General features: G+C 40.1%; 8 protein-coding genes across 31 annotated transcripts; 4 read left to right on the top strand and 4 right to left on the bottom strand.

Moving 5' to 3' along the window:
- Positions 1-3,685: 3,685 nt before the first annotated feature.
- Positions 3,686-14,810, bottom strand: LOC113022604 (phosphatidylinositol 5-phosphate 4-kinase type-2 gamma-like). Its single transcript, XM_026168181.1, has 10 exons — positions 14,465-14,810; positions 14,279-14,376; positions 13,456-13,552; positions 12,781-12,930; positions 7,425-7,571; positions 7,080-7,118; positions 4,501-4,614; positions 4,169-4,424; positions 3,928-4,031; positions 3,686-3,849 (listed from the first exon to the last, which is right to left on the bottom strand). Exons 1-10 carry the CDS (start codon positions 14,612-14,614, stop codon positions 3,769-3,771), a joined length of 1,236 nt encoding a protein of 411 aa, XP_026023966.1. The 5' UTR covers positions 14,615-14,810; the 3' UTR covers positions 3,686-3,768.
- Positions 14,811-17,217: 2,407 nt separating this feature from the next.
- Positions 17,218-19,235, bottom strand: LOC113021715 (insulin-like growth factor-binding protein 3). Its single transcript, XM_026166427.1, has 4 exons — positions 18,920-19,235; positions 18,546-18,574; positions 18,299-18,418; positions 17,218-18,184 (listed from the first exon to the last, which is right to left on the bottom strand). Exons 1-4 carry the CDS (start codon positions 19,227-19,229, stop codon positions 18,077-18,079), a joined length of 567 nt encoding a protein of 188 aa, XP_026022212.1. The 5' UTR covers positions 19,230-19,235; the 3' UTR covers positions 17,218-18,076.
- A 5,176-nt stretch (positions 19,236-24,411) lies between these two features.
- Positions 24,412-44,024, top strand: LOC113022602 (SPRY domain-containing protein 3-like). Of its 2 annotated transcripts, none has more exons than XM_026168176.1 (11): positions 24,412-24,540; positions 25,963-26,109; positions 26,207-26,282; positions 31,249-31,373; positions 32,307-32,439; positions 32,538-32,726; positions 37,727-37,876; positions 39,636-39,693; positions 40,318-40,437; positions 40,524-40,648; positions 41,748-44,024. In XM_026168176.1, exons 2-11 carry the CDS (start codon positions 25,982-25,984, stop codon positions 41,880-41,882), a joined length of 1,239 nt encoding a protein of 412 aa, XP_026023961.1. In that variant the 5' UTR covers positions 24,412-24,540; positions 25,963-25,981; the 3' UTR covers positions 41,883-44,024. The 2 variants fall into 2 exon arrangements, with proteins under 2 accessions (XP_026023961.1, XP_026023962.1); XM_026168177.1 differs by having other exon boundaries at positions 24,412-24,578.
- Positions 44,025-45,123: 1,099 nt separating this feature from the next.
- On the bottom strand, positions 45,124-60,639 carry LOC113022598 (LIM domain and actin-binding protein 1-like). 4 transcript variants are annotated; one of them, XM_026168153.1, is made up of 10 exons: positions 60,550-60,639; positions 56,070-56,212; positions 54,897-54,942; positions 50,894-51,310; positions 49,234-49,288; positions 49,043-49,131; positions 48,065-48,140; positions 47,896-47,927; positions 47,655-47,785; positions 45,124-47,578 (listed from the first exon to the last, which is right to left on the bottom strand). In XM_026168153.1, exons 2-10 carry the CDS (start codon positions 56,189-56,191, stop codon positions 46,510-46,512), a joined length of 2,037 nt encoding a protein of 678 aa, XP_026023938.1. In that variant the 5' UTR covers positions 56,192-56,212; positions 60,550-60,639; the 3' UTR covers positions 45,124-46,509. The 4 variants fall into 4 exon arrangements, with proteins under 4 accessions (XP_026023938.1, XP_026023937.1, XP_026023939.1 ...); XM_026168152.1 differs by having other exon boundaries at positions 47,655-47,788; positions 60,550-60,638; XM_026168154.1 differs by lacking the exons at positions 54,897-54,942; positions 56,070-56,212; positions 60,550-60,639 and adding an exon at positions 54,356-54,803 and having other exon boundaries at positions 47,655-47,788.
- Positions 60,640-64,445: 3,806 nt separating this feature from the next.
- znf740a (zinc finger protein 740a) lies at positions 64,446-88,635 on the top strand. Of its 18 annotated transcripts, none has more exons than XM_026168157.1 (21): positions 64,446-64,849; positions 67,251-67,413; positions 67,624-67,806; positions 68,419-68,565; positions 69,197-69,317; positions 69,559-69,642; positions 71,733-71,816; positions 73,627-73,710; positions 74,196-74,279; positions 74,759-74,842; positions 75,275-75,358; positions 76,013-76,096; positions 78,567-78,650; positions 79,024-79,107; positions 79,502-79,585; positions 79,992-80,075; positions 81,251-81,334; positions 81,736-81,819; positions 84,032-84,115; positions 84,592-84,710; positions 85,455-88,635. In XM_026168157.1, exons 2-21 carry the CDS (start codon positions 67,369-67,371, stop codon positions 85,626-85,628), a joined length of 1,965 nt encoding a protein of 654 aa, XP_026023942.1. In that variant the 5' UTR covers positions 64,446-64,849; positions 67,251-67,368; the 3' UTR covers positions 85,629-88,635. The 18 variants fall into 18 exon arrangements, with proteins under 18 accessions (XP_026023942.1, XP_026023943.1, XP_026023952.1 ...); XM_026168158.1 differs by having other exon boundaries at positions 64,446-64,853; XM_026168159.1 differs by lacking the exon at positions 64,446-64,849 and adding an exon at positions 64,878-65,214.
- Positions 88,636-89,494: 859 nt separating this feature from the next.
- On the top strand, positions 89,495-92,378 carry LOC113022597 (single-strand selective monofunctional uracil DNA glycosylase). The gene is made up of 2 exons (XM_026168151.1): positions 89,495-90,174; positions 91,384-92,378. Exons 1-2 carry the CDS (start codon positions 89,851-89,853, stop codon positions 91,927-91,929), a joined length of 870 nt encoding a protein of 289 aa, XP_026023936.1. The 5' UTR covers positions 89,495-89,850; the 3' UTR covers positions 91,930-92,378.
- Positions 92,379-92,732: 354 nt separating this feature from the next.
- LOC113022595 (calcium-binding and coiled-coil domain-containing protein 1-like) lies at positions 92,733-100,214 on the top strand. 2 transcript variants are annotated; one of them, XM_026168146.1, is made up of 14 exons: positions 92,733-94,047; positions 94,572-94,720; positions 94,814-94,916; positions 96,188-96,390; positions 96,490-96,690; positions 96,792-96,940; positions 97,024-97,093; positions 97,237-97,491; positions 97,588-97,713; positions 97,972-98,067; positions 98,334-98,421; positions 98,497-98,681; positions 99,390-99,472; positions 99,641-100,214. In XM_026168146.1, exons 2-14 carry the CDS (start codon positions 94,589-94,591, stop codon positions 99,666-99,668), a joined length of 1,719 nt encoding a protein of 572 aa, XP_026023931.1. In that variant the 5' UTR covers positions 92,733-94,047; positions 94,572-94,588; the 3' UTR covers positions 99,669-100,214. The 2 variants fall into 2 exon arrangements, with proteins under 2 accessions (XP_026023931.1, XP_026023933.1); XM_026168148.1 differs by having other exon boundaries at positions 92,735-94,047; positions 98,512-98,681.
- Positions 100,215-102,883: 2,669 nt separating this feature from the next.
- Positions 102,884-139,818, bottom strand: LOC113022596 (retinoic acid receptor gamma-A-like). Of its 2 annotated transcripts, XM_026168149.1 has the most exons (9): positions 139,599-139,818; positions 127,396-127,757; positions 106,541-106,689; positions 105,207-105,348; positions 104,942-105,105; positions 104,614-104,790; positions 104,228-104,432; positions 103,880-104,038; positions 102,884-103,496 (listed from the first exon to the last, which is right to left on the bottom strand). In XM_026168149.1, the coding sequence occupies exons 2-9, from the start codon at positions 127,562-127,564 to the stop codon at positions 103,177-103,179; spliced, it is 1,485 nt and encodes a 494-aa protein (XP_026023934.1). In that variant the 5' UTR covers positions 127,565-127,757; positions 139,599-139,818; the 3' UTR covers positions 102,884-103,176. The 2 variants fall into 2 exon arrangements, with proteins under 2 accessions (XP_026023934.1, XP_026023935.1); XM_026168150.1 differs by lacking the exons at positions 127,396-127,757; positions 139,599-139,818 and adding an exon at positions 119,271-119,869.
- Positions 139,819-142,051: the final 2,233 nt, after the last annotated feature.

The following is a 142,051-nucleotide window of genomic DNA, read 5'->3' as shown; positions in this document are numbered from 1 at the left end:
AGTGTTTTAGTTTTTCGAAAAAAAAGACTTGTTTTTATCGAACAAAAACGTTAAACATATTAGAATTACACTGTAAATGAAAGTAAATAATCATATAAGCCCGAAAACACTTCTACATAGAGTCAGTGTCACTGTGGCCCTAATGCAGGTTTAGAAGATATAAATTTGGCTAGTCAAAAATCTGAGAATGGCCAAGGAAACGATAAAGATGGATAAGGAAAAGACACTGAGTAAAGGAATCTATGGCTTTTTCTTGTCAACTCTGCCCAGAAGGACAGCATTCTGGAGTCCCCCGCTATACTGCCGACACTGAGACTGATGCATGTAGGTACCATATAATGAAGCTGCCGGTTGAGGACCTTTGAGGCATCTGTTTTTCAGACTAGACTCTGATGTACTTCTCCTCTTGCTCAGCTGTGCTCCGGGACCTCCCACTTCTCTTTCTGTTCTTTGTTAGAGCCAGTTTTGCTGCTCTGTGAGGGGAGACGTGCATGCTGTTGAAGTCTTTAAGTTTTCCTTGGCAGTTTCCCACATGGAATAGCCTTCACTTCTTAGAACAAGAACACTCTAACGAGCTTCAGAGGAAAGTTTTTTATTTTTAAATGGGGCAATTTGAAACTATCATTGAACCCACAAGGCTGATGCTCCAGACACAGAACTAACCAATTCTCTACTAATCAGAAGAGTGCCAACCTAACTGTAAAAAGGTCTTGGTAATGATCAGTCAGCTTTACAATAAGTGACACAGCGTATCAACGGAGGACTAAAAGTAGCTGAAAATTAACCTCTGGAGCTATTCTAGTAAATATAATTAGTGATTGCGATGATTAATGATACTACATGCCATTATCTAAAATTTCGAAACAATTAAAAAGTTATTTTATGAGAATACAACGGTACACTACAGGGCCTCCTACACATTACACCTACAGGACCTGCTCAGCCATGGAAAACCATGCTATGAAGCTCCCAGTGCACAGTTTTTGTGCTGATGTTAATACCAGAGGAGGTTTGGAGCTCTGCAGTAACTGAGTTAACAGAGCTTTGATAGCACTGTGTGCCTCAGCACTCAGCAACCCAGATGTGGAACTTTATGTGATCCGGCATTTTGCTGTACCAAACATCCACTTTGCATTAATATCATTTACATTTGATGGTGGAATTTCACAACTCATCGTTGCAACGGCGGAAACCTATTACAGTACCACTCTCTTCAGAGCAACCCACTGTTTCAAAAATATTTGTAAAGGCAGGCTGCATGGCTACACCAATTTGCATTTAATCACTAATTATTATGAAGTTATTATTAAGCTCTCACAGAGTGTCTTTTGTCCTGTCTCCCTCCCCGGCCCCTCTGAGCATGGCTCTGCCAGAGGTTTCTTCCTGTTAAAAGGGAGTTTTTCATGTGATTTTTAGGGTTTTCTCTCTATTATTATATTAACTTTCAATATAAAGCACCTTGAGGACACTGTTATTGTGATTTGGTGCCATATAAATAAAACTGAATTGAACTGGATCCTCTGTGTTTCTGTTTATACACCTGTGACGAGGAGACCGAAATCACATGAATTCAAAGATTAAGAAATGTGGCCCAACACTTTTGTCCATATCGTGTATCATCGTTAAAAACAGGGACATTTGTCAGCGACTACAAACTTTTGTAGTACATGGTCAGACACAAGGTTCCTGTTTTCAAACAAGCTGAGAGCCTTTTTTTTCCTGACAGCCGGAGTCTTTTGGCATTCAGCAGAATCATTCAACACGCAACTACCATAAGATCTTATGGCGCAACAAAGTCCTCGTTAAAGGCCTCTACTGAGTCTGCCCTACTTCTTTGTAGGTCATGGGCTTATTTATATATCCATCTCTGATTCAGTTTCTTGGATGCATGATATACCAAATCCCATTTTTTTCCCAGAAAACATATGGAGACAAAAATAAAAATGACCACTATGAGACTTCTCTATAAGTTAGGGTCTCTCTAAAAAAGATAAGAGAGATCTGTGTAGCACGCTATCAAGATCTCCTGGTTTATAGATTCAAGAGTAGATATGCACAGTCTTTAGCACAGGTATAATTAATATATGTTCACATGACAATGAAATCATAACAGATGGACCCAGACTTAAGCTCTGGAACATAGTACATGTAAACAAACCTATAGTGTGTTTTGCAAATGCTGAAAGAAAAATATCCAAAAAGTAAGTAGCATAAAATAATTAATATACTTCTTTTTGTTTTAGGTTAAAAGACAAAAATAAAAAAATAAATTTAAAAAAACATTTAATGTCTTTTCCTCTTATTTCTCATCTTTCTGTCCCTCCTGTTTGTCCACACAGCTGCTATTCCAAAGTGAAACCCTGCTGAAGGATTTTCAGGAATGTGTGCCAGGAGGACTGGGACAACTAAATAAAGACAAAAATTAATGCTGTACCACTGAGAATACAATTTAAAGGAACACATGTACAGCTAGGATCACATCAGTTTGCTTCAGCTTGCAGTAACTAATGACACTTAGATCCATCCTAAGTGGTTCCTACTTTACTCAACAGGATGTTGGCAAAGAAAAATGTAACAATATAAGAAGCAGTTAGGCCATTAAAGAACTTTGGTACAGTTGGTACATATGGCACACCTTGAACTTACCATGGTTACTATAGCCCAGACGTTAAACTAAGGTGACTGTTGGTTGTTGGTGCCAGTGGGCTGGACTCAATATTATTACACAACCTCTAAGCTATGCAGACGAGCATCTCCAACAACACTTCAAACCTTGACGCAGATGGGCTTCAGCAGCAGAAAACTCCACCCGGTGCCACTCCTGTCAGCTAAGAATGGGAAACTGAGATTACAAAAAGCAAAATCACCAAAATTAGACAATAGCAGATTGGAAAAAGTGTTGCCTGGTCCGATGGGATGGTAGGATCAAAATGTTGCGTAAACAGCATGAAAGCATGGATCCATCCTCCCTTGTGTTAACAGTTCAGCCTGATGATGGTGGTGTAATGGTTGGAGATCTTTTCTTGGCGCACTTTGGTTCCCTTAGCCCCAACTGAGCATCATTTTAATGCCACAGTCTGAGTCCTGTTACTATGTCCATCCCTTTATGACCACAGTGTACCCACCTTGCTTCAGCAGGATAACGCACCATGTCACAAAGTTCAAATCATCTCAGGCTGTTTTTTTTTAACATGACTGCATTCAAATGCCCTCCACACTCACCAGATTGGGTATGGTAGAACAGAAGATTCAAATCATGGATGTTCTGAGTGATGCTATCACGTCAACATTGACCAAAATCTTTGTTTTCTTTGTTGAATCTACACCATGAAGAGTTAAGGCAGTCCAAGCGAATACAAGCAAGATGTACCTAATAATGTGGCTGGTGTAAAGCTTATTTTATCATCTTTGGCCAGTAAAACAAATACCTTCATATTAGTGATGTTTACAGGTGTAAACTTGAAAGATGTCTTTCAGGAATCTTTTATTTCTTGCTGTCACTTAGACTCAACAGTAGTGTTGCCAAACCTTTACGTCAAAAGAAAAGAAACCCATTAACAACATTGAGCTGCCAAGAAGTCCTTTTCGCAAATTCTTCACTTGGAATAAATGCACAGCTTGTCTCGAAGTGTAGAATCCCATGAATAGTAAAGATGTTTTTTAAAAAGGAAGGGAAACAAAAGGATGCTATTAAATTATTAGTGCTTTATTGGTGATGCTTTGATGACTGCAAAGCTGAATTCTTCATGTATTAAATGAATCCCTGAACTAGGCAAAGATTTTGGCGATGAACTCTTTGAAGCGTTTAGCGTACTGCTCTGGATGAACAGTTGAGATCTCAGCTCCTGCCTACAAAACACAGACACACAGTCGATCAGAAATAAGTAGAAGCAGCCCTTTACACTTTGCAGAGCACTGATCTCTCACCCCGTGTTTGACAGCCTTGGCAGCGTGAGCGGCTTTCTTCTTGGTGTCGTACTGCGTCAGCACGTCAATCAGACCCATAAAATACACCTCCCTACGGGGCGCACCTACAAGGGAGCGATTCACAGTGTTTGGCGAGCGATATTGATCTGCGCATATGATCTTATCTTGTGCAGCACAGTGTGAGAGGAAGTTTCGGTGGGTGAAAAAGCGCAGGGCTCCTATCTCGGCTGTCGGGACTCACCCACAGCGCTCTGAATAGCGTACACATCCACATAAGGGTCGAAATCCCCGGGACCCATGGGTTTGAAGGAGTTCATGTAGCCGGTAATGCCTTCAGGGGAGGTGGAGTGGGGAGCAGGAGCAAGGCCATTTTCATCATCCTCTTCCTCCTCATCGGACAGCTCCATCTCCTCCTCCTCCTCCTCCATCTCGGCTCTTTCGACATCGTGGATACCGAGCAGCAGGCTGTAGTCCATGATCCTCATACGTACAAGAAACTGCAGTGAGAGAAATAATTACACACCAGAGACAAGAAACACAAAAATCCCCCACAAAAAGCAACGCCTCTCTTACCTCAGTGTCTCTGTTGAGCTTGTCCATTATTTTCTCCTTCTCTTCATCACTCACATAAACTTTCTGCATGTTATTCATAAAGTCCACATCCTTATAAGTGGGCAATTCCTTGACCTGAAAATATAGAAAGAATTACAACATTCATTCAACAGCATTTTTCTTTTCATCAAAACATTTATAGCTTCTCCATTTTCATATGATTAAAGCCAAATAACATTTTCATAATTTTGTTTTCTGAATCAGTACAGATGGAAATATCAAAGGTTCCCGCAGCTCTGCAGCTAGTCAAACTTCCTCTATTAAACCAGATATTTCTTCATCTTTTTCTTTTTTATCTAGGTCAGCGTCGCTGGAGGCCAAACAGAGGGCTTCTGATGTTTAAAACAGCCTGTTGCTAAGTGATTTTTCTGTGGGAAGATTCAAGAAAGTCTAATCTTAAAATCACATTTGTCACAATGCGCAAACAATAACAGTTACACATAGGAAAATAATTCCACACTCTGCCCTCAGGCGCACATTTCAAAGAGAAAAAAAATACATTTTTGGTTTGCAGTCTTAGATGTAGCCTGTCAAACCGGGGAGAGCAGCCAGAATACTAAACACGTCCACATCTTCAGACAGACTGTGGGGGCAGTAGCACACGTGCAGCCACTTCAGGTATGCTAAGTTTTTCTTTCTCACTTCAGCTTTTATCATTTTACTTGCAGTCGGTGATTGATGTAGCTATCAGTCCAAACGTCAGACAATGTTAGGCAATAATCAGATGGGTTTTTTTCACAGAAATGTTGCCTTTTAGTGGCGTATCATTATCATTATCATTATCATTATCATTATCATTACGCCAAGTACTGAACAATTGTTTGTTAATTTCAGGTTACACAAGTCTCAGTGAGCTAAAATCAAAGTTTAGGCTGAAAGACTCACAGTTTTTCAGGTAAAAGCTTTTTTGGAATCACCTTGTTGGTGCAGAAATGCTATGTTATGCCTGTCTCTGTTATTGTTTTCATAGATTCAACTAAAGAAATGGGAAGAAATTATATGTTTTTGTGACAGACTGCTATTAACAAAGATGTGTATTATGTGTAGACACAACACTGGATCATCCCTTGGGTTAGGTGCATTTTTATGCTTGAATGATTCACAGGTCAATGTTAAGTAGCTTAACAAACAACAACAATATTCCTTTGAAAATGGGCAGGTACAAGGATTGGACTGAAAATGAATGAAAAAGCAGCCAATGTTCATAGAAAAATTTAAAAAGACCTTCAGAAAGCCTGGGCTGCTCAAGACTATTTCAAAGATCACAACAAAATCTGGTCCAGGAAACAAAACGTGACAAAATCGAGGGCTTGAAACTTTTGCACAGTACCATATAAATAGGTTGTTGTATCCTGCTCATTATGGCAGATAATCATGTGAGCTGACTACAAGATAAATAAATAAATGAACCATATCAAAGATGCATACCTAAATAAACCGATGATACATTGTAATCTGCACACCAGCTATGAATTCAATCGCTGTGCAACAGGCAAAGCGCTTATTTTAATGGCTTACAAAGTCAGCCTGGCACTATTAATTAATGGACTTGATGAACCCTAAAACTTTACTGTGTTTGGTCTTCAGGCAGTTTGAGCTATTTACTGAACCTCTTTTCTGGACCCCAACAGTTTTTCTTTTTGCCTCACTGAGATATTTCTACCATTTTTATTGGAGTGTCTCTTTTCTGAAAAAGAAAAGAGCAAAATATTGTAGAAAAATATTGTAGAAAATGTTAATGATTAAAAAAAAGCATTTTCAAAAGTTTCTGTGACTCAATATATGTCTTTCATTTAAACATATTAAAAAAGGACACCTGCAGTTTTACAAGGGAAGCACTGGTAAGGAGAAATTAGAAAGAAATTCTGAAAATGAATCCTATGGAAATATAGCTGCGTGTAATGGCTTCGACTGCTGTGGAGATGCTTTTTTTAAACGCAAAGGCCTCTCCAAGCTTGACGCGTGGAGTTGAAAGACGAGTGTTTATCAGTCAGGGTCAGCTGCTGTTTTTGACGTTTCGTGTTTATCTCTCTCTCTCTCACGAGTCTCCCAGCTTGATGTGAGCACAGAACTAAATCACTTCAAAAACTAAAGACCAGAAAGGCACTTGACTGGTTTTGGAAATAACCACCTCATAGATTATATATTTTTCCTTTTAGTGCAACACGCTGTGTTGCACTAAAACAAAACACTTTGGTCCTTCATTTGAACAGGTACAAAAAAGAAACCAAACACATCAGACATCGCAATAAAGCTATTGCCAAATAAAGGTATAATAATCGAGTGGAGCCGAGCTTTTTTTGACCATTTTCTTACTGGAGATGTTAGTGCAAGGTTATCATAATTAAAATTAACAAGCTCAAATGTATTCAGCCACTCTTTCATTGAGCCTGAGTCAGAAGACGTAAAAATAACCATCTGTAATAGATCACTGCCTCTTAAACACTCCACGGCCACACGTGTGCTTTATTTCCAGTAAAGACAAACGTCACTGGAACTCTTGTGGACAACAGACTGACTTTACCTGAATCTGATCTCACCTTTTCTTTAAAACTGGCTTCACGAGACACCAGCGAGCCCTGATGAAAGAGAAGAAAGCGACCGGTGTTACTGTTGAGCCAAAGATCCATATTTGCTCATTACTTTCAAAGCTAGAATAGTCATTATCACTCATGTGTTCTCAGAGATGATACACGTGTGGCCATAAATCCAACAGTCTACTATTAATAAATGGTTTGGGGTGAAGCATAACTTTAATTCACAAGCATTTAACACTCTGTTTTTTAAACTATTGTCTTTAAATGTTTTGGTAAGTTAAGCATTTCAATAGCTGATAAAAGTAATAAGACACTATCATATGAGATACACTGCCTCTGGAGGATTACCTTGAGGTCATACTTCCTGTGTACGTGAAGTCGGTGGCTGAACATGTTCCTCATTACTAACAGGTAGGTGTCCTCACTCTCCACAGTGACTCTGTACATGGCCAGGAACTGAGGGAGGAGCGTACTGCCGTGGCAGGTGACAATATGCTGGAAGAGACCATCAGTACATGGATTTTCAGTCATGAAGAATAAACATCTGCACGTGAATATAATAAGTTGTGGTTAATGCTCTTCCTGAAGATCCTCCTGTGGCATCTGATCAGCACCGCAGATGTAATTTAGACTTGGAATAATTTACAGGACGAACTCCATTTGAAAACACTGCCTGCATTTCAAACAGATGGCTTCATTGTTATATGACTCTACAGCGTCGTTAAGACATTGCATAAGAGGTAAAGTATGATAACATAAAAGAGTTCCTAGTAAGATAAGGTTTTTCCTTGTAACAGATATGATTCAACGCACAGGTAATATAAAGTCATTTCATAGCATCATAGCAAGAAATGTCAAGAAAGGCAGGGAGGATGTACAGTCCCAGCAAGTAAACGTGGATTTACACAATGCTCGACTTCATTTTTTAATCAGCTTTGTATTTTGAGACGTCTGTTATACCTCAAGTATGAAAACAGTTCATTGTGATGAGCAACAATAAGTGTCAAAGCCACTGAGCACAGCGTTGTCTGCATTGCATTTGTGCACTGGAGCGTCTACAAGTGAAACTGAGCTAATTCTGATGGACTTGGAGTTGGTAATATACTGAATGACATTTGTGTCAAACCTTTAATTAGGATGAAACAAATGGAGAATTAAAACTAAATTCATTTAATAAAATACTCTGTTAAAATCCATCCGATTCTCCTGTGTCCTATTGTTAGAGTTGTCATATTGGTAAATCTATCACCTTACAAAGCTAGTTAACTGCTGTGAGATTTTCAGTCTGTATTGCGTGTTTAACCTCTTTGTATGAACAGTCTGATGTCATTAACTTATTAATAAATGTGGCTGATTCTGCCAACAACACCCCTTTCACGTGAACATGGAATGAAAGCCCTGGAGGAAACCGGCTTATCTTGAGTGCCAGTGTTACAGTAAGTGAATCGACCCCCGGGTACGCTGAGGGAGCAAGGCATACCTGAATGCACTTAACATATGTCAGAACAATCAGACATCAAGTAAAAATGAAAGAAAACGAAAGTTAGGAAGATATGCTAAATATGGAGGCAAGAAGACTCAAATTAAATATGAAAACAGACTCATGGGGACAATGGAGGACAAAAACACAAGCACAGAAACTGAGGGAGGAAAAGATAAGGAGACAGCGAGGGAACAAAACACACAAGAAATATCAAACTCAAAATAAGTTGGGGTTCTAAGCAAGAGCCCCAAACTCCAAAGAAACTGAACTGGGAACCAGAAGAAAGTTCAAGCTCTCATAAAAAGGCGTGTTTCACATGTCAAGTGATTCTTCTCACACAAATGATCCCTGTGACTGTTGCCTGCTCCAGTTAGAGCCATTATCAGATGATCATGATGTAAAGTGGTCATAAAACCTATAAAGAAATGAAAAAATATAACAGCGAAATGCAAAGTCATTTATCTTGGGATTTGGCAGAGTGGTGAAGTAAACGTTTTAATTTGAGTTAATATATTTATGTTACCACTAAGTGTGCGCTCAGCGCTGCTGTTGATGTCTAATATGGTGGCTGCACATTAGACCTCTGAAACTTTAAACTGGCAAGTGCAAATCACTTTAGTTTGTCAGCAGACCAACGTGAATCTGATTTAACTGATTGATAGGTGTTCATGGTGTGTGTTCAGTCTTCCTGCAGCTGCGGTTCAAACAGTGTAAAAGAGGCAGCAGATTAGAATCGGGCATAACAACATTTAAACATTTTCTGCATCACCAGAATAATATATACACACTCTAGTGGCACCGTTTTCACAGCTGTACATTTATAGACCCCATTATTAAGAGGTTTTAGTAAAGTAATAGTAGTAGGCTTAACAAGCTGCATATGAAACATATAGCTCCGGCAGAAAATCTATATCACACCTTAAAATGTTGTAAATTAAGCAATCATTAAAAAACATGCTGTTTTCAAACAGTGACCTGTTATCATGATGACTTATCCTGGTAAAAAGAGAGCCGCTTTCATGACACTGAAAACTCTGACTTTAAGGTCAAGACAGCTCACTAATTCTATAATCTTGCTTCACAGAACACCTCTATGAGCTCATATAGCACAACAAAAACAAACCCCTCCAAATTACTAGAATGATAAGAATGACCGGCTGAGTTTATGCACAGCGTGTCTGAGCTGTCGATTATATACCTACACTGGCAGAGTACTGGCTCACATTAGCGTTGTGAACAAGCTAGAAACAATTCTAGTTTGTTTAACAGTAGCACTACACCTGTCCTAATCTACTGTGCTCACACAGCATACACAACTCTTGTGGTCAGCATCACTACAACATTTAGATTTTAAATAGCATCTAAAATTTTCATCTTTCCCTGATGACTATCAGTAACAATCTTATTGCTCTATAAGCATTTATATATGATCTTAAACAGAGCCCCGCACTGTACCTGCTGACCTTATTCTAAGGTCTGTTGGACATAGACTAAGCCTCCGTTTGAATTGAGTTTTTATATGAATTATTTATTCTCAGATCATGAAACATCACAGGGACTGCAGATGAGAGAATAAGAATGAAAAATGCCCTTTAAACATTAATTTAATGAAATACTCAATTAATATCAATATCTTCTTGCATTTTGATATGATAAATCTGTTAACCTACACAGTCAGTATGTTGCTGGCTTTCTTTTCAGGCTTCAGAAAGGCTAAGCGTTATTATTAACCAAAGTCCTTAACACATACAATTTTAATACGATATTACTCTTAAGCGCTTTTTCTCTTACATACCCTCATACTGCTTTGTCTGCAGCAGCTATGTTGCTTTCAGGCATATTACCTGTTTAACTTCTTCATATTTTTCCCATAGTATTCTCTCACCTTCCTGTGTAACATCAGCTGCTCTACTGCTCTAGTGCTAATGCCACCACTTTCATGTGACCACAAAGGGGAAATCCTGGGTTAACTTAGCAAGATGATTACCAGCTACACGTGACCGCTTATCCTGATTGCCAGTGTTAGGGTAAGTGAATCCAGATAGCGCAAAGATATCCTGGGTCTGTGCAACTGGGTCTGTAGTATAAATCTCTGATGGTGGTGCGTATTTGATTCTCTCTTGGTGATTTATGAGAAGGAAACATTTTGACAGGTCTGCGAAAAATCGTTATGCCTCAGAAGTAATATCTGTAGGAAGGAAATCATGTTGCACAGAATCTGTGGTCTACATCTGTGAGTCATCAGTGAATTTTTTTTTTTTTGGTAACCCCTCCTATATCAATTGATACCAGTGGTGCCAACTTCGGGCATTTTTATTGATTTTTTGGCACCAGGGCCAGTGTCTTTTCAGTGGAAATGCATTAAAGTGATCTGAGATTAGGGAGTGATGTTCACTGACTGTCACGGCGAGTGAGAGGAGCCGTGTGGAGGAGGAAAAGGAGGATCCACACGCAGGCAGTCGTGAAGGTGTAAAAGGTGATTTATTGAACACAAAAGGAGAGGCAAACGGCAACACGGAGAACTAAACTATACTGGGAAACAACTAAAACTACAAAGCACAAACCTGAATGAGCAGAGGAGACTGATGATGGACAGCAGGGAGAACACACAGGTGAGACATGGTAGAAACACAGATGAGGCAGGGTGGAATACACAGACGGACCAGCAACTACAACAACAGAGGACATGACTTAAATACACCCAGAGAAACACAGGGGAATTACACACAGGTGGTGGACACAGCTGGGAATGATCAACAAGACGAGACAGAGGTAAAACTGAACACACTCACATGAGACCCAGACCTTCACAATAAAACAGGAAATGAGAACACCACACCAAGACGCAGACCTGACACTGAGAGACAGACAGAATGACACATGGAACCTGAACTAAACTAAACGTGAGATACAACCGAGAACAAATCCTTAAACATGAAACTCAAATAATAAACATCATAATCATCATCATAAACACAACAAGAGAACAAGAAAACAATCCCTGATGCAAACTAAAACCAAAACATAATAACCTCAAACATGGAATAACAAAAACATGAAACTCCACATACTGGGTCCAACGGACCCAGACCCGTGACACTGACAGGCTCATGCAACAGTATCATGGCTTACTGCAAGCCCTTTTAAATGTCATTGGTAACATCAGTGCTCTTTCAACAACAACAACAACAACAACAAAAAGCTGTGTGAAGGCCTTTTGTGGCACTACAGAAAAGAAATACAGTACAAGCAAACAAACATCATGCTACTTGTTAATATGTCATGTGACTTAGCTTTCTCTGTTTGGTGTGTTATTTTTTTTTGTATCTGTATAACCAGAAAAAGCTCTGACAGAATCATTCTTCAATGTGAATTATTTAATATGCTTCAATTTAAATGTAAAACTGGAGCCATGAAATTCTAACACTCGTGTCTCAGCTTTGATGCTGTAAAACCTTTACCATGGCAACCATGGTTAATGTAAAAAGGGCACATTTTTTTCTTGTATAAAAACGACACAAGGAAAGAGAAAAGACTGGTAGATGTGTGCATGTACAAAAGGATTGCAACCATGCACACACTAGAAATACTATGTTCTTAGTTCAGTTCAATTCAATTCATTTTATTTAGCTCCAAATCGCAGCAACAGTCACATCAAGGCACTTCATACTAAAAGGTAAAAGAGTAAAAGAGAGAAAACCGCAACAATCAGATGACCCCACGTGAGCAAGCATATGGTGACAGTGGGAAGGAAAAACTCCCTTTTAACAGGAAAAAACTTGCAGCAGAACCAGGAGAGGCAGCCATCAGCTGCAACCGGTTAGAGGTGAGGAGAGGGAGACACAACAAAAGACACACTGTGTAAGAGAGCCAGGGATTAATAATAACTAATGATTAAATGCAAAGTGGTGAACAACCACAGACAGTGAAAAGAGGTGAAGAAGAAACACTCAGTGCACTATGGGAAGAGCCCAGCAGCTTAGCCCTAAATGCAGGGTAACTAAGGGAGGATTCTGGGTCACCTGATCCAGCCCTAACTATAACCTTTATCAGAAAGTATAGTTTTGAGCCTTATTGTAAAAGCAGAGAGAGTGCCTCTCTCCAGTATCCAAACTGGGAGCTGGTTCCACAGAAAAGGGGCCTGAAAGCTGGAGTCTCCAATTTTAAAATTGAACCTACTCTCTGACCTTTAAAGGACATATAAACTTGTGTCAGTCCTACCTGGTGATATGCAGAGAGCGCATTATGCATTTCTGCAACCTCCTCACTGGAAATTTCTTTTATAACCAAAGTGCGGTCGTACGACGTCAGCAGCAGGCCCGCATATTTCCCTTCGTCGTGTCTGAGAGGAGGACTCCGAGCCAGAGAAACCTGCCGGTGAGTGAGAGAACAGCATCATGAGATCAGAAGGAGAAGCCTCCTGCCCTGGGAAACCTTTCACATTTTAAAGTGTTGAAACAAATGCAAATATCTTACATATACCAGAAATGTAATGCTGCGCAGCATCGGACCATAAAAAGCTTTGTTTTAACATGCTTCTTACATTGATCTGAATGCAGGTCTGCAGTAAGCTAATGTGACTTTTATCAGCAACAATATGTTTCCCGTAATTGCGTGCTAAGCAAATGTGCACTTCCCAGACTGGAGGATGGCTGTGTGCCACCTGGCGCATGCAAAATACGACACAAAGAAATGCAAATGTAGAAGCGAGCAGATCAATATGCACATAAAAGTTCATGGTTTCGATCAAAGGAAAACACACAGAGCCTTGGATGTTCTCTGCTTGTGCAAGTCTATGTTTTTTTCTAATGGCCTCTACATTTTTGTGAAACGATAGATTTTATCCATATTTATATTTTAGTGCACAATGAAACACAGACTTGCTGTGAATCATACCTGGAAATCTTGATCCTCAATGCCAAAGCGCTCTCGCAGGTTTCTGAACACTTGAGGACAGTACTCTTTGAATTTAAACTGTCCTGGAAGAGTCTCCCTGAGGAATAATGACAATAACGCATAGATTTAGTGTGCAGCAACATTATACAAAAGATCTATGCTCGTGACTATTAGCTGACTGAATTATATTAGGGATCCTGCTGCTTAACAGCTTCCAGATCAAAACAAGTTCAGAGAAATCTCACTACAGTAACGGCACTTTAACCTTGGGAAAATATTTTATTGGTCCTCAAACCTCTGTTCATAAGTCTTTACTGAACCCGGATTCCTGAACGGATTAAAGGATTATTGAAAGCCTTTCACTTTTCTAGACTCAGTGCTTATAGAAACCGAACCTAACAACAGACACTGTATAGGACAGCTTTTATAAATGATTATTATACTGTAGCACACTCTGACTGACACTCTTCCACCACTATTTCAGATAAATCCATCAAGCTAACCTTTTTTTGCCTTTTAAATTATGTTGCACAGCAAGTAAAAAAAACACAAGTTAATGCTGCACTTCTAACTTTAGCCCATAACATCATTCTTTCTCTTTCGAGACAATATTGCACTGCGCTCATTACTGTAGCTATAGTGTTGGTGAAGAAAAACACCGTTGCTCTCTAAAGGGGTCTGGATATTCTGATAAGCAGAGACAATAACACCGAGAAATAAATCCTGAGAGGAACAAAAATCTGTGCAGTTTACAGGAAGCAAAACGAGGCTCCTGCAATCATGCAGACAGAGCTGAGTAGAGCCTATGAGCAGAGCACAGTACTTATTGAAGAGGTGGTTGTTGACTTTGATCTTGGTGCTGGCTTTGAAGTCGTCTGGGAGCAGCATGACAGGTACGGGCACCTGGCTCAGGTCATTAATCTGCGCATGATCAGTGGATAAATAGTTAATAATGAACATTTTCATACCCAGGCAGACAGAAGTGCACATTAAACGGCCTTATAGCTACCGAATGATTGACTCCCCACATCAGCACGCTCAACACGGGGTCACTCGCTCGGAAAACCTTCACTTTCTGTTGAACAAAGTGTTTCTTCTTCGTCTTCCTTTTTGGCGCCAGAGTGTTCAGAGAGTTGGAGGTAGCACTGGGAGAAGACATTTTCAGGCAGGTATCCGCGTCTCCGTCTGTGGACAGGCGTTTTGTTGTCTCTGTATGTAAAGTAGGCTAAAGTCCGCCCTGCAGCAGCCTATTAGCGCTTTGATCCAACACCCTGCGAGCCCAGCGCCTTTTGGTCCTTCAGTCCAGCAACGAACAGGTGCAGAGCCTCCCCCAACACGGGCTGAGCCTTCATCATCTTATTTTGTGGCTCATTTTTAAGCTTTGTTAATTTGACATGCTGTCACATTAATGATCATTTTCGTGCAGGCCTGCTTACAGGCAGAACTGCAGTAATTACATCTAAATTACCAGTGCTGTACGATTCTGCAAAGTTTGGTATCCATCCGATACCAAGTAAATAAAGGGCTAGTATTGCCGATACCAATGTCGATACTGAAACTTTTAACTTGTATGTAGGGGAGAGAAGTGTATTTTTTAATGTGGTTTCTTCTGGAGACCTGGAATCTATAGAAACAAAGTATCCATCATATTCTGCTGGCCCACCTCTATTATTACAGCTCTTAGTGGTGATTTGTTAATTATAGTTAATTTTATAATTATATATATATATATATATTTGTTTGTTTGTGACCTTTAAAATGTAGCAATTTATGTTTATAATAGCACATGCTGTGAGGGAAATGTGTTTTGTTTCCGTTTACTTAAATAATTTTAAATTGCATCAGTTTTTTGTTTGTTTGTTTTTTTTATTCAAAAATACTCTAAAGAAGAATATATGCATTTTGTATTCACGTGTTGATGTCATTCATCTATCTTACTCAGTGCGGTGTGGTCAGGCTCATCAGAATATTTTATCATAAATAAATACAATAGTGAGAAACTGATGTAGAATTCAGTGGGTCATGCTGAGCCTGTGCCACTTTGTTAGGTACACCTGTACGTGCAAATATGTCATGGCATTACCATGGCATTTGAGCGTGTAGACATGGCCTGTATGACCTGCAGAAGTTCAAACTGAGCAGAATGGGGAAGAAAGATGATTTAAGGGACTTGAACATTTGCATGGTTGCTGGTGCCGGACAGGCTAGTCTGGTTATTTCAGAACCTGCTGATCTACTGATATTTTCCCAAACAAGGTTTACAGAGAATAGTTTTGAATGGCTGTTATCTGGGTGAAAATGCTTTATCTACTTCAGAGGTCAGAGGAGAATGGCCATACTCCCTTTAGGACGTCAGGGCAGATGGCATGGATACCCAACTTTGTGAACACGATAACTCGAGAACGAAGTGATGGTACTTTCAGATTGGTACAATATGTGGGTCTACTAAAAATCTTGGACAAGTTTGAATATTAGTGACCTCAGCTTCAGTGATCTCTGCTGTGACATTCAGGTGATAGTGTCAGAATAAACAACATGAAAGCACGTATCCACGATGCCGTGGATCAGCACTTCAGGCTGCTGGTGGTGTAATAGTGTAAGGGATATTTTCTTGGCACACTTTAGGCCCATTAGGCCCAATGGAGCATTGTTTAAATGCCACAGTCTGATTATTGTCGCTGACCATGCCCATCCATTTATGACCACAAAGCCATCTTCTGATTCCTGCTTACAGCAGCATAGTGCATCATGTCATTGAACATGACAATGAGTTCACAGTTGCTCAAATGGCCTCCTCCACATTCACCAGATTTGAAGCCAATAGAGCACCTTTGGGATGTTGTGGACCAGGAGAGTTTCATCATGTGCAGCTGACAATTCTGCAAAAACTGTGTGATGCTGTCACATCAATATAGACCAAAATATCTGAGAAATGTTCAACATAGAAATTACAGAATTAAGGCAGTCCTGAACTCAAAAGGGGACCCAACCCAGTACCAAAGAAGTGTACCTAATAAAGTGGCCAGTTTGTGTGGATGATATTATTTGAACTGCATAAGAGGTTAAATGTTGGTTTGTGATGAACAATTTTTAAGTAAATTAATTATCCTGATAGTAGTTATACTCATGATGCACATGCAGAAGTGCCCTGTTCACAGTCATATACACTGTCTCATTCATGCATAAGCATTGTGGGGCCAGTGCAACCCTATGCTTCCTGCTTGGTTGTTAACCACTAAGACTTGTAACACAGTACTTTCTGGTGCAAATTACAGTGGGAGCTGTAATTTTTACACTTCACAAAACCACCAGGTGGACCGTATTGGACCATTCCACGGGCCAGTTCGGGCCTCCAGACCACATGTTTGACACCCTTGTTGCAGCAAATCATAATATTCTTTCTATTGTGGTTGCAGGAACCACTAGACTAAAGAGCTGAGACTTCCTGTTTAAAGGGCCAGATAAATTAAAAAACTAAAACATGTTTTATTTTAAAAAATCTTTAATATAATAACCAATAAAAATCTTACATTTATTTTTGTAATACTGTGTTTCGCCGTATATCAGTCTTGAAAATTAAAAATGCCCCCAAGTCCTTAATCACTAATGGCGCTATCAGTGTTAACATAAATAGAATATCATATCCGAAGTAACATAAATAGGATTACATGTTGAGATATTTTACAGCATTGATAGTTGTACAATTACAGTGGTTTCAAAGTTTAAAAAAAATATGGAAAATATATATAAATACACTGAAAAGATACAAAAACAAATTTAAAAAAAAAGACAGACCATATTTTCTAAACTTATTGTTTGGATTGAGAAATTTATGAAGTTAAATGACCTTAAATAACTGCTTTTGTGGGTTCGACTGGGTGTCAAAATGGGGGGGAAAAGACTTTCTCCTGAGCTGATTAGAGAGGAAGAGGAGAAAAAGGGACTAAAAGCTGGCATACACCAGTGTGCAGGACTCATTCCTAATAACAAAGTGTTTCGGGATAAAATTATTTTGTTTTTCTCCACTTTGAGAATATAATTGAACCCACTGAGGCTGATTCCTCAGACACTCACCTAACCAAATTTATTGCTTCTTTAATCAGCCCTGGAGGTTTTAGCTATAATTGGAAAAGAGTTTTTTTCTAGTGATCAGTCAGTCTATAAAATTCTAAACTTGCATTAATAACACGATGTGCCACTGGTGGATGCCGAAAATGTGCCTCTCTATGCTTACATAGATATTCTTTTCAAGAAAAAAATCATAACTGATTTATGGTTAATCAATCCAATAATCAATAGCTGTCATTTACAATACTTAGAATCAGTTTCATGTTAGAACAAAGGGGGTTTCCCTTCAAAAGCAAACAGCATTTTTAAATGGCCGCGTGTTATGAGGGTTAACATGAAAGGACATCAAACCAATAAAGTTTTAATGTGTTCAGCAGAGGGCGCATGGACACTAAAGTTTCACCTGATTGTTAAACAGCCTTGTAATAGCGATGTCCTTCTCTCTGCTGGCGCACAGTCACATAAGAGGCACTGTGTTCGGTCCCTTTACTGGTCTGGTGTGCCTTCATCGTAATCTCACACAGGGACTGAAGCTTCAGCCTCCTCGTTGCATTTAACAGCTCAGACCACCCTTCTGTTTAGTGTTTGTAGACAGGGGCATGCCGTTCTTGTCAACGCACCAACACTTTCCTCGCCGCCGCCCACCTCGAGATGACCAACACTGCCGAAAACACAACAGACATAGTAAAGAGTTAAATGCAAAGATGTCTGGTCTCTATAGAATCAATGTGAGATCAGCCCTTTTTCCTATAAATCATCTAATTTGGAGACTCACCTGCTTCTTTCTGAAGAAACCACGCTTGTCACAGTTGGGCATGTAGATATCATGGTTTGACGTAAATAAATGGGCATTAAGACCTTCGATGATTGTCGTTAGCAGCTGACGGCATGGAGCCTGAGAGAAGGAACAGAGTTAACCAGATATATGTAATGCCTACTTTAATTCACTGTCAGGAATGTGCTCTTTTTGTTTTGTTTTGTTTTTTAAACATAGATATACAGTACAGGATGAGCGTTTTTACCTCATCTGGATTCTCAGTAGGTGTACTTTCTAGTGTATGAAAGCAAATAAAAACAAACAAGAACATCAGTTTTTAAAATTTTAGCGTTTATGCCATTAAATTGAGGAAGATTTCACACATTTTGAGATCTTTTGCTTGGTAACACATGTTGATTTCTCTAGTCATACTCCAATTTCCATTATAACATGATAATAACCTGAAAAGCAGTGAGTTAAAAGCATTTAACTTTCGAGATAAATGTGATATTTAAGATTGTATCTCAGCCAACAACAGCAAAATAATAATAATAAGTATTCAATTACTCCTAAATCCATAATGTTTCTCTCTCACTGATTAAATCATAGCTTCTCCCAAAAAAGTAAGCTGAAACTTACCAGCAACATGGACCGGTTTAGTCGGGCTGGTGCTACTGGCATTACTGCAGACTCCTCTGCCTTCCAGCAGGGCACGCAGGGGCTTTGGCTCATCGTCTGGAGGTGCACAACGCAGACCGTGGGCGCAGCTCAGAGTGTAGACGCCACACGGCTCTCCAAGAGCCAAAGTTGTGGCATTTACCTCTACAGACGGCTGCCTCTGTGAGTGCTTTCCTCTGCAGGTAGGACATCCTCTGGACGGTGTGGTCAGTGGGTTTGAACAAGCCAGCTGCAGGAGGACCAGCACCAGGATGTTTAAACACAGCAACATCTTACACTAAAAGTTGTCTGCTAATAAATGGTTCCAGTGCAGCCTCGTAGCAGTAATAAACGGTTCCAAGATTCCCTTTTCTAACTCTGTTCCCAGTTTTGGATAATTTGCTCCAGCTGAGAGCAGCAAGTGATAATGCAGCTGACAGACGCCACTGACAGCAGCTTTTAAAGAGGAAAGGTATGGGAGGGATACGTGATGGAGAATGTTAGCTTTCCTCTCATTTCCACACAGCTGAGCACACCCCATTTGACTTGTCTCTGACACATACACGTGCTCACGCACGCTCATGCCATTTGTTGCCTGTCATGCCACTGGATAGCTATGTTTCCTACATTGACATAAATCACAAGTGATGCTGCGTTTGCTACACCATTGCTCTGCCTTTTCCCCACTTAGAGGATCATTTATCATCGTCATATTTTTACGGAGGTGCTGCGTTATTATGGCCAGTCAATCATGGTAGGGCTAAAAGATGAAAAAGACACTTTATTTTCTGCAGCATAAATTTAGTTTCATTACACCACGGTTTTCAATGGCATTCAAATCTCTAGCAGAATTTAATATTAAAATGATTTGAATATAAAAAAATAATAAAAAATAAGTAAAAATAGTTAAAACAAGGAATAAATCTGGCTTTATAGCCTCAAAAAACACTCCAAATAATAGAAGTTTTTCTCTGTTAACAACAGTAAAAGCATTTTGGCACTCCAACACCTCCAACCTTTTTATTGATATTGTCACTACTTTTTTTTTTAAACGCTATCTGCTAAATCGACAGTGTGTTCTCAGAGTGTGTTTACAGATTCTCAGGGCTGAAGCTGACACTGATTGACACCGGAAGGTTGAAGGAGTGCCGCTGAAGGCAAGATGACTAAGACATCAATAGCCACAAGCTAAAAGTCCCGCCCTGTAAATTCCGCATTTGTGAATCACAAACACATGAAATTAAAGGACAGGATCAAAGTATTTTGCCATAAAATTGATACGTTTAATATCTCATGGTTGCTAGGACTTGTAGGTTTCTGCTTTCATTTTCCCCACCAGAAGCAAACTTACTCTTAAGTTCAGTGTTTATGTCAATTTTTTTCCATGCCGGTTTATACAATTGTAAACCAGCTCACAAACTGACGTTCAACTTCATAAGAAGCTGTGAGGGGGATGCAGTGTTTTGCTTGAAATTTCAAAATCAAGAAAATAATCCAAAAAAGAGATAAATAAGGTACTTTCAGCTGCTCCCTTATTTCCCAAAGGGTTGCCAAAGCGGATGGATCCACATGTTTGATTTGGCACGGATTTTATGCCAGAGGAACTTCCTAATACAACCCTCCTATTTATCCAGCCTTGGGACTACTAGGAGCTTTTGAACCCCTGAGGTTCGAATGGATTGGGAATCTTGGTGAATGTGTTGACTATTACACCACAGAGCCACTAATCCACTAGATTAAAATATTAAAATATCTGTTACAAAGTGAAAATGAAATATGTATAACTAAATTCATAAACACGTGGAATAAAAATAAATTCAATTTAAAACTAAGAATTACCAGGGTCCCGGACCCTCTTAGGTACACTCCCAATAGGGCTTAAAAAGCTGGGATTCTCCACCAATTGCTCTTAGATCTGAATAAGCTTCTCAGATGAGAAGTTTCAAGAAACTAAAAGAGGTCCAGATGCTTTTCTTTCCAAGCTCCTTAGACAATAATATATATGGTATTTTGATTTATATATATATATATATATATATATATATATATATATATATATATATATATATATATATATATATATATATATATATATATATATATATATAACACCCAGCACGCCCCTGCGGGCGGTTTATCCTTCAAGCTCGGGTCCTCTACCAGAGGCCTGGGAGCTTGAGGGTCCTGCGCAGTATCTTAGCTGTTCCCAGGACTGCGCTCTTCTGGACAGAGATCTCCGATGTTGTTCCCGGGATCTGCTGGAGCCACTCGCCTAGCTTGGGAGTCACCGCACCTAGTGCTCCGATTACCACGGGGACCACCGTTACCTTCACCCTCCACATCCTCTCGAGCTCTTCTCTGAGCCCTTGGTATTTCTCCAGCTTCTCGTGTTCCTTCTTCCTGATATTGCTGTCATTCGGAACCGCTACATCGATCACTACGGCCGTCTTCTTCTGTTTGTCTACCACCACTATGTCCGGTTGGTTAGCCACCACCATTTTGTCCGTCTGTATCTGGAAGTCCCACAGGATCTTAGCTCGGTCATTCTTCACCACCCTTGGGGGCATCTCCCATTTTGACCTCGGGACTTCCAGGTTATACTCGGCACAGATGTTCCTGTACACTATGCCGGCCACTTGGTTATGGCGTTCCATGTATGCCTTGCCTGCTAGCATCTTGCACCCTGCTGTTATGTGCTGGATTGTCTCTGGGGCATCTTTACACAGCCTGCACCTGGGGTCTTGCCTGGTGTGGTAGACCCCAGCCTCTATGGATCTTGTGCTCAGAGCTTGTTCTTGTGCTGCCATGATTAGTGCCTCTGTGCTGTCTTTCAGTCCAGCTTTGTCCAGCCACTGGTAGGATTTCTGGATATCAGCCACCTCCTCTATCTGCCGGTGGTACATACCGTGCAGGGGCCTGTCCTTCCATGCTGGTTCCTCGTCTCCCTCCTCTTTCTTGGGTTTCTGCTGCCTGAGGTATTCACTGAGCACTCGGTCAGTTGGGGCCATCTTCCCAATGTATTCTTGGATGTTCGTTGTCTCATCCTGGACTGTGGTGCTGACACTCACCAGTCCCCGGCCCCCTTCCTTCCGCTTAGCGTACAGCCTCAGGGTGCTGGACTTGGGGTGAAACCCTCCATGCATGGTAAGGAGCTTTCTTGTCTTTATGTCAGTGGCTTCTAGCTCCTCCTTTGGCCAGCCTATTACCCCAGCAGGGTACCTGATCACGGGCAGGGCGTACGTGTTGATGGCCCGGATCTTGTTCTTACCATTCAGCTGACTCCTCAGGACTTGCCTGACCCTCTGCAGGTACTTGGTGGTTGCAGCTTTTCTAGCGGCCTCTTCATGGTTCCCATTCGCCTGCGGGATCCCCAAGTACTTGTAACTGTCCTCTATGTCTGCAATGTTGCCTTCTGGTAGTTCAATCCCCTCAGTTCTGACTATTTTGATTTATATGTATATTTATATATATATATATATATATATATATATATATATATATATATATATATATATATATATATATATATATATATATATATATATATATATATTGTTACGTTTCGGTGTTGTCAGTGTTTTGTTTTTGCGTGATTGTCATGTGTTTCCTGTTTTACTTTGAAGGTCTGTTGTTATCTTAGTGTGTTTAGTTTACATTTTCCCTGTCTCGTCAGTTCTAATTTGCCCCAGCTGTGTTTCCCTCTTGTTGTCCATTTTCCTGATTGCCCCTTCTATGTATTTAAGCCTTGTGTTTCAGTGTGTCATGGGCGCGAGCTTCCCCCCGTTGTAAATAGTTTGGTGTTTTGTTGTAAATAAATAGTTTGTTGTAAATACTTTCGTTTCGGGATTTTGGTGGTGAGCTTTAGTGGGGTTTTTGTGTGTGTTTTTTTTCTTTATTTTTACTTTTTTTCGTGTTGCACTCCGGTTGCCTAGGCCGGGGTGTAACATATGGGGGCTCGTCCGGGATTGCCTTCGCTGGGGGGTCCGGGGACCGCCCTAGCCTTTGTCGTCTGCTGGAGGGTCCGAGGGACCGCTCCATCCTTCATCCGCCTTCGCTGGAGGGTCTGTGGGACCGCTCCAGCCTTCGTCGTCTGCTGGAGGGTCGGTGGGGCCGCTCCAGCCTTCATCAGCTTCGTCTGCCTTCGCTTCAGCCATCCGCCTTCGCTGGAGGGTCCGAGGGACCGCTCCAGCCTTCATCTGCCTTTGCTGGAGGGTCCGGGGGACCGCACCAGTCTTCGTCGTCTGCTGGAGGGTCCGTGGGACCGCTCCAGCCTCCATCAGCTTTGTCTGTTTTCATCCGCCGTCGCTGGAGGGTCAGTGGGACCGCTCCAGCCTTCGTCAGCCTTCGTTTGTCTTCGCTGGAGGGTCCGAGGGACCGCTCCAGCCTTCGTCGTCTGCTGGAGGGTCAGTGGGACCGCTCCAGCCTTCATCAGCTTCGTCCGTCTTCGCTGGAGGGTCCGAGGCACCGCTCCAGCCTTCGTCTGCCTTCGCTGGAGGGTCCGTGGGACCGCTCCAGACTTCATCCGTCTTCGCTGGAGGGTCCGTGGGACCGCTCCAGCCTCCACCAGCCTTCATCCGGTTTTGATCAAACATTTCACTTGGGGTTACATGTTTGATTTTTGGGTGGGGGGAAATGTTACGTTTCGGTGTTGTCAGTGTTTTGTTTTTGCGTGATTGTCATGTGTTTCCTGTTTTACTTTGAAGGTCTGTTGTTATCTTAGTGTGTTTAGTTTACATTTTCCCTGTCTCGTCAGTTCTAATTTGCCCCAGCTGTGTTTCCCTCTTGTTGTCCATTTTCCTGATTGCCCCTTCTATGTATTTAAGCCTTGTGTTTCAGTGTGTCATGGGCGCGATCTTCCCCCCGTTGTAAATAGTTTGGTGTTTTGTTGTAAATAAATAGTTTGTTGTAAATACTTTCGTTTCGGGATTTTGGTGGTGAGCTTTAGTGGGGTTTTTGTGTGTGTTTTTTTTCTTTATTTTTACTTTTTTTCGTGTTGCACTCCGGTTGCAGATATAGATATATATCTATATATATAGATATATATCTATATATATAGATATATATATATATATATATAGATATATAGATATATATCTATATATATAGATATATATATATATCAAGGACCACTTGTATCTGCAGGGGAATGTTCAGCAGGGTACCCAGCCTACATCCCAACATCGTTTTGTATGCTCTAAAACCAATACTTCAGAGTCCGTTCCTAGGAGCAAAATAATTACCTACCTGGTCAAATAAAGTAAAACCAACCATTTATAAAGTAAAACATATATTTTATTTTATTTTTAAAGTATTGTTGAGTCGGTCACGCTACTTCTTTTCTTATCATATGCAAAGAGAGTTGGATGTAGACGTAAAAAACGCAAACTGTAAAATCAAAAGGGGGAAAATAAAAAAAACTACAAACGGCATCGCTGTCTCACGGCACTGCGCAGGTTAAATATTTCTCTCCGTATTCATCCTCACGTTTGATTGGTCGAGGAGGCGGAACTTCCGACAGCGCTGGCTTTGCATAAAGTGGCATAGTTCACCTCCTTAAAATTGGAAGAAAAGCCGAAGAACGACGCGTTACAAGTTATAAAACAGTAAGGAATCATTATAAGACAGGAGGACTTTGAATAGTGTGGGTATAAACTCTATTGTATCCATGTTTACGTCATATAATCAGCCACAAAGCGACATAATGTTGTGGCGCTGAAGCAGCTAGCCGGCCAACAGAGTCCTGTCTGTAGTTTGGGAAATGCAGTGTCGTGTTTGGGGAAGGCTCGTAAATTAGTAAATCGTAGTGGTTAAAAGGCAGGAAACAAAGTGATAGTACGACCTTACGGCTTTCATATTTATTTTCTTTGGCAAAACAAAAAAACGCACGCATATATATTATATGCATGATAGTGACTCGTATTTTACAAAGGTTTCAGTAGTGTATGGCAGCATTTTTAGACTTTTTCAACTCTGCGCATGTCTGTATAATGACCCACCTCTGACTCAGTGAAAAGAAAATATCCACATCACCGTTCACGACAAATATACCTCTATAGTAAAGGGTGAATTTGAATTTCAAAAAAGAAAAATATAACTTTGTGTGTAATGTCACGTGAGTCGGCACGGCTTTGATTATAGACTTGATATTATTACTTTCTTATAATATTCTTATAATATTAGAAAGTAGTATCACCGAGGTAGACCTGAGACATCAGCCGATTGGGTAACTAACAGGTGAAGTGCAAATCTATTTGTCATTTATAATACAAAACTTTCTGTTTCAACTCCTGCTTTTTAAGCTTTTCAGTTTCAGTTTTTTGTCTTGTTTGATAGTAATCTGAATATTATAAGAATAAAGTATAGTTTAGGAAAAAATATGTGTACTCGCATCCTTTTACTAGTAAGTGATTTGCCTTTATATTATCAGCACGTAATAAAGAAAAGTGAGCAAGAGACAAAGTGAATCTGGGAGTCATGTATTCATGGGAATCTTGAGATGAGACAGTCTATTCTTGAGTCAGCCCCAGTTCGGTTAGCGTGTAGGTCGCCCACGGGAAAAACCTGTCCGTCACGGGCCAACACAATGGGGGGGCTCACGTTCGTGCCTGTTGGCAGGGTGAAGTCCCTGTCCAGGCCTTTGCCTGTCTTTGGAAAGTAGGATTAAATGTGAACGGAAAAACAGAGTCTCCTCACAGGAAGGGTTTGGCCTGAGGATCAAACCCAAGTCCTTCGTATTGTTTGATTGCACAATATTGTGGTCAGAAATCATTACTGTTTTATTAAGGAGGTCCTGTGCTGCCCCTGAATTTCCCAAACTTATACTTTTGGTGACTGCATTTATATTTATTTTTTTCCTCATAAACTCATGTTAGTTATATAGTAACTAAACCTCTGTGCCTTGTAAACGATAGAGTCAGCATAACAACACTTCTTGTTCATAATTTGGTGGAGTGGTCCACTTTTACAGTAACTTTTGGTGTTTTAAAACCAAGTATTTTATCTCAGATGTGCTCTTTGTGTTCTAGATTGTGATGGTTTTCAGACATGGACGACATAAACCTTCATTATCGCTTTCTAAACTGGAGGAGGCGAATACGAGAAATTCGTGAGGTGCGAGCTGTGCGTTACCGGGAGAGACTCAAAAGGATGTTGAGAGATGGTGACGTACTCAGGTAAAAGCAATGCCACTTTGGGAGATGGAAGAGAACCTTCCTACTGATTTGGCATCCGATTTCACTTAAGTGCTGATTATTACGGATCTCTTTGTAGGTATCATGGGAATTCAGATGAAGTTGGCTGCTTTGTGGCGGCCAGGCCACTGTCGAAAAGAAACCGCTATTTTGAAGTAAGTGCACCAACTTATGCGTTTACTTAAAACACCATTGTGATCATTTTTGTAACCTCGCTGATGTTTGTGTTTTCACTTGTCTTGCCTATTCTGCAACACAATGTACGTGTCCATAACCATGATATCTTGGATTGATTGCCACATTAAAGAACTGAAATTGGGACCAGCTATATGGTTTTAATGGCCACAGTTGGGAACCATTCTTGGGTGTATTCACATCAGGCATCATTTCATGGATTTCCCCTCTCGTCTGCTGTCATACACTCACACTACACCTAAAGAAACGGGTGTGTGTACGCTTCAATTTGTCTCAGAAACTTGCTCTCTCTCTCTCTAATTGACTTTTGAAAGTGGTCACACACTGTCCTCTCACCTTACCTGTACATCTGTTAATTAGAAATTAACAAGCTCTTTGTAATAAAACTATTATTCCCATGCTCATACACTAATTCCCTGCCAACTGAACTGTACCTGTGCCCAGTTTTTCTCACACTCACACTGGCCAAACACACTGATCTTAGGGGGGTTAAACATGCTCAGGCACAGTGTGGATTGCCTGCTGTGAGTTCACTCTTACTGCTGTGAGTTCACTCTTACTGTTGATTAGTTGATGATGTAATGTTGGAAAGTCCAACAAGTTTTCTGCCACCCTCTTCATTTCTGAGCTGGACTGTTTTCACTGTTTGTTTTTTTCAAATCGAAGACTTCTGTAGACTTTCTCTAGTGTAGGCTTCTCTCAGTTATGACCTCTGTGAATGGAGGTTTTCACATTTCACAAAACCCAATTGGGTATTGAACAAAAAATGTTTTAAATGTATTTTTACTGCGCTGTCATTGTAGTTCAGCGTTAATAAAAAAGCCGTGGGCCTGTTTCCACATGACAGTGCAATTTTAGAAGACTTGAATATATTATGTGTTCATTCCGCAGTATGCAGTTTAATTGATGTGGAAGTTACGTTCAAGTAATGAAAGTGATTGTGCACAGAAGAACTTCTTTTGTGTGGTGTTAAGGAACAGAAATGGTGGTCCCGTCTGAGCCTGAAAGTAACTGAATCTAATCATCAGGCACTTGTAAAATATTCAGCAGTATATTTAAAACTCTCAGTATTCATACAGAGTCTGTCTGTGTTCAGGCCACTCAATCAATATGAATGCACAAAAATACATTGACAACAGTACAAATTAATAATAATTTCTGTTTAATTTTTAATTGTTTCGATTTGGTTGTTGCTACAGTAATTTATTCTTATTTTTTCAAATATGTAAAAAAAAAAAGTAAAAAATATTCTCCTCTCCTCTTCCATGCTTTGCACCTGTTGTTGGACTGTTAGCGCCAGAGGGAGTTTACAGCCAGCAAGGCTTTCTCTCACTCACTATATAGTAACATGCAGTGTTTCTGGGAATGCAAGAAGTTATCAGCACATTTTATAAACTGCTCATTTATACACTGAGCCTACAACTGCACAATTGTGTAATTGTACACATTAAACAAAGAGTAGCTAGAAGAAATAAAACCTTGTAATTGTCATAGGATTTTATTAAGTATTACTTACATACAGTATGAGGTTGCCTGTGATTGTAATCTGATAGCTTTATTGTAAATAGTGTAGTCATGTGGCTAGGTGCTTTACCAGGTATCGACTCTCTCAAGTGTTAATGCTACAAGATGACACTAAAAGCTCAAAGCACAATGATGCAGAGTTTCAACAATGAGTCGTTTTTTAATATATATATATATGAAAAGATTATGAGTTCACGAGTGACGCATGAACTGTTAAACAGAATAGACAGACTCCTAAAGGTGAGAAAAAATTGATTATCAATTGTGTGTTATTATGAGTGTAAAGGTGAGGCTGTGTTTTACCCATCGGTTAGCGTTAGATTCCTACCATCACCTATTGTCTGGGTAGTGACTGAAAGAATGAGGTTATGGATATTAGCAGCGGGAATGAGTTCCCTTTAAGGGTGGCTGGACTGTATAGAGTTTCTATAGCTTCTATGAGGAGCTTGGTCGTTGGTCACCATGAGTGGCTTGGAGTAGGATGTCTCTTAGGTGAGGTGTTTCGAGCACAACCTACTGGAAGGAGCCCACAGTGCAGTCTGAGGACTCGCTGACGAGATTATATCTCTTTGCCTGCTTGGGAACACCTATGGGTGTCCCCACCCGGATGAGCTGGAAGACATGGCTGGGGAAAGGGAAATCTGGGCTTCTCTGTTTATAATGCTGTCCCCACAACCCGAACCCAGAAAATCAGCAGAAGATAGATAGACGATTGGATGGATGATTCATTTTGGTGGTTGTCAAAGGATCAAACATCCACAGTCACTGTGTGGCTGAAAAATACAAACATTAATTTCTTGTACATTTAATTTTGAAACTGTGTAATAGGAAGTTCAGTCTTGGCACTCCCTCTTTATTTTGTGTGACACAAGAAGACTTGGCAGGTCCCTTTCGTTTTTGGAGTCATGATGAGAGATGAATCATGAAACTTCATGGAAAAATGATGCCTTTGAGAAACGAAGATGTTTCAGCTTGCAGTGGTGATTTGTGGAATCACTTGGCAGGTTTTTCCTTTGTTTTGTTTTTTTTACATTCTGTGCTGTTGAAGCCAAATTCTCAAAGTCATACCTGCATGTTTTTGAAACAACACTGTACATATTTCCAGTAGCTGTAATTTTCAGCCACAGCTCATTCAGTTTACCAGGTTTCACTTGAGGGTTCATTTTTTCTTTTGAACCTATGTTTTTGAATCAAGGGAGGACCTTGAAAGATCCCATGGTTCAAAATATTTGTTCTTGAAGCTTCAGTACATGATAGCAATCACATTTAATCATAATTCATGCTACAAAGAAGAAAACGCACTTTATCTAAAGGTAGCTAGTGTCATTTCATTTAATTAAAAAACTGATTTTTTAAATTATTGTGAGTATTCTAGAAAAATATTTGCAAAATCAAACTTCACATTTCTAGCAAATGATTGTCAATTTTGCCAGCTAACTACGTAGGCTAGTATTTGCCATCTTCAGCATGCAGTTTTTTAAGGATATGTTTGTTTACTCGAAGGCTACAAAATGCCTCTTTCTTCGTAGGGCTGCCAGATTTTACTGTCAGCATCAATAGATTCTGATTCTGATCGTTTACTTGAAAACTTCTTTAATCAGCACCAGCAAAAGTACCCAGTTGGGTCTCCATTATACTTGTTTTGTAATTTAAAAAAAGAAAAACAGATACTCAGTGTTTAAGTTTCGGTGGTAACTTTTGAGCTGTTGAGTCTGATGATTCAGTCACTTAATCCCTGACAAATCAGTTCATAGTTCAAATAGTCACAGCTCATTTCAAGTCATGCACCCTGTATTTATTTTACATTTTCTGGTAATCTACATACTGTACAACATAAAAATCCCAGGACAGTGAATGTATCAGAATCTGCCATGTTCAAACTTGCCAACACACACACATCCTGCTTGCTCTGACGTAGAGTGAAAAAGTAACCAGCCCTCAAGACTGATACTTTCATGTGCTTCACCCTAGTGACTCACTCCCATACAGGGAGTTACCTTGGAGGAGGAAGAAGAATACAATTTGCACAAATGGGCTTTTCAACTAATTAATGATTAAGTGGATGCTAATTGTTGGCCTGATTGCAGATTTTAGGGTTCACCCACATGTTTTCCAGTAGAACAAAAAAAGAAATAAATATTGCTTCTTACTCTCAGGAGATGAGTGCTGAGGTCATGGGAAAAACTTAAAAAGTTTCCTTTTCTCTTTGCCCTGGATTTGCCAGCAGTGCTTCAGTTGCATTGTGTCCTTTAAGAGTTCCCCGGGGATGATGACATATGGTCACCATTTAGTTATCATAACAGTGGTGCAGCCCAGCTCGTTACTTAAGAGTATTCACTTTGAACCATCGTGTGGGGTTGTACAAAGATCTGGGATCAAGTTGGTTTGGAAACGTTATGAAGTGAAAAGACGAAGAGTGCAAGTCCAAAATAAAACATGTAACAGCATGTAAAAGATCTGCAGTAGAGGCAAACAAACCTGCAGGACCCTAGCAGTTGGTTTTTCAGATCAGTTTCTGTGCTGTGATAAAATACTTAAAAACTCTTAACTAGTAGGTAAAACCACGTTGAATAAAATGTATTAATAACAACAGGATATACATGATCAGATATCCATCAGCATTTGTTTTAGTGCTGTTCTTTACTTTATGACTCAATAAGGACTCATAAACAAAAGATGTTTATGTTGGCGCAAAAGTACTAACGTTCCATTAGAACCAGGTTCATATTGGTTCTAAATACAATATTTTACATGTATTATATTATACAAATATTAACATGCTAAACATGCTAGTCATTAACATCTCTTTTAGTCATCAGCATTATAATACATTATGCAAGAATTAGCTTAAATCCTGGTTATTTCTGAACATGTGTCTTTTTCTTAGTGATTAAATTGGCCTTGTCCTCCAACTGCCACCATAAGACAAGATATGCATATGCATCCTTTAACCTCCCTGCTTGGTCTCATACTGCAGCTCTTCTAAACACTGTCTCACTTTTTTTTTATAAAAGCATCTTTACATTTCAAAGTATAATAACTTTGTTTCTATATCACATTTGAAAATGGAATTGAAAATTCAAAAGGCAAAAAAAGACAAAACTAAAAAATATAAGTCACATTTAAGATAAAGTTTAAAGATAAGAACATAGGACACAAAAATGCAAAGCTCAACAAGTTAATATGAAATATAGTACAAGATGAGTAATGATAATAATTCTCAGTTAAAAAAAGACAAGATCATTGTGTTGCAGGAAGCAGTTTAACAAAAGTCACTGATTCTGTTGCAGGTTGTTTCAAAGCTTTTGGATTTAGGAGCAGCTAGAAGGACCACACACTTTCTTCTTATTGCCATTAAAAAGTGATTTTAATAGATGGTAAAAGTGCTTTTGGTCTTTTCAGGTGACTATAATCGAAACAGGAGTGAGGGGAATGATTGCTGTCGGTTTGGTGCCTCAGTTTTACAAACTGGATCATCAACCAGGCTGGCTACCAAATTCTGTGGCTTTCCATGCTGATGATGGCAAGTATGTGACAATTATTTTCTTTACAGTTACATTCATGATATGGATATGCTCCACATTAAAGCACTTTTAGCAGTGTGTGCTCATGTGTCAGTCATGATTGAGGAACCAGAAACATAGCACTTTCGTTTGAATACTTTTGGGAACAGCCTGAAGGAGCAGAATAAAATGCTTTCAGCAACTGGACGAAGAATAGTCGATCTGTACATCAGGATTTATTGAGCAGGTGTGGTTATGTACTTTGTGAAGGTTTCCTGTATGTTCCCTTCAAAAGAATGAAGTGCAAAGTGATGAAAACTTACCAAGGGCACACTGACCTGGAACTGAAAGCCATCAGCTGTACACAAGCATGTTTTAGTTTTTTTGGATCATTAGTTTTCAGTTTTATATCGTGTGTTTTTGTTTGAGCTTTGACAGTAAATGATTGGAAAGAGAAAGAGAGCGAGACATAGATTATGACAGCGGTCCCCAACCTTTTTTGTGCCACGGACCGGTTTATGCTCGACAATATTTTCACGGACCGGCCTTTAAGGTGTCGCGGATAAATACAACAAAATAAAACTATTACCGGTACCGAAAAAAATAAAATTTATTCATAACACACGTGAAAAGACCCAGGAAAACAGAGTAAACGATAAAAACGATAACAAAATAATGCTGAAAACCGATAAAAACCCTGAAAACTATACATTTCACACCTGAGCCTCAACGCTCACGGCCTGGTACCAAACGACTCACGGACCGGTACCGGTCCGAGGCTGGGGACCGCTGGATTATGACACAACTTCTTACTTTTACAGTTGCACATAATGCAGTACCTTAGATCCTTAGATCAATGACTTAAGGCGTTTTCATCTGATTTTTTTTATTTTTTTGTAAAGATAGAAACAGTGACTGTAGCGAGGTAAATGGCCTCTCCTTTTTGTCTCTCTGCAGGCTGTATAATGGCAACACTGTAGGACAGCAGTTTGGTCCAAAATGCTGCAGAGGTGACAGAATCGGTTGTGGAATATCACTAGATGGTGAAGATGGACAGTTAACAGTGTTTTTCACCAAGAATGGTCACGAAGTAAGTAGTGCACCCCATAAGTGCCTTTGTATCACTTTACACAGATTTCATATATTCTCGCTGCTAATCTCTTAAAAACTGTCTGATTGTGTGCTCAGGTTGGCAATGTGGAGATCCCAGCATCTCCCGATGGTCTCTACCCTGCAGTGGGGATGCACTCCTTAGGTGAAGAAGTGCTTCTGGACCTGAATGCTGAATGGGGAATGGAGGAGGATGATGGACAGATGATAGTTGACAGTCACGAAGAGGACTGGGCTCGTCTCCATGATGTCAAGGTCACTGGCACGGTAAGTCCTTTGGAACAGGTTGGCCTTGAGGATGTGATGCTAAATTGCCTAACATGAGCCACTTCACTGAGCAACAAAGCAGCGTAGATAATGAAAAATATCAGGTGGTGTGGAATAGAAAATGAACGGAGCTTCATATGTCTCTTGAGGATAGCAGCTTGGAGCTATATTGGCAGCTAATGGCATAATACACTAAAATAGTGTATAATAGACTGTCAGAGCTGTATTGTAAGTAATGTAGGAAAAAGAAAATGTAGATCAAACATACAGTGTTGTCTGGTTCTGCTGAACTGGATGTGGTAATCTTTTCAAACTGTCCATCATGTTATTGCTAAATCAGGAAGAATCATGACTCTAACCCTAACTAACCCTTGCGAGATCCAGCATGTTCAGACACCATCTGAGTCTTCTTAAAGTGATTTAAAGTAAGAGAATCAATTAAAAAATATAACATAATGTTATGTGGTGTAAGCCTTTATCTAAGTATTAATTAATTATCATGAATAGAGGCAAACAGGATAATATATAATTTTATAGCAGTACAGTAACTGTTTGTAACTATTATGATGGCTCAGTGGTTACCAAATAGTCACCTGGGCTTGTGCTGGTTTTCTCTAGGATCTCTGGTTTCTTCTGTCATCATAAAACAAGTTAATGCTCTTAACCCAGGACACTTTCACAAAACAGATTCTAAATCAAAAGACTTTCACTTTGTGGTTAAATACTGGCTCTAAACCTTTAAGAAGCTGTAGCAACTGGTGACAAATACTATACGTTTATGCCCATGTGGCTGGGTACAGCTAAACTATACTGTGCTATAAACCATTTATTCAGTGCATGTATATTCCTTTAAAAGAGGGCTTTGAATTAAAGAGTTAACATAAGAAATGTGCTCACATGTATAATATCATTGATGGAATTAGTGCATCATCACCCACATTACAACCAAAACGCTGATGTTGTGACAGAAATTGTGACTGCAATACTCAAGATTGTAAAGACAAGAAGTACTAAAGTGAAACAAAGCAATAGAAAAATAAGCAACATTTTCTCCAAGCTGTTCAATGACAACTCTGGCTTTCTACATTTGCCCCCCCCCCCCCCCCCCCTTGACTGCTTGGCTGCAATGTTTTTGTTTGACTCAGCAGTTGATACACACAAAAACTGCACTCTTAGAGTAACCTCCATGCCACCCGCACATTTGTTTATCCATTATTTCTAAAAACATGGCCCTCTCCTGTGTAAGTGCAGGGCCTGCAAGCTGCAGCATGAACAGCCAGCCTGACCTTCAGGAACACAAGTTAAGGATAGCACTAGGATGCCAAAAGCACAACGAGTTTTAAAGTTCTTTTTTAATTTATTTAACCAGACAGGTCTTTAAGAAAAAAAATGTTATGGTCCTTTGGCAAAAGGCTAAGCCTCTTGAGGATTTCACACACAGCATTGCAAGGATTCATCGTTTTGATTATGCATCCTAGCTCTATAGCAATACTTTTTAGCTTTATAGAGTCTGACTATAATATATGTTTGTGAACTTCTCTTACACAATCAATAGTTGAGCAATCAGAATCAGCACACAGGCACAGCTTAGGTCCCTAAATATTCTTATCTATATCAGATGTTATCAAAGAGCCTAGCAACCATCTGTCAGTGTGATAAAGTGACCCATTTGTAGCATTTATGTACTTACAACACCTTCTAAAAGCATCATATCATTTTTATTTAGTGACAGTAATTTCTCATTTTAGCCACAAAAATCAAAATATGAACAATATCTTGCGATGTCTTCATGTTGCTTAGCAAATACCTAAATGGGTTAACATGCGCATGCATTAGTCAGACTAACTATAAAAGACTGAGATGATCAACCTTTATCTTAAATTAAAGCCATTCTATGTGAATCTCCATATACAGATGGGCAGTTATCAAGCTTCCCTAGTGCTGCAGTTACATTATGTTTAAGCACACGGCATTATCTCAGAATCGAGTAACTAAAGTCCTGCCAGATTTCCAACGTAACTTCTGTTCTGCTAATCTCAAAAACACAGTGAGGTCCATATGTTTTTTAAACAAAGGCACAATGTTGGTGCAGACATTTAGATTTGATTCAACAAAAGTTGAATGGCTGTGTGTGGGCACGCAGACAGACATCCGCTGTGGCACATGTCTGTCTGCTGCTGGGTCTTGCTTTTGCTTTACTGCAGTAGGTATGGAGTTGTTGGTATTATGTGTCACGTTAGTATCATTCTGTTACTCACTTTATTTTGTTGCTACTGACAACAGCAACAGTGGATCATTGCCAGTGGTATCAGTAAGAACGCCGCAGGACTTTTAAGATTGTATTCAATCAGAACTAATTCCTCAGATGTTTGGGTTTCTTTATCTACTTGAATCTCATTTTCGTTTTTCACAACAATATTATATCATCAAGTTCAATATTGTCATGAGCTGAAATCGGCACAGGTATTTATAGGTTACTGAATGATTAACTAGCAGCTGTAATCCAGATGATAGCTGTGAGGGAAAAAAAGAAGAACAAAAAAAATTCAACTTCTCCAGAACTTAATCAGGGGTAAATACTGATTTAACAAATAATAAATTAGATAAGATTTAAGAATGCAAAATGGCATCATAATAAAAATTTAATCCCACTTGTTCGTTGTGACAAAAAAAAAAAGGAGTTCACTGGGTAACTGTTTTATTTTTAATGAGATTTTAGGCAGAGCACTTCTGGCTTTTTTAACTAATGAAGGTATCTTCAGATGGTCATATTATGTGCACATGTCCTCATCTGCTCCGATGACATTTTAATGGGTCCTGTGGAGAGAGAATGAAATTAGTAGGGCTGAGTTTCTTGGCTGCATGTACGAAACAGGGCAGCCCCTGTTTCGTACCCAGACAGTTAAATGCAGAGATGACAAATTAATTTCTGTCATAGAAAGAAAGATACGCACAGCGTTGCAGCCTGGGTTTTACCAGCGACAACCGAAGCGTTAAGTTTTCAGCTCGTCCATCAGCCAGCTCTGAATACCCTTTGGGAATTTCATGAAGTTTGGTATAGATGTTCACTTGGCCTCAGTAATTCTAACAAAATTTCCAAGATAAAATAAGTGGTAGTGTTTCATATCCAAAAGGTCAAAGGTCTTAGATATGGATATGAACTTTAGCTTGACTGGTTCGTGTAACACTGGTTTCTTCTTGCATTAATGTTAGATGGAAACATGCTCTCTCTTTAGCGAATGTTTATAGCAACCTGAAACAGAAGCTGTAATCAAGCTGGTGCAGAATCAGACATGCTTGCACTAGCAGTCAAATATAATGTAGTGGTTATAATCATTCGGATAAACTTTCTTTCTCCAGTTTTGTCTTTTAAGCTGTCAGAGTTACACATGCAATTTGACTGACCACCCACTTGACTAAAGCAACGCTGTTTAAATTCAACTATTGGAGAAATTATTTTGGAACGTCTCAGTAATCTCTGTAGGCTTCCAAAGCTTTTGCAATAAATTCTGAAAGTAGTGATTCATGTAAAGGTAGGTCCATGTTTTTGGACAGTAACACGTTTTTGTTATGTAATTTTGGTCTTTGTAACAAACAACTGTTATAAACAAAACAACCAAGATGTTGTGAAGTGCAGATTTTCAGATTTAATTCAAGGGGTTTAGCAAAAATGTGGCATTAACCATACCATTTTCTACATGGTCCCTCATTTACAGAGGCACAAAAGTAATTGGACTGATAAACCGTTTTATGGCCGGGTGAAGTCTGTTCACTCAATATTCAAAATATATAACGCAGATGAATTTGCATTTTGTATCTGTTCTCTGAAATTCTCAATACAAGGTCCAGGGACATGGCAGCACAAGTGAGGGAGACCATTGTTGGGTTGAAAATCCAAAATAGATGGCAGAGAAATGGGAAAAAAAACTTCAGGAGAGGCCAAAATCAACAGTACATTCTTAAAAAGAAGGAATGACCAGCTCAGCAACACCAGAAAGCCTGAAAGGCCACCAAAGATAACTAAAGTACATGATGACAGAATTATATCCATGTTTAAGAAAAACAACAACAACATCTAGCCAAGTGAAGAACACTTTCGAGGACGTAAGTCTACAGTCAGGAGACACTTGAATGTAAATAGAGAGGGTTTATTGATGATCTGACTGCTGATAGAAGTAAAAGGATCAATTCTGAAGGATACGGATAATGACCATACTGCAGAAGTAACCCAAAAGTTTCATAAGGCAAAGAAATGTATTAACTTAATGCAGAGACAACAAGCAGCAACTGGAGGCGGCTGCAGTTCAGGCCTGGCAGAGCATTTCAAGAAAGGAAACGGCATTTGGTCCATGGCTTCTAGACTTCTGGCAGTCCAAGACTGCAAAGAGGTTTCATCCTCGAAAAAAAAAACCTTGTATTCATAATTGTGTTGCTTTGATATGCTAAATTAATATTTATCATCTTAAAGTGAGGGACTGTGTATTAAAATGGCTGTTTCCCAAACAGCCATTCAACTTTTGTTGAATCAAATCTAAATGTCTGCACCAACATTGTGCCTTTGTTTAAAAAACATATGGACCTCACTGTGTTTTTGAGATTAGCAGAACAGAAGTTACGTTGGAAATCTGGCAGGACTTTAGTTACTCGATTCTGAGATAATGCCATGTGCTTAAACATAATGTAACTGCAGCACTAGGGAAGCTTGATAATGTAACTCGCCTCTAGTCAGCTGTAGCACCAAATCCTGAATGTGGTGAATTGACAGAAATTGTGTTTAGGTGCTTGGGGATTTATGTATAAGAGTGAAATACAACTTCATGTTTATTTTATCCTTTAAAATTACCTATAGACACATTTTTCATATTTAAAGGTATAAAGTACCTTGCTACCTAATCAGATTCATCTTGATACTGTTTTCAAAGTAATGTCTGCATGTAATATTAAATGACTTCTCCTACTAGCTGTGCATGTTTAACATGTCTGATGGGTCATGTCTGCAGCTGCTGGAGTACGTAGGGAAAGGGAAGAGCATCGTGGATGTGGGCTTGGCTCAAGCCCGTCGGCCTCTGAACACACGCTTCCACTACTATGAGCTGGAGATCACAGATGCTGGAGAGAAGTGTTATATTGCACTGGGGCTGGCACGCAGGGTAAGAGGCTCCTCGTTACAGTCATCACGATAATGATCACATGTCACTGACATTGATACAAGGGTTAATTTACTATACACACACCGTGGTTATCTGTCAGTAAAGAAAACTTCTCTTTGCCCCTCTAACACCTCGTCATCGCTCTCCCTCATTTGCCCCACTGCTCTCACTGTTTCCAGTCTTAAGTGATGGATGACCGAAAGAGGAAAAGCTAACAACAGAATAAATATTGTCTCATTTTACCGCTACATCTGGTTTTCCATAGAAGGTTGTTCCATATGCATGCTAACATGTTTACTGACTGCCCTCCTGAATAGGAAAGTTAGTCCTACTTCTTCTATATTTCCAAATAGTCAATCATTGTAGATTAGCAAAAAATGATTGCATAAGTTCCTCTGGCTTATCTATCTATCTATCTATCTATCTATCTATCTATCTATCTATCTATCTATCTATCTATCTATCCATCCATCCATCCATCCATCCATCCATCCATCCATCCATCCATCCATCCATCCATCCATCCATCCATCCATCCATCCATCCATCCATCCATCCATCCATCCAGGATCATTTATGTGGAGTAAATCCTACATAAGTGGAAAATGATGTCCTGTGTTTTGAAACTAAATTAGATCTGTTAAATATTTACACATCAGAGATAAAACAAACTGCCTCTGGCCTCATGTGAACTCTGTGCACATCCTGTTTAATACAAATAAAACACTGTAATAATTGCTCAGGCTGCAGCGATTGCATCATTTGAATGAGCGATATGAAATGAAGTTTGGCTCAGATGTCGTTGTTCTCCGCCAGCTCGCTCGTGCTCGCTGTTCTTAGTTATTGGACGCTAATTGATTGAGCGTCACTCTTCATAATCGCACCACTGCTTTGCCAGCTGGGATAGTGCTCTCAGCTTGGGAGGTAATGGATTGCTGTTGCAGACACCCTTGACATTAAGCTCCCCCTCACTCCTCTGCTGTTAGTTACTGTGTGTGGGCACGCCGTGCCCTCGGGTCAGACGTCGTGGAGAATAGAGCTCTGTCATTGTGCTGATTGTTTTCCAGGAATTGTTTTTCTCAGTGTGTCTGCGGTTTTAGTGGAGCATTATAAATCCATCAAACGGTCATTCCTGAGGTTAAGTTCCATCCCCCGTCATCTCCTGCGAGATGCATCAGTCTGCTGATGGGAAGTATTACCTCTTGCTGCAAAAATCTAAACAAGGGTCTCTCTTTCTCTCTCTCTCTCTCTCTCTCTATCTCAAGGTAACAAATGCTTAAGTTACTAGTTGCTCAATCATTGCTTATGTTGGATAAAGGAACACTTGTTTATAGTGCATTCCTTTTGGTGTCACTGTCTGCTATTTACTTGCCTGTGGTATTGTTCCAGTCTTATCTTCTTCACTGCAACGTGCGATTTCTCTACCTGTGACTGTGCACACAATCACTCCAGTGCTCTGTGTACGTGGCTTTGTGCGGATACTTTAACCACCTAAATTTAGGCTAAACATAGACCTATAAAATCAGCGTCAGGCAGGTTTTATTTCAGGTAAAAGAATCCCTCGCAGCTTTGAATAATTGTAAACAGTACAAGAGTTCTGCTGGGCATCTCTGAACAGCACCTTTAGGACGTCTATTATGTCTAAAAAAGTCATGATAAGCATCCCATCTTAGAGAAATAAATGTATATAATAAAACAATCAGCCTAGCAGTAATTTATTCCATCATCAGCCACAGCTAATTTCTTTTTTGATTTTCAGGACTATCCAAAAAACAGACATCCGGGTTGGAGCAGAGGGTCCATAGCTTATCATGCAGGTGAGAGTGCTCAGTCTGATCCTGATGGTGGATGATTAGGTGTCACTGTCTGAACTCCAATCAAGCCCATGTTTGAGTCCCATTGTCACAATGTTTTTTGTAGTGGACACAATCATTGTGTTGCCATCAGTGACACAGAAAATGGCACCAAACAAATGTTTCCAGCGATCTTAAAAAGGGCTGAATGGTTATTATTCCTGATCATTGCTTTAAGTTGTATTAACGTAATGTTTCTGATTGATTCCTGAGTAGCTCTATTTTACTCCCAGCACTTGGAAAAAGATGTAAACTTCAGAGTGATATTGTTTCAGTGTAATTGGTGCATGGTCTCCCTTATGTCTATGTCTGTTTCCTCTGGTTGCTCTGATTTCCTCCCACAGTCTAAATCATGCAGATCAGGTCAAATGGAAACTCTAAATTGCTTGCTGGAGTGGCCGTGTGTTTGTCCAGAATCACTTCTTTGGAAAATGAACGATGGATATTTCTTTACACTGTTCACTGTTACATGTTGGCAGATGAGAGATGTTGTTTTATATCTTGATATCGGCATTTGTTTCTTTATTATGTAATACTCCTGTTAATGTGGAATAAAGTTGTAATCAGATCCCTTGTTGTTCTTCATAGATGATGGGAAGTTGTTCCACGGCAGTGGGGTCGGGGACCCGTTTGGGCCGCGTTGCCTTGAAGGGGACATCATGGGCTGCGGCATCATGTTTCCGCGTGACTTCAGCATTGATGGCGGAGGTGAACGTGTTTATATTGTTCGCACGTTTTTCAAAGTGCCTTCACACGTTCAGCCTCTGACTTGCTTTCTTACTGGGTACTTTCAGATGAGATCGACGACTGGGACTTCGATGGGGTTGCTAAGCCCTTTGAGGTTCACAATGATTTGTATGCAAACAATGAAGATGAGGATGAGGATGAGGGAGAAGATTTAGAGGGGAGGAAGGTCATGGTGAGATCCTTTCACAGTGTGAAAATTCGAATCATTTCTTTACGTTTTGATAGGAAAATGGGAAACAGGTGCAGCAGTTTATTAAAACAATAAAGCCATAAATGAATTTACAGTATATAAGGAAAAAACAGAATTTATACAGTTTTGATGAGTTTGAAAGTCAGTATTTGGTATGATCCCCTTTTACTGCACTCTTTCTTATCACAGTGTGATAAGATGGCAGTGTGTTTGGGATCATTATCATGCTGAAAAATGATCTGGATTCATCACTCCTTCAGACCTGTTGCCACCGATTTTCAGTCCAGTTCTTGTGTAATTTGGCATACCCCAGCCTTTTCCCTTCCTTAAGAATGGCTTCTTGACAGCGACCCTTCCACTGAGACTGTTTCTGTTGAGGTTTCAGTGAACAGTAGATGGATCAGTTGAAGGGTCAGATGCATCTCTCAGGTCCTGTGTCAGGTCTTTACTGGATTTTTTCCTCCTATTTCTTAAGGATTTGACTTTCATACACTGGTCATCTGCTGTAGATATTTTTTAGACCTGCTATTTCCTTTTTAATCCTCTACAATCTGCTCATTTTTTTAAGTAAACACTACACACAGTGCATATGCCACGTTTTCAGCTAATGGCACTTTGGGAACACCACTGTAGGTACAAAAATGCAAATATACAATTTTATGTCTGTTAGACTGTGTTATCTTTGGCATTTTTATGTAGATTCAACTAAAATGGGAGCAAAAGTTGTGTTTTTGTGAGAGTTTTCTTGTGCAAAAGGATACCATTTGAAACTATTTATTTTCTAAGCTATCTGTTATGTGTAGGCACAACCCTGGTTCATCCCTTGAGTTAGGGTCACTTTTTTATTGCTTGAACTTGTCTGAAAATGGTGAGGTGCGAGGACTAGAGTGAATAAGAGTAGAAAAAGAAAAACTTTGAAAGACTCTGGAAAGCCTGGAGAGCACTTTAAGAAACTGCAGTAAAGTCTGGCTCATATGGAAGCAAAATATAAAAAAATAAGGGGTGGCTCAAAACTTTTGCACAGTACTGTATATGCCATCTTCCCAGCAGATAGTCTTAATATATTTTCTTTGTTGTTCAGGTGTTCTTCACCCGGAATGGAAAAGTGGTGGGCCGGAGGGAAGTGGCCTTACCTGTAGGAGGCTTCTATCCTACCATTGGCATGATGAGCACTGGGGAGAAGGTCAGAGTGGACCTGCACCCCCTCAGTGGATGAGCAGGGTGGAGGAAATGAGAGCTGAATGGTGAGATTAGAGCAAGGACAAGGGAATGAGCTTGTGTGCATTTTGGAGATCCGATGGTAAAAATCAACAAATTCCAGAATGTTCCCGGAAAAGTCATTCCAGTGTAGAAGCTGAGTGTGGCTCCCTCGTGCTGGAAGAATAAGTTAATATGCTGGCAAAAACTTTTATAAGAATTATGAGTTAATATTAAATATGTGCCTAAAAAATAGCTTTTTTAAAAATTGTATATCTTAAAAAATTGTTAAAATAATCTGAGATTTTTTAAGAATATGGAGTAATGCTGTAGCAATAATACATAAACATCTTAAAGTTAAAAAAGGGCATAAAATGTCAAAAAGAGGCTCAACAGAATAATGAATGTGAAAGTCCAGAAAGAGCATGAGCTAACAAATGAACCCTATTACTTATCAGCAATAATGCATGTCAGCAAATGGCACTCTCACAGCCTGCAGCCATCCTGAGTTTATCCTCACAGCTCTGCTGCTTCTTCCTACTTACAGTGAATTACTGACACTCAGTGGTGAGAGTCGTAGTTTAGAAAGAAAATCCTCAGAAAGTCTTCCAAAGAAACAGCTGTGCACTAAATGAACAGTGAGTTTACAGGAAAAACTAGCTGCTCCATTCCTTGTAGGTATGTGTGCTTGTTCTGACATGGAGACATTACAGCCTATTTTGTGGAAACGGTTCAAGCCACATGCTTTGACAATTATGAGATAATTAAATTTAATAGCAATTTGTTGAAATTACATCAAAACTGTTTAATGGCCTTTAATTGCTGTGTTTTTGAAAGCTGTTTAAATAAGCAGAAATTTTCTGTAACTCTCTGTGCTGTTTACCTTTTTTGAAAATCTGCTATGATTAAAATCAAAACCATGTGAGAGGAAGAAGCTCAAATAGATTTGGGTGACAGTATGAGGTTCATAGTCCTGTTTATTCACTTCCCTTGAATGCTTGAGTGCTTGGTGTCAAAGTGTAACTACATACATGTTCTTTACTTTTTTCCATCAATCAACCAAGAAAATCACAGATGTTTATATCAATGAAAAGAAATGCCAAACTCATTGGAGACTTCTGATGTTTTCAGGGGGGAAAAAAATTATGTAATCCTCATATTGAGTGTGTTTTCTATGGATCATCATTAAGTGTTTTAGAAATGCATATCAAATGTCTCCAAAGGAAAACTCTGAAGAGCAATTCTCAGTTATCAAACTCTGTCAGGGCAAGAATTAAGGCCTTATATTTGCATAAAGTGAATTTCTCACTAGTTGGACTGTTGGCCTATAGATCTGAATGTGTAAAAAGAAGCCATACTGTAATACTACTTGCTGCTCTCAGGTATATTTGAAAATCAAATTTGAAAATGATATGTTGTCTTTTTTTTCTGCAGTGATGTTATCTTGGGCTGTACTTTGAATTCAGCCAAACGTTTTCATGTTCACCCTTTTTTTTCTTGCGTCACATTATTTTCCACTATAATCTATTACAAAAGTCTTTTGTTACGAAATCTCTACATTTCCTCTGCCGATAGTTAAGTTGTAGCAGAAGATGGTGCATTTGTGTTACAGGTTGTGAGATGTTCATAAAAATATGGCAGTGGGTCTTCATTTGCTGATAACGCCACCATTTAAAGTTTTTAATTTTATGTCCAGTTCTGTAAATTAGGTCTTTTTATCAGCTGCAGTTGCACCGTCAATCAGTGAAGTCAAAACACCTTACAGTAGAATATTGATCACATTTAGATATCAAACAAGTGCCTCCATGCGGGTGTTGGAATTGATTCATGTAGATGTTTTTAGGCAGAAACTTCTTATGGATCTTGTGCATCCCAGATGTTTTTGTTTCTTTTTGGTCAGCAAATATTTAATTATGCTCCATTGCTGCTACTTGTGTGCTGACATAACGTTTAGCATACTGTCACATCAGCCTGTACTGTAAACCATTTTGGTGACCATGTCTAGCAGGAGCTGTTGCAACAGACCTATCCTGCCCTCACATCCCTTCTTATATATGTTCTTCTTTCATATCAAATTCACTTTTTTGTATTTTCTTGTCGTCTCTTAAAGCAATCAGATAAATATGCCAAAAATGTTAATAAAATATTTAAAGTCATCACACTACTGACTACATTCTTCTCTTTCCTCTTCCCTTCAGGTTTAATTTTAATGAGCATTCTGGCTGCTAACTTTAAATCTTAAGACTAACTTCACTTTTTTAATGCCAGCAAAAAAAAGTTGTTTCTTCATGTAGATGAAATGTTTGTCTGGTTTAAAAAAATTTTTATTCAGCATTTTTTTTTTTTTTTTTTTTTTTTAAATGGAGATCATATTAATAGGTTTTTCAGATAAGCACAACATTTACGGGATGATTAAGGTAAATATCTTTCTAAGCACACTGGTTAGATAACAGCAAAGCTGTAAGATGACAGTAAACATTGGATGTTATTCATTCAGTATAAAGGGATAAAGTTCATATTTATCACAAATTAGAGCTTTCTTTGCCTCACTGTGAATCACAGATTGTCAGTTCTCAAATGGAAATCAATGACCTTGCCAGCATCAATAGCACTCATTTCGAGATAAATTAAGAACGATGATGTATTCTGACTGGTCTGCAACAGAATAAAATTAAAGAGCATGACACAACGGTCAGGTCGGCAACCTGCGGCTCCGGAGCGCATGCCGCTCTTTAATCCTTTTAGTGCGGCTCCGCGTGGTTTGGGAAAATAAATTATTTTTTTAATTAGCTGAAGTGTATTTTATTTATGTTAGTTCTTTTTAAACTTGTAGTTCTAAATTGGAAGATTACTGTGATATTGAAATATAAATATAAAATTATATTCTATTAGTTTTTGATCGCTCAAAATAAGCGTCACACTTGCGGAAGCCGATATACCCGCCGAAACGCCGTGCATTTATCGAGACTTTCAACCCCAGGTAGGCTAATTATCGATCTTCGGATCCACATTATGTCAGCAGCTGTTCTCCACCGTGAACTATGTTCAAAACAAACGCCGCTCACGCCTCACAGATGACAGCTTACAGTCCTGTGTAAAGATGAAAGTGACTTCGTACAACTCCGATTTGCAGACGCTGTGCGCAGAGGTTCAGGAGCAGAAGTCCCATTGTAAACATATCACGGCAGACCCGACGACGTTTTAGTTTATACATTAAAAGAGTCCATTTTGCTCAAATCGTCCATTGAACGGACAGCTTAGACTGTGGTACCCAAGGTTTATTGTTCAATTTATTAAAAACATACATCCCACCAATATAAAATACAAAGAGTGAACATACAGTATAAACCGGATTACATTTGAGAAGAATGAAACAAAACAAAAAAAAAATCTGAAGGCCCCAAGGGTATGCAACTGAAAAGTTTCCTACCAGAAAAAGTTCTGTACTGTGACAATGGTGATTAATAATAAAAAATATTCTAACATGTAACATCACAATCAAAAAGCTCTAAATAAATAACATATCAAAGCTTTTTCAGCTATGATTGAGACTAAGGGAAGCCTTTTCTGATGTATCACTGTATCGCTAATTGTACTTCTATCAAAGCAAAAATCCCCCAGCAGCATGGTGTTGGACTTCACTCGCTTGTTTGTCTGTATACCTAAATATCTAGTTACTTTAACCAAGTAAAAGCAGCTGGCCTTGTGATAGTTGAATGTTCAGATGCACGCTAATCATAGTGAGATGTGGAGCCCTGCGTCAGGCTGGCAACCTGTCCAGGTGTACCCTGCCTCTCGCCCTATGGTAGCTGAGATAGGCTACAGCTAGCATAGTACGATTGATTGATTGATTGATTGATTGATTGATTGATTGATTGATTGAGAAAATTAAGTGATTTCAATATGCCTGACGCTTGCAGAGAGGGGAAAAAAAAAAAAAAAATCAGAGTAATTACATAACAAAGGGACGGCTATTAGGGAGTACTGACACTAATGGACAGTATTTTCATCCTTGAGAGAAGACAAGGCTTTTGTTGTTGTATGGAGATAAGGTAAATTCTTAGCAAGCACATAATTGTTCAACTTCTGTTTAATTTTTTCTCTTTAATTTACTATTGAAATTAAATCAAAGTGTAAAACCTAAACTGTAATATCTGTGCTTTCTGACATCTTAGCAGTGCAGATATTTAGACTGTTTCTTGCACGTTGTGACTGTTTGGCTGCATGCAGTCTGGTACTCCCCGTAGTTAAAGAGTACTATTAAGTGCCACATAAATTATAATAGATTGTGGATACACCTCCTGCACATAATATGCTGCTCACGCTGCACATAATGACCACAGTCAATGATTCAATTTAACAGAGGCCAGCCTTCCAGTAATATCATCAGTCATAAACAAGATACATCAGATATGTTTAAACTATATAATGAAAATAAGTATGCGAAAATTTTGCATTTTTAAGTTATTAACTGTTAACATAAGGCAGTATTCAATATATAAATATGCATGAATGCGCATACTCTATTACACACTTTTGCATCACTATAAAATCTGGCAAAGCTAAAATTATAATCTACGTAGAAGCTGAGAATATGAAAAGGGGTTTTAAGGTGTAAGGAAGTGACAGTAAAATTGTAAGGTACTCTATGACTCAGTGTCCTCCTCCTCTTCATAACAGCGGTTCTTCTTGATTATATCCTCTGCACTCAGATCCTCTGCATCACTTCCTTCTTTGTCCTCTTCCCAGAAGCCCACATCCTGGGAGGTGCGGTTCTGGTTTGGCTTTGATGGTGGAGAAAAGTTGATTGGCATCTCAGGAGATAAGCTTCTCAAAGAGCCCTCATCCCCAGCCGCCTTGTCTCCTTTTGTATTTCTTTTTACTCCCTCATCTCTTTCTTTCTTTTTCTCAACCTGACTCGCCACGTCCCCCTCAGAGATGGTCTCTTTATCTTCACTTTGCATCTGAGACATCTTCTCTTTCTGCTTTTTCTCCTGCTGGACTTCTGGCTTATTTTCCTTGGTTGATTCTTCAGAAGATGTTTTTTCCTCAAAAGATGCTCTCCAATCCTGCAGAGATTTGAGATTACGACGAGGCTCGCGAGGACCTGTGGGGTTTGTGGACTTGGGTTTGGCTGCTATTGTAAAAGGCCGAATCCGCTCCTTAAGAGAAGTGCTCCTCCTCAGGCTCTTCAATTCAGCACGCTCTGAGCTCTGGAAAGTTGAAGGCGCTTCATCATCTGGAGGCCACTTGGCTCTCCAGGGTCGGCTTGAACCAATGTCCTCTGTGACTGGACTAAGGGATTCTGTCCCGGTGTGCTGCTCACCCGTCCGGGGAGGCCAGTCGATCTTCAGTTTGCGTTTCTCAGTTGGCTTTTCTGACTGAGCTTTCTCATCAGAGATCACATTTGTCTGCTTGCGACTCTGCTTTTCCAGTAAGGCGGTCAGATCTGTAACCTTAACATGTGGAGACGTTTCCACATCTGGGACAGGCTGCATGTCTGAGGCACTCTCAGCTGGACGATTCACTGTTGCAGTTTTCTCTTCTTCTTGCTTCACCGCTTCAACATCTTCATCTCCGTCAACTCGCGGCTCCCACATCTCCTTATGAGGCCGATGACCAAAGCCTTCATCATAGTTGCCTTTGGCTTTGAAGAGCTGGTTAAAATGGGCCTTGCAGTAGATGTTTCCATGCAGAGAAGCATAATTTGCAAGACTATAAAACAGACAGGAATATTTACATGAGAGGAGATTATGATATAGAAGTGGAAGCATCTGGTGTGAATGCTTACCTAAGCTTTGTGCTGCAATGAATACAGCGGAAGCAGCTTTTGTGGTAGACATGCTGATGGGCCACAAGTCTCTCCAGTGGATACACTTGCTTTGTACAAGCGATGCACGTCTCCTTCTCTGGTGGGCGAAACTTCTAAAAACATAAATAGTGTCAGCTTTATTGACAATTAACACTGGCTGATTTTTTTTTTTTTTAAGTTAATGATATGTGCATGTCTACTGTTCACTGTGATGACTCACCCGTGGTGATTTTGGTTGCTCCGTGCTGTCCCCTAAAACAGACAGAACATAAACGAGCTCAGTTGCTGCTCAATTATTAAGACTGGTAAAGCAGACTAGTAGCACAATATGCACAGTAAAAATGAAATTTGCACATGACTGTATTCTCCAAGTATCCTTTAAGACCAACCATTGCATTCAGGCACAGGTGTTACTTTCTCATTTTCAGATGCAGATGCTTTTGGAGCAGACTGTGGGGCCGAAACCTGGAGGAAAAAGAGAGAAACATTGATTGTTATATAATAAACAATGAGATGTTCACCTGTTTCTGGTACAGAAAGGTAAACATCTCAGAGAAGCATGAGTTACAAAAGCAAGGTAGAACAAATGGTCTGTGCTGAATGATAAAATTCATTTTCTGTGTGGGAAAGATTAGTTGAGTTGCTGGCAATAACAGCACCTGGATGTATTTATGCACGTAAACATGGCCACGATGACCTGCTGAAGTACAAACTGAGCAGAGACTGGAGAAATGTTGCATGGTCTCTATTTCTGCTGCAGCATTCAGATGGTGGGGTAAACAACATAAAAGCATGGATCAAGCCTGCCTTGTATAAACAGCTCAGGCTGCTGGTGGTGGTGTAATGTTGTGGGGGATATTTTCTTGGGAAACCTTGGGCTCCTTAGTACTAAGGGAGCATCATTAAAACATCACAGCACCTGAGTAGTGTTACTAACAATGGCCATGCCTTTATAACCACAGTGTACCCATCTTCTGACGGCTGCAGTATAACACTCCATGTAACAAAACTCAATCTCAAACTGGTTTCTTGAACATGACAATGAGCTCATATATCCACACAGTTAATATCCATTAACTGTGTGATCCTGTCGCGCCAACATGGACCAAAAATCTCGGAGGAACTTTTCCAGCAGCTTGTTGTCACTAACAAATAATGCAGCTCTGAAAGCGAAAGGAGCTCGAACTCAGTACGGGTAAGATGTAACTAACATATGTAATGAATAATGTTGGACTTTGATTGTTGTTTTGATCACTTTGAATCATGTTCATTAAAATTCTCTTAAAATCTCCAAAATACGAGGTAATCTTTTAATTACTGGGATTTTCACTGTTTTTGTTGTGAACCTCTTTATTACATGAACTCACAGAATGTGTCTGTTCTTGTTTAGCAACAGCAAACTGGTACTTGGCCATCTTTTCCTTCAGAGATGATGATCGCCTCAGCACAGGGCGACCTGAAGCAGAAGAGAGGATCAAATTAAGTGCCTTGCCTGACGTTGTTTTGCATTAAACCCAAATCTTTCTGCATTTCATTAATGCTACTGATATTTGCTTACTGCTTGGCTGCTCCACGTCATCTGATGAAGTACTACGAAGTGCTTCTCTGCCACCCTGGAAGAATAAAACAACTGATGGGTTCCGAAGATCAGTTTATGAAGGTGAAGTTATGAACTTTTAAGCATAAATTTGTTTTCTGCTCCTCCCCTGCCTTTAATTGTGGCCTAAATCAGTTCATTTATCTTTTTATTCATAGCATTGTCACTGGCAAGTGATCAAAAGTCACACTGCCTGTAGGACTGGATCAAACCCAAACAAGCTGCAAGTTTTGAGCAGCAGATATTGAACTCAGCAGTAAAAAATGCACAAAATCAAGCTCATGTGCTTTTCAGGCATCCAGTGAATACCTGGCAGTAACCAGAGCGGTATCTGCAGAGACAGCCATGCAGCATGTGGTTAAAAAGAACCAAACACACGTTTGCACGTGGGCAAAGAACCAAAATTATTCCACTCTACTAAAGAGTGAGCTCTGTGCGTTGGTCTGCCAATATGCCTGTTTTACTCAAACAAATGAGAAAACCACACAGTTTCTCGCACCACCTATCCTTTACACACACATGAGCTGGTTTGGACCAATTAAAATAGCCCATTTCTACAGACTGCTTCACTGGAACTTTGGAGTCCTGTTGTCTCGCAGACCGCCCCTGCCATGCAAATCAAACACCGACTAGAACATTAAAATATTGAAAGCTGCAGCCAGACAGGGGCAAAGGGTGCACTGCACTATATTTGATTATAAGGTTATATAACCATTTCAGTTATAAAGGCTCCAGTCTAATTTTTAAATGTTAGTAATGTAAATTTCACTTCTTCTTTACTAGCAGTGAAAAACACTACGACTTAGTTCATTTTATTTTATAGGTTGTTTCATGACTGCAGTACATGGTGTATACAGAGCTGCACAACAAAATACAATAAAAAAAATTAAATATGATTCCCAGGACTGGGAAAATCCCAGTAGAGCAGGGTACACACTGCAGCTAATAAAACGTGAGATAAAGACAACTGCTCCTCAGAAGGGATCCTGTGAGGAATGAGACGGCCCCAGGTCAGGAATGCTTCTGCATTCCTCTGTTACAGAAGATAAAGAGTGGCATACTTGTTGTTTTGGGCTGAATGAATGAAAGATAGAGATGAGTGGGTGGTGCTGAGGAGAACAAGGGTAAATTCACACGGACAAGCGCTCCTTCAGAAAACAGAAGAAACTGGGTAAAAATGGGTAATGCATTTAAAACAATCTAAATATGAAGGATGTTGAAAATCTGCAGAAACTACACTAAGCACTGAGTACTTCTGCACGTACAGGATGGTCACAGGTTTTTATCAATCATTAATATGTGACTCAGAGCTTCTTATCTCTGTTTATGAACTACGAGTCACTAGTATACTGTTGGACAGAGATTGTAGCAGCAAAGCAATTAGCATGTAAGATTGTTTTAAATGTACTAATTAACTATGGTCACAAAGGCAACATGGAGCTCACTACATGTGGGAAACATTGTGCCATCAGTCTTTTTTCTAATATTGCACAAGACTGGTCTGACTCAGCATTATGGTTACAATTATTTTACCCAAAAGTACAAAATCCTTACCCTCAGATCCTCATGCTGAAGATACAGTGACCACAGCTACAGGGATATCAAAAGCAAAATATTTTACCTTTTCTGTGGGCTTTTCTCCTTTCTCAAACTTCATCTTTAGGTTGTTCAAAGGCACTCTGGGCTTTTCATAAGAGGCACACGGGCTGGTTGGAACGTGCTGTTCAAGCTTTTCATTCATCATCTCTTCCTTCTCCAACCCTCTCTGGTCTTCAATCTCTGGAGCTGCTGAGGCCTGCTGAACACTATTGGCTGCGTGTTGACCTCCCTGATCTGTCAGTGGGCCAGGACTCTTTACCGGAGGCTCAGTAACGGAAGGAGGCCTGTTCAAGGTACGAGGCCTGTGGCGTGAGATGGGCTGGTGTGGAGGTGGAACCGAAGACGGCTTGTCCTGATCACCGGTTCCTCCTTGCTCCCAGCGCTTCTTCAGAACACTGAGGTTGCCAGATCGCAGGGCTACTGTTCCGCTCTCAAAAGACTGCAAGAAAGAAAAGAAAAGAAAATTTTATGTTGAGCATGTTATGCTTACCATAAAATCACTGTGTATAAGCTAAACTATACACGCATGCACTATTAGGACATACAGCTTTATCCACAGTCCCGTATAATGGAATATAGGAAATGCCTGAATCTGAACTTGGCTTCACCCAAGGATTAGGTGAACAGCTGTTCAAAGTTGGTCCAGGAAATAAATATTATGCTGTAGCTGCTGAATTTTAACAGCTGGCTCAAGATGGAGATATCTGAGACAGATCCTTCAGTTGCATTCCTTTCCACATGACAATTTCTACCTTACCCGAAGACACTGACAGCAACTCTTTTCACTACTTATCTGCTGCCACCAGTGACAGGAAGACAGCAGCAAGCAGCATGGCACAATAATAGAAGGCATGAACTTCCTTAATTATGAAAGTGTTGGAAAAAAAGAGGATGTGAGAATGGTAAGATATCAACTTGTAACATGAACTTTTCTATCAAAGCTTCCTGTGTGAACATTTAAACAAGTTATGCTATTACTAAATTAAATTTAACTTAATTAAATCTCCTTGAATATAAGAAAGCAAAGTAGAGATTACAAGTGAATGAAAACCAAACCCAAAAAAAGAGCGCCAAAACCCCATCCACTACCTCGGCCATAGTGAATAAAATGAATCTGGTACATCTGAAAAAGAGTTGAATTAACATTCGGACAGACAAAAGAAGAAATCTGTAAAAAAAAAAAAAAAAAAAAGCAAGGACAAAATAACAAAAGGCACAATGACAGTCTTTGTCAGGCAAGACCACAAGGAATATAAATAACTGAAAAGTAGTGGAGCTGGCCCTTGATTTTCAAGCCAAAAGGAAGAAAGTAAACCTTGAATGCGATGAAATGGCCGAACGAGGTGTAACCACAACTAGACAGCAAAAGATGTGGGAGTCCTTTGATTGGTCCTCTACAGGTCACAGTGCAGACAGATAGTGGGAGGCAGAGCCCTCCCGGATGCTAGCAGCAAGACAAGATCTACTTGTAAGAGCTAGTCCAGCCCCTTTAACAGCAGGAAAGTGAAAGAGAGAGAGAGTCAGAATACCCAGGAAACCAGAGCAGGAAATGATTCAAACAGGGAAAAGTTAACTCTTTGTTAACTGTGACGACTTGGACAGCCTTTCAATCCCAAACGATTTATCAAGATAATGTGACTGAAAACCGTATCTATGGGATTTATGATACCAGCCAAATAATACAAGTCTTAGGACAAAGACAAAATTTAAAAACATGGACACAGCCATTCAAATAAATAGTTATTAGAAAACAGCAATGGTTGTACAAGAATTAATCGTCAACAAATTCTTAGTAAAAAATGAAAATAGCTTAACAATGAATTGTGATGTTGTGGTGGAACATTTTTGTCATACTTTTCATATCATACTGGAGACTGTGTACATTTTTAGGAGTTTTGAGATTCATCGGTAGTACTCAGTGGAGACTTAATGGAAAATTCGTTTTGTTTTTTTTTTGTTTTGTTTTGTTTTTTTGTTTTTTTAAACACAGGCAGTAATTATATACTGCTGAACAGGTTTTTTTTAAATGTTACGCTTGACATGTAATAATTTACATCAGTCTGAACATTGACACCCTATTTATACTATATTTATACTATAAATATAAATACTATAAATAAATATAATAAATATCACAACATTAAATGTCATGATTCAAACTGGAACTCACTCATACTCGTAGACTCACTGGATTAAAATAGTTTTTTTATTTCCCCTCTGCCATGATGAATCACAGTATCAGAGCTCCACAAATTAAAGGGTTTTTTATGGCTGCTGTGGATGAACTTCAACCAGGTTCAAGCTACTCAGAGCTGCCTTGGCTAATTATCCAGCTGCTCTGGAACTGGAACTACACTTCAAAAGTTTAGATTAAAGATTCATGTTTTGTTAAACCTGCTTTCTCCCATCAGAACACTGTCAGAAGAACCACATCACAGAGTATTACACCGTTGCCTTGATGGCCACTGATTTCTGAATTTAAAGGTACTTGCCGAATATTTTGCACTAATTATAGCATAGTATTAAACTAGCTGAGACTGCAAGACCCTATATCCAGTGCATTTCTTTTTTCTTCCCTAGTTTTTCCTGCTTAAGCTACAAGGACTGTGTAGAGTTATCAGAACAACTGAATTTGACTCACTTCATCAATATTTTGTGAACAGCTACACCATCAGATACCACAAAGACCCTTTTGACAGGCTTTGTTTGCAGATTCCCTGGTTGCAGGAGGAAAATACATGTTGGATAGATGATCCTGCCAAGCAATAATCCCCCTCACACAAAAAATAACAACATATAAAATATAATAATAAGTTGCTCTTATACTGAATTGTTACATCACATAAAAGGATAAAAACTGTGAGGAAAAAAATTGATTTCTCAGTTTCTTATTGTAACCATTTGTTGTTGAATCTGTGAATATTAACATAATATCACATCGTTTACTCTTTGCAGTTTAATCGTTTGGTCCCTCATAACTATGCAACAAAATTGTTATCAATTTTTAATGTAATTTATCTGACAGATTATTCATTTCCCCCTTCCCCCACCTCACACACACACACACACACACACACACAGACAGCCAGATGGCGTTTTTACGCTGCTCATTCAAACTTGTCTCAGACACACGTGGAGATGACTATTATCCTCTGATACTGTAACTAGACCTTTGTGGTACATGAGCTGTACACCTACCTCATAGACATACAAGTAAACCAGAATGATTCAGTCTAAAGCATGAGTTAGAGAAAACAGTGGTTAATCCAACTATTTACACTAGCAGTGTTTCATTACAGTTATGTTACAACAAAATAACACAGGGTAGTGTCTGTCTAATGCAGTCACATCATGTTTCTATGGGAGAGGAAGAAAGGCTGATGTCATCCTCATTACCAGTCATATCATTAAACACAGAAAAAAGAAGCTAACTACCCTTACTGGTAAACAATAACGATATTATACACAACCATGGCTACAATACCTCATATTTCTTCATGGTATTAGCTGGTGGGTTATTGGTTTAATCCCAGTCCAGGTTTTTGCCAGTCTTTCTGACAAGGCAGCTAACCTACAGTTGGAAACATTGCACGGGGATTACACTAAAGTAGGATTATGGGCTTGATAGCCTGCCCATCGCAACAAGTGGCCAATGAGATGTAAGCCAGGACAAGACATTTGGCCCAGACAGTGTGTTGGCATGGTGAGTGTGTGTGTTTGCATGTGCACTCTTCATACTGTAATTAGTTGAACACCATTACTAGGGGATGCTGAGCAAATGAAGCAAGACGTGCTGCATAGAAAAACATCATTTAATCATGCCGTTCATTATGACAGGATTATCAGAATGCTGTAAACAAGACGTGATGATCTTTATGTGAGAACTCTTTCTATTTTTTCATGTATTAAATTCAGGAACAGCTGCACAAAACTATTTAACTCATGGTAAAATAGAAATTACTCTAAACTGATGTCACTGGAAAATGAAATGTTGCTACTATCCATCTGTTCAGAGAAGTACTTACTCCTTTTTTCTTTTCTGCACTCAAATCTTCAGCAGCTTTCTGGTACCTGAGAGAGAAAGAAACAACACTGACATCTAGTGATTCAAAACAATAACAAGCAGATACACATAATTTTCTAAAAGGCCCATTTGTTCCTTCAAGAACCTTGAAAAAAAATGTAAACTCAATAAGTGATAGACTTGAATTTAATTTAATGTTGTTTTTTTTTGTCTGATTTTGTTGTGTTTATATAAAGTTTTAATTTAGTTTATTTTATATTTTTATACCTTTAACAGAAAATATAGTATTTTTTGTCATTTTTTAGCACTGTGTAACACAAACAATAAATCATAAAATATTAAGAGGTCTTATCCATACATCATCAACTAGTTGGTAAGTGCTTTAGATCACTGATCACTAGTCTTTAACTGCAAAAATGTTTAACATGTAATGCACTCCGCGACAATTAAAGTTTGACTTGAATAGTAGGGGCGATCGTGGCTCAAGAGGCTCTAAGAAATGTTTTCAGGACCTTGTTGAATCTAGGCCATGATGAATTAAGGCAGTTTTAAAAGCAAAATGGGTCTAAACCAATGCTAGCAAGTTATACCTTGCTAGCATTGGTTTAGACCCAATGCTAGCAAGGGGCGATCGTGGCTCAAGAGTTGGGAGTTCGCCTTGTAATCGGAAGGTTGCCGGTTTGCGCCCCAGCTCCGACAGTCTCGATTGTTGTGTCCTTGGGCAAGACACTTCACCCGTTGCCTACTGGTGGTGGTCAGAGGGCCCGGTGGCGCCAGTGTCCAGCAGCCCCAGGGTGGCTGTGGCTACAATGTAGCTTGCCATCACCAGTGTGTGAATGTGTGTGTGAATGGGTGGGTGACTGGATGTGTAAAGTGCTTTGGGGTCCTTAGGGACTAGTAAAGCGCTATACAAATACAGGCCATTTACCATTTAAAACTTAATTAAAACTCAAATATAAGTCATTTTAGTCCCAATTATTTTTGATGTATTACACACAAAATACTGAAATTGTGACTGAGATCAAGAGACCACAAGAGCAAATCACATGGGTCTGTAGTGGGCTGTCGTCTACGTGGATTCAGTTTTCAGTACATAAGTGTATATTTAAGCTTTTACTATTAGGGTCATTTTAAAAGTACAAGCAAATATTACTGACAACACAGTGTTACTCACTTGGAGAAGCGCTCTGCAATGGCATTGGTTTTCCCTCGGGTGGTGACCAGAGACAGCTCCTTCGCAGTGATACGCATGGACTGTGCCGCCCAGTTCCTTCGACTGAATGGATTACTTTCCATGTCGGCCAATTACCCAAATACCTAAAAGAAACAAAACACAAATACTCCTAATGTAAGAAATATGTATTAGAATACAGACTGCATTTCTTAGCTTCTGACACTAATACTCAAACAATTTCAGGCATCTCAACACTACAGTTCATGTATCTGTTTGACGCAATGGCAATATGGTCCCTTGTGCATATAGTTAAGGGATGTCTTTAGTGGGCAACTGACTATTCTGCTGCACTGATTTACTGATGTTTCTGTTGTCTCCTATTTTCTCCATCTTCGGGGAAAAGTCACAAATACAGGGAGTGCAGAATTATTAGGCAAATGAGTATTTTGTCCACATCATCCTCTTCATGCATGTTGTCTTACTCCAAGCTGTATAGGCTCGAAAGCCTACTACCAATTAAGCATATTAGGTGATGTGCATCTCTGTAATGAGAAGGGGTGTGGTCTAATGACATCAACACCCTATATCAGGTGTGCATAATTATTAGGCAACGTCCTTTCCTTTGGCAAAATGGGTCAAAAGAAGGACTTGACAGGCTCAGAAAAGTCAAAAATAGTGAGATATCTTGCAGAGGGATGCAGCAGTCTCAAAATTGCAAAGCTTCTGAAGCGTGATCATCGAACAATCAAGCGTTTCATTCAAAATAGTCACCAGGGTCGCAAGAAGCGTGTGGAAAAACCAAGGCGCAAAATAACTGCCCGTGAACTGAGAAAAGTCAAGCGTGCAGCTGCCAAGATGCCACTTGCCACCAGTTTGGCCATATTTCAGAGCTGCAACATCACTGGAGGGCCCAAAAGCACAAGGTGTGCAATACTCAGAGACATGGCCAAGGTAAGAAAGGCTGAAAGACGACCACCACTGAACAAGACACACAAGCTGAAACGTCAAGACTGGGCCAAGAAATATCTCAAGACTGGTTTTTCTAAGGTTTTATGGACTGATGAAATGAGAGTGAGTCTTGATGGGCCAGATGGATGGGCCCGTGGCTGGATGGTAAAGGGCAGAGAGCTCCGACTCAGACGCCAGCAAGGTGGAGGTGGAGTACTGGTTTGGGCTGGTATCATCAAAGATGAGCTTCTGGGGCCTTTTCGGGTTGAGGATGGAGTCAAGCTCAACTCCCAGTCCTACTGCCAGTTTCTGGAAGACACCTTCTTCAAGCAGTGGTACAGGAAGAAGTCTGCATCCTTCAAGAAAAACATGATTTTCATGCAGGACAATGCTCCATCACACGCGTCCAAGTACTCCACAGCGTGGCTGGCAAGAAAGGGTATAAAAGAAGAAAAACTAATGACATGGCCACCTTGTTCACCTGATCTGAACCCCATTGAGAACCTGTGGTCCATCATCAAATGTGAGATTTACAAGGAGGGAAAACAGTACACCTCTCTGAACAGTGTCTGGGAGGCTGTGGTTGCTGCTGCACGCACTGTTGATGGTGAACAGATCAAAACACTGACAGAATCCATGGATGGCAGGCTCTTGAGTGTCCTTGCAAAGAAAGGTGGCTATATTGGTCGCTGATTTGTTTTTGTTTTGTTTTTGAATGTCAGAAATGTATATTTGTGAATGTGGAGATGTTATATTGGTTTCACTGGTAAAAATAAATAATTGTAATGGGTATATATTTGTTTTTTGTTAAGTAGCCTAATAATTATGCACAGTAATAGTCACCTGCACACACAGATATCCCCCTAAAATAGCTAAAACTAAAAACTACTTCCAAAAACATTCAGCTTTGATATTAATGAGTTTTTTGGGTTCATTGAGAACATGGTTGTTGTTCAATAATAAAATTATTCCTCAAAAATACAACTTGCCTAATAATTCTGCACTCCCTGTAAGAAAAAGTATTTTTTTTTTTTAAACAGCAAGGCCAGTCCTCTAGTTGCCTCTATTAGACACTTGAATGAAGAATTCTTGCTTTTCATGGAAATAAAGTGACAGACTCCCTCTTCTAATCTGCATTTGCTATCAGTCCACCAAGTTATCTGACAGCAACACCACTTTCTTGGCATATGCAACCTCTTGAGAAGATTTATGCCAGAGTGAAACTTTGCACTCGAAATACATGTGCAGGCCTATGACATGCACTCTGACAGATATCTGTTCTTGCTCCTGACATACATACGACGGAGAACAAGCACATGAAGTGTGGGATGCAAACACACAAGTCAACATGTTCAAACTTGCTCTCCAGCTTGTGCCACTTGATTGCAAGACAGCAACACAAACTGATAACAGCAGAGCGTGAGCCCATTGTCCTTACAAAACCAACATTCATAAAAAGGTCCAACAACCACATTCCCGGCAAACAGAAATGTCTTCTTTGTCATGAATAATGTCCTGACAAACCCATGCTTTATTGGTACAGTTTTCCAAGTCAGCAAGGATGGATTAGCTGAATGTTAGCCCATGAAACCCTGGTTTAGTGCTCAGACAGTAGGTTGTAAAGCCATAAATTGGAAATCACTGCACAGTCAGTAATCATTTATCTTCCTAGCTGGACCTTTTCACTCAGGCGTCCCTATTACATCATAATCATAATTGGGACAAGCATAGTGTAAGGACTTTGGACTGAATTTCGCCATAGGACTGACTACATAGATTACATAGTCCAATACAACTGGTGCTCATGAAATCACTTTTGGATAAACGTGATTAAACATGACTGCACATATTACATATTTATAAGATGTATTTCTAGTCAGTTATATATAATTAATTTCATTTAGTCTGAGGTTAGTGTTAGAGTTTTTAGGAGAGACACAGATTAACAACAGAATAACTTTTTATGAGGTTCTTACATCTGAGAGGCTACTCATTACTGCTACAATGTTTAAACCTGGCAGGAAAGTCAGTTTATCAATTGATTAATTGTATATTTTGCTGTAGCCAGTTACTTCTTCATTCAAATTTGATAGCTGTGCTGAAAAATGTACTATTCATCCTTTTAAACTGCAGATTCTTTTGCAGGTTATCCAGGGGCTGCAGTCCACACCTGCATGCACTGCGATTGAAAGGTAGGGACACACCCTAGACAAGCTACCAATCTGCCACAAGGATAATACAGGTCATTTCAGTTTAAAGTTGCCTATCCGCTCTTTTGCATATCCTTAAACACTACACGCCCGAAGAAACCAAAGAAAACACAAAGGACGTCTACGACTCAAAAGCAAACACAAATCCCTACTATTAGAAAGAGAGATTTTCTACTTGTACGTGTTCATTCACTCATCGACAGGCAGCAAAAATTGTACACTAATACAAAGGAAAGAATGAAATGCTTCATAGGTATGCAAAACAAATGCTCAGAATTCTGACTTCCTGTTTAGCAACCTTATATGGAAACCTGAAAGGGGAAAAAATTGCATTTACTGTTTAAGCACTTAATAAAACATAATGCAAGTCAGTTTAATGGCTTTTTAGTATGACAACAAATAATCTAATCTTTCAAAAACTGTCACTCTCTCATCTCTGGATTATATTATTAACTCTTAGCTGTCGTTTTCCAACTGATCCACAATTCTGACAGTTACTATTTGTGTTACTTGTGCAGGTTTTCAACAGGAACATCGACTGAATCAGAGGTAACTTGGATAATACATCTTAAACAAAGCCTGAAAAGAACTGAAGCTAAGATTTGGTGTGTGCGCTGTGATAAAAATACAGAAATTAGAATCTTTATAAATTTATCAAAAACCCGTTTATATACTGACCTTTATCCCTTATTTAAAGTAAAGTTCTCCGTGACAACAAGTAACCACAACACGGTAACAACTAAGGAGGAGTCCGCATTGTTTGACACATTAATGAGCTATGATGCAACTATTCTTAAAACCAAAACCACAAAATCAGCTGTTCAGACGAAAATAACCGAGTCTAAAGTGAAGACTCAGCACAGAGGCGAGCAACAGACGCGACTTTAAGAACGGCAGCCCTGTTCAGGGGGCATCGCGTCTTTTTGAATTTAAAAAAAAAAACAACTTTCATTACAGGTGCAACAGTAAGATGGTGGTTATAACTGCGAGCTAATGTAGTTAGCCTATAGACCTGCACTTTAACAAAGATTTAAACGCTCAAAATTTTATTCAAAGTAAGTTTCACTTAAGTTTTACACGAAAGAGCTCAGTGACTACGCTTAAGAGTACAAGCTTAGCTGCTGGGCTGGTTTGGCATTTTCCCTGGAAGACAGCGAGGAGGAGGAAGAAGTATGTGCACGTGCTTGACAATAAAATTCTAAATCTCGACCTAAACAGTCACCGGCTGCCTCAGTGTTTTCAAAATAGGCGTTATTATTTTGATAGTAGCTACAACGTATATTAAACCCCGTTTTATGCTATTATTTTAGGTTTCGTCTTACCTGTGCGAACTTCCGTTGAGTCACTTCTTTTTTTCTTTTTTTTTTTTTTTTGTGAAACCTGTGCGACACCTGACACTGCTGCCGCCACTGCGTCACCGCCCGGTGTGGCTCGAGCAGAAAGGTGCAGTGGAAGTACGCGAGACAAACGTCACGTGATTTTATGCACCAATGACCTTAGGTGTTAAATTACTCCTACCTGGTATGTTTGCGTTTGTGCTTGCTTGCAGGGTGAGCTGTTGTTCCCATCTAGAAATTCCAGAGAAAGACCGTTTCTGGCGACGGGAAAGCTCAGGGAAGAAAAACATGAAGGAAATAGGTTTGGGTGGTTTCTGTGCTTTGTCTTTTGACAGTTTTCAGCAACTGTTCCTCAACTTGCTAACATAATAGCTTGATTGTTAGTGTAGTACTAGTGTTATAAAATGCAATGTTTCATCCACAGAATGCAGTAAAATGCTTAAAATAGAAAAAACAGAAGTGAGACATACCATCAGTAATCAAGGCTCCAAAGTCAAACATAGCATTGTGCCAGCTCAACAACATTACTAAAGCCACTATTTAAGACCTGCCTGTGGAAAATAGCCTATTAAATGTAATGGGTGTCAAAACAGGTTGTGTCAGGGAAGGGACATTGAATGTTTGCATGATATTTGCCTTCTAAATAAGAGCAGCTGGATGAGCTACAAGAAAGGAAGATCACAGCTTTAATTTTTATTTTCCACCATTTTGCTCAAGTGTATGAGTCCTTGAGCAAAGTACTATCTGTTCTCTGTGCCAAGGCTGTTACGGGGAACTGAACTCATCTCAAATGGGGCCAAGTGAAATATTTAAGTTAGTGGCGGTTTTTCAGTTGAATAATTTGTGTTCTCTACCAAAGAAATGCATATTTGCTCACTCTTCTACTAATGAGAGGAATTTTTAGTCAGTTTCGTTATCTAATGAGGATCTGTTGCTATTTTGAAAACATTTAAAAATAGATTGCTTGCAACTTAAAAGAAGTAACTGGTATCACATTTTCGTAGTGAAACTATTAGAATTATAATAACACACTTCAAAAAGGCTGAGACAGGAGCACACAAGCCTCTTTTCTTTTAAGAACATGGGGGACATATTTATTTAAGTTCTACTTGTTGTTGTTTATGTTGTGTCTGTGTTTGGGTTATTTATATAAAGTTTTGATTATGTGTTTCTAAACTAAAGATTCCCAGTTTAGCTTCACGATTTTTACAGTTTACTTGGTAGTTTGTTTGTTTGTTTTTTGTTTATTTGTTTGGTTAAGTCTCGGTCTCTCTGTTTGGTGTTGTCATCTTTTTGTTCCTGTTTTATTTTGTGTGCATGGTGTTTCCCATCTCCCTGATTTCCTCATGTGTCTGTTTAAAGTCTCAGTTTGTCTTAGTTCTCTGTTGTATCATACTGTAATACTATTGCCATGCCCGGGCTGCATTTCTGTTTGTTTTACCTGGACTTTGTTTTCTGCTGGTGTCTTTGTTTACATGCTATGCCTAAATAAAAGGTCAGACATTTTTTGTTCCCTCAACTTATTTGACAGTCTGCATTTTGGGTCCTTTATCCACACAGGTCTGATTTGCAGACAGAATGCACCGTGCATCACACCACCGCAAGTGCCAACAATTGATACATGGGCATCAGAACTTGACCAGACAGCAGTGGAAGAATGTGGCCTGGTCTGATGAATCAAGTGCTCTTCAATCACATGGATGGCTGAGTGTGTGTGTATTGCTTGCAGTATGGGAAGAATCAAGCAGGTTCAGCCAGTGTAATGCTTTGGGCAATGCTGGGAAACCTTGGGTCCTGATGTTACTTCGACTCGTATACCTACCTAAGCATTACTATAGGCCTGCCTGTTCTCATGAAAGCCCGCCTTTTCATGGGAACGGTATTCCCTGATGTCTGTGGCCTCTGTCAGTGTGATAACACAGCCTGCCACAAAGCAAAAATGGTTCAAGAATGGTTTACGGAGCACAACAACAGGTTTGAGGTGCTGACTTCAAATGTTGACCTCCAGTCCAGCATCTGTGTACAAACAGTTCCCATCCATGGAGGCCGCACCTCGCAGCTTACAAGACTTAAGCTTGATTTAGGACATAAATTTCCTGCAGAAGTCTAACTTACATAGTAACCGGAAACTCCTTTTATTCCTACAGCGCAACCATTGAAGTCATTGTGATATGAATTGACCTGACATGTAGTTAAATTCCTTGGGAGGCGCATGTCAAGTTACGTATAAGGTTGCAGTGTAGGGTTAAAATGGAGTTACAGTTGTGACACAAGTTATGATATAGATCTGATGAAAAACTCTAATTCACATGTTACAATTAAATCTGTTGCTAACATCTTGGTGTCAGATACCACGGCACACCTTCAGGTGTCTAGTGGAGCCAATGCCTAGATGAGTTAGGGCTGTTTTATCAGCAAAAAGGGGGACCAACACAATATATGGCAGGTGGTCATAATGTTATGCCTGATTGGTGTATAAACTGATGTCTTCTACCTGTGATGTAAGGTAATCCAATTACATTTACATATTTCTATTTTTATATGGCATCAGTTCACAACAACTGCCTCAGTGTGCTTTACATTGTAAGGTAAAAACCCTACAGCATTAGAAAAAAAACAACAGTCACATGAGCCTCAGGCTATTACCTGATATGAGCACCACAGCCTGCTCTGCACCACTCCAACGATAGTGCATTACTGTAAACTTTACCACAAATGTGCAAACTAACCAGATTAGCCTGCACTAAATTGCACTAAACTGTCTAGTAAACTACTTTCATGAAACCTTGTCTTTAAATACCACCAAATTAGCATTCATAACACATCATATAAAAACCACTATCTTTAAAAACACAAAAATTTAAATAGATCATTACAAGCATGAGACTGTCCCCGTGTATATACTGTATGTATAGTAACTAGCTATTCATCCTTATTTATTCCACAATTTATCCCAACATCTTTGGGTCACCGTCACCATTAAACATATAAATATCCCATACATGCTGTTAATGTTTGTGTCATGCTGCTGTGTTGCTGTAGTCTCCACTGTTTGTCTATTCTGTTTACACTGAGAGCAAAGGGGGGGAAAGGAGCTCAATTCCTTGAATGTGTACACAGTCTTGGCCTGTTGCTGATTTTAAATTTCCGCTTCACTAAAAGTTCACTTGCTGAACAGTCCTTTCTTTTGAAAGTAACACTCATCTTCCTCTCGTCTTGTCTTGCGTGCATATTAATTTCTAAAATGTATCACGTTAACGTTTTTGTTTGGGGTTTTTTCTCTCTCCCTGGGAAATACAGCGAGGAGAGGAGGAGCTACAGAGGAGGGGTTTGTGTTTGCTCCTCCTCTGTAGCCAGCTACTGTAGATGCTGAAACACCGCGACCGCTACCTTACATCTGCACCATGAACACATCACAGGGATGAGAAAGAAAATATCCTAGGTGTTGTGCCAAAATAAGTTAACAAATTAATAAAAGGTAATAATTTTCCAAAAAATTTCCTGCCTACACTAGCCTACATTACCAGTAAGGCTAGTTTTATGACACAAGCTACAAGATGCGATAAACTATAAAAGCCAATAAGTAATCAATGATATCCAGCATTATATTATTAATGAAAAATAAAATAATCATAGCCTATTCTAATCACCGATTGATATAGATTAATTAGAGGAAATGTGTTTAATTCAGGCTAATGTGTAAAGCAAATACAAAAGGAAGACTCAAAGTGCAGAATGAAACTGACTAAAAGAAATCAGTGATCCTTACACTACTGACAATGACGTCACCAAATCTAATATTGCTATAGGAATAAAAGCTGCAGGGTCCACAATAATAATAGTAATGAGCTAGTGATGGTTATTAATTTGGCCCCATGTGCACTTCAGCCAAGCATGTGCAAAGCGGCAGCAGACTGAGCTACTACTATAACCCTCCGGTGTTTGTGTGCACGTCCCTGTTTTCTGTCATTTTAAGCGCTCGCTCCTTTTCGTCTGCGTCTCTTCAGTCGTAGTCTGTATCTGCTGCAAACTCAGAGACCAGCAGCACCACAACAGTGTGGAGTGGGCGTCAAAATCCCCACGCCACTTATGAAAATGGACTGAGTTTTTGTCCGCCCTTTCGAGCCAAGGCTCTCTTGTTCACGGGGAGCTGATAGAAGATGACCCTTTTCTCTTCGCTTGAGGAGGCTTTGCTGCTGTGTGGGGGAGTGGGTTACATCCTGTGGCGTTTCCTGTGTTTGTAAACTAGACGGTACAGAAAACGTCGGGCGAGTGAAGCAGAAAGGTAGGTAAATATATTCTCATTTCTTCTCAGATGCTCCGCGGATTCCAAATGTGCATTACGCGGTCTGGTAGCTTTATCTGCAAAATCCACCGTGTGGTAGTAGAGCAAATGGGGGTTTGCACAAAATTACGGCGTCAATGTTAGCTCTCGCTAGGCCGCTAACAAATGTTAGCTTATTCGTCGGGAGGGGGAGGCACTCGCTGCGACGGCCATCACGAATGCCTTTATTACTCAGTCTTGTCTTGAACCGCTTTAGCTTATATCGTAAGAAGCGTCGTTTTGTAAAAATAATAATAATATTATTATTACATAAATCTAGCAAGATATATACTCTCGCTTTGCAGCTGTGTTACATCGGTGACCAGGTGGGCTTCAAAATTTGCTCGATTACTGGCAGTAACATTAGAGTGGGCGAGGGCGCCCGCGAGCAGCTAGCTGATGTTAGCTAGGTTGTTCCAGCATCAGCAGAACTAATGATGGGTTGGGTGGTAGTTTGAAGGCCACTCGTCGGTAAAGCTAATAAATTATATTATAGTCAGTATAATATAATAATATTGGCTCATTTAATTTTCTCCGCCATCACAAAACACAGCTACTAAAAACTGAAAATAACTATGCGACGTGTTCGTGTAGTGTTTTAATCAGTGTTGGCTGATGTTAGCATTTCGCTAGCTGTCTGTTTTCCTAGCAACGTTAGCCCTTTTTAGTTAACCCACGCCGATGGCGAAAACCTGTTATAAAAAATATTGTTGGCCACGGTTAACCTTTATAGTGTTGCACAAGCGTAGCATTTAATCCGTATAATGGTGAGTATAACAACGATCCTTCAAACTAACACAAAACCCCATGAGAACCCCTTCACAAGACCGAGCAGTGTTTCTTTCGGTAATTTAATGGCCTCCTCGTAACATTCGAGTTAACAAACCTCGTGTTTAAAAATACAAAACGCACGTTTAAATGCAAACGATCAGCGTGGGTGCAGTCGGAGAACTTTACGTGCTTTTTTTACTTTATTTAGGCTTATAATTTATTGCATTGCAAGCACTTTTGCATTAGTCTCCAGCAGCACACTAATAATCACCCTCGCTCATATATATTCCACAACAGCTAAGGTTTTCTCCATGATATCACCCCAAGTTGTACTTTACAAGGGGATTCATGTAATCTGAGTTATTTCCTTCAAAATAATAATAACCTCCCCTGATAGACTCGCACCCACGCAGCTGCTTCTTTTGTGCTATTAAATGTTGAATTCTGGTTTGTATTTTACATGTTTTTTTTTTCTTTTGTTACCTTTCGTACTTAACATATGTCCTGCACTACCTGCACTATAAATGATACATGGTTTTTTGTTTTTTGTTTTTTAAAGAACTTCCCATGTTTAAGTGTTTGGACATGCTAATTGTCTCATCAGTCATCCTGGTATTTTAAAATGTGATTTGTCTGACTCTGCTGAAGTTTCTCTGCAGTATGCCAATCTTCACACGTTTCTGTTTTTGCACAAATATATACTTAATTCTGAAGACCTGAAGGTTTTACACAAATTGAAACCAGCTAGACTAAAAATGACCTTTCATGATGCCTTACAAGAGTTTCGTATTTATTACCTAGAGCAAAGTGGACCTTTTTAGATTGTTGGCGCAGAGCTTGTTTTTTTTTAAACTACTGGGGAAATTTTCATAACCAAACTTCATCCAAATACATACACCAAAAATTATCATTTGATGTGCACTAGGCTTACAGTATTTAGTAGATTAACAGAAATGGTTCTCAAAACACGGAGCTTTACGATCCTTACAACCTATGCAGCATATACTGCATCTATATGCTGCACATAAATGAAGTGATGCTAACTTAAAATGTGTAAGAATATTTAGTTGTTATAAATTTGCATGCATTGTACTTAAAGCTACTGTAAAATCGATGCTATATGCATATCACTTAAATTCACCTCCACACTAATGTCTCAACACAGACAAATCTAATATGCAGAACTGGGAACAAAACAGATTCGAATTGTAAATTTTCGCACCCATATTAATGATCTCTTGCAGTCATAATCATCTCTGTCTGAGTTTTTGTATTTTTACTTTTTATCATAATGCTTTTTATTATAATGCATACTCATCTCATCTTTATGAGATGAGTATGATATCTGATCATGATTTGGCGTGTTTATTATAAAATGGGGAAAAAACATAGGTGTAAGGTAAAAATATAGCACGATTAAGTAAATCTTAGCCACAGTTAGTAAACCCTTTATGCAAATCGTCCAATCATTTGTCCAAATGAGACACATTTCTGTATTATATTTCTTTGGCATATGTAACGGTAAAGACAGCAGGTGCTGCTGTTGTAATTTAATGTTTGTCTGTTTCATCCACATCCTCCTCTTCCTCAGTTTTAATGCTTGATGAGTGAGGTGGGTGTGGCTTCCCACCAGCCCGACCATCCTGACTGACGGATCTCTGGATGACCTTGTCCCCACCCCTGCCCCTGCGCTCACATATACAACAGCAATGTCACATCTGCCCAGCAGCTCAGTCCGCGACCATATGAAATGGGTTTGTTTTAAGAACACCAAAGTGGTGACAAATAACTTTACTTGCAGTCTTGTGTCACTCAGGATGTTGTCGTTGATGACTGCCAAAGCACATTGCGTGCTACTCGCAGTATTGTCTTAGATGCAGATCATTTGAAATTGCAGACTGCTGATTTGTTGAAATGCTTGATGTGTTTGGTAAAGTGTTGTTGTTAACTCTCTTTCTTTGCAGGCGGGGCTGCTTGGCTGCGAAGCGGTCCTGTCCAGTATGGCCCTGATGCAGGCCAGCTCCATGGCCGCTCCACCCAAAAAAATGATGGCTCCACTTGGCCATGCACCACCGCAGAGAGAGGGACCTGACCGCGCTCCTCAGAGCCATATGATCCTCCCATCTGGAATGAGCTGTCCACCCCTGGTTAGGACCCACGTGGGAAATGTGGAGTGGAAATTGGGCTGTTTTATGTTGTGTTACTGATATTCTGAAGGGTGTAAACACTTGGCACAATAGGTCATCCTATTGTGATTTCTCCCAGTTTAAAACAACTTTTGCTTTCTGTTTAGCATTTTAACTTATAATTTAGATTGGATATAGATTGAAATTGTGATGGAAAAGGGAATTAACCTAAGCACTAACAAGTTATACTCAAGGGTGCGTAGTTAGTTCCCTTTTTAGCCCATTTTCCTTTGTTTTCCACAACTTAGAAGTTTTTTTGTTTTGGCAAACGAAACTTGCAATTACCAGAAAATTAAAGAGCACTTATCAGTTCTCCATCAGAAGGTGTGCCAAATGGTTTTAAAGTATGTAATGGTTTAACTAAAATTAGAAAATACAAACCTCAACTGTTATATGTGACCAACCTCTGCTTCCAGCGTTGGCAGAAATGGACATAATGGCTAAACTGCATCATTTCAGCTCAGTAATGTCCATACTGTTTTGTCTCAGAGAGCACTTTTAACACATTCTTAAAAATAGGAAATAATTAACTTTTTTCTTCTTCTTTTTTTTTTTTTTTGTCTGGCTTGGTAGCTTATCCGGAAGGAAGGTGAATTCCAAGCTCCCCGCCTGCTGGATGAGAAAGAGATGAGGGCCAACGAGGACATGCAGCAGAAAAAAAAGAACAGGAAATCAGTAACGCCCTGTAAAGTGAGAGAACAAGAAGGAAGGGGAGGGAAGGTCAGTGGCTCTGATTGCTAAATAGGGAATTGTCTCTGTTGCGTCTGTTAATTTTTGCTCACTGCAGAAAATGCGCCCAAGCCGCTTTGTACATATTTTGTAGTTAAAGCATTTAACTTTATTCGAGTGCGCCTGACTTGGATCTCTTGTGTGCACATTTTGTTTGTGTGGGGGTGGGGGGAGGAGCTCAGGGAAGATGTGGAGGGGGTGGAGGATCTCTGGAGAGGAAAGAGGGGGAGGGGAGCAGAGTGAAGCAGAGCACAATAACTGCAGTTGTGTGCATAACAGGGGGAGCAGTAACATGAGGGCATTAGGCCATTGGAAGGGGTTGTGGGGTATTTTGTCAATTCAGATGTAAATGACGTAGTTTGAAAAACAAAACAACCTTTTATGTTGTCTTCATTCATACTGCTGATTTTAAGGATTAGTGGTTATAAATAACTCTCATTTTATATCTTAGGAGAGTAATAGCTATAGGACTGCACTTGCTGACATTTCACAAAAATTAGAATATCATCCAGTTCTGATCAGTTGGACGGGTGCTTTTTTGGGGGTATAACTGAAATGTTACTACACAATGAAGGTGTAGGATTTAAACTGTTTAACCACTGTTCTTGACCATTCTCCGTAGGGCGCAGGTGGCGATGAGAATGGTCCATCATCCAAAGTGCAGAAAAACTTTATTTGTGATCACTGTTACGGAGCGTTTAGGAGTGGATACCACCTCAAAAGACACATCCTCATTCATACAGGTATGGTTTGTGTTTGGAACAGCTCAAGTGCAGTTAGGCCAGGACAGCCTTTATTGCCTAAATATGTGAATGACTTGTTAAAAGAGGCTTTGAAAGCTTGAGTTATACTGAGTCTAGGAGTGTGCAGCGACTGTGAAGTTTTGCAATGGCCTGCTTAAAACATTGTTTGGTAATAGCTTTTGCCTCACAGCCACTCGGTATCTGTGGGGACTTTAACTAAAACTGGTGCTCTTCGGTTTAGGGGAGAAGCCGTATGCTTGTGCCGTATGTGACATGAGGTTTATTCAGCGTTACCACCTGGAGAGACACAGCCTCATTCACACGGGTATGCGTCTTTTAACCGTACCCATATTACATAAGTCTGACTACTTATGTAGTCTGTCACTTAAGTCAATGGACAGATGCTCAGGATTCATTTTGTCAGTGGACAGTAATTTCCAACAAAGCCACTCCCAAAATCTGTTCACCTCAAAATGTTCAGTCTGATAATTATGTGTTCCCAATAACTGGAAAGTTTACAGTGGGAAATTGAATACTGTGTGGTCCAATAACCCCGAGTCCACTATTAAAAACTCTTACTTTTTCAGCATTTATAACAAGTTTTCTTCCCTCTGGATTATATTTTGATCAGCATCAGTTGTAGAAGTATTTGCAAAATTTTAGCATGTATATTAATTTAGTCTAACAGAAATGATGATACAAATTTCTCTGTGCTCAGTGTTAGATTTAGTGTTTAGAGTGGGGTTTTTTTTCGTTGTCTTTAGTTGCACTTTTTTCCTTTATTTTTGTGTGTAAATATTAAGATACATTTTAGTAGTTTTCTGTTTTAACATTACAACTGTAAACATAATACAGTCCATTTCAGTCAATAAACTTGCACAGCAGAATCTTTCTTGCTTGTTTACAAATTTGACCAAATTACAAAGACTAAAATTAAACGCCTGTGTATATTAGTCAGTTTTGTAACACCGTATTGCTGTTAAACAATTCATTTTTGTCTAAAATCCAGGTTATGTTATTCTAATAAAGTAAAATGTGTTTTTGTTTTTAGTTTATTTTGGCTAACTCTACCGTAACCCTGAAGCAGAGTTCAGCTGTAGGTCTTGTGGAGGCTGAAATTACTACCAAAGCTCTGAAGCTTAGCGAATAATTACCACCACTGCTCAACCCATTAAAACAGCAAAGAAACAGAGGAAAAAAGGACATAGCAGTAGTAAGGTGAAGTCAAGGTGTGTAAAATGAGATGGCTTATCTAACAGATGAATAGCCAAACAATTGCATACAGCATCTATATTTTGGTACAGCTCAGGAAATTAGTCTGTGTTGTGACTTTGTGCAAATTCAAACTGATTTGTTGGGTCTTCTTTCCAACTTGTTGGCTCTTTGCTTAGACTTTGGCTGTGTTTCCTTTTTAATTAGCAAGATAAGCATTTCTGATCTGGACTTTTGTTTGTGCAGTGCTGTTTGATCCTCCCAAGATGTCTGTCTGACACACTTGTCTTAACATAGTTTGGGGGGTTTTTTTGGGTTTTTTTTTTTATTTAAACTTCTTCATGGCAGATATACCCATGTTTTCTGATGTTACCTTATGCAGTACAGCATGTTACAGTGCAAAATGATGGAACACAAGTACAACAGACCACATTTGACTACCCTTTCTTCTACACCATCCTTTTTTTTTCTTTTTCCCAAATATCTGCCAAGACTTTCTTGCATGCAGTTCCTATACAAGTTTCAATTCAGAAGCAGATATATGTTGGTAAACGTTCTCTAAACGGTTGTTTAGAAACCAGCAGTATCGGTACATAGATGAATGATTTATTGTTTTTCCTCCCCAATATTCTTAAATTTCTAAATGACAACACCCACAGTTCTCTTAAGACTTTTTGATAGTGGACTTAAAAGTGGAGTTAGACCTGTGGACCTGTTTCTGTGAATTTGAATACCTGAAAGCACAGACTGCAAAACATGCAATGCATAGTTATTTGTGCATGTTTAAAATCATTTAAATAATTTTTGTATGTAATTCTTTTTTTATATGTAGTAAAAATGACTGCATGGACATCAAAGGACTATGTTCTTAGTTTTTTTTTGTTGTGTTTTTGTTTTTGTTTTGTTTTTAATTATATAAAATATAAACTGAGGATTTTATTTAAAAAAAATACTTGGATTTTTTTAAAAACCTCATTGTTTTATACTATGCACTATGTGCAGGTCAGAGCTGCTGCCCCATTATTCCCCCCGTTTTATAAATGTAATTAAAAATTCACTAATAATCTTTAAGAGTAACCACTTGCACTTTGTGGCAAAATTGCATCTGTTCTTTGTTTTCTACATTATATATTATATAATTTTTTATATAATCGCTTATTTATTAGAATGAATAGCTAATAATTTTATGCTCTGTGTGTGTAGGGGTGAAGCCGTACGCTTGTTCCATGTGTGACATGAGATTTTTCCAGCGTTACCACCTGGAGAGACACAGACTCACTCATACGGGTATGCGTCCATTTACCGTACCCAGTTTAACTTTTAAAATCAGTTCTCTGAAATCAAAATTTATGCATTTAAAATCAGACACAAACAGCTTACAGGTAAACATGCAGCTGGGAAACGGCCTTTTATAGTTTTGCTTTTGTTTTGTTTTTTGTAAAAGGAGAACATTTTTTTGTGGGATTGAACTTTTGAGTAAGTGTTGAACACATTGTTTAAAGAGCCCTTTAGGGTATTTGTTGTACCATGAAAGGACTGAATTTTAATATATTCAGAAGAGAGGAAAGGGAAAGTATATCATGGTACAAAAATGCATCAGCATTTGATTTGCTTTATTTCAATCATTTAACGCTTGAAAAAGACACTTCAGTATACATCAGAATGTTAAATTTCATGCACACAGCGACAAATATTAGCATTTAGCATTGCCCAAAGTGGTGGACTTGTCAAAGTACATAATCCCTCTTGTACCATTGCTGTGCACAAAAATCTTCATTCATGCAATTTTTAGCCAAGGGACAAGACTTTTGTACCAAAAAAAAGTTGTCCAAACATTTGAAGTTTCCAAATGTGCTCCAAGGGTTTGATCTGTCATGTTTGAACTTTAGCTGTATTTGGGTAAGTGCTCGTTGTGAAGAGCAAAATAGACAACACCTTTGTTGAAATGAAATTTAAAAATAATTGACTGTCATCTGAGAATAATTTCACTTTATTAACATTTTTAAATTGTATGTACATTTTTTATTTTTATTTTTTGTGGTGAATCTCTAAAGAACAACTAGTGTACGAAACAGGAAGTGTTGACTCAAACAACTGGGGGCTCTATTGGGGTTACCTGAAGCCACAAAATATTGGCCGTCCCTTAGAGGTCAAGTCATCACACACAGCCAGTGTAATCCCGGATTGATACTCTTTCTGCGGCTTCACTTCGGGCAAAATGAGTAAAGCTTGCCATCAGCTGTTGTTTATAGCTGCATAGTTGTGTACCAAGTAATCATGAAAAAAACAGACTTTTACTTATTGATAATTGACTTAGTTGATCTACAAACGAAGATTGAAGAGTTCAATTAGTATTTTTTTTTGTTCTTCTTTGAAAAGTGACATTTCAGTAATGTGAAAATATTGTTTTGTCTAAATTTCACATTTCTGTTAACTGTATGAGAAAAGTCATATTTAAGTAGTTGCTTTGATTTGGCCATGGTATATTATGGGAATAGTCCTTTGATGTCCACATTTTAAATGTAAACTAATGGCTGAGGGCTTCATGTTTCTAAGCTGTAACTGCCTTGCTTTTTAATTAACATTCATACAGTTACTCAGTTGCGTCTCTTGTAACTTTATGGTAGAAAGCAGATTGTAAGCTTTTGCAGGCCATCATTTTGGTGTGCAAGAAAGAAGCACGCATCTAGCAACGTGTTTTCTTAATTTTGCTGTAAATGGAATCAATGTACACTGTGTGAGGAAAAACCATTTGCTAAAAAATGCTTTGTTTCCACGAGTGATGGTTAACTTTGGAGAATGTTTGTGCTTCGGCTGGCCGGTGTAATCGCGCTCACTAGTTGTCTCGTTGCTGACATGTATGGCTTATGCCCTGTTGCTGCTTTTTTTTTTTTTTTTTTTTTTCTTCCCCTCATAGTGCTATTCAGTTTATTTGAAAATGAGCTGCCCCCCTTTCTTTCATTGATGGAATGTAAAACAAATCGCTGTTTGCATGAAGCCTGGTTAGAATATAAAATGCCTGCTAAAGTCTTGAGTAACTTGATGCCTTCCTTTGAAGGAAGGTCTTAGCTAATATGTTGATACTTTGTGTATGTAGGGGTGAAGCCGTACGCTTGCTCCATGTGTGACATGAGGTTCTTCCAACGTTATCATCTGGCAAGACACAGCCTCACTCATACTGGTATGCGTCTGCTTACCGTAGTTCATTAGGTAGACGTGTTTTAAGTGTCTTAGCTTTCTACCTTCGTGCATCGTGAATAGGATTCCAGCCCCCCAAAAAATAAATAACATGTTGAAGAGCATGAGGATGTATCCAGACATGTAATAGGAGGATGGAAAAAGTGGTAAACCTTTAGTTGAAATCTTGCATACATAGTAGGGGTATGCAAACAACCTCAGCTTTTCCCCTGCTGAAAGCTCTACTTTATCTGTACATTTATACCGTTTTTGTTTATCTTGTTTTTTTTTCAAAATTTCACTGAAATAAGTCGAGTGTTATCATAGTTCCTATAACCACTGCCAAATCTAAATTGTGCGTTGGCTTCTCAGGCCGATTGGTATAATATGTGAAACAAAAAGAAGAGCTATTCTAAGGGAAGAGTTGTGGTCATGTGTTAAAAATTGATGCCGTTTCTAGCTGATATTTACAAACTTTTATGTGTGTAGGGGTGAAGCCATACGCTTGCTCCATGTGTGATATGAGATTTTTCCAACGCTACCACTTGGCAAGACACAGCCTCACTCACACGGGTATGGGTCTGCTTTTTTTTTTTTTTTCACCCTGTCTTGGTGCCCAAATACCCAATTTTAAGTTTGCAGGCCACTCCTTTTTATAGGACCAAATACTCATAAACATCAAGCATTTTTAACTGTTGAGGCATATAAGGAGTGCATTTCAGTTTTCTACCTCAGTGTTACAATAACAGTCATCTTGATGAGTACTTTGAGTCAATTTTGGCTCTCAAAAAGCTTGTTGGCATGAAAAGTTTTAAGTTTGGCAAAAGACATTTTTGTTTGCTTGTTTTTTTTCCCCCCCACCACCCACCCTATTTACAGACATGTTAACAGATTATGAAATGTTAGACATGTGCATTTAGTGTGGCACTGTACTGATGCCACTGCTTTTGGCATGTCTGGATACATTATATAAGTGAGTCCTTGAATTCATTGTGCTTATTTTATTATTGTTATTACTATTATTTTCAAAGGATTTTGCTCTGTGTGTGCAGGGGTGAAGCCATATGCTTGCTCTATGTGTGACATGAGATTTTTCCAGAGATACCACCTGGCAAGACACACTCTCACCCATACGGGTACTAAGTTTTACTTGTCCCTCTCACTTAACACCATTAGGGCTTGTTGATATTTGTTTGTATGTGTGTGAATCACCTACCCGACAGACACAAAGCAAGCTGTGATTTATTTTTATTTATTTTTATTTATTTTTTTGTTAGTTCATTTTCTTGACTGTTAGACGCTAAGAATTAATAGTTTTGTCTTTTCTGTTGTGTACGTTGTATTTGCTAACTGCTGTTAGGGTTTATGTGACACGTTTTTCTGTCTTGTATGTTTAGAACTAGCTGGTCATGAAAGTACTTGCTCTTGTTATTATGTAATATTGACTAGTTTATGTAGATTGACAAATTTTGTGCACATAGTTCATGAGAACCTTTTTTTTTTTTTAATTTTTTTTATTATTATTATTATTTTTGTCCCCCCTAAAATTTCACACTGTATGCGTTTAGGGGTGAAGCCATACGCTTGCTCCATGTGTGACATGAGGTTCTTCCAGCGTTACCATTTGGCAAGACACAGCCTCACTCATACTGGTATGCTTGATTAATTGTTCCCCTTTCACTGTGAAACCTGATATATTTATAAACCATATACTCATTTGTTTTATGTTGATTTCACCGTCTTATATGATACTATAATTATCACATTGTTGGTAAATTAATTCCCCCTCATAAAAAAAAAAAAAAACAATGTTTAATAGAGCTTTTAGGCTTTGTTGGAAAACTGTCCACAGAAAAAGTGACTCTGTCAGTTACCTTGTTTTGTGATTAACACTGTAATGGCACTATTGCATGGTTATTCTTGACTATTGTATATTGAATGAAAGATACACTACACTAAAAAGCCTTTAAATTGCAGACATTGGTAGTATAAAATGTCGTTTGCAAGTACCTGTTTCCCCACATCTGGAGAAACTAAATGTTGGTGATTTTTCTTTTTTAATTTTTTTTTTTTTAGTGGGTAATCGTTAAGTTTCAACCAAACTTTAAGATGTAAAAATCGGTTTCTTTGATTATTTTTGATTTCTTAATACGCCTTTTAATGTCTGTATATTGTTAGTCTTTTCAGTGTAATGTGTTGTCAGTAAAAAAGCATGCTACAATAGTTAATCTGTCATTTATTTAAGTGGTGTTCATCACTTTCACCAGTGTGTTGAAATACATCTGATGTTGTTGTGCTGTCTTTAGGAGTGAAGCCATATGCTTGCACCATGTGTGACATGAGGTTTATACAACGTTACCAACTGGAGAGACACAGTCTCACTCATACAGGTATGCCTCACTTTTTAAATCTTGCCCCCCTCTCACCCTGACTTTCCCTTGCATGTGCCCACAAATAATGTTTACATGGCTGCTTCAAACTCGAGTTTGTGTTGCTTTCTATCACTTTTCTGACAAATGCTAATTTGTCATGATCTACCTGTAAGGATCTTCTGTAAGAATTTGTGTAGTAATATTTCCCCCATACTTTGTATATGAAATGACATGATGACTATAAAGTGAAAACTCAGTACCTCTCTAGTGTTTATTTAGCTATTAAAGTCATAATTATGTGTACTTTTTTTTTTTTAACCTAACAATTATTGTGGTAACTCTGTTTGATGCTTCGGCAGAGATGGGTAGTAACGCATTACTGTAATCTGATTATGGGTTTCAAGTAATGAGTAAAGTAAGGGATTACTATTGCAAAAAGTAATTAGAGTACTGTTACTTTCCCGTAAGCAGCCTGCGTTACTAAACTGTGATTTTGTTTGTGAGAGTGTCTGATGACAATGATAAGCATACGACGTCCGTGGCAGCAACAGACATGTGTAGATCAACAATGGATAATATGGAGAGAGTACGACCATGCAGCGTTTAAAGCTCCGAAGTACTGACATTACTTTGAGTTTGATTCCGTAAAAGTGACAAAAACATTAGCGTCCGCTCTACACTCTACATGCGAAGAAAACTTCTTTCAACAGCGAAGTATTAAACTTTAAATCTGAGCAAGCACATAGCACGCTGCCATGGGAATGTGAACTTCACAGAGAAACCCCTGGATATCCCCTACTGACATGACTGCTGCGTCACCGAGCAAACCTTCACTGGCCCCACTCACTGGAATATGCAGAAAATAGGTTTAAATGTTAAACAAATTTCTTCCAGTCAGAGACAGTTGCATATAATTGAATTTTTGCTTGATGCAATGTGCATAAAGTTAAAACACTTTTTCATTTGATTCAAATTTATATGATGGATAATGCAGAAAAAGTAGAATTAGGCTGAAAGGTCTATTGCTTTATCATATATTCAGGTTGTGTATCGTGTGGGGTTTTTTTTGGTGGGGGGGGTATTTGTTTTTTGGGGTTTTGTTTTTTTTTTTTAAAGTAACTAAGTAATTAAGTAACTAATTACTTTTGAAAATAAGTAATCACTAAAGTAACTGGATTACTTACAGGGAGAAGTAATCAGTGATTGGTAACTAATTACTGTTTTCAAGTAACTTGACCAACACTGCATTTCTAAATGAAACATTTGTGAAAAAAAAGTAATGCTAGTTTATTTCAACTGTTTATTTTATTTTGTGGAATTAAACTCAAAATGAAAGAGCATGAAGGTGGTGAGTCTGCAACTAATGTTTTTATTCAAAAGTACAAAAGATGATATTGACAGCTATGACATTGTCATATTTGCATCATTTACAGTATGTATCAACTTTTTATATTAAACCTTGTAAACTGTGTGTGTATGGGGAAGAACAGAAAAAGGAGTTGTATTACTTGCAGCTTTGAATATTACAGTTAGCCAATTATCTTGATATAATGAAAACATTTCTTTTTTTTTTATTAAAAGATGAGTGGGCTTTTTTGTTTTTTACATGTTGATACTGAATTTAAGATTTGTTCATTGGGAATTGTTGTGCAAATTTACAAACTGAATTAAGGGGTGTAGGTTTTGTGGCCTTGTTGGAAGAAGTGGGAGGGGACTTTAAGGGAAACATTATCTTTTCAGTTGATGGGAATGTCACTTAGATCGGGACTGCCACTATCCAGGCCAGTGTTTGTTTGTCCCCCCCCACATAATCGTGTCATTTCACATTCAAAGTGATGGTCAGGAACTAACACAAGCTTCTCTCTTTTAAAAAAAAGCTGTATATTTCCAAACTACAGATTTCTCTTATGGAAGATAAAGTTAATTTGTGCTTCGGTGCTAGGATAGGTTCTGTATGATGATTTTCAGAGCAGTTTCCTGTTAATTCTTGCTCCGCAAATGAATGTGCAAACTTAATGTCTTGTGCAGAGTTGTTTGCCAACTGCCTAAAATTGTCACACCTTCTGTGATCAGCGTGAACAAATCTATTCCAGAAAACCTGTATGTGGTATGTTGAAATTACACGATTAGAAGCACCCATTGACATAGTGTGAAAAACTTTTTGTTGTGCTAGTTGGAATGTGGACTTCAATTTTCAACCCAATTTTTTTATTTCTATATTTTTTTTTTTGTCATTTTGATAGGTTTGGTTTTTTTGGTTAGGAAAATTTTAATTCTACTTTCTGCACAGAGGGCATTGTCCTTATTATTCAGAGATGCAAATGTTTTCAATTGGAATGACAGATTATTAAAGCACGCTGGAATTTCCAGTTTAAACAAAGCGCTGATAAGTGCAGCCAAACTTTACTAAGGAATTAGTAAAGTTTAACATGGATCAATTTTGGCAGTTGAGTGTTTTTATGCTAAAGCTGGTACTTTGTGTGTATAGGGGTGAAGCCGTACGCTTGCACCATGTGTGACAAGAGGTTTTTTCAGCGCTACCACCTGGCGAGACACAGCCTCACTCATATGGGTATGCGTCTGCCAATCTTAAAGCTGTCACAAAATTAGGATGCTGCTACATGTGTATGCTTGAGCTAGTCTTGTAAATCTGTATTCAGACACAGTTTATGATAAGATTCATTCAAAGTATAATTTCAGCTAGATGACATTATCAGCTCATGTTTAAGTGAACTTAATAGCCCCTCTGGGAAGTTTGTAATTTGAAACAAGCATCTTAGATTGTACCCCTGTAAGTTACTTCAGGGGTATGACATTGGTTATTAACCACAGATATCAATTTAATCCACACTGGCACATTTAATTTATCAGGCATAATTATAGATACTTTTTTTTTTCTCTGTTGTAGAGAATCAAAAATAATTCTCTTGATGCTCTGCGTTTAGGTGTGAAACCTTACGCTTGTACCATGTGTGACATGAAGTTTTTTCAGCGTTACCACCTGGCGAGACACAGCCTCACTCATACGGGTATGGGTCCGTGCACCGTGCCCATGACATGTGTTGTTAGCAAGTGTGCACATTTAATTTAGTTAGTTTGTCTTATTACTTATATTTAGGAAACATGTCATGTATAAATATTATAAACATTTTCTTGTCTTTTGTTAGCTGTCAGCAGTCAGAATCAACAGGATAACCATAATTCAGTATTTTGCTGCTTTGATTTTTGTTGGCAATTATAATCTAAATTTATTTGGGGGAAAAAGTTCTGGTTTTGCATGAATTGGCCACTGTGTGGTTAATAACCAATAGCTTAAATATTTTTTTCTAAATTAAAAAAAAAAAAAAGGAAAGAAAGAAAATAAAGGAAAAAGAGCGAGAGACCGTGAGGCAAAGTAATATAATATTGCTACTCTGCGTTTAGGTGTGAAACCTTATGCTTGCACCATGTGTGACAAGAGGTTTTTTCAGCGCTACCACCTGGCGAGACACAGCCTCACTCATATGGGTATGCGTTCACCCACCTTACCCATTTCACTGAAATCAGACTGTATGTGCATTTTGTTACGAGTAAGCTGTTTATGCTAGTTACTTTAAAGTGGCCAGAAGAATGATGTTGATGAAGCCTACCCTACATTATGTTCATAATTGTAACGTTTTATGTGACTGTGAGGAAATACAGGACTGCAACATCATCAGCTCATGTAATGTGTTAAGCTGTGGATTTGAGAATTGGTTCAGTTTGTATTCTTTACTGGAATTGGATGAACAACAAGTTACAGCTTTAAAAAAAAGGAAATTGATAATAGTGGTTAACAACCCATCAATTCTGAATAAATTAAGTAATTTGCTTATTGATGGATTGTGAACACAAAAACGAGTCTGAAAATAATACCTTAATGCTTTGCATTTAGGTGTGAAACCTTACGCTTGTACCATGTGTGACATGAAGTTTTTTCAACGTTACCACCTGGCAAGACACAGCCTCACACATACGGGTATGCGTCAGTGCACCTGCCCATAACACTTTATATTGGTCACTGTCACACAGCTTTTATTGTACCAATATCAAGTATTACCAAGTACCACCAGTTTACATCTTGCATAGCTATATAGGGAAATTATAGAGATGCACCGATTGCAATTTTTCTTGGAGAATCCGGTTGCTGTACACACCTACCAAACAAATCAGGTTCAACAGATTTGTATAACAAGACAAATGTCAGGGCCTGCATCATTTTCCATTATCCTTGTAACTTCACCACATAACGGGTCATTGACTTTTTGTGTTTTTCACTTATCTCCATAATTTCCCTTGATATTAACCTCTAAAAATTGTTGCTTATACCGAGGCTCCTGGTTTGCAGATGGCTCTGAGATCTGGCTAGCTTTAGTCACTGGGATCAAAGTGATTTAAGTCTCAAACATTTTTGTGGTGATCCTCCCCAGTTTAGTTTGCCAAACTTTGTGCCTTGACTCACAGTGAGGAACTTAGATGCTAATGACATGTTAACGTGTGGCTGTGACCATGGATGTGAATTGATTAAGCATGCATGAAACTCATTAGTAACCCAACGTATGGGAGCCAGTCTGGGCAGACAATGTTGGAAAAAGGACGATTCTGCTCCTTCATGAGTCAATCGGTGCATCTCTAGTAATCTAATTAAAATAATAGACACCCTTTTGAGCACATAGCATCTTTTGAAACAAAATTAACTGTAGAACTCTGGACTGTAGAGACATTTGGCTAATTAGAAAAATCAGAGAATCTTATTTCTTGTGAAATCCTATTTCATTACTTGCCTAAAAGATCAAAATGCTTAGTTAGTATTAAGACTAAACAGGGGTCCTGGGTCCACCACACACATCTCCGCACGGTCTGTCTCCACAAACTGTGACAGTACGACCATGCTTTTATAGAAAGTGATGGTCTTTATTAAAGTTTACCCCGAGCTTCAGTTGTAACACTTTGGAGTACTAATATCTTGATTTATATAGATAAAATGGTCCATTAACTGATTTTTGTGGGTATCTAGTGTTTCATGAAGAAAACATTTGGCATCTTTGTTTTGCATGCATTGGCAAATGTGTGGTTAATGAATAATAGCCTAGATTTTTATTGGTAACATGGAAACTGAGGTAAAGTAATATAATATTGCTACTTTGCGTTTAGGTGTGAAACCTTATGCTTGCACCATGTGTGACAAGAGGTTTTTTCAGCGCTACCACCTGGCGAGACACAGCCTCACTCATATGGGTATGCGTCCACCCACCTTACCCGTACTACAGTACTTTCATTATGTTAAATATAGGGACAGTTACTATTATTCTTACTAAGTAGTGCACTTATCTTAATCAAGGCTATCCTGTATTATCTGTGAAAGGAAACATTATTACAAATCTTGGCATGTACGTAAATCTTGGACTATGATATCATCAGCTCATGAGATGTGTTTAGCTGTGGATTTGAAATTTGAACAACAGTTTTAATGTATTCTTAATTGGATTTAGAGCGTAATCTTTGGCTAGATTAAACAAGTGAAGCATGGTTAACAACCCATCAATTGTAAATTGATGTTAAAAGTACAATATTGATTGATGGATTGTAAAACAGAAGCTCAAAGACCTGAAATTAACATATTGATGCTTTGCATTTAGGTGTGAAACCTTTTGCTTGTACCATGTGTGACATGAGGTTTGTTCAGCGTTACCACCTGGCGAGACACAGCCTCACTCATACGGGTATGCGTCCGCGCACCTGCCCTTATCACATTTCATACAGTACTGTGCAAAGGTTTTGGACAGTCAAAATAAAGCAAGGCTATTTTAAAAGATGATGCCACGAATAGTTCATTTTAAGTAACTCCATATAAAGACTTCATATTCTGCCTGTTAGTTATAGGAGAACGTGCCACAATTTTCTTGTCTGTATCGACTGTTTCAGCGCGTTCTCTCCATGTAATCCCAGACCATCTCCATGATGTTATGGTCATGTAGAGGGCATCTGTTGTAGAATATGATGTTCATTTTGTCACTGATCTTAAGTTCTTTGTAACTGTATTTATTTAGGGTTGTTTTACTAAAGAATGAATTGGGCCAATCAGACACCTTAATCATAATATTGTTTGATGTAAAAAAGATATTAAGAACTCGAGTTTCTAAACTTTTTCACAGTACTGTAGATGACTTTTATTGTGTAATATAAAGGGTACTTCTGTGTAGTTATAAAGTAGGCACATTGTTTAGCACTTCTTAGGGAGAATACTTTTGGATCTAAAACAGTATTTTATTCCCCTAGGGGTTTGGTTAGTTGCTCCGAATGTTTGAATTGCCATTGTTCACACTTTTTTTTTTTTTTTTTTTTTTTTTTTTTTTTTTTTTTTTTTGGTAGTGTGTTTGGTTAATCTAATATATGAACTGCAGAATATCTGACCAACACCCTCACCCCATTTAAACCTGGTTGTGATGTGTATCTGGATACATTATCTAGATCAAGAAAACCCTGTGTATTATAATTGGATGCCAAAGGACCCTGAGGGGTTTCCAAGGCTGCCAAGACATCTAATTTTCCCAGTGTGTCTTCAGTCTTCCCCTGGGTCTCCTCATGCATTGAAAAGTCTGAAATTCTTGGCCTACAGTGTCCTGGAGGCCCTGAATCACCTCAGCTGGGTTCTCTTGGTTGAGATAAGGACTCTGCTCTGAGCAGCTCCCAAATGGCTGACTCTTTGTCTAAGGCTGAGCCCTGACGTATGTTGGAGGCTTATTCCCATCATTTGTATCTGTACTTTTTTGTTCACTACACACAGAACTTGTGTCAACGAGTAAAATCTGATATTTCAACTTTAGAGCATCAACATTGATGAAAACAGAAACACACACGTACTCAGTAGCTGGGTTGGTATTAATACCAGGAGATTTAAACAGACCCTGGAACCAGCACTTAATCATGTTTTCCCGATTAAGAGCAGTACTGATCATTTAGTTTATCTGTTGAAAATGCAATTAATCTAAAATGTTAATCCAAAGGTCTATGGATCAGATTTCATTAGACAGATAATGTGTCCAGATTGCATACATTTAAAGTTGTAATACCAGGTGTTACTCTGGGTTTGTTGTTGAGAAGGCTTAAAGCTTTTTGAAAGAATCTCCTTATAGGTAGGGTTTGGTCATAATCATTTCAAACCCCGTTCCAAATCCAATACCTGAGATTGCCAACAATCAAATGTTTAGAACACGAAACACATTTTGTGTACATTTTAGTAATTTGTCCTTAAAGTCTTTTGATTCTTTTTAATCAAAGGTATGAAATGGCAATTCTGATACTTCTGTGTCCCAGTAATGGGTGCATTAGCTCTCACCCATAGCCTAAACCACAAAATAAGTCAAATTATTTTTTTTATATTAGCTCAATGTTGCAAAATCCAATTGTCACTGACAAACCAGTGTAAAACAACTAGGTTAAACATAGTCCCAGTTACCAGTTCTACCTTAACTACCCTCATTTTATTTTTACATTTATGATTGTAGTAATTTAATCTGTAATCTATTAAAGTATTTGTTACACTACATATTGACAAAAGCCTCAAACATGAGTAACTTAGTTAAATATATATAATATTAGTAAAGAGGGGATATGGTCCAACATCAAATTTGTAAACCTCAAAGGGAATAAATACTATGATTTCTATTTATTATTGATGCACAATGACTTTAATCTTATACAGCACACAGGACAGGCTTTGGTGATATTGTTTCAAAATGTGTATCTCCTGTATTATGTTAAAATCTAACTGAAGTCTATTAGTTTATCCAATGGTCGGAGCTGTGTAGTTGCAGTGTCTAAACATTTTGGCGTTATGTCTGAAAAATAAAGTACAGAGTGCATAGTTAGGTTGAAAGTTGTGTTTGTTGGACTTGTGAGTGGTAGGGCTAATATATTGCTCTGTGTGTGTAGGGGTGAAGCCGTATGCTTGTTCCATGTGTGACATGAGGTTTATTCAGCGTAACCACCTGGAGAGACACAGCCTCACTCATACGGGTATGCGTTCCTCTACCGTACCCTTATTTCGGAGAAAGGCACTGGCGCTTGAAACATAACTGGGTCACAACAAACTCGAGTTTGGATTGTCAAGTCATTTGATGGGATGTTGAACCAGTCTCCAAAAAAAAAAGAGAAAAAAAAAAAAGTTGCCCCAATTTGTGGGCCCTCCATCATGTGTACATCCGGGCCACAAAAACATGAAATTCCACTTTGATCTACACATAATGAGTTGATGACGAGGCCTTTTTAGAACATCAGTTATCAGATGCTGAAAATTCACTGTTGAAACTTACTAATAAGGGAGTTGTTTTTTGTTTTTTTCCTGATGTTTTTCTTTTTAAATTTTTTTTTTTTTTTTTTAAGTGTTGGAAATTTAGTCTGCAAAGAAAGATTTAGTAAGTAAAAATCTGCCTGCAGTTTGGTACAAGACGCTAAAATTGATGCATTGACTTTGTATTTGTGTGCTCTTTTAGGAGAGAAGCCATTTGCTTGTGACATGTGTGATATGAGGTTTATTCAGCGCTACCACCTTGAGAGACACAAGCGTGTCCATAGTGGAGAGAAGCCTTACCAGTGTGAACGGTGCCAGCAGGTATGTATGAATAAACACGGCGTACACGCGTGAGGTGTCTTACGTGCTGAATTTCAAATTTGGACTTGAGTGGGTCGTATCAGCACCACCAGACTTTTCAGTTCCTTTAGACATCAGGCTGTTAAGTTATTTTTCTTAAGAGGTAAGATTCTCATACTGCAGATGAGCTCCAGCTCCACCGCCTTTGACTGCACCTAGCAACAGTAGTCCTTGTTTTGCTCTGTGGCGAGCTAACTGAAGCAGCACGTGCTGTGGGTTATGGTTTGAGTGAAGATGGAACTAGATATATACGTTAATACAGAAATAAATACAATTATCAGTGAAAGCCACAGTGGGTCTAGCTCATCAGCACAGACTGAATTCTTAGAAAAAAAGAAGAGGGGTTCTCCACTAGTGATTTGATCTTTGCCACTATCGATGCACTAAAACTAGAAATGCTAAAATATGCTGCCATATAAATACTTGGATGGATTGATGGCACTGCATCTGGATAAAGTCTATATATAGGGAACAACTGTTTTTCCACATTGTTAGTCACTTTTTTGAAATATTAGGGACTTCTCTGCATTTCCCACTCTTTGTTTGCCCTCTGACACGCCTGAGTTTAGAGTAATCATGTATGGTTTAAATTCCTTCCTTCATAGTTCCATTTTACTCTGACATTTTTCATTTTATCATATTTTTTAAAATGATGACCTTGAAATTGACCTGAATTTGACCGTGTCTAATATTTATCTTTTGAAGAACTTTTCGCGCACAGACCGACTGTTGCGACATCGGCGGTTGTGCCAGGGGCGCGGCGTAGCCAAAGTAGAGAACCAGCCCTGTTGCGAACCACGCCCATATCCCCAAGAACCCCCACCGGCACCCCCAACCTGGAGCCCCCTGCATCCACCTCCGGGTCGACTGGCGGTCTGACATTCAATCTTCTCTGGATCCACAACACCTCCAGAGACGGGACAAGCCACAGGGTTTCTTCTCAGCTCTGTGCAGAGTGCCATCACATTCTAGCACAGACTGATCTTGCAGCTCGAGTCTTGGGATTAATAACGACAGCGGGACATTTGTGGGTTTTTTTTGTTGACTTTTTACTGTGTTTCTGTTTCTTCCCATTTTTTAAGATGAGACTTTTCTGTGATAAACGGTGGTCCTGTTTTGTACTTAATCTATTTGATTTTTGCAAAAAAAAAAGAAGTTTATTGTTCAAAAAAAAAAATTTGCATTTGGTGGTACTCGGACAGGAAACGGTTGACTGTGCGATGAGGTGGAGAAGAAGAGTATTTGAGCTTCTTTCTAATTTTTTGTTGTTGTTTATTCTCTTTGGCCTGGAAAGGATCATAAAAGCATTTTAGGTTAAAGTTATTAAAACTGAACTTTTCTTCCAGGTAAAGTGAGGAAACTATGTTGGCATTTCATGTACAGACCGGAGTTTACTTGCCTTGTATCAGACAGTGTTAAGCATAAAGACAGGTCATTGAAAGCATCATCATTATTATTATTATTATTATTATTATTACTGTGTAAATCTGATGTGATGCATAAAGTGTTTCCTGGCTTTTTCAGCTCGGAAGGTCCAGTTTTAATGATTATTTTGTAAGAAAAACAAGGTGTTGACGTAAATTGGAATTTGGCTCAAATGCAGTCTTTGGCCACCGTCACCATCGTATCCTGAGAAAACCCGAGTAACTTTGTGTGACATAAAACTAATATCAATAACTGTAAAACCCGGACTTCCAAGAAACGAAAGTGCGACCTGCAGTCGACGAGATGCGCACTTAACGTGTGTCGGGTCCCAGAGCGTCACACACAGGACGGCAGACTTGGCGAGCCCTCCTTCATGTGTACTGAGGGCGTGTGGTGGTGTTCAGCTGTAAATATACAGAACATGTATAGAGATCTGCAGCACTAAAGCAGGACATTTCCTCTGCTCGCTCATGCTGCATAGATCCTGGTGTATAATGATGCAGGTTAGCCACTTTTGAAGTCCAGTGATGTTTGTACAGATCACTTTGTGAGATTAGTGGGCGTATACAAAATCTTGTGGCCTTAGTATGTTTCTGTTGTTTTCTTTTCTTTTCTCATCTGCCTTTTTCTTGGCCGTTTATTATTGTGGATCAGATGTATTTACTAGCCTTTCGTCATCATCATCATATTATTATTATTTTTAATCCTTAAGCTGTCGTGGTTACTGAATGTGGATGGATTCAGTGGCGCTGAACCAGACTAATGTGCTCTTCTGTTTAGAAGTCATGTTTATGGTGATAACTGAATATTTTGGGTCATAGCTACTGGTGATGGTGTAACACAGAATATAATCCTTAAAAAAAAAAAAGGAGGCCCTTGCGCGTGGCGGTCCGTGTGAGAAGACAGTCGTGCTACATTGTTTTCCACGCGGCGGTGCTTTGGCTGGTCGCAGGCCACGGCAGGATCAACACCTGCTTGACTCTGCCGCACACCTAACAACTGCTTTTTCATCCAGACATTACTATACAGTTGGTGTGGAATAACGGTCACGTCTTTGGGTTTAGCCTTAAGTTGCGGATACACAAATAGTCATTGTAGTACTAAATGATAGCGTTACAAGCGATTTCTTTTACCTTTTGAACTTTTGAAAGTACTCGGTACAGCAAGGAGTGGCCCCACGGGGCCCGCTTTGCTGCTTTTTAATGACTTTCTCAAACACGCTCCTTTCTGTGACTGGTAAACTTGTGATCACGTCGTCCTGTTGTTTAACCCAGAAATGTCAGTGCAGACTGGGGCGAATAATCTGTTGGTAACTACGGTCTTATTCGGATAAATAGTGAGTGGTCCAGATGACACTTGTGGAGATGGGAGTCCCGCCACGCTTTCTATGGTCTGTGAATTGTAGGATGAAGAGATGTTTGTGTTCGATACAGAGAAGTGGAAGACTGAGTCGAGTGATGTTTTACCAAAAGTATTAATGAGAAGCTTTCTTTAAATGGTCCATTGATTATCAAATCTGTGTGCACAAAGATGGGATTCTGTTATCAGCGGCTTGGCCTTTTAAAGAGCAGAGGAGCCAAGTTTGAGAAATGAAATCCTCTGCTGTGGAAACACTATTCCCAATCTGTGGAAGGGACACTTCTGGTGTGAGCACATACTGAAAACGGCAAAAGGGCAATACAATATATAGTAGACGTCACTTGTTAATACGTTTTTGTCATTCACTGTTTTTAGTATTCTCATTGTTAAATGCAATAGAACCCTGTTGTAAGATTGAGGTTTTATTTTCTTCTTTTTACAGACAGATCAAAGGAGGCTTTTATTTTCTGTTTTTTTTTTTTGTCTGCGAGTTTGTCATCACATTTTTGATGATTGTTTCAAGGACCTTTTTTATTCTGATGAAATTGTAAACACTGGAGTGTAAGGAAAAAAAGACAAAAAAAGAGATGGATATTTTTGTCCTTCAATCTGTACTAGATTTTAGGTTTTAGACAAAGCCTATTTCTCCTGAACTTGACACGAAAGGCGGACAGAACAATTTGGATCAGTACAGTTGAGAGCCCAGGATGTTCGGTGATTTTTGACACTAGAGGCAGTAGTACTGCAAGAAAATGTTTTCTTTCTTATACAAAGTCCCTGGTATTTGTAGTAAATTATATTGACAATGGTATTAGATGAACAACAGCATAACAGTAGCTATCACAGATTAGTTGTTTTCTTTATTAGTCTTGCATGCAGAGTTATGGTCCTCAGTTAAGATAGGATCTTGATATTGATTATTTTGTGTAGGAAAATGAGTGCATAAGAATAACTTCCTAAAAAAATGTTACAATGATTAATGTAAAATGGGCTAACTAATATGTACCCTTGTGATCCAATTAGTTTCAACTGTATGAAAATCAGAGGAGAGGCTTCTTACTATTATGCTGAAATAATAAAAAAAAAAGAATTTGTAAAGGAATATGATTTTTTTTTTAAAATTTGTGTGTTTTTGATCTCAGGTAAGTTAAAAAAAACACTTCAATGATGTGTCACTTGTATTTGATTTAACATCAAGGTGGCTCCATGTTTTGTTTATTTTAATGTAACTTCTACTTAATACATTTTTATTTATTGTCCTTTTGACAGAGATGATTTCCTCTGGTGTTTATGTGAGCTTATTATGACAAAGGTTGTAACCCATAGTGAAGAGTATCAGGACAATCACAAAAAAGAGGTTATTGTGATTTGTTCATGCTCACATTGTAACTGGTGTTCAAAAGGTAGAGCATGTTATTGACCTCTGTTCCTACCACCTGAATGTTGCAGTGGCAACTGAGAATCATCAGTCCAGGCAATGTTTTCAGTCTTCTGTTGTCCGGTTTTAGTGAGCCTGTGTGAACTGTTCCCTGTTTCCTGTTGTTAGCTAACAGGAGTTGTATCCCATCTGTCTGGCACCAAAAACCATGCCACTCTCAAAGTCACGCTTCTTCCTCATTCTAATGCTCACTTTGAACTTCAACAGGTCATCTCGACCATATCTATATGCCTAAATGTACTGAGTTGCTGACATTTGATTTTGCAGATTATATATTTGCATTAACGCACAGTGAAACAGTTGTGCCTAATGAAGTTGGCATGTGTGTATATAAATTTAATATACACTTGTTCAGTTAAATGTATTTGTGTTAATCAGTCCACGGTGTGTTCTGCCATCTTTTAAACACTTCCTGGCATTTATTTTGAACTAGCATTCAAACTAACTTCCTTCTCAATAATTAGCTTTATATATTGAACCTTTTTTTTTTTTTTTTTTTTTTTTTTTTTATTAAGGGGGCGGTTTAAAAAGTTGGATGTTGCCACAAAGTACTTTGTAAAGTATTTTTATACTTCTGCCACCATGTTTGCTGCTGTGGTAGTCTTCTATAGATTTTATTCTTTGAGTTTCATCTCATAATAATCTCTCCGTCATAACTCTGCTTGTCTTTTTTTTTGGTGGCTGTAATAACACCATTGTTACTGTAGGTGGCAGCAGCCGACTCGAATCAAGTGACTGAAAGACGCAGAGGAAGAAAATAGTCTCGCTTAAAGACCCCGAACAACAACAAAAACCTGGGTTCAGTACTTTACCGGTTTGAAAACGCAAAGTTATTGCTGCTTTTTTTTTAAATGGGAGCATATATAATAATTTTAAAAAATGTTCAATGAAAACTCTTCTGCGAGTGAAGCCGGTGAAGTCGCTTGTGGAGACGGAGAAGAGAATGTGCCCGTCTGTGAATCAAAGGAGCGGGGCTTTAATGCTGCTCATGAGACCCCCTCTGCCAGGTTTCTGCGGGCTGAACTGGAGCTGAACGCTCACCTCCGTGGCCTCCGCTTCAGCGACCCTGTCCGGTACATCTACAACCCGCTGGAGTACGCCTGGGACACCCACCGCTGCTATGTGGAGAAGTACTGTCAGGCCGGACAAAAGATCCTGTTTTTGGGGATGAATCCCGGACCTTTCGGAATGGCTCAGACAGGGGTGAGCACACATTTTGAGGCATAGTACAGTTTCCAAATCACCGTGACCGTAACAGGAGCACAGCAGTGGTAAAAGGTTTTAAAGGGCTGTGAATGCGGAAGCTAACGCAAACAAACTAAGGAGACAGCCTGCCAGGGGCGCTCCTATCATGTTTTCAGCGGGGTGTCGCAGCAGAGACCTGCAACATGGTGTATACTGCCTATTAAATGCAGCACACACCAGGATGAATGATTTAAGATTTAATTAAACAGTGTCACAGGACAGGAACTTGAACATTGCTTTGTATGGAATAACTGTTTTGCAAAGTGATGAAACAAGACTAATATGTAGCAATATTAACAGTTTTAACACCAAAATATACACTAGCTAGCCACTTTATTAGGTACGCATTGCTAGTACTAGGTCGGACCCCCCATTTGGCTTCAGAGCTGCCTTAATTCTTCGTGTCACAGATTCAACAAGATGCTGGAAACAATCGAGATTTTGGTCCATATTGACATGAGAGCATCACACCGGAGGATGGGTACACTGCAGTCATTAAAGCAACAATGCAAACTGAAGACTTGACAGGACTGGTCCCCAGTGTGGTCTTCTGCAGCTTCAAGCTTCAGCCTATTCAGAGATACTCTTGCGCATACCTTCAATTAATTAACACGCTGTCATTTTACAGCATGTTAATTAAATGTGTTGTTTAGCACAGCTGCATTGTCAGTCCACTGTTTTATTACGGCCTCATGCTGGATTTGAGGGTCTTACATGTTTATAACAGTAATTACCACAACCCTTATTTAGCGCTACTTTTAATTAAAATTCCCAGTGTAGCACTTTGACATTTTGTTATTGCACACACAACAGTGAGGGGGCAGAAAGTTTGATGAGAAGAGCTGATCATCTTAAATAACTGAACCAACTGACAATTAGTAGTCGTCTTCCTGTATGATGAGGATATTAAACTGCTGTGGCATCTGTAAAGGATACAGCTCTTCATCCTCTATTATAGCTCCTATCTCTCTCCATCCTGTTTCCTCCACATGTATTTAAGGAATTGAGACGTCATGTAGAGAAAGCATGCAGGGTCACTGCAAGGGACAGAGAAAATGAGGAGCCACAAAATGGAGAGATGATAAAACCCCTCTGTTGCATCATGAAGACTCCCAGGCTCCCTCTGACCTCAGAGCTGCTTTAAATAATCTGTTTCTCTTTGCGCAGGTCCCGTTTGGTGAGGTGAAGTCAGTTGTCGACTGGCTGAAGATCACGGGGGAGGTCGGCCGCCCACAAAATGAGCACCCAAAGAGACGAATCACGGGGCTCTCCTGCACTCAGAGCGAAGTGAGCGGCGCTCGTTTTTGGGGCTTCTTCAGAAAATTGTGCGGTGACCCGGAGGTCTTCTTCCAGCACTGCTTTGTGCACAACCTGTGCCCGTTAATCTTCATGAGCGACAGCGGGAAGAATTTAACACCCCCCGAGCTGCCCGCAGCTGAACGGGAGGCCCTGCTGCGCCTGTGTGACGTTGCACTGTGCCAGGTGGTGGAGGCACTGAACGTTTCCATGGTGATTGGTGTAGGAAAGGTGGCAGAGCAACGGGCACGGCGGGCCCTGTCTGCTGCAGGTGTCAGTGTGCGTGTTGAGGGCATCATGCATCCATCGCCCAGGAACCCGCTGGCTAATAAGGGCTGGGAGGATGTAGCTAAAGCCAAACTGCAGGAACTTGGTGTTCTATCCCTTCTAATTAAAACTTGCGCCAATAAGTCATGATTAATCTATTCACTCCAACACCAGATGAAGATGTGTGGCATTCCTGTGTATCTTTCAGTTCACAGATGGTTTGGTGCACTGTTGAGAAGGGCACACTCACTCACCTCTTCATGGCTCCATCTGTGTGTCCAAACACATGCTGGTAGCTCCAAGGAGAACCTGTAACACTACTGCTTTTCCACATCTGTTACCACAAATGCTGTAAACACATCTGCTCTGCAACTGCTTTTTCTTCTCTAAAGGTCTGTCTGCATTACTTCAAGACGAGACTCCTGCTGTGATCAGAGGCTGCAGCATGACTTTAAAATACGGAGCCAGAAATATTTCTACACTAATGACTGTACGGTGCTCAGGGTGTATGTGTATATTCCATATTGTATTTTTCTTTGTGCGTATGACAAGTGCTACATCTACAACTGAACCCTACAATTAAAGTTCATGTGGCCTTATATTAATCAGCTAATTAAGATGTGACCGATGACTTTCCTATAAAAGGACAGTGTTGCTGTGTTAATATCAACGAGGGTCACAAAATTAGATCGGAATAGAAAAGACCAGAATTTAGTGAAAGTCTAAATAATTTTAGCTGGCTGCACAGACAGCTTATTGTCATGTTGCACAAAAAATATATTCATACAGTGATAATTACATGAGCAGAATCGATCTGTGATGCTCTTTATGACATGTTTTATAGCTCTATTTTAAATTTTCGTTTAGCTTGGTATTTTATGGGTGTGCACACTGACTTTCCAGCTTCAGTTTTGTTTTTATTTTACTATTTTTTATTTTATTTTATTTTACTGTTGAAATAAATACTGGCTGATCAAATCTGATGCTGCAAACATGAAGTTATACTGCCAGTTAAGGCATATGTTTAGCAGGGAGCAGGTTGTTGAAACATATGCCAGTTGTGAAAGTAATCTGTCATTAACTAAAATACTGAGTTAATGAAAGTTCTCTGCTTTTATGGCCACAGAGAAATATAGAGGAAAACTGGGAAAACCCAGGTATAAATCATAAAAAGAGTAATTGTTGAAAGCACTATTATCAGTATGACCACACTGACATGTAAAATATAGCTCTGAAAAAAATCAGATGACCCCGCCCCCCATGAGCAAGCACTTTGGTGACAGTGAGAAGGAAAACTCCCCTTTAACAGGAAGAAACCTTTGGCAGAGCTGAACCTGAATTACATACATGAAAGAGACGAGATGGCCTTTTTTCTTTTTCAACCTAAATGCAAATTTATTTCTTTTTTTTTTTTTAGAAGAATAAATCATACCTACAGGTATGCTGACTCAGCAGGGATAATATTAAAAATTAAAATCAAATTATTTGACGGCAATAGGAAAACATCCCACAAGAGCCTCCCTGCGTTATATAGTTTTTCTTTACATAAAGACTTTTCCACCATGAGAAAGTGTGTGAATTAAGTGCTCACATGAAACCTACTCAGTTAGTACTTTGTGTTAACAAATGCAACTCTCTTGGCTTTGTGCCGAAGCTACACTGCCATCAAGTGTTCAGAGTGGGGACATGATTCTTACACAATCACAGGGGGGGGAAAGGTACACGATATTAGATTTGCAGTCTTTGCTTAAAAAAACAAACTTGGATACGATGTGTTTATCACTGGTTCGGGATTATCAGATCAGATTCAAATAAGTGCAGAATATCCTCATTTTCCATATTAAAAACAAAACAAAAAAAGAATCTCTTTGCTGTGATACTCCTGGTTTTATGCTTCTGGCTGGTTTCTGGCTGGTGGGTGCGCTGAAGTTGTTATTAACATAAATGTGAAGCTCTGATGATTTCCTCACCCCCACCCGTGCCACTACTGAGAACTGCAATCAGCAGTAACACCAGGCAGAGGATCTCGTGTCCTGTGATTGTAATGGGAGTTGAAGTCCGCAGCTCCACCGTGTCAGTTGAGAAGCTGTGTACTCATGAACTGCATCTCCCGCGACTCAGCGAGTGTCACTAATTTTACTCTGGTTGCACATGGTTCAAGAGATGTTGTGAAAGTCTTGCACCTTCTCATCAGTATCGACAGACTGATGCACAGCTCCTGTCCCGCATGAGGTAGCAGAGCCATCGAGTTCATTTCAGAAGACTCAGGTAAGATTAACACCACTGAGTTTCAGCATTTAGGCCAAGATTGACCTGTTGACTTGTTAACAATGGGAACGAGTTGAGTTGTTAGCTGAATGTCTCGCCTGCAGACATGAGGGAAGATTGATTATAATTTGTTTGTTTTTTACATTTCTGTAAAAGCTTTATTTGTTATGTTATTATGTGTACCATTATTATATGATATTTATGTTTTTTTGGAATTAAATATATTAAAAAATGTTTTAGTATAAAGCTATTAGCTAACTTTGACTTTTTATAAATAAAAACAAATTTGAAAGACTTTCCATTAGTCTTTAAATAGAGTGGTCATTCTTATATGTGACGACAAAGAGATACAACCAGATCTCTCCGTCTCTGTTTATTTTGTAGGCTATATGGCATAATGTTACTCCTCAGTAGGTAAACAAGCTGATGAGCCGTAGGTCACTCCTGTTATGACCATGCTGCATTCCTGGACCGATGCTGCTATCGTCTTTCATCAGCTGTTCGCATGTTTTCTTCTTTAACAGCAAAGCTTCCTACCGTCATGGACAAACAGCCCAGGGTGGTGTTTCGAAATGTGGGGCAAGTGTACTTCCCCCAAACCAGGGTGGAGTGCCACTACAGTCTGACCTCAGACCATCAGTGGAGCAATAGTGACTGGATAGGAATTTTTGAGGTACGGTCATCAACTACAGCACCGTCCCATGTGTTGCATCGTGGTAGTCACATTGTGTGCTTTATGACATAGAGTGTGTTTATCCTATTATAGATGGGATGGACTTCAGTCAAACAGTATTACACATACACATGGGCTACTGTTCCTGAAGGCTACACAGAGGGAACCAGTGTTGACTTCTGTGCAGTTTTCCAGGGTAAGAACTGTAATAAACGCTCCTGATGGTTAATTGTCTGTTTTGTTGTTGTTGTTATTTGTTTGTCTGGCTGAAATTGCCCTGTCCTCCCTGGTTGCACATTTGATAAATACTGTGTGTTTGTTTGTTCCTGTAAGCATAGATTCATATTTCATAATAAACTTTATTGATGTTAGACCTGGCTCTGATGCAGCACCTCAGTTCAGCATCTGTCTGAAATAAGCCTTTTTAGCTCCTTTTCATTGGCTGCCCCTCATGAGCACAACGACTAAACTCCAAAACTGTGCCTCAAAAAATGAATACGATAGATATCCCTTCACTTTGACATCATTTCATCTCAGAGTGATTACTATACAACCACAGACATAAAAATCTGAAACTTTAATATCCACCACTGTTTATGTATGACAGAGAACGAGGAAAAGCATAACGGGTCCTCTTTAAACCTGCATTCTTTCTAATAGCCAGCAGGGGGAGACTTTGGATTCACCAAAGAAAAACTATTTTGTAGACGTCTCAGTATGCAGTATCCAGATAGGTTTATATTCTTAATTGTAACACAGGATGGTGAATATTTTGACAATTGTGGCCCCATTCGGGGAAAAAAGATCATTTAGGGTGTAGTTGAAAAGTTATGTCTGAAATATCAGTTTCTAAATCAGTCGCACCCTTTGCTTGTTGTCTACCTATAGACAAACAAATAAATAAACAGACAGATAAAACCCAAAATGTGGACGTCAAAGTGGTTATGTCCACCTCTCATATGCAGTCTGTCTCTGTGTCGCACCCAGCAGTGATATCTTAAACTACAGTCAACTACGCCGTCAGTGGTCCCTGACACCCTGGGGGAAAACAACCTGCTTTCCCTGTAGCCAGCTATGTAGAGAATGAAAGTTTTAATTTCAGTTGTTCAGCAGTTGCTGGAAGGATTTGGGGTTTCCAAGCAGTCTGCTGACCGAGCTCTAGGCCTGTGTAACAGACACACCTCAGAGTGCACTGCTGCATCACCACAGCAAAGTGGTACCAGGGCGGTAAACAAAGATGCTGCTGTGCACTTTCATAGAAGATTAGCTGTTGTTTTTAATGTTTTCACTGTGATCAAATAAAACAAATTTATGCAAAGCATTAGGAGCTTATAATGAGATTGTACTGCACTAGTTTTAGTTTTTTTGTATTTGGGCCTTATTTTGCATTATCGTAACTGTAACTGACAGTAACTGACAGCTAATTTTAGGCACTAGAGGATAATAAGAAATGTCTTCTTGATACAGCATCATACCTGCCCCGCCCCGGTACTGTAGAGTACCAATTTGTGTATGTGGACAAGATAGGAGAGGTGTGTGCCCGTAGTCGTCCCTTCACTTTCTGTGCACCCAAGCCGCTGGAGGAGCTTGAGACCCTGAAAGAAGAAGAAGATGCAGAGGATGGAGAAGAAGAGCTGCTCTTAGTCATTCCCAGAGCTCAGCTGCTGCAGGTTGGAAGAGAAAATGTTTATTTCTTTTTATTATCTTTGACACAGGAATTAGAAATATGCCTGAAAATGCTTCATCATTTCTTTCTGTGTTGTCCACAGAGTCGGCTGGAGGAGTGCTTAAAAACGCAAGGAGGTCTGCAGCAAGCGTTGGATGTAGCGAAAAAGGAAACGGAGAATGAGAAAGAAAACAGCAGAGAAGCAAGAAGTGAATGGGAATATGAAAGAGAAGCAATGAAGGAGGAGATCATGGAGCTCAGAGACAACCTGAGACACAGCCGTGAGATGCTGAAGACAATTGAGGTAAAACACGAGGTGCACACTGATCACCAGTGTGCACTGATAGCTGATCATTGAAAATTGATGAAAAGATGTATTCTCTTTTCTCTCCATGCAACTGAAAGGATGCGAAATACAGTCAAGAAAGTCTGGCCTCTGAGCTGAGTAAACTTGCGACTGAAAAAGCTGAAAGAGAGCAGCGCATCAAAGACCTGGAGGAGGATGTCGAGATTCTGGCTGAGCGAGAGAAAGAGCAAAACAGGGAACTGGAAAGGCAAGCCCTCGCAACACATGTCAGCTGAGTCATTCTCCAGCCACTTTGGCCTGAAAAGTGAATTTATTTAGTTTTTACCACAGGCTGAAAGAAAGAGTGAAGAAAATGTCCTGTCAAATGAAGCACGATGAGGAGAAGAGGAAGTCTCTGCAGGTTAACTGCTGTGAAGCTTGTCACTCTATAACACAATAACCCGTCATCTCACTAAAAACAGACAAGAATCAGATATTTTCCTGTCTTTTCTTCTGGCATATTCTCCCACATTGTTTCTCTTCATGCTCCTTGACTAACCGAAGATGGAAAATGAGGATGCTCTTGCCGAGGCACGACTGCTCCAGGAACGTCTCGAGGCCAGCGACCACGTGGCAGAAGGCCTGCGTAGGGAGCTGAGGGACCTGAGCACCCGACAGGGTCACACCCACACTGACCTGCACCAAGCCCGACTCCAAGTGGCCCAGCTCACTCTGCAGCTGTCTGAGGAGAACCTCCTCCTGAGGGAGGAGAGGGCCAACTGGGCTTTGGAGAGAGAGGCATACAGACATGCAGCAGAAGTGAGGATGCAGAATATGCATCAAAGTAAAAAACAACAACAAAAAAACCCAGAAGAAACAACAAAAAAACTAAACTGTTTTCATGTTTTTGTGCAGACTGACAAAAAGAAGCTGCAAGATCTTGCCTGCGAGGTGCAGAAGAAGGAAGAGTGGCTCCAGGAGGAGAGGATGGAGAGGGAGAAACTAGAAGTGCAGCTCGGGAGAGAGAAAGACTACAATAAAGTAAGAAACTCAAAGCACATCGCAATCGCCGTTCAGCTCTAAATATAACTGCTTATGTGCCGCAATTCTGCATCATGAGATGCTCAACTTACAGTACAGAGAGCTGTGCCAGACTTCTTTCATTACTCACATACTGGCACAAATAGAAAAGCTTCCATGAACACGACAACATGTGATGAACAGCAGGGAAGACAAGAAGACCCTTCAGATTGGTGGGCGTTCAGGCGGTCTGAGTATAAATGTTGCTGCCCCCTGTAGGTGCTGCTGGGTGAGGCGAAGCGTGAGCTGCAGGAGCTGAGGGCCAGTTTGAGAAAGGTCCAGAAAGAAAGGGAGGAGGAACAGCTTCAAAACCAGGCAAGGATTCAACACCGGATCAACAGCACAGCTCACGATTCTTTAATCTACCACAAGAAACAGTATAGGGACGCTAAGCCCTGCGCTTTGGCTCTGCTCTTCACAGGATAGGCATGAATTAAACTGCAACAGAACACAGCAAAATGTGTTTTTCCCCCAAGCTCAGTTACACATTTTAGAGAGCGACTGCTGATTAGTTTAGGTATTTATTCTCATCACCTTCATTTCCCGATCAAATCTGTGTTTTTGTAATTTGAACCTTGCAGGATTTGGTGAACTGCATCCATCAGTTAGAGCAGAGATTAGGGATTGTGTCAGTAGATGAAGCAAGCAGTACAGCTCCCACGTGCATATGTAAGTAAAAAGATCTTTTTGCATGCCACGCTGCTATTTCATTGAACTGTAATGAAAACTAAGGTAAAGACTCAGTGCTGGTTCGTACAGCTCCTGGCTCTACCCCTGCGAGTGATGAGAGTGCTTCCTCAGCTTCCTCCAGGTCAGTCTGTGCACCTGTTTCCTCGTCCAATGACCTGAAGCAGCCCGACAGAGCTGAGATCCCTCCTGAGATACAGATCCAGAGCGAGGAAGAAGACACACCAGCCTCTGACACACAGGTAAACCCAGGACTGATACACCTAGGTAGGGAAATATTTGACTAGTTGGCCAAATTAGTCTGCAATTTCTGTTTCACAGGTGAGTGCTGCCTGTTGGAAACCAACTACTAAAGTCTTAGACTTTAGACAAAGTCTAATGTGTCTAAAGTCACATTAGACAAAAGCACCAGATGTATCATCTGAGAGCCCCCATCGTCACAACATGTCTCCTAACTAATCCATTTAATCATTTTTGGCTTGTGTAGTGAGCTTATTTCAATTCCTTATAGACAACTTCCTCATATTTGAAGTGGTTTCCAACAAATAACTGCATTTTGCAGTATAATGTAGATGATATTTGATACGGATTATTAGTACAGCGCAAACGTTTGAGGCCTTTCAGTTGTTGCATACAGTCAGAGTCATGAAGAACTATTTTCTCCTGCACCAGATTATTTGACCCTCACTAAATCCTAAACTAGCGGTTTTAAAAAGGCAAATGATGATCTCTTCGAATGCTGATTCGATTTATTTCATCTACTGCGCTCTACTGGGTACTAATTGCTCATTAAAGACTATTTCTCAGAGCTCTTTTACACCACAGAAAATAAGATGAAAGTAAAATGAGTACCACACTATATTTCCGTTTTGAAACCCAAGTGTCCAAGTGTTCTGGGTGGATACATACCCACAGTTCACCTGCATTTCTGCCTCTGTCTGTTGAACCAGGATGAGGAAAGGGAGCAGCGTGAACCCTCCGCTGCTGAAAGAAAGAAACTGATCCTACCAGAGCTCATCAACCCCGTCTTCAGGTGACACGGCTGGCTTTCCAGCAGTTACACTTCACACGCCCTATTTTCTCCGCCACAGCTGAAAATAAGACTGAATAAAATAATAGGACGGTCATGCTAAGCGAGAAGGAGAACTGTGGAATTATTTTTACCTTTGCTTAAAACTTTCAACTCTCTTTGCCTCTGCAGTGAGCTGGCTGACTCCCCCATGTGGTAACACAGGGATGGATGGCAGGTTTCCCGTGTACCACTGCGGTATTATTTTATATGGGTCATAAGAACACTTGAGACCTATATAAAGTCCCCGTCACAAAGGGTATTGTGCTTTTACCTCAAGAGTGTCTTTTAGGAATTTGCAAGTCTTAAGTGGGCTAATTTTCGCCGTTGTTTTATGCTGTTTGTGGTTTTAATTCTGATTCAAACTTAGTGACACTCAGGATGAATCTTAAGTGCAAATTGAATTTTTGCTTTCCGAACTTTTAGATGAAGATTCATATTTTTGAACTTTTATTTCATTATTAGGTGTCTGTTTCACAGCTGTTATGAGATATCAGTTGCACACATAGCCTCCCCCCCCCCCCCCCCCCCCCCCCACCCCCGGGCTCTGCATGTGAGTGCGACTGCACAAAGTGTGTCAAGTGTGTGGGTGTGGGTCACAGTCAAGTGTGAAATGCTTTGCTCCTGGCTCGTTTGGTGCAGTTCAGGTAAAAGTTTGTTATTCAATGGTGCTCTTTAATAAAACATAATAATGAATACCAGGTGAGTGCTGTGCCTAAACGTCATTATTTCACCGTGACATTTGATGATTTTTCCTAAAGTGACCCAGAAATGTGCAAAAATGTTCTTTGAAAATGTAATACCATTGTTCAGAAATGGTTGTACACCGATGCTGTTCCAGGTCATGTTTGACCGGCATCTCTTCAGATAGATTTCAAGGTAGCACTTTATAATAGTGTCACAGTATTAAGTATAAGTATTAGTAAGCACTTAATTCATCATTTATCATTACTTCTCCTTAGTATGTCTTTGATAAATACAGATGTTTATCCATGTGTTACTGTTACACCATGTACAGCAATGATAGTTGTGTAGCTATATACAGCCTTCATTGCTACCACATCACTGCTAATAATAATCATAATAATTATATATTATAATGCCATGGAAATGACAACTTAAGCACTTCCTAATACCTTAATAAAACTTAGTAGTTTCTGAGGTAGTATTCTGAGGTGAGATTAAAGTGAAAGCCAAACTAGATTAAAAGAGGAGTTGTGGGAAGTCATCAGGTCATTAAAGAGCCTGAACTGCCACTTCAGTGTGTGCAGGAAAAACATATACCAGTCCTGCAGATGCAACATTTCCTACCGCTGCTTTCAATGCACAGACTAGTTTATGACAAGCATTTTTTTAAATGTTGTATTAATCTTGACAATAACAGATTAGAACATACTTAAATCATTGTGGCTGTTATGTTTTCATGTCTCAAGCGAAACAGGACATGATATTGTGCGATAGCATGCGGAAAAATAGTCGTCCATTTATTAATGTCAGACACTTATTATCAGGGAATTCTTGGCCTGGGTCACACTGAAGTATGTGAGTGTTAAAAGATGAGTGGCTGTTTGGTTCAAAGATGTGTAAAGGGATTTCAAAGAAGATGACAAGTGGAGACGCTATAAGGTCTGAGAACAAAAAGAGCATTTATCAAAATACAAGAAACAACAAATAACAAATCACGAGCCCCCAAACAGCAAAATATAGTATTGACTTTTCATAAAAATGTAAAAACAAGAACATATCAACCCAGTTTTTGGATTTCCGTGTGTGTGAGTGCATGGATGTCAGAGCCATCAAAGCTATTTTGATACAAGTCAAGTTGAATTAAAACTCATGAGGAACCTGAATCCCTGAACACGATAGAGACAACGACCTTAATAAAAGCGGTAAGCATTGTAAATGTTTTGTCCAAATGTAACGTAAAATCCATATTTGATCTTTTTTAAATGCCGTACGAGTGTGTAGAGCTCTTTTTAAACTGCACCAGCTCAAATCCAGAAAAAACTAACAAGGTTTTAAAACAAATAAAGGAAGGAAAAAACCTGTTCCAAACTATCATGGTTATATGAAATACTTTTAAATACTGAACAGTTTGAGTCGGGCTGATCGTGTCCAAGGTGTGTTCTGTCCTTTCCCACGGTTGTTTGGTTCTAAGGTTTTCACAATAAAACAGCAAAATTACCAAATTTAGGAGCAAACTTGGTGGGCCTTTCTTATTTAACACGCCTTCTGTCTTTATCAACATAGCGCACACGAGAGCCCCACTCAGTCACTCAGTGCCTGTTTGTGTCGGACGGTTGTTGGCCAGAACTCGAGCAGTCCCAAAACAAGTGTACGTGCGAGGGATTTCTCCAACCTAAAGAAAAAAAGATCTAATATTTGTATGGTTTTTTTTTTTTTTTCCATTTTTAGTTGCAAAATCCATTTTATACACATTTACAGATGCTGATAATTGGACACTCACTCATGTGGATGATGGCAGTGATGTAACGTGTCTATTACAGCACCCTGTTTACTGGGACACGCTCACGCACACACACATCTGAGGTTTCTGTGATGTAAACGGCTTTTAATGGTTGTGTTTGCTTGGTGGAGTCTTTGCTTGCCTTAAAACAACAGGAAGAAAATCTTATGGCTTAACTTTACCTGGTTGTTTGAACGAGTGCATGTACTGAAAGTTTTAATGATTCCTAACCTGTGTGAAAGAAGAACGTCTGATGGAAAAGAAAAGAAATACTGTAAAAACAGCTGAAGCGTGGCCCTGATCAACTGGAGATATGTTTTCCCGCATTTCTCTGACATTTTTATTATTTGGCCCACAAGCACCCGGGTTTGAATTAAAGCTGAAGTCCTCTTGCATTTCTTTCAGATTAGCCAATCACCAATCCTGAATGATCACACTTTGAGTTTGAGTCCTGCTCATGACTCCCATGACTCTTTAGCTATTGCTCTTTTTCCTTTTTGTTTTCCTCTTTTCTTCTGCTATTGCTTCACTGTGTCCGATAAAACTAACGCATACGATAAAAAGCACAAATGTCCAGTCAGATGCGAGCACTGAGTGTGAAAATATACACAAGAAAAAAAAGCAACACGAGGTCCCACAAACAAACAAAAGACAAAACAGTAATGTGTACATGCTTATAAAAACCATACAATGAAAAAATAAGTAGCATATCTCTGAATAGTAATAAAAGTAATTCTGAGAAGACATCTGTGGCATCTGGACGCCACATAAGAGTTCTGTCGCTGCAATGTACTCTTACCATCAATTTTATACAAAGCATAGCCCTTAATAGATAGCGGAGGAGTGCTTTTTTTGTCTCTCAACAACTGTTTTTCCTGTCTTTGTGCGGACAAAACCTTTTTTTTTTAATATATATATATATCTTTTAAACATTCTGGCACTGATTTTCTTTTTTAACTGTGCCCTCATCAATCCACTGAAATGTAGTGCTTTTGCGTCTCCAAATTCCTCACTTGCTACTATGAATTGAACACATTTTCCTTTCAGTCAGTATGTACAGTATACACGGATATGTGCTGTGCGAAACGCCGTTTTAACAGCTTTAATCTGTGAGGTTTCTACGAGCTGACGTTGCTCGGCGGCGGCGCTCGGCGAATCCGTGCGAGGCAGCGGTGTCGTCTTGTGTCTCTCTTCCTCTGTCTCACTGCGTCTTCCCTGTCACGCCTTTCTTTTGCGCGCCCGCTGCCGCCTCCCCCCACGCCTCTCCGTCGCTTTCTGCCCCTCGCTCTTTCTCCTCGTCCCAATAGTCGTCCTCTTCCTCCTCCTCTTCTTCCTCGAAGGCTGACTCGTACGTGGCCTTGTCCTCTTGCTTGATGGCTTGAATGGCAGGGGGAGCAGCTGCGCCGCTGTCGCCCGAGTCGCTGCTGTCCTCGAAGGAGTCCGGGTTCTCCAGCATCTCCCTGATCAGGGGAGGCATGGGGCCGGGGATCTCTGTCTTTAGCGTGATGGCTCTTTCTGCACCTGCACACACATGGACATTTATTTACTCGTAGGTATGAAGAAACAAAGAACGTCACATGCTAACAGACAGGAGTCATGTAATTTAAAATATGCTGTCTGGCAGACCTTTCTTCCAAGCATGAATTTACAGTAATGTCTGTTAAATGTTACGAAATTGCTTTGAGGCAACATTTATTTTATTTAAGCGGTTGCCTAACAAGCAATAGGAGCGTAGTTTGAGACCAGCATCATCAGTCTTTTCCTAACCGCTAACTGCTTTGAGCCTGAGCTAATCGGAGCAAAAAATACAAATCTGAAAAGATATTTCAGTACTTATGCGTGTTGAGCTTTGACACTGAGATCTATTCCAAACTGTGGTTGTGCTATGAAAAAAACAAGCTAACCTTTGGTGCTGATTCCCCTGAGGTCTGTGACTTTCATCAGCATTCGGGGAAACATGTGAGGCTTGTTCGGGCGTCTGCGTCGGGTGTAGATCTTCAGGGCCTCTAGCAGCGGTTCCTGCAGCTTGTCCACCTTCTCCGGCTCTTCCAAGTCCATACGGTCTAGTAGTGAAGTGAAGAGAGCGGACACAGCAAAACAATGACAAGAAGCGAGACACTGTTACAGCCTTTATGCTACCGACTGACTGCTAAACTGTGACCGTACACTGATGTCTCTTTCTTTCCATCAATAATTCCACGACTGCAAGCGGACACGATGCAAACAGACGCCGAACAATGACCCAAGTTTACCTCCGCAGATGAGACAGATGGCGCTGAGCAGCCCCGTCTCGGTGTCGTCCATCTCCAAAGGCAGCAGCTGACCGGCAAAAGCAAACACCAGGTCTGTGAGCGGGCCAAAGCCGGCGTTATGCATCTGGGTCCTGTTTAGAGTCAGGCCATCTGAGAAGGTCATCGTGTCCTGCTCTGGTGTGTAGCGAGTGCATATCCTCAGCATCTAAGCAGGGGAAGAATATGATGAGGCATAAACATGAAATTTCTAGACGGAAGTTCACGTTGAAATTTTTTCACGGGAGCTGTTCAGAATCACAAAGCAGCGTGACAAATAGAGAATAGCTTAGGGATGTGGAGGTGTAGTCGATTAAAGGGGAGGAGTAATAGGAACGTGGCGCTAGTACCAGGATGTCCAGACATGCAGATTTGAGGAGGGTGATCTGGTCAGCGATGGTGAGCGTAGTGAAGCCTGGTAGCCGCTTGGCAAACTCCACAATCTTTATAATGCACTTAGTGGAGAGCTCACTGAACTTATCCCATAGGCCCAAGTCCAGCTGCACTCTGTGGTCAGCACTTGAATTCTGGGAGAGAGAAAGAGGGACACTTTTTTCTTTCTTTCTGTGTGACTGTGCAAACTCCACATAGTGTTTGTCCTTCCTGCAAAGCGGTGAGCTTAAGTGGAGCGCGAGTGTCGAGAAGTGGGTGCAATTATGTGCTAAAAAAAAGACTCACTGTGGTGTATTTTCCTAGTTGGCACAGAGACGGGAAGGTCTCTTGGTGAGCTTTGCTGACTTTGTTGACCAGCTCCTCCAGTTCTCCACTTAGTTCGTAGTTCTCGGGCAGCACCACTTCCTCCTTCACGTCCTTCTTCTTTTTGTTCCTGTCGTTACGCACCGCTACCGGGACACACGTGCACGAGATGAGGAAAAGACACAACTCCTTTTGCTTTTTCCTCGATAGCGACACACCGGCAGTCCGTAATATCTGAGACGCTTACCTTCTTTGGACATGCCGACCTCAAAGCACTTCTGCAGCCGACAGTACTGGCAGCGGTTGCGGGTAACTTTGTTGATCTGACAGTTCTTGTCTCTGTGGCACGTATACACCATGTTCTTTTGAATGCTGCGCCTGAAAAAACCCTAAAACAGACACAGGAAAATGTCTTGGACATGGATGCCACACGATAAATACATAAAAAACTTTAAAAAGCTACTGTTGTTAGTCAGGATTTGGTACTATTTAGTGGATCAGTGGAAAGACTGTCTAAATAATTTAATCTTCTGATGTCACAGAACTATAGCAGATATCGATCCCAAGTAGACGCTGAAAGAAAAACTGGCACATGTATTTTTCATGATTGCTTTTTTGCTAAAGCCCATCGGAAGTTACAAAATCCCACGACAAATGAAAACCGTGTCACAGCAGCCAGCCGCGTTAAAAGTACTTTGGATTAAAAAGCAGGAGAGCCTAAAGCATTAACCAGCCAACTTCATACTGTAGGTGGCTACATGAGTTAGCTGATACAACAGGGAGGTGGGCAGTGGAGCGGTGCATCAGTCATCTCACATCAACAAGGCTCTAGGTCGGTGAACTGAGTTGAGGTGATTCTGGATGTGTTAGTGTGACGGTAAGTGTTTAACCTGCGATAGCTGGTTAAAAAATAAGCAGTGATTACAGGGTGTGAAACCGTGAGAGGTAGCCAAGGGTAAAGAAATAAATTGTCCAAATGTAGTTGCATGTGACATAGTGCTATGGGACCTGGACTGGTTTTCTACTCTATTTGAGCGCTCAAAGCTCTTTAAACAACATGTTTCATTCCCACAAGCACTTTTTTGTTCTGACTAAGTTCTTTCACACTCTGGTTAACACATTGGGAACAACTTGGGATTCAGTATCTTGCCAAAAACACTTAGGCAAGCAGTCTGGAGCAGCCAGGGATCAAACTACCAACTGTCCAGTTAGTGGATGACTTGCTCTACCTCCTGAGCCACAGCTACCACAAGAGTAATGGCTCAAACAGCACAGCACTGTGGAGCAGCAATTGTTATCAGACCACTGGAGCAGATATCTTGTTTCACTTGAAACAAACAAGTTCTGAAGACATTTTTAGGTTTTATTTACTTATAGCCAAAAGAAGCCATTTGCCTGTCACAAACAGCAGCACACTGTTCATTTGTAGCTTTAATCATGTGCAGTTACGTATGGATACACTAGAGGGCAGCTCAGCGACAGCAAGCACATCTCTGCGCACATCTGTCTGCCTCTCTTTTCAGGGGACCTCAGCTGTTCACATTAGCTGTAAACTCCTCGTGTATCTCCAACTTCATTTACCTTGCAGCCCTCACAGGAGCTCACTCCATAGTGATAACCAGATGACTTGTCCTGGCACACAAAGCACGGCTTATAAACACGAGGAGGAGGAGGCGGCGAAGGAGAGCTTGGCACCATCTCCTCCGAACTGGTGCTCTGGGTCTCCACGGCTGCGGAAAAAGCACAGAATGGAGAAACAGTTGAGTACTCTTATGAATTCAGAGCATCTTGTTTATATTTATTCTTAAAGTCTTTGAAACTTTGATGAAAGCTAATACAAAGTGATTAACAGAAAGAGTGGTCAGCAAACAACCCCCCCAACCCCACGCAGGCCACCCCTCGGAGCCAGAAGGCAAGCTCAAAGGCAGACATTTTTAAGAGAAAAGGGAGGAGGGGTGGCACTGCTGACTGACAGGGACTTAAAAGAGACACAATTAGCTGATGGCCAGATGGCCCTGCTGATAAAAATCTGATTGGCAGCTGAGATTTGATTGGCTTTTCCATTTACTGGTGAGTGTGGGGGGAGGTGAGATACCGCTGTTGAATTTTTGACTGGCATCTGAATTTTTTGTGTGTTTGTGTGTGTGTACGAGTGTGTGTAAGCTCCCATTTTTATTTGAAAGGTCGTCCCTAGCCCCATGTGAACAAACAGAGATGAGATGTTTATGAGACTCTGCTGTCTCCTTATGTTCCTTCTCACTGTCGCGCTAAAGAAAACTGCACACTGTATAACACCATATGCTGACCCCAGGCAATGCCATTCCTCTGCCGCATGTGAAAACGCTCAAACCAAATGATACAAAATGGATACAATGACGCGTTTAATCAGCCGCGCCTCCTCGCGCTGCAGTCAGAGAGCAAAAACCGCAACACGCCTGGTACGCATTTAAAGGCGACGACTACGAAACAAGCAGATTCCTTTCGAACGTGCCTTTCAACTTTCACCTTCACTCACCCCAACTTCACCTCTCTCTGCCCATTCCCACCCCCACTCTCTTGTTTCCTGGCCCTAAATTCCTCAGTGCAGGCCGGACAGGGTTTAATAGTAGCCCAGGCTCATAAGCAGGCCTATAAACGTTGTGTCTCGGATGGGAAGGAGGCCCCCAGCCAGGGTGACGGCCTCTTTATTGGGATCCAGTCACCTTGGGCAGCTATTCACATCAACAGCTCCATCCTTGGATCCCTTCCTAGTAAAAATAAAGAATCTGGGGTCAAAAACCCAAAGTCACAGCCCCTCCTGTCACCTTCAATGGGTAGCACAGGACTGAACCAAATGTCTTGCCCCAACCCCAAACACTGCAACCCCAACCTGAACCCCCGCTCTGTCATTAACAAGAGCGGTAAGGTTTCAAAAAACAGAGGGGCAAAGGCACAAAAGGAATAATCTAATAAAAGTAGAGGGAAAAAATGAAAAGAGAAAGAAAGAGGAGGGGGAAAGGAGGTGAGCTTCAGGACAGAAACTTCCCAGTGGCCGAGTGGTTAAATGAAATCCTGACTATTTAACTTTGACCTTGACTGAAGAAAGTATTGCTAACAAGAGGAGCTCACGAATGTGTTCGACACGGTGTTATTTAAAAAGTGACCACTCAGCGTGCCTAGCCCATTAATCACTGGTGAATTTGGAGCGGTGGTGTGATGTTCTGCATTGGTTTTGCCACTGTTATATGGAAGTGTGTCATCAGTCAGTAGACGAGTGTGTACGAGTCTCTTTCAGTAACACAATGAATCTGACGTGGAAATACAAAGCACACCAACCAGAATCACTGCACACTACCAGCATCTCATCGTTCAACATTATTACTGTTATTACTGTTAACTTGTTTATAAGTACAGGTTTGCAGGTCTCTTTAACACACTGTATCGTCACACACTGCTGTGACTCGTTAGTCCCTTTTCTTAAAAAAGAAAAGATCACAAATGATGCAAGCAGTATTTTTTTCCACCTCTGTGTGTTGCTCTGATGTGTCGGATTTTTTATTGTTTACTTAAAAAAAAAAAAAGATTCAATGACTTTTTCTCAGCTTTGTACTCAGTGATCTTGACTTCTTTTATGTGAAGAGATTGTGAAAACATATTTTCTTTGAGCACACTCTGCACATCTCCCTGCACATTTGTATTCACTGCACTCACGGCTGATAGACTTGTGGGAATTGTAAATGAAAGAATGAAAGGTTTGCTGTGTACTTTCTGTGTGTGTTCCCAACCTGCTTTAAACTCTTAGTGTGTGAAACTACACATAGATTTTGGACCCAACGAGAGGAAAACACAGCATAAAATGCAATAGATGCAATAACGGCACGAATGATTTTCTCTCCGGTGTTGATTGAAAGAAATCGTTTAACTTTAGTTGGAGGTTATGATTGAAAAAACTTTCTTTGGGATATAATATCAGCTCGATGTTAAAGAGGCGTGAGAAGTGAATCACGTCAGGTTTTTTTTGCATAGTTTAAGAAATGAGATCGATTGTATTGGATGTACTGGTGAGCACAGCGGTATTACCAGAACCATCCGAAATACACAAGTGGTTATCAAAAACTTACAAGAGCAGATTCTCTGTTGTGACGGAGTTTAAAGCCAGAAATGAAAAACCTCACCAATATCGTGGAAAACCTCTTTCTCCAAAACTAACAGAGAGGTATAGGCAGAGACTGATCTAAAGTTTGACGAATAAGGAAGGTCAAGATTTCTTTTCTTAATGAGAAAGCATACAATTGCATGTTTAAAGTAGGCTGGCACCCTCTATGAGACTAAACAAGTATTTAGAGTCGTTAAAATGAATGGACCATTTACAGACGAGGGGGGATGATAACATGTTGTTGGGGTGGTAAGTGAAACGGGCTCACAGTTATGAAAAACAGCCGTTAAGAGTGGGTGACTCATTATTGTTCATTGTAGCATTAGTTCTGAGAAGTGAGATCTTATCAAGAGGAATATTTAGAAAGCTGTCACAGTGCAGGAGAGATACTTGGAAAGACAAAGGTAATGGGGTTAAGAATCAGTTGTCCGGAAGAAGTCTTGTTTTGATTTGATGCTGTATCTAGTAATGTAGTGTAAGAAAAATTGTGTATGTTTCTGTTCCGTGTCCTGTTTGTATATGTGTCTTTTTGGCTGCTGTTACAACCAAATTTCCCCTTGTGGGACAATTAAAGGATTATTCTATTCTATTCTATTCTATTCTATTCTATTCTATGCTATATTAATAAAACCGAATTGAACTGAAGACGATTCTACTGGCACGAGTAGAAATCAGGTCTTGAGGTCTCGGTAGTCTCCTGATATTTGTTTGGAAAATGTCTTAAAATTTCATAAAACACTTGCAGTTTGTTCTTTTTCCACTTCCTTTCTGCTCTCCTGTTGTCTGAGTGCCCAAGTAGACTCAACTACCATTTTCCTTCTTTCTAAATTTTTCCATTCAACGATAAAATAGCGACGAAACATAAACCAGCGGAGACAAAAAGTTAAAAAAAAAATGTAACAAATTATAGGCTTACTAAAGTCTGCAAGTGTTTTTTAAAGAAACTGTTACGGTTGTATTGTCTTTAAAACCCAGTGATGTTGTGGGTTCAGCAGACCCACAAACAATGGGGTAGGTACCAAAAACTCGAACGCTTACAAGTGGGATTTTTTGTGCTGTCGACTTCTTTGTTCTGTAATACATAAATTAACTAAAATGAATGAAACATTGTATTATGTTTACACTGCAAAACAGTAAGTCAGAAATAAAACAGGACGTATAAATTACTGATTGTTTGTATGTCTTACTCACTAAACAAGGGTTTTAAAAATTATGTTTAAATTAGCAGCCAATAGTTGTTAATGGTTGGATTCTGATATGTGATGAATAAGTTCCTAGTTCCTGCTTTTTATGGGCAGATAAATAAAGGATAAATATATCAAATATGAATGTATCCGGAGACACAAGGATTTTGAGATAAAAAAAAAAGACGGGTGCTTTGCACTACTGCATACAGTAACATTGAATAAACATGAGGATTCACTTTGCATTGTCTTCTGTGTGACTTTAAGAACGTCTCAACGTGCAGCTTCCAGCTTTTTCATCTGCATGGATTTGCTGCTTCTCTTCTTCCGATGCAAAACTAAATGGAAAATCTAGAAAAAGAGCAACTTGGGATTTGGGGTGATTGTGACAGACACACAATAGCAGCTATTGTATTTGTAAAAAATGATTTCATATGTATTCACCCAGGTCAGAAAACCAGACTAGTGACAATAGTCTCTTTCTACTTGCTTTCCTCTCAAAAGAAAAGGCTGCAGATAATTACTTCTAAAGCAACAGATGCAAGAATTTGAGTTTCTGGGTGTTTTTTGTAATAGTGTGCGTTCAATTTTGGGTTATTAGAGCAAAGGTGTGAGAGGTGGAAGTGAAGGAGTCGGCGCTGGATGAGTGGTGCTGCAACCCGATCGCTGTTTTCTGTTTATATAGTAACACTGTCGATGTAAAAGTGGCCCTGAGAGAACCAGTGGAAAAACAGCTCCCATTGAAACGGAGAAGCTGCATATGGCGCCAGGAGAGAGGTAGTGACTGACAGTGTCTGAAGGTGGTGAGAGCAGGTGAGGAGGGACGTGACTCAGAGACACATGACGGAGGGAGACAGGGCGAGAGACGCTCGGCTGAAGGCGGCGAGAGAGGGAGGGGGAGTGGGGGTTTTACCTGGCGTGGAGAAAGAGGGAGAGGAGCCAAAAACTGTCGGCAGCTGTCATCACCCTGAACTGAGCTCAGCCTCAGAGCTTCGGCTTGGGAAAACGAAAAAAAAAATCCCTCTCTCTTCTTAACCTGCAACTCACCCCCAAGTATGTCACAACATCAATCAGCACTCCGCTCCGCTGCTGGACTCAAAAGGCACGACACGCCTCGTGTGAATCAGCTTAATCAGCTGCTGTAACGCAACTACTACACAGAGATTCACATGCAACAAAAACGATAAATATAACCTGTCATATGACATATTTCACACTGTAGCTCAAGCCTATTCACGGGCCAAATGTGGCCCAGAAGCAACCTGCGAGTGGCCCTGCCTGTGGTCCTGGCAGAAACACAGAGAAAACGCAAAAAATGAATTCATTAATTAATTTTTAAAAAAATTAAAAATTCCTACAGCGTAGTGTAGACTGTGAATGCAACACTCCTAGTAGCCTAGCAATATTTAACCCACAATACACCGTGATGTAAAAAATCATCGTAATATATGATGCGACAACAGCATGTCTTTCTCACTCCAAAAGCGCAAAATTGACAATGAAAACTGTCGGTTTAACCCTGCCCGGACTGACAAATACTTATTCATTTTACCGAGTTTAATAATCTTACAACCGGAGTTGTACTACCATGGTGAGGGTCCTGTACAGCCCAAGAGAGAGCTGCAGCATCTTCCCTTTGTGTTTGCTTCTTGGCAAAGAAGAAAAGGCCTTTCACAGATTCTGAAGCAATGAAATACTGCATGCTGGCCGTGGTGGATGCGGTGAAAAGTGAGTGTGACATCTGCTATTAAAAACGTACCCCTGTAGGACAGTTCAAATATTCGTAGAATTGAAGTTCTGGCGTCAGACGAGTTTGAAATGCTGTTAGATGACCTGAAGAAAACTGATGTAATGTCCATAGCAGGAGATCACAGACAGAACTGATAATGCACAGTTGTGCGTATATGTCCGTTTTTTGGATGGGAAATTGCTCGGTTTGCTACCGTTAGAGGGACACACAGCTGGCGAAATGATGTTTGAGAAGATTTAAGCTCTTTTTGAGGAAAATGGTCTGGATATGAAGCGTGTCTGTATACTTGTGACCGATGGGGCTCCATCCATGGCAGGAAAAGTGAGTGGTCAGCGAAATATTTATTTTAATTTGAAAGGGAATTATCAAAATGTTTTTTGTTATTATTATTTCAAATGTGCAAAAAATAGTTTAGTTATAGCTCCCTTTTTTTTAAATGGACCTTTTGGTGTGCATTTGTGAGAGGTCACCACCAGATTTACAGGAGAAAAGGGATAAAAAAAAATACTTGTTTTTCAGTACAGTTGTGTGGGTTTGAAATTGATCATGATCTGCTGCTTGCTGGCTTCAAAAAAAATATCTGGCCCAGATAAATTCCTCGGTTTGAAAATCTGGCCCAACTAACTTCGTAGTTGAATAGGCATGCTGTAGCTTATCGTCATGAACCGGAGAGCCATTAAACTAAACTTCATCTACTCACAGCCAGGCTACAACACAATTCGACTCCTGTCTTCTGCAGACGGCGTCACACTACAATATTCCTCCTTCACATGTCTTTTCCATCTTCCTCCTTTCCTGTTTCCTCAGTGTTTGTTGTCAGATCAGCACATCTCTGTTTAGACAACAGCAGCCGCTCTTCTTTATCAGCTCTGATGCCTGAGAGTCAGAGCTCAGGAATCAACATATCACTCCTGAGAAGTTTACTAGAGCTACACTGTCAAACTATCTTCTGACCAGCATGGCTTTAAAAACCCAGGGGAAAAAGGAAAGGTTTTAGCTGTTTGTGAACAGATTTGACAGCAGGAAGTGATAAAATCCTTCAGATGTCAGTTAAACTGCAACAATAGCAACTGCTTTGTTTGTGGAATTTCTTTTTCACCACTCATAATTAGCTTTTTACTTATTTGTGTGTATGTGTGTGTGTGTGTGTGTGGGGGGGGGGGGGGTTCCTGCTTTTCCTCTGTGCACTCAATTTTTTGGAAAACATAAAAAAATGCGCCAACTGGCTGAATTTTAAGGGGATCAATTTTCTTGTAACAGATTATTGTAGACTGTTCTATTTTGCAGTTTGCCCTGTTGTACCACAATAATTTCCTTTGTGGGGTCAATAAAGTATTTATGCATGTATTTATTTTATTTCTGCCCTAACCATTCTGTATTAACAGCTACATGTAAATGAAAACAAAGTAACCACATGCTGAAGCAGCTTAAATAAAAACAATCGCACATAAAGAGTAAAAGTGACACTGCAGCCGTTCCTTGTGTGTGGTACATGCCCTGTAGGACCTGCAGCCTGGCTCAGCCGGCCTCCATCACACGTCTCATTGAACCCGACTTTGTCCTGAGGGCTCCGGCGAGCCTCGCATCTTTCTTGAAATGGGAGGTAAAGCAAAGCATGTGTAAACTTTAATAATTCCTATACTGTTGTTTGTGAGCCAAATCGGAATTCAGCGAAACAGTGACTCAGTTTACAGGAGATTCAAATTCGTAACCTAACCAAACCAATTTTTTTCTCCTCTAGCCGTTGAAATTTTTAATTTCGATAACAAATGTAGCTTTTACATAACTTCTCGCCAAACAAAATGTTCAGCAGCGTGCTGTGGAATGTGCATGTACACGCGAATGTGTGTGCGTGTGTGGGCTGCTGCACAAGTCCAGGGGTCAGTTGGACAGTGAGCGATGGTTTTCCGTGTGACTTGGAGTGCAACAACACTCGCAAACATGGCGAGAGGAGGGAGCGAGGGAGGAAACGCTGCCATAAATGTCCTTTATTATTAAATAGTTGCAACGCAGTCCATAAAAAACTCACAAAACTGATGACTTTTTTTTTTATCTGTATTTCATACTAAACTGTATTAAGAGCAGCAACAGAGGTGGTGGTGGGGAGATTTGGGGGAGGGGGGTTCAACCGCAAATATGCTGAGCAAGTAATTACCACGACAGCAGGGAGGAGACGGGGGAGATCTCAGTGACAATCCCTTTCATCAGCTGTTCTAAGTTCAATACCATTGCCCCCCTCCTCCTCTTCCCGAGGCCCTCACTAATAACCCTCTTCCCCCCTGTGTCCTCTCCTGCCTTCCTGCCCTGGCAGGAGGAGGAGTCCTTCCTGTCACTGGCAGTGCCTTTTTAAAGGAAGGGCTGTGAAAACCAGGCTACTGTCCAGGAGATGGCTCCATAAAAACTGCACCAAACACTAAAAAGGAGGCACACAAGCAAACACAGAGGCAACGGTGCACAAAGGCACACACACACATTTGCACAAACTCGCTTACAAAAACAGAAACCAAACCCTCCATCCTCGCGAACCCTTGCACTGTTGTAAAGCGTGCCAGAGCCTCAGTACAAACATGGCCCCGAAAGAAGATAATCTGCACTTCTCACACTTCACGCCAACAAAGTAATAACGCAAGGGAAGGTTTCAGAACAAAACCTGGAAAACAGCAGTCTTGTAATCATTTGTTGTTCTTGTGTTCACGGTCAAGGAGTTTGTCTTTGTCGCCACGGCGTGTGAGTGTGAGTGTGTGTGTGTGTGTGGGGGGGGGGGGGGGGGGGGTGCATTTACGGGGCAGGTTGTTAAATTCAAGTTTGTCCCTTTTGTCCCTCCCTTCCTTTTTTTTTTTTTTAAATAACACCCAATAAACCAAGCTTTATATTTTCCCACCTCCCCTGCTTTTGGATCTCACTCCACAGTCGGCTTCCACCGTTGGGCACCTTAAATGCAAAACTGAGACCAGCACAGTTTCTCAAACACATTCTCTTTTGCTAATCTTAGCACGCACATGCATGTGTGGTAGTTAAAACTGCATGACCCTATGGCAATGTGGTAAGATTTTGTATTCTTATAATATAAAATATAAGATCTGAGTCTTATCTTAATCTGATTTGCTAAGTTTTAATGTCCTGAAAACGTTCTGCTGCTATACAAAGACCTAATGATGCGGTGATACCGTTCAACCTGATTTACTTCTGAATGTTACACCCACCAGTAAAACAAGTGATTTGCACTAGGTAGTGTGAATGTAAATGATGTAAAAGAATGTAAATGAAATGAAATACTGTAGTACATTAATAATTCTGAATCATTTAGGCACGGAGATAATGGGGTGAAAGCTGGAACGCCACGACTGGAGACAAGTTTGAGCACGACTCCGCTGGACCTCACAAGAAGCTGGCCTCGAGCTGGAACAATCAGTAATCAGAAGAACTGGATTCAAAGCTTTCATTAAACTACAGCAAAAATAATAAGCCTTCCCCACATGAATCACGCCTAACATTTGCCACGTCTGGAGGTTTCAAAATCAAAAGCAATGACACTAAATTTGCATGCAAACTGTTGCCTAATTACTCAAAGTAATCAGACTGGAGATATAATCTTATTAGGGCACTTACACAAGTCAAAGCAATGAAATAATCTGTCAGGATACATTGATTTTATTTCACCAGAGAAAGCGATGGGAGAGGCAACTCTGTTAAAGGAAGGAAAGTTGGCATATTGTTTTACTAGCTGGGAAAGTAATCTGAACCTAACCCACTAGTAGCCACTCCATTCTACACAAAAATGTGTGGTCATATTAAAAAAAAATCTGAAACACAATAATATCGCCTAAAGCAGGAATGTCACACTCATTTTACATCATGGGTCACATACAAGCCCGATCTTAAGTGGGGATGAGTAACACTTTCTGTCATTAAACCAAATATTTAATATCTGAAATTCTATCTTAAAATGTCTTTTAAACCAAGAGAAAGCAGTGCACTTTCAACTGCACATCTCAGTTTTTTTCTGCAATTTAGCAAATGCAAAAGCACACTGCCCATACTGTCGCATATTTATCAAACAAGAAGTTTTGGTTGATTCATTTTTTTATAACTAAGATTTTTATAGTAAACAGTGAAAATCAGGAACTTTTCTGTCATTAAACTCTTTATATGATAATTTGACTACTTTGGTGTAACATAAATGGCTCTTTAGCTTTAGCTGTAAAAAAAAATACTAAAAACAGCTACAATTTAAAATAAAGTTTAAAGTCCCTTATTTATACCGTCCTTCATATTTTCCAAAGCTGTCCAGCCGCCTGGATTAGAGTTTTTTGCCAGACCGACTGTGGCCGCTGGGCCATATGTTTGACACCCCCGACTTAAAGTAAGAACTGACAAATATTAGATAACAATCAGCTATATATAAACACAACACATGTAGCTGATGTAGTCAGGTTATTATTAAACTGCAGCACACGTTCATCACAATTAAAAGAATCCGTTTTCTTCCAGCGGATATACATATACACACATATACTGAACTTGTGTTTACACATCAGCTGCTCTGTTTCCTGCTAAAAGCAACAGTGGAGACAGAACGCGGAGCTCCAGAGAAAAAGACTACTTCACACACACTACCAAACTGTATGAGAAACAAGTGACACTGCTGTGAGTACAGCCAACATAAATATCTAAGTCCTTCTACTCCAATAAAGACAACACACAATAAAAACTTTTTTATCTCGTGATTTAAGCACAATTCTTGTCTGTCTATAACAGCATCTTCCAGCTGTATCATAGTTAGCTTTGCTTCTTCAGTGTGATGATACGATGGCCCGTTGTTAAAGCAGCTTTGAAGAGCCTGATCTCAAAGAGGAGAAGATGCCGAGCAAAAACGGGGATTACTACTGAATGAAGAGAAGACCGTTTCCCCTCAAGGCTCTAAACACCAGGACACAAAGGGCAGCGGTGGGTTTAATCCCAACATCTAACTTCATCCTGCCACTCCTCTCTCACCCCGCTTCGCTTTTAAGTCCCCATGCCCCTTACACACCACCTAATCTCTTAATTGGGCCTTTTATAATTGTAATTGAATCATTAAAAGCTCTTGGTTACACAACACGAGGCCCGTAAGCTGATCCGTGTATGGGCAAAAGAATAAACACACTTTACTGCTGGGAAGAACACGCAACTACTGGAAGAAAAAGGAGATCTTCAAAAGAGGAGGAAAAAAAAAAAGCAAATGTCACACCGCACAAGAGGCAGTGACAGAGAGAGCAGACAGACTCAGGCATGTCCCCGCTCCATTTAATGCCTCCTGACGTTGAAACAAAGGAAGGCAAAGAGGTGCTGAACTGCCTCGCAAAAAAACGCAGGAAAAGATGACCCCCCCTTACACACACACACACACACACACACACACACACACACACACCAGAGAGAAGACAGAGAGGCCAAAATGCCCTGAGGAATTTAGCGCCATAATGTCCAACAGAACATGTTCACCCAAAGAAATGCTGAAAAAGAAAAAGCATTCACTTGTTCTCTTTCTAATCAGCTCTAAAGATATGCCATGCACCAGTTTATAGAAAAGTAGGAAAAAAATATCAAAATCATGTCAGACTCACAATAGATCCTGAGATGTTGAAATGAGCCATGGCTTTGGAAAATAGTAAAATAAAACCCAAACTCAGGTTCCTGAACCTATTTTTGCAACTGAGATGATACAAAATGTAAAATCTTGCAGAAAAAAACAAGAAATGCAAAAAACAGCAAAACCTACAATTTATTCAATAATAAGCAAGTGAGCATAAATATGACACTTTATGAGATACATGCAATCACTTTCTCTGTGAGTCAAAACATTAATCAGTCAAAGAAACTGTCAATCATTTTCTCTCGATTAATGAATCAATCAGTTAGTGATGCTGAAGTGAGCACTCTTCTAGTTCTTTCACACTGTTTTTACCAGACGATTTGGCTGATGCTAGTTGGAGCAGCCTGTATAACTTAAAAAAAAGAAAGAAAAAGAAACTAAAAATACATTGTATGCAGTTAAATAACAATGATTAATGAACATTTGCGGACATTTGTCTTTCAGTGTGGCATCTGGCAAAGCTCCGCGGCGAGTTGAAACAGGCCCTGCTGTGGTGTTTGTCATCCTGACTGCTCATCCATCATCATTAGCGAGCACTGCGGGCTCGACAGGGTTTGATGCGCTGGTATCTAAATAATTACTGAAGATAAATAGGCTCAAGGTGCTCGGTGGGGACATCTCAAATCGCGTCAGAAAAGTTTCAGCTCGGCGACGCGCCCGACTGCACCTCAAGTCGAGCTCCTATAAACGTTTGTTTTTTTCCAAGCCACCCAGCCAAGTGTAATCTGAGAGTCTGAAAATGGGCTCCGCGACAGTTACAAAAGGTGGCCTCGTTATTTTATGAGATAAAGCAAATTTTTTCCGCATTTGTATAACTGTGTAACTGTGTGGTGAGTGCATTGTACCTCAATGTGTGATGCAATTTTTGGTCAAACGTCAAAAGAATGTGTAGCCTGTGGAGTTGAGAAACAGTGACTGATAGCATGTCAAGCCATCCAACATCTATCTTTTAATAACTGTGCTTCTCATTTCTGCAGAACGCTGCTAAAATTCACATTTTTCTTTAACTGCTCCTGCATCAGTGCTCGCTCAGATCAAATCTTTTTAAAAGTGAAAAAGCTCCCCTCTCTGATAAAATATGTCTCCCTACTTATCTTTATTTATCTTCTGTAAATGATCCGTTTCTAACTAACTGAGGCTCTGTGTTTGGGTTTGTTCGCCTGATTGCAACCATGTGATTTCGAGGCCCATTTGCCTTCGATCTGTCAGTGCAGCGTTCGGCTCAGACGTTGGCGCTTGTTGTTTTCTGGACACATCGGCGGGTTAAGTCCCTGCATTGTTTGAAAGAGCTGTCAATCATGTGAAGTCATTCATAAGGAAAACAAACACCCTGATGTATAAATACACTCCCCAACTCACTCGCTCACACTCACAAAGCACGCTAAGCACATAAACAAACACACTGCAGGGTGAGAATGGGTACACATAATCGAAAGGAATCTGACTCTTCCTGTGGAGAGAGCTCCGTGATAACAAAACCAGGGCTCTGATAAGAACACACACACACACACACACACACACACACACACACACACACACACACACACACACACACACACACACAGCTGCTCTTTTTTACAGTCTGACGGACAGGACAGAGTACTCACACTGAACACTGCTTGTCCCAGCCCAGGCAAAAGGGTCCAGCCCGGAGAAGTAAGGGGTGGCCTTGCTGAGCATGCAGGAGCCTTGCCTGGACACATCGAAGAGGGGCCGAGGGGCCAGCCCCAGAGCCTCCATGCAGTCGAACATGTTTCTTTGCTATTGAGGAAATCTCAAAGTAACTTAATGCCCTGAGTGGTCCAGGTGTTCCCTGTCTGTCTGTCTATCTGTCTATCTGCCTGTCTTTGACCCTGCCACTGCCCCCCCCCCTCCTCTGCCTGGCTGTCCTGTCTTTCCAAAGTCCTCTACATGGACAAACTCCCCTCTTTCTGTTTTAGTTTTTTCCCCCTCTTCACCTTATCACCGTTCTACAAGTCGAGCTGCTTCTACCCCCTCTGCTCCCAGATCACTTGCTCGCCTCCCCTGCTGTAACTGATCTCAGTTCCCCTCTTGCTGGCTCTCTGGGCCTCTCACACTCCGCTGCAGTCACGGCCAACTATCTGAGCGGCTCTCCCAGTACTGAGAAAAAAGGGGGGTGTGGTTAAGGAAGAAGAAAGAGGAGGGACAAAACAACACGAGGAGGCGTGTACCTGCTTTCCCCAACTGGCCACACAACAGTCCCTCTCTCCTGGGCTCTTTTCTTCTTCAACTTTTCAAACTCACCTCTTTATAATTCATATGCAACGAATGAAAACAAACACTCCTCTCCTCCCCCTTCCCCCCCCCCCCCCCCCTGCTCCTTTCTCCGCATTAACTTTGTTTTTGTTTCACCACAGCAGGGAAGAAATAGCCTCTCTCGCAAACATCTCGGTCAACTTTAGCAAAAACTTTAAAAAACAAAAATCTTCTCCTACTTGGCAGAGTGTGAAGCACAGCGTTGTTGTTTGCTTGTTTTCACGGCGCTCTCAAACCCCACAGCAACACAGGGACGTGGCCCCAGACAAACACTTAATGCCTGTAATATCCCTAAAATTAAAAACCTATTACAAAAGGTTGCTTTGGGAATATTTACTGTGATTTTTTTTAAAGAATGCAGCAGAAAAGAAACCTACTAAATCAAATGCCAATATTTTTTTTAAGTTACACGGACATAACTGTGTAATTACATATGGAGGAACAAAAATAGAATCCAAGACATGAGTGAGTCATTATTAAAAGGAATTTCATATGTGCAGATGGTCTGCTGTGTACCGACGACCGGCAGTTGCAACTAATCACAATTAATTAAACAAAAATAAACATCGTGTCACTTTTGCCAACAGCTGGTGCCAAATCACGTCATTCTTTCCAGAAAGCCTGTATAAGAACTCACGATCAGCCGATCATGTGTAATTTATGGATTTATGAAATACTGCCTCACAGACAACAAAGAGCGACTTTTCACCCGAAAGTTTATGAATAATCCATCCGTGGTTGGCAACCTGATGGGCTCTTTTTTTTTTGGTTCAAATGGTTCAATACATAAATAATTCACTTTTTTTCTCCCCAACTTTCTCATGCTGCACAAAGTTTTGACCGCCTTTTTAAGGTTTCTCTTTCGCCACTAATTCATTGCACGTGCAGCCGCAATTAAAATCTTCTGCGTTGATTCAAATGGATTCAGTCATCCTCCCTCCCCGAGCGTGCTGGATGCTTGAAGTGTGGCGAAGTGCGGCTCAGCTGCAGGCGAACCGCGCTGGCCCAAAGTCTAGATAGTTTGTATACGAGACACACTCACCCTCCTCCCTCCTCTCGCTCTCCTCCTCCCTTTCCTTCCCTCGTTCAAGAGGGATGAACTCTGGAAGAAACCCCCACTGGGGCTCTAACACCCCCCACACACACTTCATACACACACACGCATGTGCACATGCAGGGGTACACGCCTGCACACTGACTTTCCAACAGCCTGTGGCTTTGAACACTTCATATTCCTCTCGCGTATTACAATTCTCTTCTTTCTTTGTTTTCCCCCTGCTTTTTTGTTTATTTTGCTCTCAACATCCTGAACCCATTCTTCCTCATTTTTTTAACTTTATATAATATTTTGAAAACACCATACACAATCTCTGCCGGTTTTGGCAGATTAACTTTTATATTCATCTCGCCCCTTAGCCCTCTAGCCATCCCCTCGGTCTTGGCCAAGCTGTGCACACAAGCGCACACCCGCTCACTATGATGCACTGTGGGGAGCGTAGCTGCACAAGCCCGCTGAACTCTCTCCACACCTTGAGACAATTACCCTCCCTGCCTTGCAGCACCCTGCCCCCTGTTGCTGCTTTGAGGAGAGAAGCACACAAATGAACGAGGGGGGGATGCGAAAGAGGGAGGGAAAAAGAAGACGAAGAAGTTGTATCATTTTCCTTCTATTTTACCAAAACACGGGCTCACGCCTGCTCTTTAGGCTCGGCAAATTGCCCCTCTTTGCCTTTGAAGCTTAAAACACAGGACTCCCCGCTCAGCTCTGTCCCTGCTCTTTTTCTCTCACTCACACACAACTTGTAGGAGGACCGAGTCGCATTACAGCTATTCACAATCAGGTTCTTCGGCTATTCATCCTGTCGTCATGTCTGACACAAACACACAGCGCCGAACAATGGCCCCTCTCTCCCTCTCTCTCTCTGTCTATTTCTCCACAGGCACCTCCTCCTGCTTGAACCACAGTTATTTGCACAAAGTCTCACTGCGGTCATCTGTAAGCGCACCAATACAGTCACAAATGTGAGGCAAGGAGCACAAGACTGCTGTTTGTGATATTCATGGGTGTTGGAATGTGCAGCCTACAGAGTGGCAGTGGAAATGTGTGTGTGTGTGTGTTCTGACACACAGACAATTATGTGTGTATGTGCTTAAACAGAGTGCTTGTGATGACAGACACAAAAGAAAAACACACAAGCCTCACTCTGAGCCATTAGGTTCATATTACTAATATCACACACGCGCGCACGTGTGCACACACACACACACACATTCAAAACATTACAAAGAACAAGATGTTACTAGTAGAGAAATTACGAAGGTACATTGTGTTCACCACTTCCCTGCGAGACTTTCATAACCAATTTTGTGTCCAGAAAACAAAAGGAGGCGTCAATCGATATTCAACGTGAAATCCAGATACCGTGCAATGTATTTACAGAACTTCTAGGAAACCCGGAGCAGGAGGAGCAGGAAAGGCTCAGACAAAATCAGTCGCATGTGTGTTTTGCCAAATTTGTCCAGCTATTAGGGGAAGAAGAGAGAACTCAGAGCATGATTAAACACACAGCAGGGGTCTTTTGATGTGGATATCCGCTAATTTCAACTCCAGGGATGTTCCGAGTTTCATCTCATTAGGAAACAAAGTCCAGTTTTCCACTCACACTGATTAGGGCATGGATTGAATTAATTTGCAAATCCCGCTCAAACTTCCACAGAAATTTTTTTATAAACTTTTGATTCACTTACTACACTACTGGGAGATAAGTAATTTATTGTAGCCACACTGGAGGGTAAAGAAAGGGCTTATTGGCTGCATTGTTATTCTTCCTATTGAAACCCTTCTTGGCAGGCAGCCACAGTAAACTCTGTTTATATACGGGATACCTGCAGAGTTAAAGCAATTAGTTTTCAATTTATTCACTTGGTGGAGAAACGTGTCAACGCCTTTCCCAAATTATAATGATGATAACTGAATTCCTTCGGCAATACCAAGCACACGCTTGCTTTGTATACCAAACACAGACGAGGAATAACCATGATAACGCTGGACAAATATAATCAGTGGCCACTTTATTAGTTACACGTTGTTAGTACTGGGGTAGGTCCCCCCCTTTTTAAGACTTGCCTTAATTCTTCATGACACAGATTCAACAAGGTGCTGGAAACATTCCTCAGAGATTTTGGTCCGTGTAATAACATTTATTGGCTGCGGATCTATGATGTGAATCTCCCATTTCCCATTGTATTCTGTTGGATTGAGATCCGGCGACTGTGGAGGCTATTCGAGTACAGTGAACTCATATGTCATATTCAAGAAACCAGTTTGAGATGATCGGAGCTTTGTGACGTGGCAGTTATCCTGTTGGAAGCAGCCACCAGAAGATGGGAACTCTGTGGTTATAAAGGGACAAACGTGGTCAGCAAGAATACTCGTGTAGGCTGTGGAAGTGCGAACTGATCCAAAAGTATGACAAGAAAATACATGTTTTTCCGATCTTCTGCTGTCCAGTTTTGGTGAACCTCAGTTTTCTGTTTTTTGCTGACCCTTGTGTGGTCTTCTGCTTCTGTAGCCATTCTGCTTCAAGGTTTGACATAGTGTGCATTCAGACATGGTCTTCTGTATACCTTGGTTGTAACTAACACTTACTTAAGTTACTGTTGCCTCCCTATCAGCTCAAAGCAGTTACCATTCTCCTGTGACCGCTGACATCAACAAGGCCCTTTAACAAACTGCTACTCACTGGATATTTTTTCTTTTTTAGACCATTCTCTGTAAACCCCAGAGATGCTCATGTGGGAAGATTCCAGTACCTCGGCAGTTTCTGAAACACTCAGACCAGCCAGTCTGGCACTAACAACCACGGCACGGCTAAATGAATTGCGTTGCCGTCATGTGTTTGGCTGATTAGATATTTGCATTAATGAGCAACTAAAAACACGTATCTAACAAAATGACCATTAAGTGTAAGTATTTGACTTCTACTCATCTTAATATTTGTGGTCAGCACACTGAACATAGAATATAAGGCATAGATAACATGAAGCACAAACAAACCTGAAATTTCCCACGAGTGAAACTCTGTGAAGCACAAAAGTTTACAGAATGGATTTGTATTTTTTGTGTCCTTCTAAAACTGACTTACATGATGAAACTCACGCACTTTACAGTGTTTGTTCGTCTGCATTTTATCTTTTGTGGAAACGTTAAATTTACATTTCAACACTGTTTTGCCCGTGGCCCCAAGACACCGATTTGTTTGTAATACAATACAGAGAGGAGACGATACCAGAGTGAGAGCTTCACAAAGACTTGGAGCGAACTCAAGCACAACTCTTTTTGCTGCCTTTAAAATAAATGTTGCGTACCAAGAATTTCCTCGACATGGCCAACAGCATTTCTGACTTTTGAGAGAATAGAGAGCCAAACTTGAGGCCATTAGCTTATCAGCTGAGTTCTTCTTCTTCTCGTGCTTTTATAAAAATATAAAGTCTGCTCCACAAAAACCCAAATGATGTGCATATGGTTAGGAAAAGGGGAGTAGGTGGTGACTGAACAGGTGATCTCTTTATTTTCCTCACCTCCTTTGAATTATACTACTTCCTAAGTTTTGCCTCAAATTGAATCATGACTGCGCTGATGATGCTCCGCTCTGTAAATACATGTTTTATATCTCGGGGTTGAATGTGTTAAAGACACAAACACCAGTAATTCCTGAATCTTTGGTGCTGACCCACAACCTACAGTACAGTTTTAGGTCTCTGCCATCTATTAATAAGAGAAAACAGTAGAGACAAAAGCAGATTTTCTGACTAAAATGATTCTGTGTTACTTTGTTGCGCCATTACTAAACATTTAGATTCAATACTTTTGGACACTGTGTGTCAAAACAAATCAAAGTTACAGTTATAGCAAATATAGGCTTAAAGAGCACAAGCTCTGCTTTAATTTGAGGGGTTGGACAACAATATCACTATACCAGTTGCAGATTAATTACAGCCATTTTTTAAAAATTCTGTATTTTCAAGTACTGACATGTACAGTACTGCGAAAAAGTCACGTGTCATTCATTTCTTCACATTTTGCTTCCACGGAGCCAGACTTTATTGTCATTTTTAAGTGATCTTGAGGAATAGCTCTCCAGGCTTTCTCAAGGTGTTTTAAAGTTTTTTCGTGGACATTTGCTGCTAATTCTTTCTCCAGATCTTGTAACTGAACATTTCAGAGGAATTTTTATTGTCTGCTTGTTAAGACACTTAACACTGGCCAATGATGTATTCAAGCATTGAAAAGACACATAACTTAAACGTACAAAGCAGAAACTTAGAAGCAATTTTAATCTGTATCTTAAGGCACTTTGATACTAGCAGCCTGTCACAAAAACACATCATTTATTCACATTTCCTTAGTTGAAACCGTGAAAATGCCAGCAATAACATACACCTTGGGAAATTTGGCATATTGCAATGTGGTGTCTCCTTAAAAATGGATAAACCTACCTAAAGAAAATGAACAGAATCTGAAACTCATGTCCTTAAGAAATAGAAAAAAATCCAGCAAAGACATTACACGGGATCTGAGAGATGCACGTGACCTTTCAGCTGATCCATCTTCTGTTCACTGAAGCCTCATCAGAGATGGTCTCAGTGGAAGGACGGCTTTCAAGAAGACATTTCATTAAGGAAATGTCCTTCAAAAAGCCTGGAGAACTATTCCTGAAGGTTTCTTAAAGAAACCACATGAAAGCTGGACTAAGAGCATTCATGTTGAAGAATAAAGGTGGTCATACCAAATATTGACTTTGAACCCTGTCAGAACTGTGCAAACTGTTTTTCCTTATATATCCTTATATCCCTTTCACATTTTCCAAGCAAAATATAAAGAGATGAGGGATAAGGCAAGATTTTTGCACAACACTGTATTTGAACAATGTAATATTATATATCATAATATTAATCTTCACTTTGCACACAGAGGCTGAAGTAGTAAATTAAACAGAAGTTAAAATGACCACAGATATGTGCACGTAACTCTAATCTAAGGAATGACATATAGAGTCCTGATAATGCCACATAACTGTAATCCTAGATTTTATTCAGGATCTTTCTCACACCTTTTCTTCTCTGTCTTTTCTACACTAGCAAACAAATTTGAAATACCAATATATCAAAAACGATTTGACTGATTTACATACAGTGTGCATACCTGGCAGTCTGTCTGAGCTTCATGCGACGCTAATCATCTATCTGGAATATTTCATGCTGTCCCTTAAATCTTTCTGTCTCTGTCTGTGTATCTGTTACAGTCCCAGAGGCGACATCTCAAAGATGTAATCACAGCCTGAGTGCCATTAGCCTGAAGATCTCCCTCTTGTAGAGAGAGGCTCCAGAAAATGACTAAAGATCAGCAGATAACTCAGTGAACACATCATCTGTGCACACACTGACACAAACTCACACTGATTGACAAGTGTGCTCAGCAGGGTTTTATAAACCTGATGTCAGCCTGACAGGGCATTTGAGACTGTAACTATAAATGCTTTCCAGTGTTGAAACAGAGGGATAGAGCAGCGTGCTCTGCAGACAATTAGAGATCAAACTAAGGTAAGACATTTTTTTTTGTGTATTGTAAAGGTTAGTTTTCTAATCAACAAAAACACAGATTTAGTATTTGTGGCTTGTTAATGTGTGACTAATAACAAAAGTGGATATAACAAAAGTCCTTTTCAACAAAAAGTATGTTGCAGAAGAAGCAGATTAAGTGCTTTGCATCCTTTAAGTCAACGGTTAGCATCTGTCTTTGTTCAAACCTTACATTTCAGCGTTTCGAGCGACTTTCTGTGTCATCGAGTCACAGTGAAGTGCAATAGCACCCCCTGTGACTCAAAAAGTGAACTTTTTCTCGATCTAGCACCGCTTACTCTGGGATCAAGTAAGAAACTCTTTTCCCTTTTTCCAGCCTGCCCTCATCTGCCTGGTTTACCACATGGAAGTTTTTTTTTTTTTAAAAACAAAACAAGAAAAAACTCTCTTCTCTTCGCTTCAGCAGTGCATGATCTAAAGCCTTATTATAACCTCAAATTGGCCCTAAAGACTTTTTTACAAAACTGTGGAGTCTCTAATGTCTTACACTGAAAAGCAGTGGTCAGGAGACAGACATTGGACACACTGTCTTGTCATGTGTAGGGGTGTGAGATTCTGATTTCTTGCCTCCTGACTGAACTTTACACTAGTTTAAACCGTTGTTATTATGTGACACTGTGGCATTTTTAAGACAGTTAAATATGATGTGGTGCTTTAAGGATAAGTGAAGTAACCGGTTACATCACGGTTCTCATACAAACAATTTTAAAAAATGCTTAAAGAAACATAATGGACACATGAACTGCTTCAAACTGCCAATAATACACATCTTCAGAGCAACATATAACAATTATAGTAAACTTTAATACTTACACAATGCAGCCATCTCTTTGGGGAGGTCTGCGCCAAAACGGCCAAAAAGGTGACTACTGGCCAGCAGGTCAAAGGGGGAGTGGCTCCGCATGGAGTTAAAGGTGAAGGGGTACATGGCACGAGGGTAACCCGTCATGTGACGCACTTGGTGCTCTCTGTTGGCCGCCATCGTGACAAGTACAGTGGTGGTTTAGATGACGTTTCTCAGAATTTCTTGCCGTTTCTTCTTCCTCGTCAGGAGCCTCTGCTGAGCTTGAAACAGACTAGTGCCATTCAGCCCCTCAAAGCTGCGGGCCCGTCTGCACTCACAGAGAGGTAAGAGGGATGAAAGCAAGCAACCAAAACCTGGCCGGGTCCAGACTCTGTAGAGAAGGAGAGAAGAGAAGAAAGAATGGCTAAATATGCCTATTAACTTTAAACTCACCTAACGTTTTAACAATCCCATCAATTCATTCAAAAATCTTTAACTTTGAGCACAAACCTGAGATACCTAAAAAAGCAAACTCCAACCACGAAGCCAAATTAGAGAAAGACGTAGAAAAGGAAACAGAAGTGTCGAAGAAGCAGTTGCGAGAGCTGAAGCAGAGGGGAGTACAAAACTTTCATCCTTCTTTTTGTCTGTCTTCCAAGTAGTGCAATAATTTTAGGCAATGCCATATGATTTAAATCAGCAGAACTGTACTATAAAGGGTCTCTCTGTTTCCCCTGCCAGCCTGACTCCTGCCAGCCTGCCCGAGAGCGGCCAGCTACAACATGGGTAAAGTTAACCCTTTACAGGAACACACACACACATGCACACACAAAATTACTCATTCACATTTTAACGGAAAAAAGCAAAAGAAAGTCACTTTTCCTCCACTGCCTTAAAGGTGCTCAATGAGTGCAACTTTTCTCACCTTTAACCGTCTCTCAGGATTAACACTGTGGCCCATCCAAAAAGTTAAATTAGGGCAGGCCCTCATATCATCTTACTCTATGACTCCCATCCCCTTCGTGATTTCATGAGTGGGTGGAGCTTAAGTCTTTGTGGTTGGGCTGTGGTAAATACAGCTCGGCCAAAGAATGTCTTGTTGTTTTGGGCCTGCTTCAGCATGGGAATCCAACACCCAGGGTGGGTGAGAGGCACAGTGAGAGAATTATGAATTTACAAATGTCCTACACTGAACTACAACTGTATGACTAACGCTCTGATTCAGCAGATACGCACACTTAGTTCTAAGTAACAACAAAAAACAAAGAGGATGTATCAGCGCTTCGTCTTCAAAAGCAAGTCATGTCTTGATCGATCTATCTGTCTGTATGTCTACAGAGAGAAAGGTGTGAACAAAAGGTTGGTCAGCTAGTGCGCTGTCATCACTAACGATGTTACTTCATGTTAAATTTGGATCAGTTTGAAAGAACGAAAATTGCAGAGTTGCGCGGTGTAAGTGGTCAAGGGGACTTCTCGGGAGCAAGCTAAAAATAGCAGCTGCCATGGAAGCTGTGCGGCACACATCTTTTGGATGTATGCTTTAATCGTTCACAGTACAAAATCCAAGGAACTCTTAAAGGTGTGGAAAGTCATATATGATCAAACTGGTCAAACCAAGTAACTGAGCTAGAAGGCTTCTCTGCCAGAGGTGGCCAGAAAACTAACGGCCTTCAGACGGCCTCTGCAGAGAAGCTGCTGGAAGGACAACCTTTTCAATTGTGCTCCATCAATCATGTCTTTATGGCAGAGAGAAGCCAGCTTGGTATTTGCTAAACAGCATCTATGAGAAAAAAAGAAAAGAAAGCGTGATGAGTGAACACTGACCTCTCTAAACACTATCTGTGTGGTCCTCACCTGGCTCATAGGTGTCAAACATATGGCCAGTGGACCAAAACTAGGTCTAATGATGCCCATTTGAAAGTTTGCAATGTGTTTTTTTATTTTTATATATATATATATATATATATATATATATATATATATATATATATATATATATATATATATATATATACACATACATACTAAGAAGAATGCAACACCTATAGGCCCAGGAGCCATGATGACACAATTCTTTGGTGTTATAATAGAAGTATTTTTTAGTAATGACAGTAGTTGGACAGAAGATGGGAAAGGGGAGCGATTCTTTCCTGCTCAGGTCATCTACAGATCAAAGTGGACTGTGCGTGGTCCACCGGTGACCCCTGCCTTTTAGAGGGAAGCATGGTGGTTGTAGCATCATGCTATGAGAGGGTTATTTTCAGCAGCAGGGACATACAGAAAGACACTTGAAGAAAACCCTTTTCCAAGGTGAGACTAGGAAACAGCTCACCTTTCAGTTCAATTTCGACCCAAAGTACACAACCTCAACAACCCTGGAGTCACTTAGAGGTTGGCTGATAGTGTTTGAGTGTCCTTTAGCAGCAGCCCGGCCAAAGCACTCACTGATGCTTCCCAACCAATCTGATGGTGCCTCAGAGGATCTGGCAGGAGGAACGGAACAAACTGCCCAAATTTAGGTGCGCATAGTTTGCAGAAACCAAAAACACTCAAAAGTTGCATCCGCTGCCAAAGGGGCCTCTACAAAGTATTGAATAAAGAGGTACTAAATACTTTTGTAAAAGAAACGTGAAAGGTATTAAAAATATGGTTTAACTTTGTTATTACTGATTATAGATTCACGGGAAGTGGCGGTCTGAATGATTTATCTGACAACTTTAAAAAGGGAAACACAGCGTAGTGCTACTGATTTTAATTGGTGTTACCACTAAAGTGCTTCTCACTGTCACTGACAGTAATAGGGTGGACCAACTATTCAACTAATCTACAGTGTGCGATTACTAGAGGAAAAAGTCTTTTACGTCCACTTTCTCCCACAAACGCACACATACAGTAGACGTTACACGTACACACAAAGCCACAAAGTCAGCGCAGTGAGTGTTGTTTTAAAAGTCATATTTCCCGTATTGACATATTTTCTGTAACTGCTTGGCTCTGCTGTGGTCAGGGAGAGTCCCTGCAACTGTTTTTCACAAAGCCGTTTCGTGTTTGACGATTAAAGAATGTCAAACACAGGTCGGACAAAGTGTGCAAGATTACACGCGCGGTGTGGAATGGCCACGTTTTGTAAAACTTATGCATACGCATGTCTCTCTGAAAGCAGGACACGGCGAGACAGTCAAGAACGGACACGCAGGCTGCCGCGGCGAGTGCGCACAGATGTTCTTTGACTTTAATCATGTTCATGGGCAAGTAATCAGTGGAAAACACACAATGTTCACACATGCCGAAGCGCCATTGAAAGCGGCAATTGACCTTGAAGAATGAAGTAGTAAATATAGGACAGAGAATCCTATCGCAGATGCAGCAACTTCGAGTTGACTCTTTAACCAATCGATTTCAAAGGGTGAAATCAGTACTATGAAAGCCTGAAAGCCAGATGTATAAAAGGATTGGGATGAAGAAGAAAAAATCAAGTGTCGAAAGCCGAGGAAAAAGATGGAAAAAAGAGGGAAACAAAGGAAAAGAGGGAAAGAGAGAGGGGGGGGGGCATATGAGGGAGTTTCAAGCATCTGGCAGGCCATGTGTAAAAAGTGAGCAGAGTCCTGTTAATTAGAGCCATACTGCAAATGGCATTAATAACAGAATGAGCAGACTGTGGTACGGCAGTATGGGGGGGGGAGAGGAGTGGGCAGAGCGGTTGCAGAAAACATACATAAAAATAAAGAAACTACTTTATTTCCACTAATAAACTATGAAATAATGAGTGCCCAAGCCAAGGACTGGTTTCTTTCTCTCTAATGAGCGACACCCCCGCCCCCTCATTCTGCCTCCGGGGGGAATACACCTTCAGTAGACCAACAAAAGTGGCGCTGTGTCTCCAGGCCTCCTGGCCTAAACGCTGCTTTTATGAGACCTGGCTGGGTCAGGTCAAATTGGGTCATCTGGTCCTGGTCGTGCTGACACACACACACACACACACACACACACACACACACACACACACACACACACAAACACACATAAAACTGATGCTCTTTTTTTTCTCCCAGATTTTTGAGGATGAAAAAACAGACTTGCTGCAAAGAAAAAAAGGATGGGGGTTTCCAGCAGTGTTATTAGCTTGTTTTCTCTTAACTTCCATCAAACCACACGTACTGGAGCCACATCATTGTCTTTGATGCAGTGTCGCAACACTTTTGTTCAGCTGTAAACAGACGAAAGTCAAAAAACCACTTTCTGAATAGCATGTTTTAAGCTCTTATTAGGAGCATTATCTGGATTCAGTTATCCTGGGTGTAAGTGTTACTGAACTTTATGGGTTTTTCCAACCCAATTCGGCTTGAGGTTATAGTTATGAAACCACACACACACACAAACGCATGCACACACACACAGACTAGCATTTCAGGAGTTGGCCTCACCAAATCTAACATGTAAGCATCATGCTATTAATGTCTCCCTTTCCCAGGATTAACTAACCAGATGCAACACTTACGCAAGCCATGCGTAGGCATGGTACTACAAATGGTTGGAGGACTTTGCCAACAAAACTTCCAATCATCTGTGAAAGGGGACCCTGTCAATACTTGTGCTCTTTTCAGTTGGCAGCATTTGAAATTTTTTATATTAAACAAGAGTTTACAAACCACCCCCAGGTTGTTTTATGGAGATCTGTGTTCCTGCAAAAACGCCTGAACAAAAGGGCAAGTGCAATATTTTCTTTGGTTTGGAAGCCACAAAACCCCATATAACAGCCACCATTTAATTAAAAGGCAAGCGGGTTCAAACTGCACCCACACTGTGTTTTAAACTACTTTTTCTATTATCCTACGCTTCTAACCAGCCTAGCCTCTGTTTTAAAGTCTCCTGAAGAAAAAGAAGAAACAAAATCAAAGTAAACAAAGCTTAATAGCAGCACTAGTGATTGGCTGTATTCAAATCTAAAAACTGAATAACTGCAGTTTTGTGGCTCAGGAGGTAGAGCAGGTCATCCACTAATTGGAAGATTGGTGGTTCAGGTCCTGGATCCTTGAGCAAGATACTGAACCTCGAGTTGCTCATTCACACTCGTGCATGTTAGACAGAAAGCATGTATGAATGTGTGTGTGTGAATGGGTCAATGATACATGTTGCATAAAGTGCTTTGAGTCCTCAAGGTGAGCAGAAAGGTGCTATATAAGAACACAGAGATACAGCAGAAAGCTGTCCACACACTGACTAAACAGTCCCATTTGTCCACAAAAAAAAACCAAGAGTCATTATTTTAAGAGTTCATTTAGGCAGATAAGTTGTTTTGACAGGTGACAAATGGCCAATATACAGAATCATGCTGACAAAGGGGCATGTTTTTACAATTATCCACCTTAGCATGGAAATAAGCTCGGCTTCCACCATTGCTTTAAAAGAAAATGATTTCTTCGCCAAATTACCAAATGATTTCTTTTTCTCTGTGGCAAGGCGTTTTGTAAAACTGTAAAAACACATTATGCAGGGTGGAGTCGGGCTAACACTGCAGTAGCAGCCTCAGGAAATAGCCTTGGTCTGGTGACAGATCATCAGTCTTTGGCGTATTGACAATTTGGTCACAACTTCAATAAAAGCTCTGTTGGCGCGGAGATAATGTGCCTTAACATTTTCAGTCAGACAGATAAATTAAGACTTTAGTGTCTGAGAAAAGAGTGGTAGCAGAAAATGTTTCTAGCCTAACTCCTCTCTGAATCCTCGCTCAACATTTACTACATCCTCTCCTCTGGCCACAATAGGGACTGGAGGTCTGGTCCCAGCAGAAAGCCACAGTGCCACAGAAATGAAAAAGCACTCACACTAAGAAAGAAAACTAGCATCACTCAGAATCCAAAACTTCTGCTGTGTGCTATTGTGAAACAATACATCAGCATCACACCAGAAAAATAAGCTCCACACAAACCTATGTGCGAAAGCTCGGTGTATCATGCACACGTGTAACATTTATAACATGATTTTTAAATAGGCCAATTACATAAAAGAAAAGAAACTGAAAAAACATCGTTGCCCACATTTATGCTTGTGTGTGCGTTAGTTCCTGTGGTCCTGTTCATATGTGGCGACGGAAAAAAATAAAATGCTGGGACTTTTTTCCCTCCAGGTTCCCGGCTCTTTTTTGTGGCGAGCGTAATTGTCCCTCAGGTTTTTCCACTTCGTACATTCCCTCACATCCATTTCAGTAGTTTCAGCTATCTCCCTCCAGGAATCTGCTGACATTTGTGAGCCCTTATATTTAGACTGTGATTATTATTTTTTATACTGAGATGATGATTTTTATTCTCTCTGATGATGAATGATGTCGTATCTCTATGATGAATTAAAAAATGGAATTCCCAAAAACCTCATATATCAATATGATAGATCAGGCGTTAAAGAGCTAAGGTCGGATCATCAGCCACTCTGAATCCAAGCACAGCTTAGAGTTTGATCCTTTGATTCTTAAATCTCAAAGCCTTACTGCTCTTAGAATATCACCGCATTTAGGGTGAGCTGGGTTTCTCCTTGTAAGGATGATCTGGAATACGGTTAGGCAGTTTTTTGTGTGCCAGTGATGCAGTGTGGAAAGATTGACCACAGAGAGGTTGTTTCCAGTCTCTGTGTACTGTTTTGTTGAACGTTGCTCTTCATGCTTTTAACTACATGAGGTAAACACTGCATTTGTATCTGTGGCAAAACCATCACAGAGCTCTTGTGCCGGGGGGGGGAATTTGATATTGTCTGAGGTTTGAAAAATTCAGGGAACTTTGCATACATGGAAGTTTACTGAATTAAGGAATATATGACCAGTTTTACAAGGTAAATCTTAAGATTTTGTACTAACAGGCTTGGTCATGTAAACGCGTGTTGCTGTCTGGGTGGAGCACAGAGGTGACACAGAGCTCATGCTTGGAGGAGATCCAGCTACTACAAACTGGAGCCGCACACAATGAATGCTCTGCTCCACATCACCGATGCCCCTATCAGTGTTGCCAACTCCTCAGTAAGGAAAATTGCTATCGGTTGTCCTAAAAGTCGCTAGAAGTTGCTAAATGACGTCATCGCCTCATTTGCATAATTGGTCATGCTAATGTACCTGTAACCTATGTTGTTGGAGAGAGAAATAACCTCGTGGAAGAGACAAAGTGAGTAAAAAACGTCCTAAATGCATTTAGAGTTTATTTAGAACTACAAATTAAATTTCTTTTAGCAATTATTGTTTTTTTTTAATGTCACAATTCCAACCCTGCTCCTTTACCTGGGCTTGGACCGGCAAAAGTGACCCGAAATAGGCACTCTGGCGGAGTTACATTGTGTGTGTGTGTTTATAAGTAGTTCTAAACCTTGTGATCCACAAAACAGCATAAGAGTAGAAGAAGAACTGACTGCGTTACAGCACCCGCTGCTTGTTGAGAGTAAAAGCGATACGCGCTTTCATGTCTTTTTTTAGCGACTTTTTTTTAGGAAAAAAGTCGCTAAGGGGTCTGAAAACTCGCTAAATATAGCGACAAAGTCGCTAAGTTGGCAACACTGGCCCCTATTGTATTTGATCAAGTGGTGAATAAGCGCTCAGTGTTGGCACATTTGATGTATTACACAACAGCGTTTTCTGTTTATTGATTATGCAAAGTGTGACAATGTTTCAAGCGTTTACAAAACATAGTTTATCTGATATTAAACACATAAACGTTGGAAGTTGGAATTTCTGAGTCCTTGGCTGGAATTTTTAACTGAAACGCCCCTTCAAGTCAGAAATCCAACGCAAAAAGTCGAAGCGGCCCCGTCGACCTCGGCTAAACAATCCAAGATGGTGGCAGCACATGTGAACAGCATCGCGGTGCATTTCTAGTGATGCATGGATGGCTATACTTTGCTTAGCAGCAAAGCAAATCCTGTTTTCCTCGCTTTTACGACTACTGGAACGCGCTCCGCTCCGACATCGAGGCCAACGAAATGCTCTGGTCTGTCGGGCTGAGAAAAAGGTCACTCAAACTTAAAACGGCCGTTTCTTCACTTCAATTTTTTTTTGTTTTGGTTTCATTAAGTTCAAAAGATGGTCTCACTCTACCCAACCATTTAGTCATTCTTTTTTTCAAAGCATCAAGTGTAGTTCAATCCAGGGCGATGTGCGTCAGCTGGAAAATAGGCAGGTATTCAATGGAAAAGTGCTACAGGCTTATTCTTGTGTAGTTCTTTTGTGGATCTGAGCTTTGCTTATCTGCATCTGTCCCCCTCTCTCTTTCTGTAATCTACTCGCCATTGTCACTGTAAGATCAAGCAAACAGTATTCTATGTATTCAGCTTCTTTTGGCGTGCAGACTAAAAATGTGCTTACAGGCTAGAGAGGAATTTCTAATGGAAACAAATGCAGAGAAAGGTTTTGTTGAAAGTGAACCATAGATACAGATGTATCTATGGAGACGGTAAGGAAATAAAGAGCCCAAACTCTGCTGAGTGTGAGCAGACACAAAGGTTGAAAAGTCCCCCGAAAAACAGCCAAATGCAAGGAAAAACATGACTTCAGCGGGGACAATTAGCTGTAAACCATAAACCACAAACTAATCTGGCTTAGTGAGTGCAGTCAGTCAGACATGAGCTATGCTGGACGGGGCGAGTAGAAAATGCATACACTGACACACAAACACCATTACAGAGGAGAAAAAACAGGCACCATCACCCATAAACAGCGTAATTAGATTTTCCAACAAATGACCGTACTATATTTTATGTCAAACTGACATATAAAAATGTCTTTTGAGGAGTACAAATACTGCTTTGCCTTAAACCATCAGTGTCTGACAGCCATCTTATAATCTGGCTGTGGGGAACACATATTTTCAATTTATGCACGCAATTATGTCGTTCGCTTCGTCGACACTGTACACTCGAATGTAAATATTAGGTATCAAGATACTATTTCATAGCTATTTTTCAAGTATTGTTACTGATAAATATCCTTCCGAATCTTTGCAACACATCCATCTTATTACAGCAGGGGTGTCAAACATAAGGCCCAAGGGCCAGAATCTGCTCGCCAAAGACTCAAATCCGGTTGGCTGCACACTCGCATTGCATAGGATTAACAACCAAGTTGTGGTGAAATTTAGAAAAGACGTTTGGCTTCAAAGTAAAAGTTGTGCTTTACTGCTGAAATCAACAAGTTCTGGAGTGCAAGATTTTCTAAATGGGGAAACATAGTGTGCGATTGCAATCCTCAGATAGCGCTCATAGGTGCGGCTAGTTTTATGGGTGATTTACAAAAGTTGCGCTGTTTTCTAAACACAGGTGCAATTAGCAACAAATTGCAGGTTGCAAATGTTACTAAATCTGATTGCAATCTAGATTTAATCATTCACCTCCCTATATTTATGCCTTGAGAAAGGAACTCCCAGAAATACATATGCAACAGGTCAAACGGTCACGGTTTCTCATTTCCATCACACTCTTTACAGGTTCATGGTGATGACTATGGCAAACTGTTAGCAAACAAAACAAAGAGGAGGAATAGCAAGGTGGTTTTAAGTGCAACAACTTATGCCTCGGCAACTAATTTCACCAATGAGTTGCAGGTTGTTTTTCCCTGCCCACCAGTGGTTGCAAGGTGGTTGCCAACTGATCTCTAGGCCCATGTGAATCGAATTGAATCAAAATAAATCTCAGCAGACAAAACACTGATCCTGTGATGCTACTATGCGAACTTGCCAAAAAATGTGAATTGACTGTAATTCTTAGCTTCGCTTTGGTGAACACATTTAAAAGACGAGACGTGGCATGACTTGGAATAACAAGGAGGCAATTCTGTGTTAGCGGCGCTAATTGGGATGATGCTAGTGATAGTAATGTTTCGTAAATGGCACAATGTTGTCATTATGTGAAGGTACCCTGTGGGCTACTGAGGCTCTCCATGTTGGCGCTGGGGTCAGCTCCTGTTGCTTGAGGCTCATCAGCTCAGTCGTGGGTCAGACCTTACTGAGGCGTTCAGTAGGCAGCTTTTCACTTAGTATTAAAGTCAAATGTGAAACACACAAACACACACATACACATCCTCAGTCTGTTTCTCGCTGTTCCACCACAGAGAGGATTAGAAGAGCGTTTAAAGCCATAGCCTGTGCTGAAGAGCAGCCCTGGGCCATGATTAAAAACACTGAGATGCTCTTTAGGCACAGTGAGACACATTGAGCCTTGTTTGGGGGGAAAAGTGCAGCGAAAGCAACAATGAATGTTACAAGTTACGTCCAAATCTCTGAAGCCAATTGGGAACGTTAGAGCGAACCACAGCCAGTGCACTCTCACTAAAATCTCTCTAAATAACTCTGTGGACAATATGTAATTCTGAGGAACAAGAAAACATTTGTGTCCTCCACTCTCAAAAGCAAGTAGCAAGCTCTCGCTTCTTTGTTCTGGAAGTTCCAAGTTTCCATTTATATGTAGTAACCAAGAGAGCAACCCATATAAAATGAAACTCAGCTGACATGGATAAGAAAAAAAAAAGATGGAAGCTGTGTAAGGGAGACGAAATAAAGGAGAAAGAAGTCAGTGAGACAGAGGGAATAAAGGAGAGAAAGAGAGAGGAGCCAGACATCCTTCTCAGCCTGAGGGGCTGTCAGTCTTGTACAGAACAATGATGAGATTGCAATGCAGTTAAACGCGTTTTATCTAACACACCCAAACACATGCACATGCAAGCAAACAAATATCGTCTCTAGCAGCTTTTAAAACAATTAAACAAACAAGGCCTAACCAACTGCAGATGGATCATAAATATTAAACCTCAAATGCTGAAGAGAGCCAACCTGGAGTTAGCGGCGCTCAATAGCCGGCACTCTACAGAGATCTGCCAAGAGAGAAAATGAACAACTGATGAAAAGAAAGGTGAAGAGAAGAGAAGCCATATTCAGTGAGTCTCTCAACCGTTCTCCACCTTGTGATCGCTCTAATATAATATGCATCATTTTACACCCAGTTGTTTATGTCCTATTTGTAGACTCCTGCACTTTTCCTCCGGACATGCTGATGAACATTCCTCCCGACATTAAGGAAAATGAATCTGGAATAGATTTGTCGAGAGTTTGCTAGAGGAGCTCATGGTGAGGCCTCGCATTGCACGGTGCGAGCACTCCCCTCAGTGTAGTGTTAGGAGACAGATGCAGGAAAGCTCAGCTCAGCTGGGAAGAGGCACTCAGCATGCAAATAACATCTTAATCACGATCATCAATCAAGCAATGCATCTGTATTTATATAGCACATGTCGCACAAAGGATGCTATTTGGAATGATTCAGAGTGCACAAAAAGAGCTTGTGTTTCAATATGTGGCCATCACTAAGCTTATTCACACATACCTGCACACTTTCTCTCTCTCACACACACAGATAATGCAAAGCAGGAGTGGTGATCAGACGCACACCAGACTGTCTTGTGATATCCGGAGTAACTGATTTCAGTGTTTCCATCCAACTAATATAATTGTGGGGATGGGAACCTGTTTATATAACCTTCAGCAGGGGATGAGTGGCTGTGTGTGTGTACACACTCAGGTAGTCTAGACCTCCTCGGCCATTTGTGATGTTGATGGAATGATCCGTCAACTCTGACAGTCAGGCTGTCGGCTGTAGGGGCCTGCAGGGTGTAGAAGCCACTTCTTCTGTTGCTGGAAGTGCGTCTGATAGTTAGGAAGCTTGTGTAATACCCCTATATCTGATGTATGCAGCACGTAATGCGCTGTATGGGAACTGTGCCATCCTTGAAAATTCTGGGGAAATTTCAACATCCATTTCAGCTGATTTCCTTTCCAAGATCGTGATTTCAACAACCGTGAATCAGAGTTTGGGAAGTCAGGAATTAACCGCAGAGCTGTACACTCATCCGAGAGCAAAAGAAATGAGGACGGACGCACACGGACACAAAGATTTACAGAAGTATTCATCATCTGAAACGGAGAGCACGCGCAAGTGCCGATCAGCTTTCATTCGCTTCCCGAGCTGTTTCTGTTGTTCTTTCTCCTTCTCTCAAAAGCTCTGTTCTCAATTAAAGCTGTCCTCGGGAAACTCAATCTCCCCACTCATGCTGCCCCAGAAACACACACACACTGAGAAAAAGAGGGAGAGAGACAAGAGAAACACGAACACATCTCACTCATGCTCTGACATGTCCTCTGTCTGTCTTCTTTCTCTTGCAAACCGCCAACTTGAATTAACTTATAAGGAAAGTAAGACTGAAAAGCAAACTTACCAGACCGGGGAGAGGGGGGTCAGAGAAGGAAACACCACACAGAAGAGTGGTTTGTAAGTCAGTGGAGAAATGAGCCGAGGTGTAGTTGTTGAGTTTGTCAGAAGTCGCTCTCGCAGCAACGTTTGAGCTCAGCCTGTTGCATTCCTCCTACCTCTCCTTTTCCCGTCTCTCTCGCTCTTTCTCTTTCACCAACATACACCCTCTCTCTCGCTCTCTCTCCTCCTGAAATCATTGTGTACTTTGATTCACAAACCCTGCCTCTGTCACGTGATCCAACACTTCAAATATACAGCACATTTTTTACCAGCCACAGAATGCCCGAAGGCAGGGAAAACAGGGTCTAAAAATCTTAGGTTTCAACTTGCTGAACCCCCACCACCCCCACCAACACCACCGCCACCTCTTACCCCCACCCCTCTCTTTCTTTGTCTCAAAGTCTGTGTCTCTCTCTTTACCTTCACTCCATCTACTGCATACTGTCAGTCAACACTCTTTTTGTTAGACTTCAACTGTGTGGCCGTTTGTTTTGAATTTCTAAATTTGTTCATCCTTTCCTCGCCATCCAAAGATAGACCTAAACCAACACACGTACGTGCGAGAGAGCGGCGCGTATGTGTACGTACAGCCGCCCTTGTGAAACAGTGACTAACTCACAGACATACACAAACACACACACGCCGCAGAGGGCTGCACACCTTTGGGGATATCGGTGTCAGTTTTTGGCATTTGCTCCATGTTTACAATGCCTTGACTTTGGGACTCCGGCCGGCCAATGTGGGAGTCCGGGGGCCTCGAGCCAATCGAGGGCTACTCAGTGGGTTATTGTGACTAAATGTTCCTGATGGGATAGAAATAAACCCTAGCATCCCTGTGACTCAGGGTGATGGGAACAATAGTTTAAAACCGTCAAATGCGATACTAGTAGTGCCAATTCTCAGATTTCCATTCAACATGTCCATTTAAAGTAAAAAGAATGTAACTGATTGCAATTGAGTAATAATACAGATAAACTGTGTACAAGTATGGAAATCAAACCTCAACACACTAATGAAAATTGCAATTGTGCATTTAAAGTGGTGCAAATATGCAAAATTTGCAAAATTTACCAAGTGTCACGGGAACCCTGGCATACACATCAGTTTTCATTAAATCTCAAAAATGCAAATGCTGTGAGCTGTTTTCCATCTTGCCTAGCTTGAGAAATACAAAGGGCCATTCTCTTAGCAGTTACCACACCTTTAACTCAGTTGAAGTGGAGTCTTTTCCTCCTACAGGATTTTCCTAAGCAAATAAGCCCTGTCGTTTTCGGGTAAGGAAACGTTTAACAGAGATACATTTGATCCATGATGAGATCAAACCTGGCCAGACGGGCCTTGAGGGACAGAGCTAACTGCCTCTCCATGTCAGAGATAAAACTGTCTGCTACCGTCTGCCTGACTGGCCTCAGCGGTGAGCTGGCTCATTACAAGCCCGTCCACAACAGCAACAGCGAGCAGCGCGGCGCAGGTCGACTTCCAGCACAGGAGCTTTACCCTCAGGTTGACTGACCAATTTTAATCAGCCAAGTATTTAAGAAAATTGATTAAACACGAGTAATTCAGTGCCATGCTAAATATCTCTGAATAAGTGTACCTAAGTTTTTACACTTATTATCTATAATATCAGACTAACATAACTCTTTTTTTCATAAAAAATAAATAACTATAAAATTAAATAGTTCCTCCACACTCTGTCTCTGTAGGCGATTATATTTTCCAGTATAAAGGCCAACATGAGAATGACAAACAGTAAAGAACAGTACAATGAAAAGAAATCTAATCGCAGTCCATGTTACTTTAATTTAGTTAATAACCTAAATTTATTTGTAGTCAGACTCTCACTTTTGGTTTATGAAATATTAACATTAATGTAAAACGTGAGAGGAAAAAAGTTGACTTTTTGTTTGAGTACAGAGCAGGTTCAGTTTGGTCAATTACCTGATACCTGTGTGTGTGTCTGCACTGATCGGTTGCCATTAAATAGGTGTGGTTAGATGGAGATCGAGGGTGTCGGTTTTGATTTGTGTGTTTAATCTTTCATCTGCGTTTCCTCCTGGAAGCGTTTGGAAGTCTGGAAAAGACTTTGATGCTAAACAAGTTATATTTCAGTTCAGAATGAAGTGCTTCTATCGCCATGCAGAACTTTATGAACAGTGCGTGTGTCGGTGACTCCCCACCTAACCGGGGACGGCTAAAGAAACATGTTTTGGATTAGTCAGTACATCACGAGCTCTTTTCATACATGATATGAAAACAACAGACCTAAGCCACGGTGAAAAATGAACAACGGAATATGTAAAGAGATCTGTAAAGATATGTTTTGTGTGTTTAAACAGTAGAATGAATGAAATACCTGGAATGGATTTTCTGGGATTTAATGAACAAATAGAGGACGTTTTTTTCGCATGTTGCTGC

This window comes from Astatotilapia calliptera, chromosome 5 (genome assembly GCF_900246225.1).
Source record: "Astatotilapia calliptera chromosome 5, fAstCal1.2, whole genome shotgun sequence".
In the NCBI taxonomy this organism is placed as follows: Eukaryota; Metazoa; Chordata; class Actinopteri; order Cichliformes; family Cichlidae; genus Astatotilapia; species Astatotilapia calliptera.
This window is presented reverse-complemented; position numbering and strand designations above follow the sequence as displayed.

Coding starts and splice junctions, on each gene's coding strand:
- LOC113021715 (XM_026166427.1), bottom strand. CDS start 19,229: ATGTTGCTGTGTTTAAACATCCTGGTGCTGGTCCTCCTGCAGCTGGCT. Junction 18,419..18,545: donor CTACTGAGAATCCAGATGAG/GTAAAAACGCTC, acceptor TCCTTCTCTCAG/GCTCCATGCCGTCAGCTGCT. Junction 18,185..18,298: donor GTTTCTTCAGAAAGAAGCAG/GTGAGTCTCCAA, acceptor TGTTTTCGGCAG/TGTTGGTCATCTCGAGGTGG.
- LOC113022602 (XM_026168176.1), top strand. CDS start 25,982: ATGGACGACATAAACCTTCATTATCGCTTTCTAAACTGGAGGAGGCGA. Junction 26,110..26,206: donor AGAGATGGTGACGTACTCAG/GTAAAAGCAATG, acceptor ATCTCTTTGTAG/GTATCATGGGAATTCAGATG. Junction 31,374..32,306: donor TTCCATGCTGATGATGGCAA/GTATGTGACAAT, acceptor GTCTCTCTGCAG/GCTGTATAATGGCAACACTG.
- znf740a (XM_026168157.1), top strand. CDS start 67,369: ATGTCACATCTGCCCAGCAGCTCAGTCCGCGACCATATGAAATGG. Junction 74,280..74,758: donor ACACAGCCTCACTCACACGG/GTATGGGTCTGC, acceptor CTGTGTGTGCAG/GGGTGAAGCCATATGCTTGC. Junction 75,359..76,012: donor ACACAGCCTCACTCATACTG/GTATGCTTGATT, acceptor TGCTGTCTTTAG/GAGTGAAGCCATATGCTTGC.
- LOC113022598 (XM_026168152.1), bottom strand. CDS start 56,191: ATGGAAAGTAATCCATTCAGTCGAAGGAACTGGGCGGCACAGTCCATG. Junction 51,311..54,896: donor GTGCAGAAAAGAAAAAAGGA/GTAAGTACTTCT, acceptor TCTTTCTTGCAG/TCTTTTGAGAGCGGAACAGT. Junction 49,289..50,893: donor GAGAAAAGCCCACAGAAAAG/GTAAAATATTTT, acceptor TTATTCTTCCAG/GGTGGCAGAGAAGCACTTCG.
- LOC113022595 (XM_026168146.1), top strand. CDS start 94,589: ATGGACAAACAGCCCAGGGTGGTGTTTCGAAATGTGGGGCAAGTGTAC. Junction 96,391..96,489: donor CCAGAGCTCAGCTGCTGCAG/GTTGGAAGAGAA, acceptor TGTTGTCCACAG/AGTCGGCTGGAGGAGTGCTT. Junction 98,422..98,496: donor TACAGCTCCCACGTGCATAT/GTAAGTAAAAAG, acceptor GTAAAGACTCAG/TGCTGGTTCGTACAGCTCCT.
- LOC113022596 (XM_026168149.1), bottom strand. CDS start 127,564: ATGGCGGCCAACAGAGAGCACCAAGTGCGTCACATGACGGGTTACCCT. Junction 106,690..127,395: donor CAAAGAGATGGCTGCATTGT/GTAAGTATTAAA, acceptor CTTTTTCCGCAG/CCGTGGAGACCCAGAGCACC. Junction 104,791..104,941: donor AACTAGGAAAATACACCACA/GTGAGTCTTTTT, acceptor TCTCTCTCCCAG/AATTCAAGTGCTGACCACAG.
- LOC113022597 (XM_026168151.1), top strand. CDS start 89,851: ATGTTCAATGAAAACTCTTCTGCGAGTGAAGCCGGTGAAGTCGCTTGT. Junction 90,175..91,383: donor TCGGAATGGCTCAGACAGGG/GTGAGCACACAT, acceptor CTCTTTGCGCAG/GTCCCGTTTGGTGAGGTGAA.
- LOC113022604 (XM_026168181.1), bottom strand. CDS start 14,614: ATGTCTTCTCCCAGTGCTACCTCCAACTCTCTGAACACTCTGGCGCCA. Junction 12,931..13,455: donor TTGAGGATCAAGATTTCCAG/GTATGATTCACA, acceptor ACTCACCGGCAG/GTTTCTCTGGCTCGGAGTCC. Junction 7,119..7,424: donor ACAGGAAGTATGACCTCAAG/GTAATCCTCCAG, acceptor CTCTTTCATCAG/GGCTCGCTGGTGTCTCGTGA.